This window comes from Prionailurus viverrinus, chromosome B1, assembly GCF_022837055.1.
Source record: "Prionailurus viverrinus isolate Anna chromosome B1, UM_Priviv_1.0, whole genome shotgun sequence".
NCBI classification, from domain to species: Eukaryota; Metazoa; Chordata; class Mammalia; order Carnivora; family Felidae; genus Prionailurus; species Prionailurus viverrinus.
Window position 1 is genome coordinate 145,084,313 of NC_062564.1, and position 144,179 is coordinate 145,228,491.

Consider the following 144,179-nt stretch of genomic DNA (forward strand, 5'->3'; position numbering starts at 1 on the left):
TAGCCTCCATGATTACGTGCGCCAGCTCCTCAAAAGAAACCTTCCCCTCTATACAAACACACCCATATTCTCTCTCTCTTTCACTGGCATGTGTATACATGCTGCCCCGTCAGGGTGAGGGGCCAAGCCCACAGGAGGAGACTTACATTGAATTCTCTTACGAAGAACCTTGGTGTTTGTGGATAATGAAAGGCCGAGCCAAGTGCTCCTTGAGCAGAGATGTGTGGCATGACTTTAGGAACTTCTGCCTGGTCTGTGAGCGTCGCACTGCTTCTAACACAGGTACTTCAGAGAGATGCCCATGAGGAGAGCAGCCCCTTCCTGGCTCAGGACAGCCTTTCTTTTAACTGGGGCTGAAACTATTTGGGGGGAGAGTCCCAAAGTGGTGACCACCCTGCTTTGCTCTCCGCTGTCTCCTTTGCCCTCCTTTGGTGGTTTAAAAACGTGTTTAGAATTTCGAGGAGCTCCAACTCTGAAGATATGGGTTTGGATATCACAAAAGTGGTTTTTGGTTTAAAAATTTTTTATGCTTTATTTTATATTTGAGAGAGAGAGAGAGAGAGAGAGAGAGAGATTGTGGAAGCAGGGGAGGGGCAGAGAGATGGAGATAGAATCGTAAGTGGGCTCCAGGCTCTGAGCTGTCCGCACAGATCCTGACACGGGGCTCAAAACCACGGACCATGAGATCATGACCTGAGCTGAAGTCAGACGCCTAACCGACGGAGCCACCCAGGCGCCCCTAGAGCTCTTGTCCTAATCCCTGGGCTAAGTGTGCTTTGACACCCTGGCCGTCCACTTATTGATGTGAAAGCTTTGTAACAGTATCCTTGAAATTCACCTGTGTAGTGTCGGACAAAGACTCGTTTGTTAAAACAGTTGCTTTTCAAGGCAAAATGAATAAATAAACAGAGGTAGAAGGGACTCTACAGGTTAAAAGATTTAAGAGACATACCAACCAATTACAATGTTGGGACTTTATTTGGGTCCTGTTTCAAATATGCAAATTAAAAAAAAAGACAATTGGGGAAATGTGGACTGCGTATTTGACGATATTAAGGGATTATTGAAGGTGTGATAATGATAAATGACTTTGTCCCCCCTCCCCCCCCAAAAAAATAGAATCCTTACCTTTTAGAGATAAATGCTGATGTAGTTACAGATTAGATGCTGTCTGAGATTTGCTTCCAAATAATCGAGAGGTTGGGAAGTGAGTGGGGAAATAGAATAAGATTGTCCATGTTTAATAATCATGGAAGCTGGATGACAAATGCATTTGAGTTCATTATACTCTGCTTTTGTTTGGCACGTTCCATTATAAAAAGTTAAAGAAAATCACCCTGTTTAAATTTTTGTTGTATTTCTCAGAAATGTTGAAAGCACCGTGGACCTACTTCACAGGACTAGTGGGAAGAAGGACAGTACCTAGGGAGAGAACAATTAGTATCTGCTTAGAGGATTCACCTTCCAAGGGGTCACTTATTTGAGGGTGATCCTGGGTCCTTTCCACCTGGCAGATAGAAGATTCTTCCGGGCTGCATGAATGCATGTGCATATGAATGAATGAATGCAAATGACTGGTGTCCAGGAAGAGAATGATTCTGTCACGAGAGCAGAAAAAAGAATCTAATCTCAGGGCCAAATATAATGATAAGATGATTCTTTGTTTCCCATTTAGCCAAATTGTGTATTTTATTTTATTTTATTTTATTTTATTTTATTTTATTTTTTAATTTTTTTTTTTTCAACGTTTATTTATTTTTGGGACAGCGGGAGACAGAGCATGAACCGGGGAGGGGCAGAGAGAGAGGGAGACACAGAATCAGAAATAGGCTCCAGGCTCTGAGCCATCAGCCCAGAGCCTGACGCGGGGCTCGAACTCACGGACTGTGAGATCGTGACCTGGCTGAAGTCGGGTGCTTAACCGACTGCGCCACCCAGGCGCCCCCAAATTGTGTATTTTAAAAAAGTGTTTATTTTTGAGAGAGAGGGGGGAGAGAGAGAGAGGGCAGAGAGAGAAGAAGACACAGAATCCTAAGCAGGCTCCAGGCTCTGAGCTGTCAGCACAGAGCCCGACATGGGGCTTAGATCATGACCCGAGCCGAAGTCGGATGCTCAACTGACTGAGCCACCCAGGCGCCTCGCCAAATTGTATATTTAAGGGGAGCTTTATCTACCACAGTCATAATAAGGACCAAAATACTTATACACCATTCCTATTTGTCCTGGTGGACACCTGTCCACAAAGAGATTTACTAACACAAAAATCTTCACTCTGAAGGGATGTCCCCACCACTACACCTCTCAGAGCCCATACTCTGTTCTGAGCTCTATTGCCTTGTTTTGTGTGCTCAGCCCAGAATCATCCCAATTCTTCTGAGTTCCCTCTGAGGAACTGGCATTACTCTTCTGTCTCCAGGATTGTCTGTAACCTATGCCTGTCAATCACCGTATAGCATTCCTATGGCCACAGCATTTGTTTTGGAATGGGCATTTGACTCAAGCCAAATCAACCGGGCCCAGTCAAAACTAATCCTGGGACTTTTGTATGAGTGTGACTAGAAAAGACACACCATCCTTGAACCTGAAGTTGGGAACAGATACGCCTACCTGAAGGGAGAGCCTGCTTGATAAAGCAGAGTGGAGAGATGTCAGATTATGACAACATCATTTGAACCCCTGGGTCCAGCTGTACCTGAGGCCACACAGTATACTGCATGTGGTTTGCTAAAATCCTGAAATATAACCAACACAATCTCATAGTAGCAAAGCACATATGGAATAAAGATTTTATTATAAGCCTAGTGTTGCTAGGAAAGAAGAGATATTAACCAACTATAGATGCAGACGCAGAGTAGAAAACTTTCTCTGTTGTAGTAGTTGGGTAAGGCACTGGCAGAGATCAGGACCAATGTATTAAACATTCTATGCATTCTTCCTGAGAGCTGAGAGAAACCAGGGGACTAGACAGACTCCTGAGCAGGTGAAACACTGCTTGAATGTCTTGCCGACGTGTGTGATGAGGTGACTTCACCCTGAGTGCTCAGCTGCCTTGTTTATGCTTGGCTGTAGCATCAGACATATCCAGATTGTGGTGATGAGTAACTCTGGGCTTTCCCCAGCTTCAGACACAGGATGAGTTCACATTTTATCTTTCAGCCTCTCAATACCCCAGTTGGAGCTTCTGAACAGAATGATTGAAGCCTAGCCTGAAGGTGCTGTGAATGTTCGACAGTAATTCAACATTCAGTGAATCGGAATCTCTGGGCTTGGTGTTATAGGTCAGGGTTGACAATATGTATCTTTGTATAGTGATGAGAATATGTATCATACCAGCTGTGAGAGCTTGGGCAAGGTATCTAAGTTTTCTGTTTAATTTCCTCACCTGTAAAGTGAGAATAGGGGTGCCTGGGTGCCTCATTCGGCTGAGCAACTGACTCTTGATCTCAACTTAGGTCATGATCCCAGGGTTGTGGATTGAGGCCTGGGTTGGGCTCCAGGCTGAGCGTGGAGCCTGCTTGAGATTCTCTCTCTCTCTCTCTCTCTCTCTCTCTCTCTCTCCCTCTCCCTCTCCCTCTTTCTCCTCCTCTCTCTCCCCCGCTTCTCTCTCTCTCTAAAATAAAATAAAAATAAATAAAATAAAATGAAAATAATAGTACCTACCTCATAGGCTTGTTATAAGTTTAAATAAGTTAATGACTTTTAAGCACTTTGAAAAGAAATTGGCACCTTATGTTAGCTATCATTATTACTGCAAAATAACAATTTTCTGCCTCGGACAAACACTTCCTCTAGAACCTGGAGATCTGAAAGAAGACAAAGAAAAGGCAAAAATACGAGGATTTATGAAAATTGTGAAAAGCTCTGTGAGAGTGTGCAATACTTCTCAGATATCGGACTCTGAAGTCTTGTGTTTTAGTTTTCTGAGATACCGAGTCCTTTGGAAAGCTTGTCTGGAAGTTTCTTACAGGGGATGAAGGCATTGTATGTTTGTTTTAGGGTTCTGCTAGGGACCAGTCATAGGCAGGCTAACTAAAATCTTGTAACCACACCTACCCAGACAGTGGTTTCCGTAAATCTCAGTAGTTAAGCTGGTAGGGGTTTGAGAGAGTTCTTTGAAATGCTCAGGTAGCACAGGAAGTGGCAGTAATTCAAGACTTGGATTCAACTTTAGCCAATGTCTCCAGGAGACGATGAGGGTTGGTAACAACCAACCCCTAGGTTTTCAGAGAGGAAATGGTGTTGATTTCCATTTGTAGAATGCTGTTGTTATAATTCTCTTTCCCTTCCTTTTTCCCCTCCTCTTCCTCCTTTCTCTCTGTGTTTCACAGGAAGTCTATATTCCCCTCTCCAGAAGTAACCACTTTTAACAGTGTGCCATGTATCTTTTGATTTCTTTTTCTGTATGTTTACACACACTTAGAAACTGTTTTGTAGGAGGGTCTCCGAAATTTTTACGTAAGTGGGATAATATTTTGAGTTGCCATTTATTTCTTTTCACTGAAAGGGAGCCTTTTCTTTCCATGCCAATACACATGGACCGATCTCTTTCTTTTCAATCGTTGCTTCTTATTGCATTATGTAGGTACACCATAGTTTGTCACCACTTGATGGAATTTTATTTCCTTTCCATTTTTTCGCCCTTGAAAAATTCTCATAGCCCTCTTTGGGCACACGCAGAACCTCTTTGCCATGTAAGGCACGTTTAAAAATAACTTGCTGAAACTGTTTGGAGATTTATATTACAGAATACATTTTCATTTCCCTCGAATCTTTCCCAGTCCCTATGGGGCCTTGGTGAGTGTGAACCTTTGGGTAGCCCTATTTTATTGTTGGTTAAAACCATTTCCCATCTTTTCAACAAAATATGGCCAAATAATGGTGATGGCCACAGAAAGGTGAAAGGTGTATCTCAATAAGACAGTCTACTCTTAAGACCCATCTACGAGTGGCATCATGAGAACGGCAGCCAAAACCTTTTTTGAAATCCTAAGGATTTCAGGTAATTTCCTTCGGGTGTGTAGCCTGGCAACACTTTGTACCGTTAGAAAATCGACCTCTTTCAGAAGCACCAGTACCGTTCAGTTTAATTGGTCTGTTGAGTGCGCTTTGCTGGCAAGTCTATAGCTGAAGGCCCATTTCCACAAGGTGCTCGTCATCTGTATTTGTGGTTGGCATCCTGCACAGCCTGTATACTTCACTATCTTTGTTTAATGAGACACTTCTATTTTAAAAAGCATGAGGCCAGATCCGCTGAGTCAGATGTGATATTATCTTTTAAGTGCACAAGCTCTACCACAAGGATTTGGGAAATTTATTACACGACACAAATGTGTCAGGAGCTCCCTTGCTGCCAACAACCACAAAGGAGCTAAGATTAGTTCAAAGACTGTTTAGTGACTTGCTATCTGAGACAGTGTTACTCAAAGTCGTGAGCCTGTGAACTCTTTTTTTTTTTTTTTTACTAGTCCAGAATGAGATACGGCAACGTTCTGGTTGTTCCAGAACGTCAACCATTACAACCGTTCCATTCACAGAAAAAAGTCTTGCGAAAAAAACGCCATGAAAAAATTTTAGTTTTCAAACGTATAATGGATTCTACACTCCACAATTATTTCCGTAATATTTTACCTTTTTATTAAAACTACAGTGTGCTTCATGGCATAGTTGATTTGCATTCCGTGCAAACTCCTTACTCTGTCCGCTGGTCTGTGAACCCCATTTTAAGTAGCACTAGGATGCTTTATGAAGTTGAACGAACAAATGAATAAATGAAGCATATCTAATCTGGATTAAATGGCTTTTCAGGGTTGAGGTGGGAGGATGGAGAGAAGGATGAATTAAGTTTTCTCTCTCAGTGGGGCAGTGTTCTTTACCTGCTTTTGAGCTCTCACAGAGAGGGAAGTTATTTAAGGCACACCATTGCCTGTACCACTACCCTTCCCCACTAAATGCATTTTCCTCTCTTGTTTTTGCCCTCCTTTCTGTTCTTATCTCCTTTTTCCATGCTTCTGGCATGGAATTTAAAGAAAGAAAATATATACGGAAAGCTCATTGTTTTATGTTTCACACACAATGGAATACAACTCTCCCCACAACTGGGTTAGGAAAGCATTACTGTCTACTTTGTAAATGCGCAAATTCAGGAAGTTGGTCCGGGTCCTACCTGTGATAACGTGGCCGGCTTGGGCCTTGACTCTAGGTCTGTTTGGTTCTCTCCCAGGGGGGTTGGTCTGCTACTCTCATACCCGAGGAGGTGCTAAGAGAAATCCAGATCCTGGGACAGGACTTGGAAAGTGCCCACACTGACACACTAATGTTCCATTTTGGAACTTTGAGATTCCATTACTCTCCCAGTCTCGGCACCTTCTTTAATTGCCTAAATTCTGCTACGTCGTCGCCCACTTCTCCAGATTTGTTAGATACTTTGTGACCCTGTAGGTTGTGGATGCCTTCATCTCATTTTTGCATCCCTCACAAGAGGGTATGGGGCTTTAACGTTTATTTATTTTTGAGACAGCGAGAGACACAGCATGAACAGGGGAGGGGCAGAGAGAGAGGGAGACACAGAACCGGAAGCAGGCTCCAGGCTCTGAGCCATCAGCCCAGAGCCCGATGCGGGGCTCGAACTCACAGACTGCGAGATCGTGACCTGAGCTGAAGTCGGCGTTTAACCGACTGAGCCACCAAGGCGCCCCGAGGGTATGGGGCTTTAAAAGCAGGACACGTGATGGATGGGTTGTTACACTGAATGTTAGTCTGTAAACTTCTTCATGTGCCTAAGATAAATATTAGATGAATGAGACCGAGTGAGACTCAGGCACTTAAGCTTTAAGGTGTGATATGAATCTGAGCATGCGTGTCATCCTATAACGCAGTGCGGAGAAAGGCATCGGACAGCCCATTCTCCTGAGATGCACTCCTTGCTGCCCGTTACTACTCTGTAACCTCCTTGAGGACAGGAACGGAGTCTTTTGTTTCCCCAGTGCCTGGCACATGCCCTGGCATACAGTTCCCGGTACTTGAAAACGTGTAGAATTAATGAATGTGCTCAGCACTTGTTCTTAAACGGCTGTTCCTGGTGCTGTTAACTCCCACACGGTTCTTAGATCACAAAGTACATCTTCTTCTGCTCTTGGATTTCCTGGTCCTGATCCAATATTTTTTTTCTTCCTTTTTTATCCCGGCCAGCTCCTGCTTTGCATCAGGCCCCATTCTATGACCAGATGCACAGCAGGGAGGACGGTAAGAGATGGGACAATTGTTAGAAGCACGGAGGAGTGAAGTATGAGGAAGCGATATGAAAGGAAGACCACGTAGCCCACGGAGAAGGCAGTCACTGGTGCAGACAGCTCATGCCCCATCCAGCTTGCCTCCAGCAGACCCACTGACTATCATGGCCTTCCCATTGATCCAATGGAGGAGCCAATTATACCTTTGAGCTTCCCTCTAGAAGCACTGAATTTGACAATGTGTATGACAGATCAGTAAAATTTCAGGGGAGGAGTATCCAGCGAGCACGGGCATGCTAGGACATCCCCTCTGAAGTAAAAGGCAAATTATTACGGCTTGCATCTCCCACTGTGAGGAAGGAAGCACAATGCCTAACAGGCCGTTTTGGATTTCGAAGGGAGCACATTTCACACCTAAAAATACTGCTCTCAGCTGTTATACTTGGGTGACATGAAAAGCTGCCAGTTTTGAGTGAGGCACAAGCAGGAAAGGGCTCTATGGCACATCCACATTGTGCTAAAAGCAGGTCTGTCATTTGGATCACTTAACCTAGCAGACTCTATGATTTTGGAGTTATTGTGGAGGGAAAACAATGCAGGAGAGATTAAAGCAAAACCACAGTATATATACTCTTCATTTTTCTCTGCTCATTTTATTGGATAACTGTATAAAAACCACATACAGCACATTACTGGAGAAAATATTTTATTTTCCAAATGTATAATGTATTCTACACTCAATTATTTCTGTAATATTTTACCTTTTTATTAAAACTACATATTTTAATACATTTCATCTTTTCTCAAAGGCTGTGGTATAATTGTGATTATCTTTAGCAACCAAAGTCTATTTCCAGAGATTTAAACTTGATATGGAGAAAAATGCCACGTTAAGTCCTTTTGAACTGGTGTATTGGTTTGTTCCAGGATCCAGAGGCTACTCCAAGCTTTAAAGCAAAGCGAAACCCTCAGACTGGTCTCAGCTGCTTGAGAAACCTCTGGATGGGGTCACTGGCTTGCTCTGCACAGGACAGTTTCTCACTGAGCTAGGCTGGAATATCTGGAAGAGGGGACTGAGGTATTTGCTGCATCCAGGCATTTGTTCTGGGTGGCAGGTGGGGAGAACCCTGTTTCTTATGTCAGATTTCTGTTGGTAATCATTTCTCTGTAAGAATAAAGAGCAAATGGGTAGCTCCGGGTGCTTGATGATACCAAGATTTTGCTCTCAGTTACTTATCTCTCAGTGACACTAAGACCAATGACAAAGACGACAAGGGCTGAGTTCACGGTGAGCAAAGGTGACCGTGACAACTGTGATTGTGGCACAGATTGGGATTGGACTCTTGGAAAGGTCTCCCAGGCTTGAATTATTCCAAGCAGCCAGTAGAGAGCTTGAATGTAGACATACTGTGTTTGGATCTATCCTACTTTTCTCTATTGTCCACTGACTTTAATTTTTATACTCAGAAATAGTTTCCATCTCTATCATAGTACCTCCATAAAATCTAAGATCGTACCCAAACTTTCCATTAGAATGTCCATTATTCAAAATTAAATAACTAAAATAAATAACGGGTAGCTAATGAGATTTTTTTTTAGGAAGTAAAAAGACATGACCTCAGTGTTTCTTCTTAGCATAATGCTGACCTCTCAAATGTGGGAAGATTCCAATTCAGAGGAAGGTTTGGAAACCTACATAAAAATATAACATACATCAACACATAGAATATTCTTGAATACAAAGGAAATTCAAGTGACCATATCCTTGCTGACAATATAACACAAATAAAATTTCCATGAAAATTTTAGCACAAACTGCGATTCATTTCTAGTTAACACATGGAAACAACTGATACTCAAATTCTAACTACTAGAGCATACACATCTGAATGTGGTTTGAATATGTACATATGCTTCAAAGTAGAGTTTGGTTTTGAGCTAGTAATTTTTATTCTAATTCACAATTTATGACTCTAAATTTCAGTTGTTTTTAATAAGAAATTAGGAGAAAAGCTAAATTTCTGACACTTGGATCAGAAAATAGCTAAGAGTCATTCTTGTGTATATTCAGTAAGAAGCTATTCTAAAGCTGCTGCTTTACTTAGCTATTTCTTTAAATAAAAGCCTTTGGGCAGTAATCTACTCTCCTAATTACAGTAAAATATTCTAACCCTTTCTCCAATTCCTATTACAACTGGAAGAGTCACAATTTTTTAATGATTTCACCAACATTTTGTATTTTAGAAATGCCGGCAACATTACTTTCTGTAAAATACAAAGCAACTTTAAAAATATTCAGCTAGTACTAGCATTTAGGTTTTGAAAGGATTCCTTCATAATGAAACAAAATGTTCAGAACAACTGTCAGCAACCAACCATTTAAAAATCAGATTTATGACCCCCCCACTTTTTGTTTGCTTTTTAAACCTCTGCTGGTTTATATGAAAGTGCTCCTAGCCAAGTAGACGGAGGAGGAATGATGTACCGTACTGAAAACTGTGACCTCATCAGAGGTCTTCTCAACTTGGCTCTGAACAACTTTAAAAGCCAACAGATCTGTACCATATGCTATTCTCAGGGTCAGTACTATGGGATGCCGTGTAATCTTTTGTTATTATTAACAAAAGCTCCCTGGATTGGATCCAAGGTGGACATGTGTTATAAATGAATTCTGCTTTATAGTAAAGTACATTTAAAGTATAATTCATTGTACTTACCATAAAGTACATACAAGTAAAGGTACTCCTTTGAGCCAAAAATCTGATGCTGTCAAAGCAGTGTCCAATTCCTACTACCATTGTTGAATGAGACTAATTTGACCTCATTTCCTAAGTCCTGTGGAATCTTTTTAAGCTTTTAACATCTTACAATAGTGAACTGGCACTAGTTTAGGTCTATAAAAACGTAATTGTCACATATCACACAAAAACATGATAACCAGCACAAATTTCTATAAATCTTTAAAACAAAGTCTTTGAATAACAACTAAATGTATAATGCTACAGAAGACCCAAAGAAGCACTCTAAATGATGGATATTTAATGATGGTAAACAAGAATTATTTTCTAAAAACCTGTACCAATGTTAACTTTAGGTAGAATATAACATGGAATTATTTCATGAAATATAGTCTCTTTCTATGCTCTCCTGACAACACTCCCAACAGAAAGCTTCCAGTCTATTTGCTGTTTCTTGGCTGATGAGACATTCATCTTTTAATTCCCTGATTGTCTTCCTCAATGATTTTTGGAAACGTTTTTCTCGGTCTAAAACATTCCGCAGACTTTTCTTGGTATCCTCTAGCTCGCTGATCACATGATCTAATTTATGCTTAAGTTTCTTTGGACTGTCCATTACACTGTAGCTATGTTCCTAAAAACATAAACACCAAGTTATTAAACTGGAGAGACAAGTAGTTAGATAAAAGTTTTTAGCTAGGCCTCAGCTGTTTCTTACGATGATTAGGTATCTTTAAGTTGGTGATACTTAGAGGTTTAAAGAACACAGGAAGAGGATGGGGGTGGAAGCAGTATTTTGGGTGCCCAGAGACTTCCCCCTTTATCTAAGGCTAGGAATAACATGAGGGGTACAATATCTATTGATGGGAAGCACTGCTTATTGGGGTAAGTATTTGCTATGAACATGACACTTGTAATGACTATCCAGCTTTTGTTCCCTAGGCGTGGCGCTGCTAAGTTTAAGTTTTACCTACCCAAAAATCTTATGTTGTTAAACTTTTAACGATTTTATTTTATTTTGATAAATATCTCATTTTAAAGGTGATGACAAAAAAGGAGCACTGGAGCAGGTCCTCAGGTTGAGTGTTTTTATTTAGCGAGGACCTTGGTTTTGGGTTTTTGGAGACAGAATTTAAGCTCTTTCAATATTTATTATGGTTATGCTTAAGTTTGCTGGGTATACTTTTTTTCAATTGAAAATAGGGAAAGTAACACTAACAGATCTTAAAAAGGCACTATAAAATAATTTTGAAAAGCTGTTACTCACTATTAAAATTACTAAAGAGAACTTTTGCTTCTAGCCAGTATGACAGAGACTGAATTGATTCCTATCTAAAAAACCCGACATAGGGCCAAAAGACATAAAAAACGTTATGAAGATAACAGAGATCAGGCAGGGAAGGCAGCAATCCTGGAGACATGCAAACTAAGAGGTGAACCCTATGACTGACTGCCCCAGCTTACTGTCTTGGGAGAGTGTGTATGCCTCAGTGCATGGAGGGGAAACCCAGGCAGAGCTTAGTAGATTGAGAAGATTGTGTGAAGCATCCAGGAAGACCAAGAGAGAACTCTGAAGATCCTTAGAGGCTCCCCTTCTAGTATTCAGTGCACACAGGCAGGAAACTGCTCAAGGCTGAAGAAAGAATGACCAGAGAAGACCAGGAGTGCCCTGTGCTCCGATGGCATGGCCACTTTTCCCACCCCTTCCAGATCAGAAAATTTCAAGGTTCATGGGGCATTGAGGAGAGCATACAAAAGGGTCTTGCTCCAGCAGTGGAGAACAAATAGCCCTAAACTGAACATTCTCCTGGTCCTGCCTAATAAAACCTGAAAGGATCAAACTGTTTCCAAATAATTTTGTGGTATCCCAGAATAAAGCTCAAAAATACAAGACACAAAAATATCTAGCATCCAGCAAAGTAAAATTCACAATGTGTGGCACACAACATCTACCAAGTATGCAAAGAAGTAGGACAACATGAACCATAAACCAGTCAATGGAAAATAATCAAGAATTTATACAAAAGATGGAATTACCAGATAAAAGAATTAAGGTTATTAAAATAATATTCTATATGTTCAAGAAGTTAGGAAGAGAACGAAAGATATAAAAAAGAATCAAACAGAACACCTAGAGGTAAAATTTACAACGTGTTGAGGTGAAAAATACATTGGGGGGAATAGCATATTAGTGAAAGTGAAGATACAGCAATATGAACCATCCAGAACAGACTACAGAGAGAAAAGGGAGTATTGAAAAACAAACTCAGAAAAAAACAAAAAATTAGCAGAGCATCAGTGAGTGGTAGCATGACTCAGCTAGCCTAATATACATGTAATCAGGATCCCTGAAGCAATGGAAAGAAAAGTTGAGGTAGAATGAAATATCTGAAGACTCCATGAGTCTTCAAAATTTTTCCAAATTTGATGAAAACTATAAACCCACCGATAAATAAGCTCAAAAATCCCAAGCATGAGAAATATGAAAACTGAACTATATATATCATAATCGAATTATTCAAACCACTGGGAAAGAAAAATTCTTAAAAGCCAAAAAAAAAAAAAAAAAGAGACATGTTAGAGGATACAGAATGTATAGAGGATATAGAGGACAGATTTTTCATTAGAAACGAAGCCTATGAGAATACAGTGGAACAACATCTCTGAAGAACTAAAAACAAATAAAAAAATCTCCAAAACTATCAATCTAGGATTTGATACCCAATGAAAAATCTTTCAAACACAAAGACTAAATAATTACTTCTTTCAGAAATATAAAAGCTGAAAGAATTCATCCCCAGCAAAGCTGCTTTATAAGAAATGTTAAAATGCTTCAGACAGAATGATGCCAGATGGAAATATGGACTTACGCAAAGGAATGAAAAGCCCTGGCAATGGCCACTACACAGGTAATGTATACAGATTTTTTCTTATTATTTATATCTCTTTAAAAGATAATTTATTGTTAAAAAATAGATAATTTATTGTTAAAAAACAAAGAACAAATGGAACATGTAGGAAACCAAACAGGATCAATACACTACGTGTAAATGGTCTAAATAACCCAATTAAAAGGCTGAAATGACCAGATAAGATTAAAAAAATCAAGACCCAACAGTATAAGCTCCCTAAAAAAAACATGTACTTCAAAAAGTCCCAAATAGGTTTAAAGTAAAAGAGTAGAAAAAGATACAGATCTTCCTCCACTTATGATGGGTCTCACAAGACCTATTTTATAATAAAGTATTGAATATCTCATGTCATTTATTGAATACTGTATTGGAAGTGAAAAATACAATGGTTGTATGGGCACAGAATGGTTGCAAGTGTGTTGGTTGTTCACCCTTGTGGCTGCATGGCTGACTGGGAGCTGTGGCTTGCTGCTACTGTCCAGCATCACAAAAGAGTATAGTACTCCATATCGCTGGCCCAGGAAAAGACAAAAATTAGAAACTTAAAATATGGCTTCTACTGAATGCCTTATTCATTTTGCACTATTGGAAAGCTGAAAAATCATGAGTTGAATCATCATAAGTTGGGGACCATCTGTACACCCATATAACACTAAAGAAAAAGGAAACTAGAGTGGATATACTGCTACCAGAAAAATAGATTTCAGACTAAAGAACATTACCAGGGAAGGTCATTTCCTAATAATAAAGGGATTAAATTAACAAGACAAAACAATCCTAGATATTAGCACTCAATCACAGTGCTGCAAAATGTAATGAGTAAAAACTGACAAGTTCAAGGAGAATTAGACAAATACATAGTTACAACAGAAAGTTAAACTCCTCTCTCAATAACAGAACAAGTAGACAGAAATTTAGTAAGGATAAAATCTTGAACAACAGTCTTGATATTTCTAAAACATTCTAGGTAACATCAGCAGAATGCACATTCTTTGCAAATGCACACAGAACATTTGCCAAGACAGGCTATATTAGAGACTATAAATCTCAATAAATTTAAAAACATCTCAAGCAATTTCAAGCCATACAATGTATTCTGACTACCACAGAATTAAATTAGGCACATTAATAGAAAGACATCTGGAAAATTCCCCAGTATTTGGAAACTACAGGGCACACACACACTTCTAAATAACTCATGGGTCAAAGAACAAATAAAAATGGAATTTGAAAGTTTTCTGAACTAAATGAAAATGAAAACATTTATGGAGTGTTGCTAAAGCAACACCTAGGGAGAAATTAATACCACTAAATGCCTACATTATAAAGGAATGTCTCAAGTCAATGACCTTAGCTTTCATTTTAAGAAACTAGAAAAAGATGAGCAAATTTTACTGGAATAAATAGAAAAAGCAAATAGTAAAGATGAATGGAAATCACTGAAGTAGAAAACAAAAACAAAAAAAAGTGAGAAAATCAATGGAAGCTAGTTCTTTAACAAGATCAATAAAATTGACAAATCTCTAGGTAGACTGATCAGCAATAAAAAAGAACAGAAACAAATTGCCAATATCAGAAATGGGAGAGATGATATCACTACAAATTCTACATATATTAAAAAGGACAGTAAGCCAATATTATGAACAATTTTAAGCTGTTAAACTTGACAACTGAGATAAAATGGGACAAATCCCTTGGAAGATACAAGCTACCAAAAAAAACCTTACCTACAAAATCACACACCCTGATAGTTTAACTGGAGTATTCTACCAAATACTTATGGAAGAAATAACATTAAATCTATACAAACTCTTTCAGAAAATCAAAAAAGGAGGCAATATTTTCCAACTTTTTCATTAAGGTCAGCATTATTCTGATTCTAAGCCAGACAAAAATATTACAAGGAAAGAAAACTACAGGTCAATATCCCTACTGAACATACAAGAAAAGATTCTAAACAAAATTTTAATAAATCCAATTCAACAATATATAAGAGGATAACACACCATGAAGAAGTTGAGTTTATTCTGAGGTTGGTTTAATATTCAAACATCAATTGATATAACTAATCATTTTTCCCAAACTAAAAAAGAAAAACCATAGAAAACCTCAATAGACACAGAAAAAGTGTTCGACAAAACTAACATTCATTTCTGATAAAAAACTTTCAGCAAACTAGGAACAGAAAGGCACTTCCTCAACCTGATAAAAGCATTTATGAAAAACCTACAGTTAACATCATATTCAGTGGTGAAAGACTGAATGTCTTCTTCCTAAAATCAGGAGCAAAGCATGGAGATCAGCTCTCAGTGTTCTCTATTCAGCAAAGCCCTGGAGGTTCAAAGCAGTCCAATAAATATTGCAGGAAAGAAATGAGGCATCCATATTAGAAAGGAAAAATTAAAACTATCTTTAATGACAGACAACATGACTATGTAGAAAATATAACAGCCTTTACAAAAAAGCATAATTAATATATGAGTTTACAAGTTTGCCAAGTACAAAATCAGCATACAAAAATCAACTTCCATATACTATCAGTAAACCAAACAAAACAACACCATTTGTAATAGCATCCAAACACATATAATACTTAGGGATAAATCTGACAAAATGAAAGACCTATACACTGAAAACTACAAAACATTGTTGAGAGAAGTTAAAGACCTGAATAAATGCAGAGATATAATGAGTTCACAGGTTCAAAGACTTAAAACAGTTTCATTAGGATGTCAATTCTTCTCAAATGAATCTGTACATACAACACAACCCAGCTAAAATTCCAGTAGGCATTTTTGTAGAAATTGTTACAAAATGATTCTAGGGGCACCTGGGTGGCTCAGTCAGTTAAGCGGCTGACTGATCTTGATCATGACTGGTCATGATCTTGCAGTTTGTGAGTTCAAGACCCGTGTCGGGCTCTGTGCTGAAAGCTCAGAGCCTGGAGCCTGCTTCAGATTCTGTGTCTGCCTCTCTCTCTCTCTGCCCCTCCCCTGCTTGCACTGTCTTTCTCAAAAGTAAATAAACATTAAAAAAAAGAAAAGATTCTAAAAATTCATATGAAAATGCAAAAGATCTAGAATATTCAAAACAACTTTGAAAATTAACAAAGTTGGAAGACAAACACTGCCCTATTTCAAGTATTACTATGAAGCGATGGTAATCAAGAAAGTAAAACAGACCTGGATTCTAGGTGTGGCTCTAATATGAGTATGCAAGGAGATGAATAAATAATGCAAGCTTGAAAACTTTGTATGTATGACTGTTCTTTAAGAAAACCTAAAGATGTGACTATATTTTTTATTAGATGTTTCCATGTAGAAAATATAGTACTCAAAGGGATTATTGCATTTTCTTGGTAAAAAATAGCTGCATGAAAGCACTCTTTGAACTAAATATGCAACCAAAGGATTAACTACCTGTATATTATTATCCCATATATAAAAATTATAATGGCTCTGGGAAACACTATTTTTGGGCATTTTATATATTTATATAACATATTTATATATATATATACAAATACATATACACATATATACATGTACATATATATAATTATGTATACATAATATATAACATTATATAAGACATATAATTATGTATATATAATATATAACATAATACATATTTAATATATATATAACATATATATATTAATGTCAGGGTACCTGGGTGGCATAGTTGGTTAAGCTTAGGTCATGATCTCATGGTTTGTGGGGCTCAGCCCCACCTCTAGCTCCACACTGACAGCATGGCATCTGCTTGGGATTCTCTCCCTCCCTTTCTCTGCCCCTCCCCCATTCATGCACGTGTACGTGCACACTTGGGTAGGCTCTCTCTCAAAATAAGTAAACTTAAAAAAACCCTCAAATGCCTAAACCTCTAGTTTAATCCTAATGGAGAAGACGTATTACCTTAAAAATATCAACGTTAGTTCAGTAAGTAATTTTACTTACAAAAGTGAACTGAGATTGGAATTCTTCAGTACATGAGGAAGCACCAACAAGCTGGTGATTGTGGTTTGTGACTGGAAGGGTTTTGAGGGTGAAGTTTTTTCTAGAATGAAGTTTTTCTTTTTTCCCCTGTTAAGAAGAGTTAATAAAAATCATTGTAGATACTTCTGTCCTTTCTTACATTTTTATTCCTTCTCTACTTTGTGTAGTGGAATTAATATTTCTTTTCATGAAATTGCTCTAAAAACTCAGTAAATTTTAAATTTCTCTGAGATTAAAGGAACTTCCTGAAAATAATTCTAAAGTTCATCTAGAAACACAAATTTTCCTAAAAAAAAAAAAAGAGAGTGGTATTGAGAAAGAATACGTTCTACCACTTATTAAAGATATATTACCCAATGACAACAGTTAAAGTAGTGTGCTACTCTCCTAAGATGAGACAGAAAAATCTGTAAATATATCAAGTGTATAAAAGGTGTTAGGATAAAAAATGGCATTCTAAATAAGTGGAAAAAGGCTATAAATCATGTAAAAATGAATTAAGAAAAATAGTTACATCCTTTATATATAATAAATCATGATGAAATTTTAGTACTGAAAATTTATGTACAAATGAAAACCCTTAGGAACTAGAAAAAATCAGCAAATATTTATATAATCTTAAGGTGGGGAAGGCTAAAGTCGGACAATTCAATAAAAAATATACAACATACTATTTAAAAAAGAAGTCTGAACTTCAAACAAAACAAAAAATACCAAACCAATGTGATAATTAGTACTAAAGACAAATGACAAAAAGTAACTATAACACATGGGGCACCTGGGTGGCTCAGTCGGTTAAGTGTCTGACCAGCTCAGGTCATGATCTTGTGGTTCGTGAATTCAAGCCCCGCATCAGGCTCTGTGCTAATGGTTCAGAGCCCGGAGCCTGCTTTGGATTCGTGTCTCCCTCTCTCTGCCCCTCCCCTGCTCACACACACTTTCTCTCTCAAAAACAAATAAACATTAAAAAATAAATAAAATTATTAAAAAAAAAGTAAATGCAACACAGATGGCAGTTAAATGATTCGTATCTTCAATGTACAGTGTTTTTACATGTAGTTTAAAAAAGATGAAAATAGCAGAGGACCCAAATAAGTAACTCACAAAAAATACAAACGTCTAACAAACATATGAAAAAATGTGGAGACTCACCAATATTCAAAAATAAAACAATAAAATGCCACTTTTGCCTATCAATTTTAACAAAGGTTTAAAAACACAACTTACACTGAGGATTAGGGTGGATGGACACTTTCATGCATAGCTACTGGGAAGAAGATTGGTACAAGCTTTCTGGTGGGCCTTTGGGGATCTGATTCAAAAGCAAAGGCTTTAAAAATGTGTATAATCTTTGATCTAACAATTTTATTTCCAGGAATTTGGTTTGAGGAAATAAGGATAAGTACAAAGATTTGGCTAGAATTATGTTCATCACAGTGTTAATTTAAAATAGTAAAAGATGATAACCTATATACAATAGTGATTGGGTTACATAAACCACTGTTCATACATAAGATCCATTGCTACATGGTCACTAAAATGTTCCATAAAACCAATACCACCAGGTATTGACAAGGATATAGAACCAGAGGAACACTTACATGCAGATGGTGAGACTACAAATTGGCAAAACCACTTTGGAAAAACTACAGCAGTATCAGCTCAAGCTGAACACACACATCCCTAGGACCCAGTAGTTCCACTTTTAAGAGAATTGTACATATACTCTGCAGAAATGTGAACCTAAGTGCACTAAAAGACATGGACAAAAACATTCATAGTTGCACCATTCATAATAGCTCCAAAGTGAAAACAACCTAAATGTTTGTCAATAGTAGAATGGTGAAAGTTTATTTAAACAATAGAATACTATAATGCAGAGAAAATGAATGGACTATTATCACATACTACAACATGGATGAATCACACAAACAAAATGCTGAGCTAAGCAAGTCAGAGTACATACTGTCTGAGTTCATTTATATAACTGATGGTGACAGAAGTCAGGATAGTAGTTACCTTTGGGGCTGTAGTGACTGCCAAAGAGTATGAAGAGGTTTCTGGGTGCTGATACTATTTTATATCTTGGTATGAAGAGAGTTACATGAGTATATTCACTTTATGACAACTTATTGCTCAGTACACTTATGATGTGTGCGCTTTTCCATATAGATACTATTTTTCAGTAAATTTAGTTTAAAAAATTGATGTTCTACACAGGTTTCTCTTAAAAATATGATCCATAGATCTGCAAGACAATTGTGTGGGGTGCCTGTTAAAAAAATGCAGCCTTCTTAGGGGCTCCTGGATGGCTCAGTTGTTTAAGCGTCCAACTCTTGATTTTGGCTCAGTGTATGATCATGTGGTTAGTGAGTTCGAGCCCCGCACTGGGTACCACACTGACAATGTGGAACCTGCTTGGGATTCTCTTGTCTCTCTCTCTCCCTCTCTGCCCTTTCCCCGCTTGTGCTTTCTCTGTGTCTCAAAATAAATAAACTTAAAAAAAAAAGTGCAGGTTTCTGGACTCCAGCACAAACTCAGTGAGTCAAATTCTCTGGGCCACATGATTCTCCATTTTAAACAAGCTCCCTGGATAATTCTTATGTAGGCTAAAGTTTGAGAGCCATTGTTGTGGAAAAATATTTAGCATCATGGAAAGCAGCAGTTAACAGTGGACTCTAGGGGCACCTGGGTGGCTTCAGTCAGTTAAGAGTCTGACTCTTGATTTTGGTTCAGGTCGTGATCTTCTCCTAGTCGTGGGATTGAGCCCTACATCGGGCTCTGTGCTGGGCATGGCACCTACTGGGCATGGCACTTTCTCTCTCTCTCCCTCTGTCCCTCCCCCTGCTCATGCACTCTCTCTCTAAAAAACAAAACAAAAACAAAAACAGAAAACAGTGGACTCTGAAGCCAAAATGCCTGGGCTCAAATTCAGCCTCTGCCATTGAACAGCTGTGTGACAACGAGGAAGATATTCCAGCTCTCTGGACCTAGGTTTCCTCAAGTAGTAAAATGAGAATAACAATAGTATTTTTTTCACATGGGTGTTATGAGGATTAAATGAGTTTATATGCAAAGTGCCCCGAATAGTGCCTGGCACATAGTAAACACTACATAAATGTTGAGATGAAATGAATGGGGAGGGTGGAAGGGAATGAGATGGAAGCAAATTAAGAAAAGGATATACAGGTGATCCGTGAACAATGCAGGGTTAGGGACACCAACCTCCCTGCACAGTTGAAAATCTGTGTATAACTTTTGACTCTCCCAAAACTTAACTGTCAATAGCCTAATGCTTGTTGGTTGGAGGCCTTACCGTTAACAGTTGATTAACACATATTTTGTACATGTATTATATACCATATTCTTACAATAAAGTAGAGAAAATATTATTAAAATCCTAAGGAAGAGAAAATACATTTAAAGTACTGCGCTGTGTATTTATTAAAAAATATCTGTATATAAGTAGACCCATGCATTCAAATTCTGTTTTCAAGGATCAAATGTACAGTGTAATTATAATTTTGTAAGAATATATAAATATAGGTGAATACATATACAAACATACACATACAAATGACTGGAAAGATACACATTGAAGTGTTAAAAGTATTATCTCTGGATTATGTGATTATTGATAATTTTTATTTTCTTTTTGCTTGTGTCATCTAATTTCCTATAATGCAAAATTTCTTTTGTTATAGGATATAGTTTTTGAAAGTTAGTAACTTATGGTTTGATTTTATTATGCCCACATTTCTTAAGGTTCTCAACATTAATGCTGGATGAGACCTTGCTATAAGGAAAGAAATCCTTTATAACAAATTGCACAAGATATTATAAATTTATTAACATGGGAGAGAGTGAGGCAGTCTCTACTTGCTCACTCAGGCACTGGAAAATGACCAAGACCATCTCGAAGCAGGTACACTTCCAGATTACATATCTTCCTTGACTTATGATACGGTTATATAAATTGAGAATATTGTAAGTTGAAAAGGCATTTGATACACCCAACCTACTGAACATAATGGTTTAGACTACCCTACCTTAAACATACTCAGAACACTTACATTAGCCGATAGTTAGGCAAAGTCATTTAATGCAAAGCCTATTTTATAACGGAGTGTTGATATCTCGTGTAATTTATTAAATACTGTTCTGAAACTGAAAAACAGACTGGTTGTGTGGGTTCAGAATGATTGTCAGTGTATCAGTTGTTCACCCTCGTGACCATTGTGGCTGCAGCTTACTCCCACTGCCCAGCATCACGGGAATATGGTATTGCATACTCCCATGTGCGCTGTATTACGTATCGCTAGCCTAGGAAAAGATGAAACTTAAAAATTCAAAGTATGGTTTCTATTGAATGTGTATCGCTTTCGCACTGTTGTAAAGTTGAAAAATCAGAAGTCAAAGGCCATCTGTATTTCCCTTGTTTCCAACTGTCAGGAAGGAGATATCTTTCAATGGAGGTTCATGACTATTGTTCTGGGAACTGATAGGTTCTCCCTGAATTTTCTACACTGGAATCAGTTACTCTATGGTGTCTAGAAACACTTTGCCGTATTTTAACTCAAGAGAGATACTGAGGGTGAGGCAGTCAACCCGTGGCACTAATATCACTGAAAAAAACCACAAAATTCAACTAGACTTTACTTATACAATCTTTTTATTTTCTTTTTCTTACCTCTTCTCTCCTTTCATTCTCCCGTTCTCCTCTCTTTTGCTTTTCTTCCTTTTAGTTTTACCTAGGCTTTAAGCTTGAATGTATGTGGCTCTAAAAGTATACTTTGGTCCTGTTACTTTGGCTCGATACTTTGGCTCTGCTCTTGACTTTTGCTCCAGTGTGAAGAGGACTGGCAACTTGGAACTTCAATCCAACCCTCTTATTTCCCTCCTTTTTTAGATATAAATCCTGAGTTATGTCAACTCCTAAAACCAGTCCCCTTCACCAAATATTTGTAACATGCCAATATTTCTGAGTGGCTACTGGTAAAATACTCCTACTACATATTATAAAACCTGGAGCAGTCACTTCCAAATTTAGAAACTCAAAAAATGGACTTCAAACGAATAAGCAAACAATCAAAATGTTAGCCTGAATGGTGACGGCTCTTCAGCAGTACCATAAAAAATGAGTAACGATGCTAAGCAGTGTCTCATAAACAAACCTGTAAGTGAGATGAGGGATCAAAGATAGAAGGTATGACTCCAGGTTTCAGTTTAATATTTGGAGCACTTCTGTCAAAATCTGTCTTCTTAAAGTGCCTTGAACACAACACGTCTCCTTTTTTAGGCTCCCAGATGCCTGCAGCATTCACATCAAGTCTTTTCATGGCTAATACCCATTTTCTTTTGACGTTTTCATCTGTGGGGAATCTAGAAAAAAACATATAAACAGTATCCTAATATTAAGCACTGTCAATATATACTTGAACTAAGGTTGTGACTAAATTGGTTCACTGAGAAGTTTGTTACTACTCTTGGGAAATGGACTATTCAGGAAGCCATCATGAATCAAGCTTTCAGAACTTTCAGTTTTTTTTCTTTTTTTTAAATTTTTTTTTTTTCAACGTTTATTTATTTTGGGGACAGAGAGAGACAGAGCATGAACGGGGGAGGGGCAGAGAGAGAGGGAGACACAGAATCGGAAACAGGCTCCAGGCTCTGAGCCATCAGCCCAGAGCCCGACGCGGGGCTCGAACTCACGGACCGCGAGATCGTGACCTGGCTGAAGTCGGCTGCTTAACTGATTGCGCCACCCAGGCGCCCCAGAACTTTCAGTTTTAATAGATTTTTCCACCAATCATGCTGCAAACATATGGCCCTCATTTCAATTTTTCTCATATCATAAGGAAGAAAAGTTTCAAGGGATACTTCAACCTTACGTTAAGATTCACAACTGGGGGATTTTCCTTCATCTATCTATGATAATACCATTTGGGACTTTTCCTATGTGAAGCCATACCCAGAATTGATCCCAGATGAACAGAGTACCTCATACTTTCATTCTTCCGTCAGCATCAGAAAGTTGCTTTGTACAGCATTTAACACACAACAGGTCTATAAATGCTTAGTGAATGAAGGCAGACAACAGCTGCACAGTTTGGGGTTCTAGAGAAAAGAACTATTTTGAGAGATCTGGAAACCAATAACCATATCTTCTGTAATTTTCCAAGCTGATTCAAATCTTTTTTTTTGGAATAAGGTGGGGTATACATACTCATTTTTTATTTCCTCATACCTAGCAAAGTACTTATCAGATCTTTCTCTAGCACATAGCACAGTGCCTGGCACAAAAGCAGCAAAATAAACTTCTAGCAAATGAATAATTATTAAAATTAGATCATCTTGACTTACCTGTAATACTGTTAAAGAACCCTTGGTCTGAACTTGTAATTTACATTTTTTCTCTACAACGTAAGTTTGATCTATTTCTAAATAGAAAGGTCAATATATTTGGGCAAAGATCCTTCCTTCAGATTGTAAACTCCATATAAGCAAAACAATTTCTTTGAAGGTATGTTAAAACACAAAGTAACAATATTAACAAAAATGAGCTTGATATTTTTGTTTACTAGCCTTTGATACCTTGACAGGAATCTTAAACTTTTAAACTAAGTTATAAAAACGTAAATGTATCCCTTCAAATTCACTTAAAAAGCTATTTATTTAAAAAAGCTTTGGGAACTAAAGGTCAAAACTGAAAAATTAAGTATAACTGTCTTTGGCTTTTTTAACATAAGTACTTGGCTTAACTATGGCAAAATCTTACACGTGAAACGTCAGTCCTTTTAACTTGGAATTTGGCAAACAGCGGGAAGCACATCCAATGGCCGAGCAACATTTCACCATGATTTTAGCAACTCATAACAGAACTGAAAGAAAATTAAAACGGTAAGAGTTAGCAATTTCAAAGCTAAGGGGAACATGTTTACTTTTCCCAGCGTGTTTTGGGTGATGTGAAATCATGCTAGAAAGCCAAAGGCAAATATTTTCTTCCAACACTAACAGCTCTAAAAATTTTCCAGGGGCTTGCCTCTTCAGAAGGCCAATCATTTTTTCACTGCGCACCCGGAAGCGTCTGACTCAGTCTTGCAGGCTTGTACATTTCCCTTCCGCCTTTTTACAGGCACCATGCCACAAGGCCTTTGCACACGTACTCCTACTCATCTTTTTAGCTCACGTGTTGCTTCCCCAGGGAAGCCTTCCTTGGCACCCAGATTAATCCGATCCCCTCCAGCATTAACTCTCATAGAACACACACTTCTTCCTAGCACTTCTCAAAGCTGTAATCTTCATTTATGTCAGTGATTCATTCTGTGATCAATGTCTTTCTGCTTTACCAGTCTGCGAGATCCAAGAGGGCATGGTGGGGCGTGTACTTTTTCTCACTTTTTGTCCCCATGCTTAGCTGGTGACTGGCATACAGGAAACGTCAATGCACATTTTGAAGGAATGAAGAGCGACTAAAAGCAGCAGCTGCAAAAGCAGAGCGCGCCCGTACCCGCTCTGAGCCCGGAGGCCTGGCGGAGCTCCGCCCCTTTCTCGAGGCACCAGGCCGCCGCAAGCGGAGAGGGAGGGGCCGCCCTGTCACAGGTGCGGATGCGGCCGAAGAGCGTCCCTTTCTCAGGGGCCTCCCGGCGTCTCCGCGCCGCTGCGGTCCACCTCGCCCCGTACCACGCCCAGGGCTTGGGCGAGTAGCGATGGGGACTGGGGGGGTGGAAAGAAGAGGCAACCTAAGTTATTACCGTTAGCAGCGAAGTCAGCAACTGACGTCGACAGCAGAGATTGCGTTTCCCTTCACTTCCTCCCCGTCGCCCCGGGAACCGGAAATCCGGCTGCCCCGGGTCACGTGCTGAGCCGCCATATCAGCTCGGCTGGCTGCTGTGACCAAGAGGGGGTGCGCTAGTGACGCTACTTCTCTGGGCGTGGTTTCCATCCTGGGGGAAGGGTCCGTGGAGTTTGAGGGGAGATGGAGGAGATGGCGGCCTCGGCGCGGGAAGATGGCGCCCGCGGCCAAAAGCAAGGGCGGCGGGGCTGCAAGCACTATGACAGAGGATGTCTCCTGAAGGTGATGACTTCAATGGGCTCTTCCCATACAGGCTGCCGCCGGGTCGGGCGGGGGCGGAGTGGGCCAGGCGATTAGGCTTGGGCTGAAGTTAGAGGCTAAGCTGTTTGTCAGGATCCCTCCTCCACCTCGAACTGGGTTCCCGCTGTAGAGAACGTTTTGGCAGGGCGACCACAGGCCGCACCCGTACTCTTGTCTTACTTTGTAAGCAAAGTCCTTTTCGTTTGGGAAGAGCCGAGGCTTGCACATCAGTCGCTGTATCAACGGGTTTAGTCTTTTGCTACTGGAAGTAGACTGAGGCAGCGTCGGGCCTGGGCCGGCTTTTCCCCAGGATGACTTTCAGGTGTGTGATGAAGTAATGAAAGAGGAGTAAGCGAGTGGAGAATCGGAATACGATTTCAGCTACTGTAGTAACAGTTTTACCGCTCGCCAGCTTCGTTTTAGAGTCGGTGAGTGAACCTCAGGCTGCCGAGGAGAAAATGCTTTTGTGACATGGAAAGCCAGCCGTGTGATTGCCACTAAATAGGAGATTATGTGTAGGAAAGTGCCTACTATACATATATTCTTGTTTTTGCCGTTTACTTTGAGGAAAATTGCTGGTCACTCTAGAACTTTTTAAATGGGCACCCGCTCAGAGTTTCCTGATTTTGTTGTTGTTGCAAGAAGCAGTTTGAAGATTTTAAGAAAGCGTGAGCTTTGGAGTCCCACAGCCCTACCCACAAGTCATAGCGCTGCCCCTTGATAGCTCAGTGCTTTTGAGCAGGTGCTCCATTTGTACAGTAGGGCTGATAGAGTTACTGTTTCATAAAAAAGTATGAGGCCTGTAAAGACCACTTAAAGCCTTCTTTTAGGCCAGGCTTGGTGAATTCCTCCACAGCACTGGATGAAACTTTTTCAAAGTCACTCACCAAGTGTTGTGTAAGCAAATTGAAGGCTGTCCTTATGATTCCATTTCCACTGACTGATGTTACTGTTTGAAACTTGATGATTGGAACTGAATTCAACATTTTGGCCCTTTCCCCCAAGAAACTACATAAATATGTCTGAGTTTCATAGAGTTGAGATACTTGACCCTGAGTATCAAATACTTTTTGCCCGCTCTTGCTCCTTCCTTAAATACTAGAAGCCAAGTGAAGAGTTTTAAGGAGGAAGTAATCAACTAAATCAAATGCTGTTGTTTGAGTAAGACAAGAACTGAAAATTGAACTTTAAATTGGATGAGGAGGTCCCTGGTGATCTTGACGAGAGAAGTTTCAGTGGAGAGATTGGGACAGAGCCTGATTGGAGTGGGTGTGAGAGAGAGAGAGAGAGTAGTTAAACTGGAAATCTTTTTTTTTTAATGTTTATTTATTTCTGAGACAGAGACAGAGCATGAGTGGGGGAGGAGCAGAGAGAGAGGGAGACAGAATCAGAAGCAGGTTCCAGACTCTGAGCTGTCAGCACAGAGCCCAATGCCGGGCTCAAACCCACAAACCGTGAGATCATGACCTGAGCCAAAGTTGGTTGCTCAACTGACTGAGCCACCCAGGTGCCCCTGGAAATAGTCTTTATAGACAATTCTTGGAGTTCTGTTGTGAAAGAGCGCAAAAAAACAAACCACCACAAAAAAAACCAAAAAACAAAAAAACCCCAAAACAACAACTCTGGTTGCTGTGAGATTTAGAATCATGAGATTTTTTTTTTTTTTTAATCTTTAAAATGGGAGGTATTGCAGCATGTTTTTGTACTCTTGGAAATGACTCAGTAAAGTGAGAACATTTTTAATGCAGGAGGGAAAGAGAAAACTGTAGGAGCACTTACTGCCCTTGAGTAATCAAAGAAAAGATGGGATCCAGTGCACAAGTGGAGGAGTTGGCCTTACGTAAAAACATGGAACAGAGGACAGAGTATTAGGTACATTTGCAAGTAGGTTGGTTGATAGAGTTTGTGGTAGGATGTTTTCTTTTGATTATTTCTATTTTCGTAGTGAAGTAAGCAAGGTATCAGCAGAGTGTAAGGGTGGAGGAAAAGCTGTAAAGAAAGAGATGTGAAATAATCACCCAGATTTTAGGTCCTAGATTGTAGAAGAATGAGGGAGTCAACTAGGCAAGTATAGTAAAAACTCATATTTTATTAGTGATTTTGACTTAGAAGTGACACCAGTGGTCCCTTTTCTGGAAGGAAGAGAGAAGGAAGGAACTAGAGTATGTGCAAGGGAAGAATTGAAGTGAGTTGGGAAGAGAGGAAGTAGTGATTAGAGAATTGCATGCTTGAAATTAAGATAGAAACAAGATTCAGTTGTTTAGAGCAGTGGTTCTCAAAGTGTGGTGAATGGACCCCCCCACCCTGTGATTCCTGAGGCCCTTTTAGGTCAAAACTACTTTCTAATACTAAGATGTATTCTTTTTCAGTGTATGCAAAAGTGGTGATTAAAATTGCTGGCACCCTAGCAAGATGAAGACAGTGGCACTGACTGTGCTACACCTATAATTCAGGAAAAAAAAAAAAAAAAAAAAAAAAAAAAAGCCAGTTTCACTTAAGAATGTCATTGATAAAATTCTATAAAATCTCAGCTCTTGAATACATGTCTTTTTACATGTTTTTTACATGTTTGATGAAATGGGATGTTTTCATCAAGAACTTCTGCAAACTAAAATTAGATGGTCATTGTGAGGAAAGTTCTTATGCAATGGGATTGTGCACTGAACTAGTAGCTTTCTTGTGGAACATTTCTTACTTGAAATCTGGCTTCTCAAATTTGAGTATTTGGTGGACATTTTTTTGAAAAGGAGAGAAGTGAAACTGTCATTGCAAGGAAGATCATTGACAGTAATAAAATTCAAGCTGTCATGTAAAAATTAGAATTAAAATTAAAAAAAAATTTTTTTAATGTTTATTTTTGAAGGAGAGAGAGACAGAGTGTGAGTGGGGGAGGGGCAGAGAGAGAGACACACACACACACACAGAATCTGAAGCAGGCTCCAGGCTCTGAGCTGTCAGCACAGAGCCTTACACGGGGCTTGAACTCACAAACCACGAGATCATGACCTGAGCTGAAGTTGGACTCTCAACCGACTGAGCCACCCAGGCGCCCCTAAAACTTTTTTTAAATGTTTGTTTTTGAGAGAGAGAGAGAGAGACACAGAGTGTGAGTGGGGGAGGGGCAGAGAGAGAGAGAGAGGGAGACACAGAATCCAAAGCAGGCTCCCGGATCTGAGCTGTCAGCACATAGACCGACGCGGGGCTCAAACTAATGGACCGCAAGATCATGACCTGAGCCTAAGTTGGATACTTAACAGACTCAGCCACCCAGGTGCCCCAAAATTAGAATTTTGGAAAACTTGGATTATTCTCTGTAAGCTTGAAAGTGTCCCAGTACCTAAAGACTTTTCTGATGAGATCGGTAATGATATTAACAAGCATGATTTTTTTTTTTTAATCTTGCATGGAAAATTTGTGAACATTTGAAAGAGCTATAGAACTCAGTGAACTGATATTTTCCAAATGACCAATGTGTGGGTAAAAGATCCATTCAGAGTGCAAGATAGATCAACGGACTTTGATGTAATGGAGAAAAGTTCACATACAATTTCAGAGTCCGTGTTACAACTAATGATTTATGAATTGTTGAGTTTTGTTGTAGTATCAGAGATGAGTATTCTTGCAAAGGCTGTTAAAATACTCCTTTTTCCAACTACATATCTGTGGAAGGCCAAAGTTTCTTCATATACTTAAACCAAATACAGAAGCAGAAATGAGAATTCAGTTATTTTGGGAGAAAGTAGTTATTTCATTAAAATGTTATTTATGTTAACATATAATGGGTTCATTACTATTATTTTTAAAAGTAATAAATATTAAAAAACCTTTCAATTTTATAATATGGTGTCAGATATAATTCACATAATCAAAAACTCTTTGAGATCATCAGTAATTTTTTTAAAGTTTATTTCGAGAGACTGAGACAGCACGAGTGGGGGAGTGGCAGAGAGGGAGGGAGACAGAAAACCCCAAGCAGGCTCCACACTATCAGCGACCCGAAGTAGGGGTGGTAGGGTGCTCGAACTCACAAAACCGTGAGATCGTGACCTGAGCTGAAACCAAGAGTCAGATAGATGCTTAACAGACAGAGCCACCCAGACACCCCGATCCTCAATAATTTTTAAGAGTGTAAAGAGGTCCTGAGACCAAAACATTTGAGAACCACTGTTCTTTGGTATGACCTTGAGAATATGTGGTGAGGAGGGTTGGAGGACAAGGTCATTGGAAGTAAGAAAGTCAAGGAATTGAGAGTTCATGGTATTGGAAGGATTATAGTGGTGGATGTGCAGATCACTAAGATGTAGGACAAGAGTAGTGTTGGGAGAGAAAGGGTACCAGTTAAGTGTTAAAATCTTTAAGGGATGAACTGTATTGTGGTAAATTATGGTGTAAGATCTTCAGAAATGAGTGGATCTGGAAGGTCACAGTGTACTGGAAACTATGGGGTGAGCTTACTGGCTTGGAAACTTTTTTTGATGTATTATACTATTTAGGATAAAGCTAAGTTACTAATGGTAACAAAAAGGCCCAACAGTAATGTAGGTTAAAGAATAGAATTTATTTCTTCCCACCTAACAATTTCAAGGTTAATTATCCAGTTTGGTAATAAGACTGTTCCACATGATCACTTCAGGGACAAGTTTTCCCCACTGTATTTTGCCCTGCTTTAGGGCATACAGTCAGCAGGTGGGTTGCTGCTATGTCCAGGTTTCATCTGATGGAAAGGAGAAAGGGAGCGTGGAGGAGGAGGCATGCCCAGTTTCATAATACTCAGGCCCAAGAGTGGCACTGATTTCTGCTTGTATTCTTTTGGTAAGAACTTAGTCATTTGGCCACAGCTGAAATCAAAGAAAGCTGGGAACTGTAATAAAGCTGGGCAATTGTGTCTGGGAAGGAGAGAATAGATTTTGCTAGTCTGCCACTCTTGAAAACAACGACTATCTCTTACATTTATTGCATCCTCTAAAATATCAAGCATATAGCTGATGATTAATAAACACAAGCAAATTAAAATATATGTAATCTTTATGATATTTAATGTTTAAGGGGTGAAGTAGGTAAGTGAATTTATCTGGAAATGTCTAAGAAGAAATTGCCTGCCTGCTTTTAAGGCTGAGAATGAGTTTAGGGTATTGTGAGATTAGTTCTTCAGTCTAGGGATTTCCATTCTTCATGATTCCTTTATCTTTAAGGACCAGATTATGTTCAACTTAATACAGACATAGATGTTGAAGGGAATAATTAAAATATGCTAAGAAACAGTGAAAAGTTATGTTTAGGATTAGTTTACAAACGAATCCATTGGTTGTATTCTTTGACCTTGTTCCAGGAGGAGGAAGAAATTTTTTTTTTTTTTTTTGTGTGTTGCAAACTTGTTTTTCTCTTTTTATAATTCTTTTTCCCCCTTGGGTATTAGGCACCTTGTTGTGACAAACTTTATACTTGTCGGTTGTGTCATGATAACAATGAAGATCATCAGCTAGATCGCTTTAAAGTAAAGGAAGTGCAGTGCATAAACTGTGAAAAAATCCAACACGTAAGATTTTACCACATTTCTATTTTCTTTCTAAATAATGTTAAGGTGGCTTAAAAAAAATTGGTATTGCAAGTGACTTCTTTAATTCTAAGCAATATCTTTGATTTAAATGTTTAAAACCTTGTAAAAATCTGCATATACTGTAACAAACTGGATATTTAAATGATAATACAAAATGTTTTGATAAATTTAGTCCAATTTTTAATTACATGTATCTGTTTTAGGCCCAACAGACTTGTGAAGAATGTAGCACATTGTTTGGAGAATATTATTGCAGTATATGCCATCTTTTTGACAAAGACAAGAAGCAGTATCATTGTGAAAACTGTGGAATTTGTAGGTACTGTATGTAAAATGTTCTTTTCCTATTCTAATGTACCTGGGTAATAATAGTTTTTCAAATCTTTATTGGGATATAACTTGCATCTAATAAAATGCCTTCAATTTAAATGTCTAGTAAGTTTGACAAATATATATAGCTGTGTTACTAATACAGTCAGGATAAAAAACATTTCCATTATTCTGAAAAATATTTTCATGCCTCTTTTGTAGTAATCATTTAATTAGCCCATCAACTATTGTGTGGCTATTTAAATTGTAACTTTTGGATGTAAAATATGCTTTTATATAATGTGTTTTGTGGGCAGCTGAAATAGAAAATTAGGGTAGAATTTTTTTTTTACAATTAGTTTTTAAAAACATTATCAGAAAGTATAGGATGATTTTATAAAAATTGGAAAATATGAGAAAGTAGAAAGAATAAAAATAAGCTACAGTCCAGTCTCCCACTGACAAGCTACTACAGACATGTTGTCATATAGGAATTTTTTTCTTTCCAAAAATTTTTGAGCATTACATACAAAAACATACATGTAACGTTGTGTACATTATAAACTATACTTTCTAAAAAAACGTTTATTTTGAGAGACAGCGTGCATATGCAGTCCCAAGCAAGCTCAGCACTGTCAGTGCAGGGCCCAATGTGGGGCTTGATCCCACAAACCATAAGACCTTGACCTGTGCTGAACTCAAGAGTCAGATCCTTAACCGTCTGAGCCTCCCAGGCACCCCTGTTGTAAACTATACTAATACAATAACTCAGCCACTCAATTTAAGAAATAGAATGTTTCCAGGGCACCTGGGTGGCTCAGTTGGTTAAGCGTCTTGACTCTTTATCTCAGCTCAGGTCTTGATCTCGTGGTGAGTTCAAGCCCCGCGTTGGGGTTCTGTGCTGGGCAAGAAGCCTATTTAACAAAAGAAAACTGTTACCAATACTGTAGAAGCTCCAGGTGTTCCATATCAGTCTTTTTCCATAACCACTGTCTAGAATATTTTAAATCACTTGCTTTTATGTAGTTTGTTTTTAAGGAAGGATAACAAACATACCAAAAGATGTAGAAGTCATAAACAATCTTATGAATTTACTTATGAAAACATTTTTTTAATCACTACCCAGATCAAAAAATGGAATGTTCATAGCACTGTAGTAGCCTCTCTCATGCCCCCTACAAGTCAATAAATACACTCCTCTGAAGGTAACTACTCTTGAGCTTTGGGGATCCTATAGTAAATGCTCTTTTGTGTTTTGTTTTATATATTTTAAGGTGTTATGTGTTTTATGTATTTACATAGAATTGTTCTGTTTTCCTTTGTGATTGATTTATCATTGTCTCTTTTTATCTTTAGTTATATTTTCTGCCTTAAGAGCTACTGTATCTATATCAGCTTTCTTTTGCTTAGTTTTTGCATGTATGTCTCTTTTCATTCATTCATTCATTCTTGAGAGACCAAGGGAGAGTGGGGGAGGGGCAGAAAGAGGGAGACAGGATCCAAAGTGGGCTCTTGCAGACAACAGAGAGCCCGATGCGGGGATCAGAGTCACAAACCAGGAGATCATGACTCGAGCTGAAGTTGGACACTTAACCGACTGAGCCACTCAGGTGCCCCCGTTTTTATTTTTTTATCCCAAACATTTTGTATGCTTACATTTAAGGCATGTAGCTTGTATGCAGAATGTAGTTGAATTTTTTATTCAGTTTAATGAAAGCTGTCTTTTAATTAGCATATTTAGTCTTATTAATATAATTGTATATATAAATTTTAAATGTACAATTTTACAGTTTAGTCGACAAGTTTAGTATTTTCTATCCCCTTAGTATTTATCTATCTTTTTTTCCGTCTCCTCGCTTGCCTTCTTATGGATTAATCGGCAATTTTTCTATTTTACTTTATTTTTAAAATATTTTTTAAAGTTTATTGTTTTATTTTGAGGGAGAATGTGAGCAGGGGTGGAGCAGGGAGGGAGGGAGGGGGAGAGAGAGAGAGAGAGAGAGAGAGAGAGAGAAAGAAAATCCCAAGCAGGCTCTGCACTGTCAGTGCAGAGCATGATGTGGGCTTGAACCCTCAAACCATGAGATCATGTCGTAAGCTGAAATCAAGAGTTAGCCACTTAACCGACTGAGCCACCCAGATGCCCCGTGTTTTAAGTTTCATTTTTATTCTCTATAAACTTATTAGAGATATATTCTTCCATTATTCTCTTGGTAGTTATCTTAGAAATTATACATCCTTGGCTTACTAGAGTAATGCATTTATCATTTCTGGACAGTGTAAGAACCTTAACTAAGAGGCTTTACGTGTACTTGTCATGTCTTTTAATCTACGATATTTTAAACTCTGTAAGACATTGTTTCAAACAGTATTCTCTTACATTTACCTACATATTTACCATTTCTGTTGCTCTTCTTGCCTTTCTGCATTTCTTTCATCTTCAGGATTATTTTCCTTTGGCTTCAGGAATTCTTTTTATTAATACTTCCAGTGAGGCCCTGCTGGTGACAGATTCCGTCAGTTTTTCGTCTCTCTGAAAATGTCTATTTTCATTTTAAAATTTTGTCTTTGCTGAGTATAGAATTACTTTCTTTTTGCACTTTAAAAATATTCTGGTGCCATGGTTTCTGTTTCAGAAATAGCCTGTCAGGATTATTAGTGCCTCTTTGAGGGCAATCTTTTATCCCCCTCTTAATGTTTACAGGTTTTTTTTTTTAACGTTTATTTATTTTTGAGAGAGAGAGCCTGCGCGAATGAGCAGGGGAGGGACAGAGAAAGAGGTATACAGAATCGTAAACAGGCTTCAGGCTCTGAGCTGTCACCACAGAGCCTGATGCGGGGCTCAAACCCACGAACCATGACATCGTGACCTGAGCCGAAGTTGGACGCTCAACCGACTGAGCCACCCAGGTGCCCCCCTCAGGTTGTTGGTTTTTAGTTTTTCCATGATGTGTCCAGGTGTGTGAGATACTTATCTGGCTGGCAGTTTGTAGAATTTCTTGAATCTATGGCTTGATGTCTTCTGTTAGTTTTGAAATATTCTTGGCCAGTGTTTCTTCAGATAATGTTTCTGCCTCTTGCTCTTGGCCCCTTCTGGGACTTTAGGTGTAGACCTTTTCACTGTCCCATATGTCTCTTACATTTTTCTTTTTTTCTGTATTTATCTCTTGTCCCTTCATGCTTAAATTGGCTAGTTCCTACTGATGTGTCTGTCATACTGTGTTGAATCTGCTATTTAACCTATTGAGTTTTTAATTTTAGTTTTTTTCTTAAAATTATAGAATTTACATTGAATTTCCCACCCCACCCCCACCCTTTGTAGTTTTAATTTTTTCAGGTGAAAAAAATTTTTTTTTCTTCTTTCAACATATTAATCACTGGTCATTTAAAGGCAGGGTCTGATAACTCCAATATGTTGATTATTTGTGGGTCAGTTCTGTTTTCTGTTTTTCCTCCTTTGGTGTTTGGTTCTTTACTTCTGCCTTTTGGCATGCTTGATATTGTTTTTAGTTGGTTGTTGGACAAAATTGAATGCTATTTATTATTCTCCAAAGAGAATTTTCTTTTGGCAAGCAGTTCATGTAGAGCCAGATCCTACTAATCCAGTTAAAGATTGAGATGATTATGGGGTGCCTGGGTGGCTCAGTTGGTTAAGTGTCCCGACTTGCTCAGGTCATGATCTCATGGTTCGTGAATTCGAGCCCCGCATTGGGCCCTGTGCTCACAGCAAAGAGCCTGGAACCTGCTTTGGATTCTGTGTCTTCCTCTGTCTCTGCCCCTCCCCTGCTTGTACTCTATCTCTCTCAAAAATAAATAAACATTTGGGGCGCCTGGGTGGCGCAGTCGGTTAAGCGTCCGACTTCAGCCAGGTCACGATCTCGCGGTCCGAGAGTTCGAGCCCCGCGTCAGGCTCTGGGCTGATGGCTCAGAGCTTGGAGCCTGTTTCCGATTCTGTGTCTCCCTCCTTCTCTGCCCCTCCCCTGTTCACGCTCTGTCTCTCTCTGTCCCAAAAATAAAAATAAATGTTGAAAAAAAATTTAAAAAAAAAAAAAAAAAAATAAATAAATAAATAAATAAACATTAAAAAATAAATAAGTAAAGATTGAGATGATTAGAGGCCAAGTTTTATTTATATTCCTGTTCTTTTTTGTTTTCCCTAACACAGGCTCCTAGCACATGTTTCCTCAGGGGTCTTGATTTAAAGTTTATCAGGGCAACTCTTGTAATGGGATCTGGGCTCCCAGTTTTTTGCCTCCCTAGCCGAGAAATTGCCAGAGGGTTTGCGTGGTTTCATATCCTCTTACCTGCTGCTTGCTGCTTAGCTTGTTTGCTTCTGACAGTATAGTTTAGGATCTGCAAGTCCCCCAAGGAGGGTGAAGCAGGGACTGTTGGATTTTTCTCAGTGTATTTCCCTTCTGTCTGGAATATTGACCCTTTAAGCCCTTTGTTGATTTTTTATTTATTTATTTATTTATTTTTTACTGCTTTTAAATTGCTTGTTTTCTTTGAATCCAGACTTTGTAGTTCTCAGTGGGAGCTTTGGTCCTGTACAAGCTATTTTATCGATTGTGGAGTGGGAGTTTACAATATATGTTTAGTTTTGCTTATTTTTTTTAACTCATGCTATGTTTATTTTTCTGTGGCTTTTTTTTTTTTTGAAACAGCCTTGTTTCTAGGGTTTCTCCTATTTGATTCATGAGCTCCAATTGATTTTCACTGTTGTACAGAGTTATTTTGTATGCCAGATCTGCACACAGCTTTTAATTACCACTATTACAATAAAGGAATCAATACATTTTATAGTTAATTTGTTGACTCAAGTTGTTGAGACTGCAGGATACATATCTCATACTACCCTGTATACATTAAGCTTTGTGAAGTTAAGATATTTTCAAATTTTAAATTCCTATACCTGGTAATATTACGCTTCATGAGATCAAGGTATTTTCAAAAGTTTAAATTTTTATACCTGAGAGTACCATGTACACAGTGTGTGCTCGTAATATGTAGGCTGTGCATCTTAAGCAGAATGTTTTTGGTGTTATTCCTTTCTGTATGTGAGGAAAATTTGTCATCAACATTTACCGTCTAAGTATGTTTTTAAAACCTTTTAAAATAACAGAATAAATATTTTGTTATATATATTATTATGAATGATAGAAGTAAGAATAAAGGCGGTGAAAAACAACTTCATTGGAAATTTTAATAAGAATTTAAGCATTGTAAATCCAAATTTTGATTCCATATTTTTCTAGTTTTGAAAAGATATGTACTAAATTTGACAATATCCCTTGACTGTATTCACTGGTCACTTGTCATGATCTGGCACATGTCTATCTTGTTAATAACTGATTCTAGGTTTTAGATATAGTTCTAATAGGTTCTAGCTTGTAATTACTTTTGGTTCTTCTTGCACTTGTACCATCAAAATGTAATATTGATTCCAGATCTCAGATACATCACTAGTAAGATTCTGGCTTATCCTTACTTGTGTCTATGCATTGCCAAATTCAGTGTTTTTGAAACCTTGTATTTAAAGGTGGCCATCATTTTAGTTCCAATATAACAAAATATTTTTTATTTTTAGATTTATAAATCCCTACTAGAATGTCAGTCCTGTGAATTTTTTCAATTTTTACATCATCTATTCTCTTCCAAATGCTTTATGCACATACTTCAACATTTGTCCATTTTACTCAGCCATACTGAGTAAATTTTGGTGTACGAACATAATAAAAGATGGAAGAACGCTGTCACACATCTTTTTAGCAAAATGGGTTGGTTTAGGTTCATGTAACAAAATACTGTGAATTGAAGTCCTTATTGAATGACTAGATGAAGAATCCATGTTTTTTTTTTTTTTTTTTCATTTGAAATACATTGTTCATTTTTTTTGAGTGAGGCCATTCATCTATGGTATGTGTTTTAAAGGATTGTTATCACTTCAAGTAGGTATTTTAGGTAGCATTATTTCTGTTGTCATTGCTCAAAAATCTTTGAAACATCTCAAAAATCTCAATCTTTGAAACATTTCAAAATCTTTGAAACAAAAAATATTTATTTTTGAGAGAAACAGAGTGTGTGAGTTGGGGAGGGGCAGAGAGAGAGGGAGACACAGAGTCTGAAGCAGGCTCCAGTCTCTGAGCTGTCAGCACAGAGTCCGACATAGGGCTTGAACTTTGTAAACTGCAATATCATGACCTGAGCTGAAGTCTGAGGCTGAACTGAGTGAGCCACTCAGGCGCCCACCCGTCTTTGAAGCATCTTTGTACAGTTCTTTCAGAGTGCCAGTGGCACACTGAAAATTCAACCCCCCCCCCCTTGGGGATTTTCAGAGCTGTTCATCTTCATTTTTTTTCAGATTGTTAAAAGATATTGGGAGCAAACTCTATTAAATAAGATTGGCATATACTGTGTTTAGTCAGAAATGACATATGACCATCAGATAATGACTATTTTTTTAAACAACAAAAATATCAAAAGACAGGTTAAAAAATGTTTTTGCAATAGCAGTGTTTTTGGAAACTCTACCCTCTCATGGTAACATTAAAAAAAATCATGTCATTTGAATGTATGAGTTCTTATATATTTGCATAAATATCAATCTTTTCACTTTGTAGCTAACCTTCTTTGATAATCTTTTACAGTAATTCCTCTTTTGGATATTAAAGACAAGTATTTTTTGTCTTCAGTATATTATGAAATTTAGTTATTGCTTTTAGTTTATTAAACAAAGCTGCAAGGCAAGGGTGATCTGATTTCTTGTGCTTGGCGCTTAAGGCACCTCTAGGCTTGGCTCTGGTCTGGAGGTATGAGCTTGACGATTATTGTCTTTAGGCAGTAATCACTGTAAGGAAATCAGTACTGCTTAGAGTTAGTGATATGTTATTCCTGATTTTATATTTTAAAATAGTTTCATGATAGTTAGGTAATCTTTTGAGTGTGGTGGTAATTCTCTTAAAGAGCGATGTGCCCTAAAAGATAGGATTTCAGTTTTTCTTTAATTAGGGGCAGACATCCAATACTGAATTTTTTGGCAGAAGGTACATATATCCTTACTGAAATGTACTAGAATGAGCTTTTTTTTTTTTTTAATAAATGGGGCAATAAAATTTCTTAGTGTTATTAGATAAGCACCATGATACTTACCATGAGAGTATGATATAACAGATGTGGTTTTGGTGTTCTGATTTCTGATCTAAAAAAATGTTTCATCCCTTTGACTCTATAATCCCATCTTTAGGAGATTATCCCAAGGAAATAGAGATATGTACCAAGATTTCTGTGTAGTATAAGTCTTGTACCAATAAATATAATAGTGAAAAATGAAAAACAACCTGTATGTTTGGGAGATTGTTAATTTGCAAGCCCATATCAAAAGTAATGTTCTTAAATGATATTTAGGGATTGGGAAAATGATTCATAAAAATTATCTGTCAGGATATTATACATACCAAAATATTAGCAATAGTTATCCATGAGTGCTGTGATCCTGAGTGATTTTAGGTATTTGTTGGTATATTTGTTGGTTCATGTTCTTCTGGGTTTTATATGTTTTAAATAATGAGAATTACTTTTAAAGTTTAAGAAGATATAAGTTTGTAACTACATTTGGGGAAATATAACATCTAATAAGATGATGCTGTAAGAGAATGATGTGCGTTTTCACATTTCTGCAAATTATTAAATAAGCATCAGACCAATCTTTGTCATGTGTAGAGCACTAGAGTATAGAAGGCATGATTCTTGTTCTTAAATTTCTATTCTGTTTGTGGAAGAATGGGCTTAATAAGCAATCACTGCTAGAGAGTTTGTCCGATTATGGGGATTGGAGTGGTCTTAATTTTAGGAATGTTTCAGTAAAGTTATAACAGAGATAGGCCGAGGCTGAATAGATCAGAATGGTCTGGGTAGAAATAAATAAATAGCCAAGCCTAAGAAAAGGCAGTGAAAGGATGGAGTGAGGGGGTGGGACAGATAGAGACTGGAGTTGAGGATGGAAGTGAAGAGGTTATATTATTTAGAGTAGTTATTTTAAACGGAAGCAAATCTAGTTAGTCCCCGCCACCATTTTAAAAAAAAGCATAAAAAAGAGATAAATACATGGTAAGGATAAGTACTGTTATGTGGAACTTTCATTAGCATTTCGAGTGTGTGTGTATATATGTAAATGAAGGGAGAACTGGGTCAAGATGTAAAAGTACTTACTGTGTGTTGAGGTGAAGTTTGAGAGACACTGCTGCAGAGTCTGCCAGGTCCCCTCTAACTGTGACTATGTACTGACGCCAAGTTGACTGTTTTTGTTTAAACGGAGTCTCCTGGTTTTTGTATGTTTTAAACCTCTTCATTTTACTTTCATTTTTGAAAGATATTTTTGTCGGATATAGAATTTTAGGCTGACCGAATGTTGCTCTGCCGTATTTTGTGGATATACATTCTGCATTGTTCCCAGTGAGAGATCTGGTGTCATCCTCTTTTTGTTCCACTATAAAGTCCCCCCCCCCCCCCAGCTGCTTTTAAGATTTTATCTTTGGTTTTGAGCAGTTTGATTATGATGATCCATGGTAGAGTTTTTTTTCATGTTGCTTGTGTTTAGGGTTTGTTGAGCTTTCCTTTTAAGGACGTAACACAGAATTTTCGTTTATCTCTTCTGTTCACAACCTCCAGAGAAGTTGCAAGTAGTCTTTATTCAGGACAGCCCTTTGCCTGAGTGTTCTGTTGTTGTGTAAGAAGGGGAAAATAAAAATTTGGGGACAACTAGCAATTTCTCTTTATCATATCTCTTTACATTTCAAATGGATAAAAGAAAAATATAAAATTAAAACCCATAAGTATTAGAGGTATATATATATTTATGACCTAGAGGTTTCAAAAGTCTTTCCTAAATAAGAGATAGAAGCATAAGCCATAAAAGAAAATATCAATGGCTTTTTAATACATAGAATTAAAATGGCTGTATGACAAAATATGTAAATCAAGATAATCTTGGTCACACACCAGAAAATTGTAAGTATACAAATGAAAAAGGTTAATATTCAGGATATATAAACAGCTGCTTTAAAATGGTAAAAGACAAATACCCTAGCAGAAGAATGAAAAGAGCACATGGACAGGCAGTCTACAGTAGAAATCCACATGGTTCATAAATATTAAAATATATTTCCTGTCTCATAATCTGAGAAACGCAAATTAAAATGACATCTTGTATTTGTCTATCATATAGGTAACCAGTGTTCACTAGGGTGCAGGGAATGCAGGTGCTGTCATACATGGTTAGTGCGGGTATAATTTAGTATTGTCTTTTTGGAGGTCGTTTTGTCAGTATCAAAACCAGTGGTGCAATACCCTCAGTACCCATAGTTTAACTTTTAGAAATCTTATAAAAGATTATCAACAGATAGACTAAGTGATGTTTGTATAAAGATAGGTATTTTATATCATCGTATTAACTAAAGATAGTAAATTATATAAGGGAATACTTTAAAAAATATGGTCTATCCATACTATGTAATACTATGTAATTATGAAGAGGAATGAAGTGGTTCTATATAGACAGACATAGAATAATCTTCAGGATATGTTGTTAAGTGAAGAAAAAGTCAGAGAACAGGATATAGAGAAAGAATCCATTTATGTAAAAAATAAAGCCCAAAGGGTGTGTGTGTGTGTAGATTTTTGTAGGAAAAAAGACTTGGATAGATACCATTCTGTAAAAATGAATCTAATCTTTTGACTTTCACATGTATTTTTAGGATTGGTCCAAAGGAAGATTTTTTCCATTGTTTGAAATGTAACTTATGTCTAGCTATGAATCTCCAAGGAAAGCACAAGGTATATAACTAAGTTTGTGTAATTAAAAAAATATTGTATTGTGTTTGAAAACTAGCTTAAATCCTAATATGTTTGGAAGCATGCTAATTTCAGATATTACCAAGTACAACTCTGTTGCTTTTTATTCTTTTTTTTTTTTCAACGTTTATTTATTTTTGGGACAGAGAGAGACAGAGCATGAACGGGGGAGGGGCAGAGAGAGAGGCAGACACAGAATCGGAAACAGGCTCCAGGCTCTGAGCCATCAGCCCAGAGCCTGACGCGGGGCTCGAACTCACGGACCGCGAGATCGTGACCTGGTTGAAGTCGGACGCTTAACCGACTGCGCCACCCAGGCGCCCCTGTTGCTTTTTATTCTTAAGCAGTATTAAGTAGGTGTCCTCAGATCTATGCCTCAGAATATCTGATCTACAGTTCTTTTTCTTCTTCATAGTGTGTAAGAATATTTATATCAGTTATTAGCATACTGTTGACAACTTCTAAGTAAGTTAGTAATGGATTCTTCTCATTGATACTGGTTTTAAGAATAAGTGAAAATGCACAGTACAGAAGAAATAGCAATGTAACAGCATTCCAAGAAAATTCAGAAAATATTTTTGGGTTTTCTTTCATAGTTAGAAATATTTTTAATTTGGATATAGTAATTATATCATGATACCAGTTCCTTTAAAATTATTTTTCATTATTTAGAAAAAAATCTAATAAACATCACAGAACAGAGAGACTAATGATTTTTAAAATTTAAAAAATTTTAATTCCAGTATAGTTAACATTAATGAGGGTTTTTTAAAAATAGGTACTAGATAATAACTAGCCTAAAATAGTCAAGTATTAAGATAAATTGAGATGAATAATGAACATTTGGGATATGGTGACAATGAATAAGGGAAAAAGAATGGGGCTGAGTAAAGACTCCCAAGGTTTTTAGCCCTTGCTTTTAAGGTACTGGATAAATAGATTGTAAATTTGCTGGAGATAAAAGATTGTTTGGTTTTACAGATTTGAGTTGGGGTGATAGCCGTGTTATCTGTCAAAAACTATATACACATTTTCTCTTGTGGTATCTTTGTCTTGTTTCTCAGTTATTTCTTATTGTCTGTATTTTAGTAAATGGTCCTATCATGTACTCAGGTGCTTACTTAAAAAACCTGGGCATCATCCATGGCGTGGCGCTTCCCCTTACCTTCCCCCATTTAATCATACACTGTCTTGTCAAGTTAGGAACTCTGACACTGGAGGCTGCCTGTTGGAGTTCAAAAACCGTTCCACTTCTTATTGGCAAATGACTTTGGAAGTTATTTAGCTTCTCTAGGCCTCAAATACCTCATCTGTAAAATGGGGTAATGTACCTGTTTCATTTAGAGTTGTGGGACTTAACTGAGCTAATGCAGGTAATGTACTTAGTATATGACATGTAGTAAATTTCAAGAATATGAACTCTTACCATTATCGATATTATTAAGTAGTTTACTTTGGAGCAAAACACATATAAAATAGATTCCAAAAGTTATTGTCTCTGCATCTTTGGTAAATCTTGATTCACTGATTTTCCTTATGTGTAAAATGAAGATAATTTGAACAATTAAGATATACTGAGCAATTTCATTGTTTCAGGTAATGTGCAAAGCCTGAAATAGTTATGTGAGTTAGCTGTTCAGTTCTTATCTGACATATAAGAAACATGTATTGTTAATTATTATCTTTAGTAAGTTAGTAGTGTTGTTTCCTTTATTGTTTTTATTAGTAAATCTGTTTGTCATTTCCATTTAGTTAAGTTTTTAGTAATTTGAGTTTTTCTTTTAAACAGTGTATTGAAAATGTTTCCCGGCAGAATTGTCCAATATGTTTGGAGGTAAGCTTAAAATATAATTTGCTTTGGAAATATTCCCTGTTGAATTTAAGATATGTGGATGTTTATATTGTCTTCATGCAGGCACTAACATTTATTTCCTTTACAGGACATTCACACATCCCGTGTTGTTGCTCATGTCTTGCCGTGTGGACATCTTTTACATAGGTAAAGGAATTTTGTGTTTTTTCTCTCAAAATTGAAAATAGTGGAGATAGTTTTTGTTTTACTGAAACAATGTTATATATTTTTTTCAGAACGTGTTATGAAGAAATGTTGAAAGAGTGAGTGTTTGATGGGATTTTTAAAAATTAATTATTGTAAGATGCTGATTTATTATTTTTTCGGGGATGTGGAAGTGGGCCAGCTCTGTTCCTCACACTGTGTTGGGCGTGACATATTTATGTTGAGATGGGCAGGGTAAATGCATAGTGGTAAACTGGGCAAAGCGTCTTGTGTATGTAGGACTGCACCTTTTCCCCCATGTCTGCAGTATGCCTTATCTCATCCCTCATTTCAAGAGAATCTTATTTTCTGGCCTTGCTTAACAGGAGGCATGGGCTCTACCAGAGGCAATCGATAGCATTTTAAGATTGCTGAGGTATTGTCACTCAGAATCCTGTTAGGTCAGTATATTGGCCCAGGATAATCATCTGCAAGGAAAGCTGGTAACAAGATTATCTAAAGCAGAAACTATTATGGGGAAAGGATGTTACAATGAGATGAGAGTAGTAGGATAGAAGAGACTGTGTAAATGTATTTTCATAAGCAGAAATTTTAATTTAATATAAGAGCCAGATAGAAGGGAACTTTTTCAGAATGTTTAGAGAGAAAATAATATGATCTAAGTTGCCTGAATATATTAAGGAATTGAGGTCATTTAGTTAGAAAGTAGCTTAATTGGCTTTTAAAATATATTGAATATATTCTACAAAGAATACGGGCTGATTCCTTCTAATTTTAGAGAGCTGAGGAAAAAGAGTAGGTTTAAAAAATACCATGGATCTACTGATCATCTTAAAATTCAGAATAATGCTCTGTTTTGGATGGTTTATGTACCAATTAGCATGCATCCTCTTGTGTACCTGAGTTGATATACTCCTTGTTAAATGTTTGGAAAATAACCTCTCTGTTTCTTCTAGAGGCTACAGATGTCCATTATGTATGCACTCTGCTTTAGATATGACTAGGTACTGGAGACAGCTGGATGATGAGGTAGCACAGACTCCTATGCCATCAGAATATCAGAACATGACTGTGGATGTGAGTACGATCAATGCTTAAAACTTTTCAGGTTCCTAGTTGATGTTCTTGTTTATTTTTGCCTTTTTGCTCAAATCTGTCTAAAAAATACTGCTTTGGCAGAAACACCAATGTGATGATTAATGGGAAGGACAAAATATAAATTTTAAATTCAAAGGACCAGACCAAAAAAATTCTAAGAATACCTTTATGCAATTCTTCCCAACACTAGATGGCAGGCAGAAACTTTATTCTGAATTATTTACATATTACTTGTCAGAGCCAGTCAGTCATGTAATGGTGTGGAGGTGAATTACTGGTCTGATGTTTTTAATGATGCTTTATTTCTAATTATTTTAAATTTTATTTCAGGCATACGTATTTGTTGATTTCTGAAGAAGATTACTTTTTGTTTTTTAATGTTCGTTACCCTTTTTATTCATGTGGATAATTGAATTGTTAGTAAGGTAAATGAAGGATTGCTTTTGGAATACTAATTGGTAATTACGTGATGTTTTACTAGAGGCTTCAGTGTGCTTTGTTCCATGTAGGTCATTTTTTCAAATAACAGCTTTATTGAGATATAATTTATATGCCGTGTAACTCATCCATTTAAAGTGTGCAATTCAGTGCTTTTTAGTATATTCTTGGAGTTGTACAAACATCAGCCACTGTCAATTTTAGGATATTGCCCCCCAAAGAAATCCCATACCCTTTAGCAGTCATTCCCCAGTCCCCTAGCTCTAGGCAACCACTAATCCTTCTACATTCAGATTGTATTCCAAATTATAATTTTGAACAAACTTGGAAGTTTTCTATTTACTATGGTATGACTATTCTATTTTTTTAATCTTATTTATTTTTAAATTTTAGTAAACATATCACGCAATGGTTTCAAGAGTAGAATTCAGTGATTTATCACTTAAATACAACACCCAATGCTCTCCACAAGTGCCCTTTTTAGTACCTATCACCCATCCAGTCCACCCCCCACCCATGTCCCTCCATCAACGCTCGGTTTGTTCTTTGTTGTTAAGGGTCTCTTGTGGTTTGTTTCCCTTTCTTCCCCATCCCCCCCACCCCTTCCTATATGTTCATCTGTTCTGTTTCTTAAATTCCACATATATTAGTCATCAAAAAGAATGAAATCTTGCCATTTGTGAAGATGTGGGTGGAGCTAGAATGTATTATGCTAAGTGAAATAGGTCAGTCAGAGAAAGACAAATACTGTATGATTTCACTTATGTGGAATTTAAGAAAACAGGTATGGGTATTCTAAAGCTAATGCTTTTCTTACATACTAATGCGTTGATCTGTTTTCAGGTTAACACCTTTTTTATTTTTTGGGATCTTTGTGTTAGAAGAGATTAATTCTCAAGTGATACCTTACTGTCATTTTTATTTATTTATTTATTTATTTATTTATTTATTTATTTATTTATTTATTTATTTATTTATTTATTTATTGTTTATTTTGTTTCTTACTTATTTTGAGAGAGAGACAGAGCATGAGCAGGAGAGGGCAGAGTGAGAGGGAGACACAGAATCTGAAGCAGGCTCCATGCGCTGAGCTGTCAGCCCAGAGCCTGATGTGGGGCTTGAACTCACAAGCCTTCGAGCTGTGAGATCTTGACCTGAGCCAAAGTCGGCCGCTCAACCTACTGAGCCACCCAGGTGCCCCTCTTACTGTCATTTTAGGGATGAGCCAAAACCTTTTATTTTTTAACTAAATTTTAAGAACTGCTTCTTTGGACTTTATTTTTGAGGCATAGAAGATTGACAGCTTAGTATATTAAACCTAAAGAATAAGCAAAAAAATATTATAAGTGTAAAGATTTTATTAACTAAGATAATTTTGCAAGTGTCAAGGAAGAATAATGAAATCATGTATGTTGTTTTGAACTGTAAATATAGTTGTCAATCTGATAATGCCTATGTTAAATTTTATGCTCAGTACTATTTATATACTATTTGGAAACAGTTTTAAAATAAGACTTCTTGACTCAAATTTACACTTTCATTTTCTAAATTCAAAGCTACCTTAGTAGCCCTCTTAGAATTTTCAGAAAATAAATAAAAGACATTTCTATTTGGGGAAATGTTTAGACTTACCTATATGTGTTTCAGTTCTTCAGTATGATTTTTGAGGAATTGTTTTGGGCAGACAGTGCCACTTTGTATCTATAAGGTTTAATATACTTAATTTGAATTCTCTTCACTTTTCAGATTCTCTGCAATGATTGCAATGGGAGATCTACTGTCCAGTTCCATATATTAGGCATGAAATGTAATATTTGTGAATCTTACAATACTGCTCAAGCTGGAGGATGTAGAATTTCACTAGATCAGCAATGACCAGCATTTATTACACTGGAAAACTCAGCATTTTCTGATCTAGGAAAAGGCTATCTTTAGTATTCTGTTGTCATAATGTGTCAGAATCTATGCATTAGAGTTGATGTGTTTTGTACTAGTGTCACAGCAAAAAATCATATAAGTACTTAAGGATTCAGGGTCTCTTTGTAGAATTGTCATAGCTCTATATTGGATGAAAGCCACTGTGCTTGTGTTTTGATTGGAAATTCCTTTAGTGTCAGTTTGGAAGCCAATGATGTTTGCCACTGAAATTCACATCCATAGAAGTATGTTATACTTTCATGGAACTTCGCTTTAAGTGACACTCTGCACGCAGAATTCATTTCTAGTTCTTGATAGAACTGCACTTACTTCTCAGTATTATTCTTGACTTTTTAAGGGCTGTGCTATAATGAGAATATGTTGTATCTTACTGTTGAAAGCTTATTACATATACTTTAGAATTTTCTAAGACAGTCCTTTGGATCCTATAAATGTGAATTTTGATGTAATAACTGCTAATAAAATTATATTGAAACAGTGTTTTATAGAAAGTTTTTTCCAAGTTTATCTATTTTTGGCTTAGTTTGGGCAATATAGTCTTATATATAATTCTGTCTATAAATACAAATATGCATACACATATATGTATTATATATTTCTGTAGAAAACCTCTTTTCTTTCTTTTGAAGTACTCTTCCATTAGAGTAGTTGGAAAAAATATAAAACAGTAGAACTCTTCCAAGCCTTAAGAAAAACCATTAACATTGAAAATAGTTTTGTTTTGGTTTCCCGGAATTATTTCTTCGAAGAGTGATTAATCCAGTCAGCAAGTAGTTAGTGTCCAACTACTATGCGCTGGGTAAGGTTCTCGATGGTTGTGGAGACAACAGTGAGCAAGACAAAAGTCCCTGCCCTCGTGGTGGTGCCTCATGACTAGCTTTTCCCTTGTTTTTTTTTTTTTGTTGTTTGTTTGTTTGTTTTTAATGCATGAGGTGGTTGTCTTTGTTGTAAATGGATTGCTTCTTTCTTCTCTAAGTGCTTGAAAGTAGGTATGAATGAATAGAAGGGGCATGGAATATTCCTGGCAAGATCTGATTTTATAGTACCTTTTTGGCTTATGTAATGGAATTAAACACACCTCTTAATTCAGGAACAAAATACACAAAAGATTATTTGATGATCCTACAACTTATACAGTAGTATTCCAGTTTCTAACATAGCCTATTTATAAAAACCTTTCGGTTAGGAAATAAAATGTGTACATATTAGTTCATGGGTATTTATTGAATACCATTTTTCTAATTTTGAGCTAGTTGAATCTCCTGCAAATAAACAAGGTTGGCTTACAACTAGAAATCCTAACATTTCTGGTACATTTATTTATTCTGTAGAAATCTCATTACCTGGATAAAGGCAATTGTATTGATTTCTAGTTTTGAGCCCAGATCTTTATTCTCTCCCACCTTCCTGTCTTCTGTGTTCCACTCTTTTCCCCTTCCTGTGTTAGTTTCCTTGGCTAAGGCAGAGCAGTAGTGCTGATCTTGATTTGGGGAAGGAATGAGATATCTTCCCAGGTGTTGCCAATCAATATACAGATTAAGGAAAGACTAATTTTCTAGTTGTAATACTTCTGTTTTTAATTAAAAATTTTTTTTATTTTTTAAAGTTTATTTTTTATATAATTAGAGAGCAGGTAGGGGAGGGGCAGAGAGAGAGGGAGACAGAATCCCAAGCTGACAGTGCAGAGCTGGACCTAGGGCTCAAACTCAAGAACTGTGATACCATGATCTGAGCTGAAATCAAGAGTTGGACACTTAATCAACTGCATCACCCAGACACCCCTCAGATTTGTTTCAGAGAGCATGAGTGGAGGAGAGGGACAGAGGAGGAGAGAGAGAATCTTAAGCAGGCTCCATGCTCACTCAGCGTGGAACCTGATGCGGAGCTTCATCCCATGACCCTGGGATCACAACCTGAGCTGAAATCAAGAGTTGGATGCCTCTCTGTTAGTAATACTTTTTGGTTCTGTTATGTCACCCTAAGCTAATTAAAAGCATACTGCTTTTAATCACAGGATCATTGGATCTTGAGTAGGAGTGAGTATAGAAAAGTAACAAAACTTTGTGTTTCGAGCATCTACTGCATGCCAGGCTTATGCATTAGCATTGATTGGCATGATAATTCTGTAGGGTAGGTGTTGTCTTCATTTTATAGATGAGAAAGCTGAGGTTCAGAGGTTAAATGATATGCTTGAGTAAATGATAGCTATTAAATGTTGGGAGCTGGGAATTCAATTAGGTCTGTGACCCCAAACACACCACACCACACTGCCTTTGACTCAAACTTCTATTTTGCTAAACTACCTACATAATAGCTAAGTCCTCTATCATGGAGGAGCTCATGATTTGATAGACTGTCCATTTTTAGGTGTTTTAATTCAAAACCTGATTACTTAGATCTTTGAGGATCCAAATTTGTCCAAAATAATGCAGAATGAATGTATTACCACGTGTTGACATGCAGTCATGTGCTAGAAGCATTTTTCTCACGCTCTTGAAGTCTAGGCTGTAGCACACAGGGTTTCTTCAAAGATAAGTCCATGACATGTGAATTCAATGTTCGAAAATATCTATTGTAGGAAATATGTAAGAAAAGGTGAAAAACTCACAATCTCATCTTCCAGAGGTAAATAGTTTACATTTTGACATTTTTTTTTTCTTTTTCTGCTCAGAGACTTTAAGAAAGCTTAGAGAAATGTTAAATGCTTAGTCTGATTTTAAGTATGGTAGAATTGTCCATGAAAGAATTGTCCCTAAAATAAGGTTGCCTTGCCACAGAATTCATATCTATTATGTTCTCATTTCAAAAGCCAGTAATTCAGTACGTTTATGAATATCAGGGTGTACAGAAACTCATTGTTTTATCATCAAAGAGTGTGCATGAAGTTTTTTTTTTTTTTTTTTAATGTAGCTTTCAGAGCCTTCTTAACTAGTAAATGGAGCTCTGTGGGATACTAACTAGCTTGTGTTCGAAGTAGTAGTATGTTTGTGGCATTGTAGATTTTAAAACCAAGATTTTTTTCCCCCACTAAACATTTTTATAATGTGTACATGTTTAATTTTCTCTTAATTTTTTGAAGTTTTGGTCACGAATCAAAGTGAATGTGAGTACTATGGAGCCAAGATCCTGTTTTATAAGTGCTTGTCACTTAATAGGTGATCAGTAGTGCATAATTTGAAGTGGGGGATGTCATTCTTTATGCCATTTCCTTCATCGTCTCTGCTGAAAGTCTCTTCAAGGTTTTGCTGTTTGCCTTATATTCACTGAATTTTAAGTGGAGTTGTTTCTTACTGTCATTTTCATGTGGACTTTTCCTTGTGCTTGTCCAGTTAATCCTTTGGATTAAATGCCACCTTTGGGCAGGTCTGCTTTTTTTGTTCGTTTGTTTTTACATATCCCTTTTCATTCTCATAATAATCTTACACCTAGCTGATGGTCTTACATCTGATTTCAGTTTGTCTCCCCTTATATCCATCCCGCCAGGTTACTTTTCCTAAGCTTAGACTCATTGCAGTCTTGGTCAAAATAATGTACAGGTATACTAATGTTTATTCGATTAAGCCCAGATTCCTTACTTTGAAATCTTTACAATCTTGTTCCCATTGTATCTTTTCAGTTTTATTTTACGTTCTTCTTTCACATATATTTTTATAACACACTACCTATGAATTTTTGCTCCTTTGTGCACATGGTTCCTTCATGGAACAATCATTTTTAGAAAATGCCACTTCCTCATAGTCCAGTTTAAAGTTTACCTTTTCCATGAATGCTAATTAATATCCAAAATTATTCTGTAATTTCTCTCTCTCTCTCTCCCTCTCCCTTTTTTGTGAGAGAGAGAGCAAGCGGAGGAGGAGCAGAGAGTGACGTAGACAGAAACCCAAGCAGGCTCCATGCTGTCAGTGCAGAGCCTGATGCAGGGCTTGAGTTCAGAAACCGCAAGATCATGACATCAAGAGTCAGATGTTTAACTGACTGAGCCACCACACGCCTCTCTCCCTCTTCTAAACTATAAACACTTTGTACCAGTTTTAAAAGATTTAGTACTTCATTTATTATAGTTCAATTTTTGCTTTTCCCCGCATTTCAACATTGCACATCAAACAGTATATAAAGCTTCTTGTAGACAAAGCTGTGTCTGAGTTGGGGGTACGACTAGAACTACTGAAAGCTTTCTAGGAGTTGACTCATGAAAGACAAAACACAGGAGGTAACTAACTGATCAGGATCAGGGTGAGAGAAAGCCTAAGACATTTTGAGGACAGTGATGGAGCTTTTCATCTCCTATCTTACTCATAAGAATTTGTTGAATTCAGAGGCTCCTGGGTGGCTCTTGATTTTGGCTCAGATCATGATTTCATGGTTGGTGAGTTCAAGCCCTGCATCAGTGCGAAGCCTGCTTGGGATTCTCTCTGCCCGTCCCCTGCTCTCTCTCCATCTCTCAAAATAAATGAAAAAGAAAAAAGAATTTGTTGAATTTCTATCATATGTAAGAATCTGATAGAAGCGTGTGCACACATACTATACAAAAATTGGTTGAAGACACTCCCCCCAAGTGTTTAACACTAGAACATATTGATTGAAATATGATGGAATCATACCTTTCTCAAACTAGAAGACAATCAAGTCATGCTGGAATCTGGTCGTTCGGTTTATCCATTCATTTATCGCATTTAACAAATACTTACTTTGCACTGGTTTTGTGCCAGACACAATATGTAGAGCTGGGTTATAAAAAAGTGAGTATGACAGTAAGTGACCTCAAATCGTTCCTGGCTGGGAGAGGTGGATGTGTGGCCAACAGAAAGTGCTGAAGGAATCTGGCTGAATTTGGCTGAGTTTGGCTGAATTCTAACCTTAGTGTTAAGTGGCTCAATAAGGAAGATGTCCTTAGAAACAGCCTCTTCAGGACAATTTTTGGCTTAGTTCTGTCACACAGGGACCACAAAAATATGGTCTTTGGGAGATATGTAAGCCTGTGACTTGTATGCTCTCTCTTTTAGAATAAGAATTTAAGCTTAGATTCCTATGGATGTCAATTAACAGAGGCCCTGTCTGTGATATGTGATACACTGGGTCCCTGGTGGAGCACCTGCCATTTCTCAGTTCATTAAGGATTGCTTTTGCCCAGATAATGTTGCCTAGGAATGCCAAGCATCTACTCTTGTAAACCTCTGATCAAGATCAAAGCTTCATACTGATTGCACTTCCCCCTGCCCGTAGACACAAACAACATATATTCAAATTAGAGTCAAAACTTTTTTTTTTTTTTTTGATCGAGAGCAAGTGCCTGTGTGTGGGGGTGGGTGGGAGGGGGAGGCAGGTGGGAGGGGTAGAGAAAGAGGGAGAGAGAGAATCTTAAGCAGGCTCCATGTCCTGGAGCACAGGAGCCTGGAGTCTGGGGCCCAGAATGGGGCTCCATCTCATGACCATGAGATCATGGCCTGAGCTGAAAATCAAGAGACGCCTCACGGACAGTCACCCAGGTGCCCTGGAGTCAAAACTTTTCTTAATCACCAACTTGCTTCCAACGAACTGTTCTGTCCCATTTTCACTCTTTGTTCTTTTCCTTGTCTTACATATTCTGTTTTTCTGGAGTCCGAATTCAGAATGAGCTAAGTGTGGTAAAGAGACTTCTTAGCCTGTCTAGAAGCGCCTGTAAGTCCAGCCATTGCCAGTAGAGTGGATTTAGGTGGGGCTTGGCATTGGCTCCTCATCCTCATGTGTTTGGGGACCCTGAGGTACTAAGCCTGCCTGATGGAGCTTGGAGAACCCTGAAAGGAAAGGACGGTTCTGGGTCTTCTTTCAGGGCCTGGTCACAGCACCAAAAGATTTTCTGAAACACAGCCCTGAATGCCCTGGACTGTGGTCACCACCCCCTTCTCCCCACCTCCCACTTGGCATCATGACAGCATTTGCCTGAAATCTCTACTTGGCATTTGTTCCAGTCTGCCTTGCTTAGATTATGCATATGTTAATGTCCCGTGTTGAATTCTAATTTCCTTTAGAGTCACACCGCGTGTGACTTTGAACTTAATATGATCTGTGCTTTCTTAAAGTTTTAAAGGGTTATATTTCTCCAGAGTTCTGAATCAAGTTTTAAATCAATTGGGAAGTAAATATGGGAGTCAAATATTGCTGCTAAAGCTGGAAAGGGGATTGTGGCTTGGACCTAAGGCCAGATTGAGTTTGTTCTTCCTTGCTCTCAGTTGAGTTTACCCATAAGGTCACAGGCTACAGGCCTCCCTTTTACAGGGGAGGCTCTGTTCTCGGCAGAGGAGCAGTGAATTATAAATACCGCAGCTGCCTGGGGCGAGGCTAGAGCCCTGGAAAGGGCTTAGACCACACCTGTGCAGTGGCTTTTTCTCAAATCTCACCACCATCCTGTAACTCTCCTCTGGTGGCGTGGGTTGAATGGAGAACCCATGGAAGGAGGGATGGAAGTTTTTCTTCCCAGTACTTCTAAAGGGGGCAGGATTGATGAGCTGAGGCAAGAATATAGAGAAATCCTCCTTCAAAGACCCTGAGGCAGCCCTATTTCCTGGTATTTGGATGGGAGGTAATCTGAATCAGGTGAGCCCCTGTGGGCTGAATGTAATTTGCAAAGGATGAGGTAAATAATCTCTGGTACAGACTCTAAAATTGGCCTGACCTTCAGGGATGGTGAACCATGGCACCAGGCAAGACCCACCTTCCACTCCGTCATTTTGAGAGGAAAGCAGCACTGGCTGGTGTAAGTCTGTGCACTTTCTTTTGTTTTTGTTTTTGTTTTTTTAAATCAAATCATGTTGTCCGGGCAAAGCACAGAATTTGTTAGAATGAATCTATCCCTTTCTTTTGACCTTTTTCTTTGTAAGTTAATGTATTTCGTCGGGGCCATTTCATTTGTGAAGAATAACAAATTTGTTTAAAGTAACGGAATTATAGACTTTAGAGCTAGAAGACTGTATAGTCCAACACACTCTGGTTTTGCTTGTACAAACTGAAGCCCAGCGAACTTAAATTTCCTTGCCCAGGCTTTCTACAGAGACCTGCAAAGGAAGACTTTCTCTTGATTTTCTGCACCATTATCTCCTCTGTGGCTCACTAAATATGTGTTGGGCTAAATATATGCTGGAATAAATAGGATTGTCCCTTTTGACAAATACCCATCCAAGACATAAAGATCAAGAGAGAGGACCTGGGTTGGGGGAAGGGAGACATGAAGACTAGGGGAGAAGAAGGTAAAACATGGAGGAGTAAACAGAAGAGGTGTCTCCTCCAAGATGTACTGCCCAGTGTCATAGCTGGGTATCACAATCTAGGTGTATTTGTGGATCCCGACATCTGGGCTTCTGGTCTAGTCTAAAATTTCAGGGGAGGGCCATAAACAATTCTCAGAGTTACTCAATGTCATGAATTGTTTGTTGCATGGTCTGCTTGATATAATAGACATAGCATGGGCTTTGGAAGCGGAGAGACAGAGGTTCAAATTCTTTCAATCTAACACATATTGGCGTGTGACCTTGGGTCAGCTCTTAACCACCTTTTATTTTGTAAAATAAGGATAGCAGTAGCAGTTTCATAAGGTTTGTGTTGTGAGGTTTACATAAGATAAAGCACTAAGGATAGTGCCCGGCGCACACTGAGCCCTCAGTAGGCATTAGGCTCATAATCTTCCTGTTGGCAGCATTTAGGTGATCTACCGCATGTGCTCCCAGTGAATTGTACCAGTGTCCCCAAGTCTCCAACACTGGAATAGGGTCTAGGCTCTACCATTACCATCTGGGGGCTGACTGAACTATGAGGTTCTTCTAACACCATACCAGGAATGCAGTCCTGTTTTATTCAGCCCGCAGCCCAGAGCTCTCCAACCCCTTGGACATACTTTTCATCCTGACCCAGATCTGCTTGACTTAATTTTTCATGATGGAGGATACGAATTGATTGTTCTGTCCTTTATGGGGAAAGGCCTTTTCTCTCCTGCCTCCACAAAGGTTTCACCTGGCAAGTGAACCAGTCTTTGTATCTGCGTGACGATCTGCTCAGCTGCCTGGTTGGTTGGTGGATGAATCAGTCCAGATGTATAAGCCTTGAGCTTGTAGGAGGACCTCATTTTCCGAAAACCAGCTGACAGATTTCGTGAGATTGTGATGAGGGACATTAGCTTGGGGGTCATTGTAATACATTTTGCTTTCTCAAAAGAACAAATTTGTTCCTAAATTTAGAAGGGAAAAGAATCTTCCAAACTTTAGAATGGCTTTAATTGTGAATGGGAGACTTGGATTTCTTCCTAATTTCTCTTATTAAGGGGCAAGTAATTTTCCTCGCAGTTTTCTTTTAGGTAAGAGCAATAATGATAATGATAATTCTTGATACATTTAAAGAAAGTCCCTCCCCATTAGTAGCCATACTTGTTTATTAAGCAGTAGAAAAGAGTGTTCAAGGTCACAGGCTCTGGAGACAGATTGCTGGGGTTTGTATCTTAGCTCTACCATTCACTCGCTGTGTGACCTTGGGCAACTTATTTCACCTTTCTGTGTTTCATGGGTAATTTGCCGAGATAAAGTTATGTAAAATGTTCAGATAGCTATCCTGTGGTGTCTCTGGTATCTGCTACCTCTTGAGATTCTCTTCCAAGCTCCATTTTTCCTTTCCTACTTATTACCATTCAGTTTTGCACACTGATTAGATTTTCATTCTTTACTGTCTTGCCTGAATTAAGTCCCCTAACTTTCCCCCAGTCTCTGATTTAAGCTTTTACATCTGGATAAGATGGTTGACAGCCTATGGTATAAGGATGCTGGAGAATCCTTCAAGGAAAATGAACCTAGGGTAATTTTAAACTCTGTTTCCTGACAGCAGAGGGTGCCACAATGTTTCCGGTGATAGGAATCTTCTGTGCAGGATGCTTTTTTTTTTTTTTTTTCTACCTGGTACTTATAAGTAAGAGCTTTTTTTAGGATTACTGACATTGAGGACTTTTATTGTCCATTATATAGTAATGACATAAACATGTCATTGAATAGTTTTGAAATTTAATTAAGCATGTCTATTACCACCATATTTCATATCTGCCTGTTTGCATTTCTTGGATGGGGTTTGTAAAGGTGGAGTATTTTCTAGAGTATGTGAGCAGTGTTATATGCAGTTTTGTCCTTATACATTTTGAAATGGGCTTGAGTGGAGGGAGGAACGGTGAGGGCTCAGGGGTAGAGGCAGAAGTCTGGGAGCAGGCAGTACCCATACTGGAATGATGCTGGTTTTAGTGGCGCCATGGGGAATTTGCAAACAGAGTGGGACCAGGTGAGTGATAGTCCTAAGCAGAAAAATGCTCTTTGGCTTGCTGGTAATTGGAAGCTGGTCAGCACCAGAGGAACAAAATGTACATAGGGGGATCTAAAGTAGGGCTGAGTTTTCCAAGACGGCTGTGACAAGATCTCCATCTCGCATGCTCATCTTCTAATGTGACATTGATGCTGCTTCCAGCAAGAGGTGGGACCTACTTTTCTCCCCTTCAATGTGGGTGGCTGGTGACTATAGCTGAAGTAGTTTCCTACACTCGGTCATAAAGTTTATAGACTTGCTGCCTGGGATACTATTGGGATGCCGGCTCTCGGAACCTTGCCACCATGCTATGAGGAAACCCAGATGACTTGGAGAGCCCACGTGTAGGTGTTCTGGCTGACAGCCTCAGCTGACATCCCAACCAGCAGTCAACCTTGATTGCCAGACCTAAGAGTGAGGAAATCTTCAAATGGCTGTAGCTTCAATCATCTCCTAAGTAGATGGATAGACTGAGAACTTCCCAGCTCAACTTCGTTGATCCCTGAGAGATAATAAGAAAGTGATTGTTGTTGTTTCAACCCACCAAGTTTTGGGGTGATTTGTACCCAGCAATGGCAACTGGAATACAAAATTAAGGTCCTCCAAGAAAAGGATCTGTGGTAAGAGAGTTGAGTCTCAAGGATATATTTCCAGAGTAAAAGCTAAATAGCAGAAAGGAGTCGGGGCACCGAAGAAGGATTCAAGATCAAGGATGGGTTAGCCACTAAGGGAGTCTCTAAGGAAGCATGACTAGCTGGGGTTCTGTGACATGGCATCCTACTCACTATCTTGCTCTTCTTAAAAGTAAGCCCACAGTTGTAGCCTCACCCCGAGCTTACCCCCTTCTTTTTGTATCATGGAAAATGTCAAACATATGCAGAAGTGGAGACACTAAGGCACTGAACCCCATATTCATTGCCAAGTTTCAACATGACCAGTTCATGGCCAACCTTATATATCTATACCCTTACTCGTTTTCCCCCTTCACATTACTTTGAGGCAATTTCTAGTCATAATGTCATATTGTCCCTACATACTTCAGATATAGTTCTAACAAATAAGGACCATTAAAAAAAAAAACCAGAGCCACAATCGCACCTAAAGCAATGAGCAATGAACAATTATATATTTATATAATAACTTTTGTGCTGAAATCAGAGTCTGAATAATATCAATAATGCCAGACTATCATAGAAATATAATGCAACCTATGTATGAATTTTTAATGCTAATTTAAAAAGTAAAAGTAAAAGTAGATTTAATGTTTTATTTAATCTAATATATCAAAAATATTACCATTATCATTTCAACATTTATCAGGATAAAATATTTAAATATTTGCATTCTTTTCCTTAACGATGTGAAATCTGGTATATATTTTACACACCTCAATTTTTCTTTTATTGATGTATAATTGACTTACAATATCTTATTCCTTTCAGGTGTACATGATAGCAATTTGATATTTTTATATATTACGATATATGCTGACTCCCATGATAAATCTAGTTACCATGTGTCACTGTGCACATTGTAATAACTTACAATATTATTGACTATATTCCATATGCTATAAATTATATCCCCATGGCTTATTTTATAACTGGAAATTTGTACTTCATAATCCCTTTCACCTATTTCGCCCCTTCCCTCAACCCCTCCCTTCTCTGGTAACCAACATTTTGTCCCCTGTATCTGAGTCTGTTTCTGTTTTGTTTTGTTTGTTTGTTTTGCTTTTTAGATTCCACATATAAATGAAATCATACGGTATTTGTCTTTCTCTTTCTGACTTATTTCACTTAGCGTAATACTCCCTAGGTCCATCCATGTTGTCCCAAACAACAAGGTTTCATTCTTTTTTTTTTTTTTTGTGGCTGAGTCATGTTTCATATATATATATATTTTCTTTATCCATTCATCTACTGATGGACACTTAGTTTCTTCCATATCTTGGCTATTGTGAATAACGCTGCAACAAATATAGGAGTGCAAATTGGTGCTTTTGTTTTCTTTGGATAAACACCCAGAAGTGGAATTGCTGGATTGTAGGGTAGTTCTAGTTTTAATTTTTTGAGAAGCCTCCGGACTGTTTTCCACAGTGGCTGCACCAATTTACAGTCTCATTAGCAGGGCACAAGGGTTCCTTTTCCTCCACATTCTCACCAACACTTGTTATGTTTTGTCTTTTTGATAACAGCCAATCTGACCAGTGTGAGGTGATATCACATTGTGGTTTTGATTTGCACTTCCTGACGATGAGTGATGTTGAGCATCTTTTCAAGTGTCTATTGCCAATCTGTATGTCTTCCTTAGAAAAATGTCTACTCAAGTGCTCTGCCCATTTTAAAATTGGGTTTCTTAATATTATGTAAGTTAATATTTTGGATGTTAATCTCTTATTGGTTATATGGTATTCAAATATCTCCTTTTGTTTTGTTGATGGATTTCTGGGCTGTGCAAGCCCTTTTTAGTTTGATGTAAAGGAGGAGACTTGTGCAAAAAAATATTGCTGACTGATGTCAAAGAGCTTACTGCCTCTAGAGATTTTATAGTTTCAGGGCTTGCATTCAAGCCTTTAATCCATTTTGAGTTTATTTTTGTATATGATGTAAAATAGTGGTCCAGTTTCATTCTTTTGCATGTAGTTTTCTAGTTTTCCCAACATCACTTATTGAAGAGACTATCTTTTCCCTGATGCATATACTTGCCTCCTTTATCATAGATTAACCAACCATATATATGTGGGTTTATTTCTGGGCTTTCTATTCCATTGATTTATGTGTCTGTTTTTGTGACAGTACCATACTGCTCTGATTGCTATAGCTTTCTAATATAGTTTGAAATCAGGGAGTTACACACCTCAGTTCGAGCCACAAATGACTAGTGACTATCAAACTGGACAGTGCAGGTCTATTTATTGCAACTGGTTGATATGTCTCTTATGTTACTTTTAGTCTATAGGATCTTTCCTCCTACCTCCCTATTCATTTTATTCCTCTGTAATTTAGTTGTTAAAGAGAAATGTGTTATCTGTCATATAGAGTTTTGCACATTCTGGATTTTGCTTCTTGCACCCCTGTAGCATCATTTGTTATGTATTTCCTGTAAGCAGATAATTTATAAGATTAATCCATTTTAAGGAAAATTCTTGTCAAGACTACTCGTAGCTTACATTGTGCTCTTCCATCAGGGGATACATAATGACTGGTAGTCACTGATGATCGTTGTCTTAGCTCCATTATTTTATTCATTCATCTTTTGTTTAGGCAGGAACATTACTATAAAGAGAAAACTACCCTAATCAACTTGGTAATGTAAATAATTGTGGCATGATGTTTTTGTTTTATAAAGTATTGCTTTAGAATTGTATAAAATTCAGTAAAAATGCCTAGTCTATGTTATGGTGAGAGCATAACAGAGATTGCTAATTATGGTTAGATTTTCTTAATAGAGTTAGTTTTGTTTCTTATCATTAGAGTGACATATGTTCATGATAGAAAATTAGAAAATGTGGAAAAGTAGAAAGAAGGAGAGAGAAAAAACAGTGGCCCTTAATAGTACCACCAAAACACAACCCTGTAAACATTTTAATTTATTTCCTCCCATCTCTTCTTTAAGCATTAAAAAGAAGAAAAACCCATTTGTTGACATATCAGATAAAGGATTAGTATCCAAGATCTGTAAAGAATTTACCAAACTCAACACCTGAAAAACAAATAATCCAGTGAAGAAATGGGAAGAAGACATGAATAGACGGTTTTCCAAAGAAGACATCCAGATGGCCAACAGACACATGAAAAGAGGCTCATCATTGCTCATCATCAGGGAAATACAAATCAAAACCACAATGAGATACCATCTCACAAAAGTCAGATTTGTTAAAATTAACAACTCAGGAAACAACAGATGTTGGTGAAGATGTGGAGAAAGGGGAATCCTCTTGCACTTTTGGTGGGAATGCAAACTGGTGCAGCCACTCTGGAAGACAGTGTGGAGGTTCCTCAAAAAATTAAAAAATAGATCTACCCTATGACCTGGCAATTGTACTACTAGGAATTTATCCAAAGTATACAGGAGTGCTGATTCATAGGGACACATGTACCCCAATGTTTATAGCAGCACTCTCAACAATAGCCAAATTATGGAAAGAGCCTAAGTGTCCATCAACTGATGAATGGATAAAGAAGATGTGGTTTATATACATAATGAGATACTACTTGACAATGAGAAAGAATGAAATCTTGCCATTTGCAACAATGTGGATGGAACTGGAGGGTATTATGCTAAGTGAAATAAGTCAGTCAGAGACAGACAGATATCATAGGTTTTCACTCATATGTGGAACTTGAGGAACTTAACAGAAGACCATGGGGGAAGGACAGGGGGAAAAATAGTTTCAAACAGAGAGGGAGGGAGGCAAACCATAAGAGACTCTTAAATATGGAGAAAAAACTAAGAGTTGATGGGGGGACCAGGGGAGAGGAGAATTGGGTGATGGGCATCGAGGAGGACACTTTTTAGGATGAGCACTGGGTGTTGTATGTAAGTGATGAGTCATGGGAATCTACTCCCAAAGCCAAGAGCACACTTGCTGTATGTTAGCTAACTTGACAATAAATTATATTAAAAAAATAAAAACCCATTTGTGACCATGATGTGACACACACACAATTGTGTCTTGCTCTTTTTCATATAATAGAGCAAGCACATCCCTGTAAAACTATGGTCTGTATGTAAACACCATTTACCTGTCTTGCATAACATTTCAATCATAGATGTCAAGGGTTTAGTGTTACTGATACCTTTTCATTTATAAATGCGCTATGATGAAGAGTGATGTATTTGGCTCTTCTGTATTTCAGAAGGAAATGCACCTTATTTTATTCTATTTAATTTTTAATTTAATTTTTTATTATTTATTTATTTTTAAAATTTATATCCAACTTAGCTGGCATCTAGTGCAATAATGATTTCAGGAGTAGAGTCCAGTGCTTAATCCATTACGTATAACACCCAGTGCTCATCCTAACAAACGAGTGTCCTCCTTAATGCCCCTTGCCCATTTAGCCCATCTCCCCACCCACAACCCCTTCAGCAACCCTCAGTTTGTCCTCTACATTTAAGAGTCTCTTGTATTTTTCCCTCCCGCCCTGTTTTTATATTATTTTTGCTTCCCTCCCCATATGTTCATCTGTTTTGTATCTTAAATTCCACATATGAGTGACGTCACATGATATTTGTCTTTCTCTGACTGACTAATTTCACTTAGCATAATACACTCTAGGTCCATCCACATAGCTGCAAATGGCAAGATTTCATTCTTTTTGATTGCTGAGTAATACTGCATTGTATGTATATACCACACCTTCTTTATCCTTCATCCGTCGATGGACATTTGGGCTCTTTCCAGACTTTGGCTATTGTTGATAGTGCTGCTATAAACATGGGGGTGCATGTGCCCCTTCAAAACAGAACAAATGTATCCTTTGGATAAAGGATACATTATCCTTTATCCTGCAGTTGCTGGGTCATAGGGTAGTTCTGTTTTTAATTTTTTGAGGAACCTCCATACTGTTTTCCACCGTGGCTGCACCAGTTTGCATTCCCACCAGCAATGCAAAAGGGTTCCTCTTTCTCTGCATCTTCACCAACACCTGTCATTGCCTGAGTTGCTAATGTTATCCATTCTGACTGGTGTGAAGTGATGGCTCATTGCGGTTTTGATTTGTAAGGAAATGCACTCTGTTTTAAAGAGCTGTGAAATGTTAGTGTGCAATGCATACATAACGTAGCATAACAAAATTAAGTAAGAACTCTACAATCTAGGAACTATTCACTCAGTCACCAAATATTTATTGAATTTCTTCTATGATTCTTTTCTAGGCACTGGGGATATGGTGGTAAACAAATAGACAGGGTCTCTATCCCCATGGGGCTTATATTTTAGTGTGTGTATGGGCAGACGGGCAATAAAGAGGTAAGCAAGATTATTAGAGATGGTGAGAAGTACTACAAAGACTGTAAAACGTGGAGCAGCTACGTAGAAAAAGTAGTTCTTTGTGGGGGGTCTCTGGCTAGACACTAAGTTTGGAATTTGGAATTATGGAGAACAGGGGTGAAAGAGAAAATAAGGCACCAAAGTGGATGAACATTTCATTGGTAAAAGGAAAGAGAACATTTTAGAATTAAAAGAGGTGTTCCAGAGAGAATCCCCAAGTGGCAGAGCCTGCAGGTTTATATCTGCTAGCCACATAAAAAAGACTGTCAGCATCATTAGCTACCAGGGAAATGAGAATCAAAAGCACAATGCGGTACCACTTTGCACTCACTAGGATGGCTACCGTCCAAAGACAGATAATAGCAAGCGTTGGTGAGCATGTGAAGATATTAGAACACTCATATACATCGATGGTGGGAATATGTATGGTGTCACTTTGGAAAACAGTGTGGCAATTCCTGAAAAGTCTAAGCATAGAGTTACTATGCTATCCAGAAATCTGACTCTTGGGTAAATACCCAAGAGAAATGGAAAGAGATCCATATAAAAACTTGAACACGAATGTTCACAGCATCATTATTAGATTAGCCACAAAGTGAAAACATCTTAAATGTCTATCAACTGGTGAAGGGATGAACATAATGAAATATTATGCAGCCATGAAAGGACTGGAGTACTAATATCTGCTACAACACGAATGGACCTTAAAAACATTATGCTGGTGAAAGAAGCCAGTCACAGAGGACCACATATCATGTGATTCCATTTATATGAAATATCCAGAGCAGGCAAATCCATAGAGATTGATGGCTGGGGGAGGCAAGGGGAGGGAGGATGGGCAATGATTGTTAATGGTGATGAGGCTTCTTTCGGAGTGATAAAAATGGTCTAGAATTGATTGTGGTAATAACTGTGCAATGGTGTGATTATTCTAAAAACCATTGAATTGTATACTTATTTTTTTTAATGTTTATTTATTTTTGAGACAGAGAGAGATACAGCATGAACGGGGGAGGGTCAGAGAGAGAGGGAGACTCAGAATCCGAAGCAGGTTCCAGGCTCTGAGCTGTCAGCACAGAGCCCGACGCGGTGCTTGAACTCACGGACCGTGAGATCGTGACCTGAGCCAAAGTCGGACGCTTGACCGACTGAGCCACCCAGGCGCCCCATGAATTGTATACTTAAAGTGAGTAAACTTTATGATATGTGAGTTATATCTCAATAAAGCTGTTATTAAAAAAAGATCTGTTAGCACTGCACTCAAGAAATTATTCCACTCAGATGGAATGATGTGATGCCTGGAATTTGCTTCAGAATAATCCATTATTGGGCTAAGGTTCCAGATGAAACAAGATTAGAAATGATTTGATAATTGTTGAAGCTGAGATATGGGTACAAGGGGGTTCATTACACTACTTATTTTTTATATGTCTGATATTTTCCATAATAAACATTAACAATGCATTTTTTGTTAGTTTGTTTGAAGAACTTTGGTTCTGGCAGTTATTAGTAAGTCATAACCATGAAGAGTCAGAATGGCCTGGTGAACAGCCTGGCTTCTGGAAGCAGTCTACGTATTTTGAATCCTGGCTTTGCTGGGTGACCCTGGGCAAGCCATGTAACTTCTTCATACCTCAGCTTTCTCATCTATAAAGTGGAGGCATAAAGCACCTATTTCATAGGCATGTTGCAAGGATTAAATGAGTTAATATTCATAAAGTGGTGAGAACACTGTCTGATACTTGGTAAGCATTATGTATGTTCACCTTTTCATTTAAAAAGAAGGCAGGGGGAAGAGAAAGAGCGAGAGACTCTTTATTTGCCCTCACAGATGAGAAGGCTGTCTTTTTTCAGCAGTGAACCTCTTGCTGCATTAGTGAGCAGAGAGAGAAATCTTCAGCTATAAATGCAGATATTTTTGCACTTGATGTTTTTAATCCATGGTCTTTATTACCTTGGCATTACTGCCAGGGCAAAGCAGCACACTTTCTAGACCCTGATGCTGTTTATGCAGTTTCTCACACTTCCTCAAGTTCTGTTTTCTGTGCAAATGCTTATTAACTGAGATGCATAGATAGCCTACACATCCAACAGCCAGCCCAAAAAGGGTATTCTGGGAGGTGTGGACATGCTTTGATTTCCCCCAGGGATAGAACGGGAGACTTTAAAACGTGTATTTTAAAATGCTTTGTAAATGGGGCGCCTGGGTGGCTCAGTTGGCTAAGTGTCTGACTTCGGCTCCGGTCACGATCTCATGGTTCATGAGTTCAAGCCCCACGTCGGGCTCTGTGCAGACAGCTCCGAGCCTGGAGCCTGCTTCAGATTCTGTGTCTCCCTCTCTCTGCCCCTTCCCCAGCTCACACTCTGTTTCTCTCTCTCTCAAAAATAAATAAACATTAACAAATTTTTAAAAATGCTTTGTAAAAGTGTTTTAAAAATGTTTTGGGCCTGAACAATTCACTATGGAAAGGACCCATAGTGAATGTTTATTTGCTGTGTAAAGAACAATTACGTTTGTAGAAAGGAAGTTTCTAAGCTTTCAGATGAAACCCCAGTGTTTTTTGGACCAGGAGTTAGCAGTCACTTTGGGGTGATTTAAGCACCTTTGTCCTTCTGACCATCCCATTTAAAGTTTTGTGACTTGGAACCACTCAGTGAGCAATGCAATTTACATCACAATCCAGTATGCATATAGGACTGAAAAAAATGTTTTCATGACACAAGACCCTTCATAGGCTAGCCTTACTCAGATGTCTTCTATTCTTTTCATTATCTCATTTCAAAACTGCTAGTTGCTACCCGTTGAGTTAATTATTTGACGAGGAATTCCATTTTGGTGACATCACTGCTGTCTTGGAGCTTGGATGATTCCATCTCATACCCAACTTCACTTCATATTTCTCATATCTTGTGCTGTAGGGGTGGATTTAGCACCTGGAGTTGGCACCAGGGATGGAGGGTGGGTGACCTCCGTGAAGTGAAAGATGTTAGGAGCATGGGCACAGGACCATTTCACTCAAGAGAAACCCTTTTGGCTGAATGCACATAGTCGATCACAGAATGAGTTCCTCCCCATTTTTAAAGCAAGAATTTTTTCTTCCTTCTCCTCCCCTCACTTTTACATTGAGAATATGCTTTTGGCTTTTAAACAAAAAAACAAAAACAGAAAAAAGGGCTTTTGCTTTTGAAACACTTGCCTTTCATTTATGGAGACACAAGTGCCCTTGACAGGCCCAAAGGAAAGTGCTGCTCGTACGCTAAAGCAGACCAGGAACTGATGGGTGGGCTGTCCTCCTCGGCCTGCTGTTCCCAGACACTTAGCATCACCTGTCAGATGCTCTGGGAATGCATTCCCATAGAATATATTGAAATTGGCAGGTTCCCTCCGGCCGCTGTTCAGTGCCACCTCACGCTTACCGCTGACCCTGGCAGCCATTTTCCTGCTTGCAGTGGAGTGCAAGGAGAGGGAGATAATTGTGAGTCTCAGCTCCTCATTATGTTTTCTGCTCTGGTGCTTGCAAATTATCTATCTGTGCTGAAAGCATGCAGTAGCTCCAGTTAGAAGGCCAGGTATTTTCTCTACATCGATGGGTACACTTGTGGAGTCACATTGCTGTTGTCAAGAGAGATTTTCCATGCCTCTTCCTCTATGGTCAAAGCGTAATTCTTGATTCTGACTCTGGCCTTGGATGGGTCCTTGGACTACCTCTATGGAGATATTTGGATTTTGCAGAAGGAGGCATCAACCTTTCCTTGCCATCCACCACCGACCTGTCACCCCCTTCAACCCCATGAACCCCAGACACTCATCTCTTCCTTTAACTGTTCAGTAAGCATTTATTGATTTTCCACTGCATGCAGAATGCTATACTCAAGGCTTTGGGGACTCCAGAAAAATGAAGGAAGGAGGGATGAAACAAAGGACTACAGGTGGTTCTTGTCTTTGGGGAAAACCAATCATCTAGTTGGAGAACTAAAATGTGTGTGTAAAATTTCCATAGCAAATTAGCAGTGTCTTAGGACAGTTAGAAGGTCAGGTATTTTCTCTTTCTTTTTTTTATTTACAAAGCTTTTCTAAGTTTATATATTTTGAGAGAGAGAGAGAGAGAGAGAGAGAGCCAGGTATTTTCTCTACATCGATCGGTACACTTGTGGTGTCACATTGCTCTCGTCAAGAAAGATTTTCCTTGGTTGGCTTAAGTTTGAATTTTGCCTAGAAAGTGACAGGTAATCGGTCACACCTATTTATCAGGTATTTACTGTGGGCAGGCACCGTTCTAGGCACTAAGAACATAGTAGTCAGAGGTGGCCCCTACTTTTAAGAGGCTTATATTGTGTGGGGAAGATAAATAATAAACACAGAAGTATGTAGTGATAAGTGTTATGAAGATAAGACAGAGTATGGTGAAGGACTCTTTCTTAGGCGGCAACATTTGAGGTGAGAACTGAAAAACGGGAAGGAGGAAACGCATGCCAACAGGAGGAATGGCAGATGCAAAGGGCCCAAGACAGAAGCAAGTCTGGCATCTTCAGAGAGAAAAAGGGCAGAGTGGTTGGAGCATGGGGGCTGGGCTATGGGTAGTGTGATATCTCTGGGTTTAAAGGGTGGCCACGTCACGTAGGGCTCTGAGTGCGGTGGTAAGAAGTGCAGATATTTCTGGGAAACTTTGAACATTTCAGGTAAGATACTTCCTCTAGTGTATAGTTTTAAAGAATGTTCTCATTGTTGCATGAAGGTTAAACTGTAATGGGGCAAGACACGGGGAGACCAGTTAAGAGGCTGTTGCAGGCCAGGGATGAGATTAGAGTGGCTTGAATGGGGGTGGTAGCAGAGGGTCACATGGCCAGGAAGTGGTAGGTGGAAACTCGCTTATGTCCCGACCCTTTCCCCCACCAGGTCAGGGCAGCAACCTGCGGGAACTCACACGGATGATGGAGAAGAACAGTGCTTACAATGGAAGGCGCTACTGGTTATCTGAGGCTGGCTCTCCTTTAGTTTCCCATTTCCTCTCATTTGTCTCTCATTTCTGAGGCTTACTCTCGCTTTAACTCATGATCATATGATTGCATGTGAAAAATTTTGAAAGGCTAGAGGGAATGTTTATTTCCCAGAAAAGTATAAATAATCACAATTGAACAGAGAACACATGGAAAATTATTGACAAGTATGGAAAGGTGATGCCAGATCTGTTAGAAACACCCAGGAACAGATGTGTTCAGAACGACCATCTAATCTTTAAAAAATGAATAATTCCAATGTTTTTCAAAGGATTCCAGGCCAGGTAAAAACACAGCTATGTCTCCAAATGAGTTTATGAGATTATCATACTAATGATAATACTTTAATACTAAAGCCTGAGATAGGGAAAAAATAGAGACAAATCTCATTTATGAATATAGATGCAAAAAATTATAAAGTATCAGTAAAAATAATCTGGCAATGAATCAAAAGAATCATGCATTTGATCAAGTATTTTTATTTTAGAAATTTAAGGATAATCCATAATAAAAAATCTAGTAACATACTTTATTATATAGCAAATCATGTGATCATTTCAATAGACGTGAAGGAATATTTGATAAAGGTTAACATCCATTCCCAATTAAATTCTAAATAAAATAGGAGCAGAAAGGAATTCTTTGGGGTGGTACATTTTATGTGACAACCGTTATTTGTCCCTTTATTTATTTTATTTTATTATTATTTTTAATGTTTATTTTTGAGAGAAAGAGAGAGTGTGTGTAAGCAGGGGCAGGGGAGGGGCAGAGAGAGAGAAGGAGACACAGAATCCGAAGCAGGCTCCAGGCTCTGAACTGTCAACACAGAGCCCCACGCGGGGCTTGAACTCACGAACTTTGAGATCATGACCTGAGCCGAAATTGGATGCTCAACCAACTGAGCCACCCAGTCGCCCCTATTAGTTTTAAATGTTTTTTATTTATTTTGAGAGTGCATGAGTGAGCAGGGGAGGGGTGCAGAGAGAGAGGGAGAGAGAGAATCCCAAGCAGACTCTGCCCTGTCAGCACAGAGCCCGACGTGGGGATCAATCTCATGGATCGTGAGATCATGACTCGAGCTGACATCGGGAGTCAGATGCTTAACTGACTAAGCCACCCAGGCACCCCTGTCCCATTATTTTAAAAAGTAAACTTTGTTACCTGTGTGATAAAATATAAATATTCTGAACTTTCTAACCAGCTCACTGCGAACAACTGTCCAGCTAACCTCGTACGTTTCCAGAGAACTAGCTAGCTAGACAGATTTTCCTTAAGTTAATCCCCAAATTCCTTTATGTTACAAAATGCTCATGACATTCTCCTAATTCCTGCGATAGATACGAGAAGTTATGAGACCACCGTTGTTTACTTGACAGCAGAAAACTGTGTAAAGGTCACAGGGATAAAGGCAGGCTAACCTGATGACTGACTCCCCCCCCATAGGCCTGTCTTTGTTTACACACTAATTCTCAGTATGGTTGGTGATTTCCAGTTCTACTACAAAATTAATTAAAATAAAGGCTATTTTATTTTATTTATGAAACCCTGACAGTAAATATTATCCTAAAATCCTAAAATTGGGGACTAATCAGGGATGTCCACTATCACCATTATTATTTAATACTGACTGGGAGGTATTAGTGATGTAGTAAACCAACAAAACACAGTAATTAATGTAAATATTGGAAAAGAATGAAAACTGTCACTTTTTGCTGATGATATGACTATATTTAGAAAAACCAAGATACCAATAAATTAAAATGGACAAAGATTAGTAAGAAAATTTGGGGGGGGGGGCACCTGGGTGGCTCAGTTGGTTAAGCATCTGACCTCAGTTCAGGTCACGATCTTGTGGTTTGTGAGTTTGAGCCCGGCATAGGGTTCTGTGCTGACAGCTCGGACCCTGGAGCCTGCTTCAGAGTCTGTGTCTCCCGATCTCTCTCTGCCCTTTCCCTGCTCACACTGTCTCTCTCTCTCTCTCAAAAATAAATAAACATTAAAAACATTTTTTTTAAATTACAGTAAGAAAATTTGGTTAGGCGACTGCTTACAAGATTCTTGTACAAGAATGAGTCATTTCCTCTATTTTAATAATAAACATTGTGTAAAAGTAGCATTTACATAGGTGACAAACGCTATAAAGTATAGCACTTAGAAATAATTTTTAAAAGAAATTAAAGCACAGGGGCGCCTGGATGGCTCAGCTGGTTAAGCATTTGACTCTTGGTTTCGACCCAGGTCATGATCTCGCAGTTTTGTGAGTTTGATCCCTGGCGCCTGGGATTCTCTCTCTCCCTCTCTGTCTGCCCCTCTTCCTCTCTCTGCCCCTATCCCACTCGCACTATCCCTGTCTCTCTCAAAATAAATAAATAAGCTTAAAACAAAAACACAGAACTATATGAAGAAAACCACAAATCTTACTGTATGACATAAAACAAGATTTGATCAAATGGTAAGAAAATGAGGGGCGCCTGGGTGGCGCAGTCGGTTGAGCGTCCGACTTCAGCCAGGTCACGATCTCGCGGTCCGGGAGTTTGAGCCCCGCGTCAGGCTCTGGGCTGATGGCTCGGAGCCTGGAGCCTGTTTCCGATTCTGTGTCTCCCTCTCTCTCTGCCCCTCCCCCGTTCATGCTCTGTCTCTCTCTGTCCCAAAAATAAATAAACGTTGAAAAAAAAATTAAAAAAAAAATCTCTTTGGGACTGAGTATAATTATTTAAGAGTAAGAATAGGTGACTAATAAATAGTCAAGAAAACTTTGAAGACGTAGACTAGCAAAGGAAGGACTTTTTTATCAGTTATTAGAATATACTACAAAGCCATTCAAGTCAAAAAAAATATGGCAGTGGCATAGGAATAGAGAAATGGACAAATGGGTCAAAGGGGAGTACGGAAATAGATTTTGGCATCTAAAAGAATTTAAAATGCAAGAAACTGATATTTTACTATGTTGGGAGAAGGTAGAAGTATTTAATAAATACAAAATCTATAAGAGATCTAGAATATTTGGCCCCCATATTATACCGCATACAAATATAACCTTAAGAGCATTTAATAATGTAAATGAAGAAAAGAAACTGCAATGAAAATTCTGCAAGAGAATTGCAGGAAAATAATCTAGGGATGGAAAATATCTCCAGTAGGACTGGGAATCCAAAAGTTATATTGTATATGTGTATGTGTGTGTGTGTGTTTTTCTCAAATGGCCACGATCTTATGAAAGATGGTGGAACTCACAAGGAGTCAGGAGATGCAAATTAAAGTAACAGCGAGATATCACTTAATATCTATCATACTGCAAATATAAAAAGTAAAGTCAATAACACCTATTACTGACAGGGATGCAGGGAACTCAGCAGTTTTACATACTATTTATTTTCAAAGAACAAGGAAATTCTCCAAGGTGTCCACAACACAGCTATCCAATTCATGAAAATAACATTGCCATATGACTACCCGTCCATCTACAGACTCCATTCAAGTTTCACAAACTGTCCCAATAACGTGCTTTTATGATAAAAGGGTCCTGTGTGTAATCATGTGCTGCATTCAATGGTCTTGTCTCTTTATAGTTGACCCTTAAATAAAACAGGGGTTAGGCATGCTGACCCCTGTGCAGTGGAAAATCCATGTATAACTTTGGACTCCCCCAAACTTAACTCCTAATAGCTTTACCGGTAACAAAAACAGTCAATCAACATGTATTTTCCATGTTATATGTATTATGTACTGTATTATTACAATGAGATCAGCTAGAGAAAAGAAATATTGTTGAGAAAATCATAAGGAAACACATTTACAATATTATACTGTTTTTATTAAAAAATAAATCCACGTATGAATGGACCAGCACAGTTTAAATTTGCGTCATTCAAGGGTCAGCTATAGTCTTGATCAGTTCCTTAGTTTCTCCTTGACTTTCATATTCCTGGCATTTCTTGAGATTACAGGCCAGGTTTTTGTTGTTGTTTTTTGGTTATTTTTGTAGAACGTCCTTCGGTTTGGATTTACATGATGTTTCTTCATGATTACATTCAGGTTATGCACCTTTGGCAGGAACACCACTGCACTGGCATTGTGTTCTCCTTTGGATCTTACCAGGTGGCACGTGACTGATATTTGTCGCGATACTCATTTTGTGAATTTTGATTGCGAGATTAATCCGGTGTCTGCCGCACTTGTTCACTGTGAATTTATTCTTCCTCCCATTGTATTCGATAAATATTTGTTGGAGATACTGAAGCTACGCAAACATTCCATTTTCCATCAAACTTTCAGCTTATTTATGCTCTTAAATCTGTATGCAGTAATGTTGCCTAGTTGTTGAGATAGAATTTTCTCCGTCATTGTTTAGTTCAATGTTCCAAACGTGCCCAAGTGGCCCGGGGGAGCCCTCTCAAGATAGCACATGTGTTCTTTCAACATATTTCCATTTTTTGAGGACTTACTTACTTTCTGGTACAACAATATGATCTAGGGTCAACTTTATATTTATCTTGTCCCAGCCTGAATTAGCCATTTCTCCAAAAAGACCCGGTTTCTTTTACTGGAGAATGGTGTCATCTGAGTACCAGGTGTGCCCATTGATTTTGGGGTACCACTGCTTCTAGCCTAGTTAATGGACACTGTTAGAGGGAATATTTGTATTTTTTTAAAAAATTTTTTAATGTTTATTTATTGTTGAGACAGAGAGAGACACAGCATGAGCAGGGAAGGGGCAGAGAGAGAGGGAGACACAGAATGTGAAGCAGGCTCCAGGCTCTGAGCTGTCAGCACAGAGCCCGACGCAGGGCTCGAACCCACGGACCGCGAGGTCATGACCTGGGCCGAAGTCGGACGCTTAACCGACTGAGCCACTCAGGCGCCCCAGAATATTTGTATTTTTTGCTCTCTCTCTCTCTCTCTCTCTCTCTCTCACACACACACACACACACACACACATCTATTAATATCTGAACTTATAAGTTAAAAACCATGATTTTGCATCAATGTCTTCATTTCCAATCTCATCTCCCAGGTATAATCTAGTTTTCTCCCCCCTTTCCATCATCATTTGAGAGTTTAATTACTTAAATTCCTTTTACACTTGTTTATTTTTGTGAAGGGTGAATAATACGTTTTACATTTTATCCTGTTTCAGCCAACACTCGCCACCTTCAGTCAGAGAGACTGAAACAAAATTTTATATTAAATATTTATCACTCACATCTAAATAAGTATAGAAGAAATTTAAATATCTAGCATTCAAATTAATTTGTTATGTTTGGTGGTACCTGGGTGGCTCAGTCCATTAAGCACCCTCTTGGTTTTGGCTCAGGTCATGGTCTCACAGTTAGTGGGATTCAGCCCCATGACAGGCTCTGCACTCAGAGCATGGAACCTGCTTGGGATTCTCTCTCTGCTCCTCCCCCACTCACACGCATGCTGTCTCTCCCTCTCTCTCTCTCTCAAATAAATAAATAAGCTTAAAAAAATTTGCTATGCTTGTAGGATTTATGGTTCTGAAGTTATTAAAGCTTAAAATTGCAGGAAGACTTTTGGGACACCCTTTATTTACTTATTCGATTAGTCCCCTGTGTATAATCAGTTTCTCATCCCTGCCACCATACCCTTCCCTGTGTGGTACCCTCCTCACTGTGCCCATCCTTTCAAACTCCCGTGCCAGCTCTCCCTCCCACAGGGATGATGTGCTCACCTTGTTCGGGCTCTGACTCCCTGTGTCATCTGGGTGGAGGTGACCTCTTACCTGGCTTGGCTATGTTGGTCCGCTCCCCTTTGTGGACATCTTTATTACCTTTCTCAGATGACACCTCTAAGCTCTTGGCTGCCATGGCTTACCATCTCCCCTTCCTATGGTGTAGATGCCTACATATCTTAGAAGTGGGTTCATCTAGGACTGAATTGTTCAGGAGAGGAAGGCAGGAAAACGAATGGAAGGGAAAGGAAGAGGAAGAAGAGAAATAGTTAACTTGTTTTAATCTTCTTTCAATATATTCAAAGATATAAATTTCCCTCTAAGTATTATTTAGGTACATCTCACAGATTTTAATATATAGTACTTTCATTGTCATTCAGTTCTAAGTAGCTTATAATTTCCCTCATGATTTTCTGTTTAACCCAAGCGTTATTCATTTATTTCAATAAGATGAGACTTTCAATCAAACTCTAAAATGGAAATCTAAAAGCCATTTTACTTGTTTTCTCTAGGCATTTTAAGTGCCAGCGATCTCTTTCTGGCTTAACAAAGAAAGTCAACAAGTATATCTTTAAGATGCCATTTTAAATATTATCACCAGGGCAACACATTGTAAAACAGCCAATCAGCATTATAAGCCTCTTAGAGGTGAGGAATTCTTTCCCCAGGATATAACAACAGTTTCTGAAATCTGGATGTCTTACAAATCTGTGTTAGAATTAACGTTGTCAGGTCAGTTTTATGATGCAGAATATTTTGCACTTTTCTGGCAGCTCCAGGAGGAAGTGGAAATATTTGCTTCTTATCTTGCAAAGACTTTTCACCAGAGTTAGAACAGTCTCTAGGTTTTCAAGGCCAAATGTTAAAATATATGAAACGAAAAAGAGGCAGCTCTGAAAAGCCCAGAGTTTTGCCTGGAATGGGTCACATACATTTTGCACGTATTTTTAGTAACATGCTTTTTAGTTTGAGTTTGGGAATGAAATGTGCGACACTTTTGGTCTTTCTTTTTCTACTTAGGTTATCAGTTTCTGAAAATGGTAACTTAAACATTTCCAAGTAGAAGATTAATTTATTTCATGGTCCTGTCAGTTATTCCATATATTTTAAAGCTTACATTATTAAATATATATGTTCATGATCATCAAATCTTCTTCATTTCCTCTTCCTAATGCCTGTATAAAATAGTCCTCTTTATCCCATATGATGTTTTTCATTTTAAATATCCTTTTTTTTGTCTAGTCTTAAAATTGCTATACTGATTTCTTCTGGTTTATATCTAATTAGTTTTGTCTTTTTTCATCCCTTTAAAAAATAGGTTAAAAAAAAGTATTTTTTAACCCACAGCCTGACTCAAGAACTCAAACAGTAACAATGACATCAACCTATGCGCTTCTGTTTCTGCCACCCCTCCCCCACCATTTGCCTGTTTTTCTCAAAGGTAATATCCTAAATTTTGTATATTTCATTGCCCTGCTTTAAAAAATTGTTGTATTGTGTATCTATATCTATATCTATACACACACACATATATGTCTCAACTATATGTAAACAAAATATTGTTTTTCATTGGCTGCTTTTAAACTTTAAAAAGAGTGTACATGCTGTGCGTAAGTGTTTTGGGACTTGCTTTTATCACTTAACCTTATGCTACTTGTATTCATCCATGTTCTGTGTTATCGCAGTTTGTTCATTTTTACCTCTATAAAGTATTTCACCGTTTGAATATATCATTCTATCAAATGATTTTAACTTTTTTGCTATTACAAACAGTGCTGCCATGAACATTCCTGTATGTTTCCTGGCGCTCATGGGCAAGAGTTTCTTTGGGAATACACAAAAGAGTGGAATTGCTAAAGCATAGACTATGCAAATGTTCAACTTGATGAGAGAATTTTATTTTGTTCTTATCTCTTTATATCTATCTATCTATCTATCTATCATCTCTGCTGCATACATAATCACTTTATTTTCAATCATCCACATCATTTTAAGTTTGGCTTTTGTAAACAACAGTTGTTGGATATTTTTTGTTTGTTTTCATCATCCAAACCAAGAGTTTGATTTACCGTTGTTATAACTAGTGTTATTTACAATTTATTGTTGCTATTTTGTTTCATGTTTTTGCTATTTTTAATTTTACTCTTTTTGGTAAGTATGTAGCAATATCTAATTGTGCTTTTACTTTATATTTTCTTTCTTTTTTTAATTTTAGAAAGAGAGAGATTGAGAGGGGTGGGGGAGAAAGGCAAAGGGAGAGAGGGAGAGAACCTCAAGTAGGCTCCACACTCAGTGCAAGCCCAACGTGGGGCTCAATCCTATGACCCTGGGATCATGACCTGAGCCAAAACCAAAAGTCAGATGCTCAATTGACTGAGCCACCCAGGCACCCCTCAGTTTATATTTTCTTAATGGCTAATTATATTAAACATCTTTTCATTTGTTTATTTGCCATTTGTGTATCTTCTTTGGTAAAATATCTCTTCATGTCTTTTTTCCCATGTTCCAACTAGATAGTTTTTTTTATTGTTGAGTTTTGTGTCTTCTTTGTATATCCTAGGTACTTGTCTTTTGTCAGATATGTGATTTTCAAATATTTTCTCCCAGTTTGTAGCTTATCTTTTTATCTTCTTAGGTGGGCCTTTCATAGAGCAACAATTTTAGACTTTGATAAAGTATAGTTTATCAATTTTTTCTTTTATGGGCTGTGCTTTTGGTGTCAAGTCTAAGAATTTGTTGCCTAGTCCTAGATTCCAAGGATTTCTCCTATTTTTTCCTGTAAGTATAACTGATAAGTTTCATGTCTCATCTATTTAGGTTAATTTTGTATAAGTTGTGAAAAGTGGGTCATGATTTATGTTTTGCCTATGAATGTCTAATTTCTCCAGTGACATTTGGTCAAAAGGCTATCTTACCATATTAAATTGCTTTTTTTTGCCTTTATAAAAACTCAATGAGATGTATTTGTTTGAGTCTATTGCTGGATTCTGTATTCTGTTCCATCGATCGATGTGCCTATTCCTTTGCTAATACCATAGTCCTGATTAATGTAGCTATATAATAAATCTTGAAATTGGGTAGACTGATTTCTCCCACTTCCTTCTTCTTTTTCAAATTGCTTCAGCTATTCCACTTTCTCTACCTTTACATATAATTTTTTAATAATCTTGTGTAGAGATCTTTCTGAGATTTTGATAAGAATAGTATTCAATTTGCCTATCTATTTGTGGAAAATTGACATCTTTACCATGTTGAGTCTTCCAATCCATGAACACAGTATGTCTCTACATTTCTTTGTGTCTACTCTGCTTTCTTTCATTAGTGTTGTATAGTTTTCAACATATAATTCCCAGACATGGTTTCCTATATTTATACCTAAATGTTTAACTGAGTGACTGTGAGTGATATTGTATGTTTAAATTTTGGTGTCGCCACGTGTGTTCATGTTAGAATATAGAAATAAAATTGATTTTTATATGTTTATTCTGTATTCTGTGACCTTGATGAAATAATTTATTAATTCTGAGAGACTTTTTCATTTTTCTTTCTTTCTTTCTTTTGCTTCCTTTCTTTCTCTCTTTCTTTCTAGATTCCTTGAGATTTTCTATATAGACAATTATGTCATGTTCAAATAGGGGACAGTTTTATTTCCTCTTTTTCAGTCTGTGTGCCTTTGATTTTCTTTTCTTACCTTATTGCAGTGGTTAGAACTTTCACAACTATGATGAATAAAAATGGTATACATAGACGTTCTTGCCTTGCTTCTAATCTTAGGTAAAAGCATTCAATCTGATACTATTGAATATAAGGTTAGTGTGGGTTTTGTTAGGTGTTTTTTGTTTTGTTATTATTATTTTTTTATCAAGTTAAGGAAGTTTCCCTCTATTTATGTTTTTCTGAGAGTTTTTTTTAATCATGAATGAGTATTGAATTTTGTCAAATACCTTTATGCATGGATCAATATGATTAATCATATGATTTTCCTTCCTTAGCTTGTTAGTCTGCTGGTCTATATTAATTGATTTTTGAATGTTGAACAAATGTTGCATTATCTGGAATAAAATCCACTTAACCATGGTATATAATTCTTTTTACATATTTCTTTATTCTAAATGCTAATATTTTATTAAGAGTTTTATCTCTATATTCATGAGAAAAATTAGTGTCTGGTGTTCTTTTTTTGTTCTGTCTTTGTCTGGTGTTGGTATTAACATAACATCAAAATGAATTCGGAAGTATTGCCCTTTCTTCTATATTCCAGAAGAAATTGTATGGAGTTGGTGTTACTTTTTCTTTAAAATTTGGTAGAATTCTCTAGTGAACCCATCTGTTTTGTTTTTTTAAAAATAAACTTCATTAATTTAAAATTAGGCTTTATTTTTAAGAGCAGTTTTAAGTTCATAGAAATATTGTACAGAAGGTACAGAGATTTCTCATATACCCCCTGCCTCACATATGCATAGCCTCCCCCATTATTGACATCTCCCACCAGAGGCTTTTTACAATTGATAAAGCTTCATTGACACATCATCATCATTTAGAGCCCATAGTTTACACTAGGGTTCATTCATGTGCTGTACATTCTATGAGTTTAGACAAATTTATAATGACATGTATCTCCAATTGTAGTATCATACAGAATAGTTTCATTGCCCTAAATTCCACACCCTCCCCACTCCGGGAGACAGTCACATCTCTTCCCAGCATTTATGCAGCACATAATGTCACAGAACTAACTCTGGTGGCTCTTTCTTTTCTTTCTTTCTTTTTTTAAATCTACAAACTCATTTCATTTATTTATTTATAATTAATTTTTGGTTAAGTTTAAAAAAATTCCAATATAGTTAACATACAGCATTATATTGGTTTCAGGTGTATAAATTGATTCAACAATTGTATACATTACTCAGCGCTCATCATGAGAAGTGTACTCCTTAATCCCCATCACCTATTTCACCTATCCTTCCAACCTCCTCCCCTCTGGTAACCCTCTGTTCTCTATAGTTAAGAGTCTCTTTATTGATTTATCTTTTTTTTAATTCTCTTGCTCTGTTGTTTTGTTTCTTTAATTCCACATATGAGTGAAATTATATGATACTGTCTTTCTCTGACTTATTTCACTTAGCATTATATTCTCTAGCTCTAATCATGTTTTTGTAAATGGCAAGATTTCATTCCTTTTTAATGCTGAGTAATATTTCATTATATATATATATATATATATACATATATATATATATCTCACATCTTCTTTATCCATTCATGCATTAATGGACACTTGGGCTGCTTCTGTAATTTGGCTACTGTAAACAACGCTGCTATAATCATAGGATTATCCTTTTGAATTAGTGTTCCTGAATATTTTTGGTACTTGAATATTTTGGATAAATAGCCAGTAGTCATTGCCCTTCCATGATTCCATGGGGTCCCTCCCATGATTAGATTACAGAAGGGTATATTATGTGCTCCACCTATTCATCCTTCCTCCCCGCTTAACTCGAGACAACCATTGATCTCTTTACTGTTACCATATTTTGCTTTTCCCAGAATGTCCTATAGTTGGACTCACATAATATATAGAGTTTTCAGATTGGCTTATTTCACTTTATAATAAACATTTAAATTTCTTCCATGTCTTTTCATGGCTTGATAACTCATTTCTGTTTTAGCACTAAATAATATTCCACTGTCTGGATGTACCATAGTTTATCCATTCACCTATGGAAGGATATCTTGGTTGCTTTCAAATACTGGCAATAGTGAATAATGCTGCCATAAATTGTGTGCAGCTTGTTCTGTGGCCATGTTTTCAACTCCTTTGGATAAATACCAAGGAATGTGATTGCTGGATCACATGGTAAGAGTATGTTTAGTTTTGTAAGAAACCACCAAACTGTTTTCCAAAATGGTGATACTTCTTCCTGTTTTCTCTTTCTTTCTTTCTCTTTCTTTCTTTCTTTCTTTCAAGCATTTCTTTAATAAATCACTTACACACAAATCCTCATCTCAAGGCCTGCATCTGGGGAAGCTGGCTAAGAAATGCATCAAAGAAGTTCAGAAGTAAACACCTGCCTATCTGGAACCTGAGGGTGTATAGCATAGTTACTGTAGTCACTGCTGAGGAGGAAGAGGGAGGAGTCATGGCCATGTTGCCATGATCTTGTCGTTATGGAGACAGACGTGCTGGGCTTCATCACAAGGCTGCTTCCCTCCAGGTATGATGTTGCTGTGGAAACACAGAGTCTGAAACCTCAAAGAACACTCTGTTCTAATCCCAGCTGCTTTATCCATCTGCTTTGGGTCTCATTAGAGAAGGAGCCTAACAAGACAAGAGGCTTTGACCACATCTCTGTTCAATCCAGTTCTCTAGAGAAGGGCCCCACCTCTGGACTTTTTCCTGGGTGAGTGGGAATCTTGGGGTATTTTTAGGTAAGGTTTGCTAAATTAGGTAGAAACAAAATCTTGTGCTGCATCGTTTTCAAAACGACTGCTGGGAATTGCACTTACCACATATTTATTACAATTAAGATCAGGTGGGTCTACCTTAGCTTCAGACTTATTTTGAAATTATAGATTCTTTCAGGGGCGTCCGGGTGGCTCAGTCAATTGGGCGTCAGACTTTGGCTCAGGTCATGATCTCACAGCTTGTGAGTTCGAGCCCCACGTCAGGCTCTGTAGCTCAGAACCTGGAGCCTGCTTCAGATTCTGTGCCTTCCTCTCTCTGTGTCCCTCCCCTGCTCTCTCTCTCCCAAAAATAAATAAAGATTTAAAAAATTAAAAAAAAAAAGAAATCGTAGATTCTTTCAGCATTTACCTCTCTGTTTCCAGAAATGGGAATGATTATGTTAACTCATGGTTAATGTCTTCTGCGGTCAGGGAAGCAAGATTTTAAGTAGAGTTTTTGTAGGATATGGGTATCTCTCATGGTGATGCCACTGATGCTACAGTGTGGGCATAAGTATTAATGTGGCCCAAGGTTAACTCCCTAGAGGCTGACAATGGTTCTCAATTACATACAATTTAGTAGATACAATTTCCTGGTTAAGAGCATGGGCTTTAGTATTACATTTAAACTTCATGAGGGAATCTATAACAAAAAACTATAGACTGGGTTGCTTAAACAACAAACATTTATTTCTCACAGTTCTGGAGGCCAGGAAGTCCAAGATCAAGGTGTTGGCAGATGTGGTGTTTGATGAGGGCTCTCTTCTTGGTTTGCAGATGGTCCCTTCTTGCCATAATTCTCACATGGAAGAGAATGAGTGAGCTCTGGTCTCTTCCTCTTCTTATAAATCCCATCATGAGGAATACATCCTCATGACTTCATCTCAGCCTAATTACCCCCCAAAGGCCCCACATCCAAATATCATCATATTGAGGACTAGAGCATCACTATATGAATTTTTGGGGGGAGGCAGAACAAACATTCAATCTATACCAGGTGGTTTTAGGTTGAATTTTAAAAAAAAATTTTTTTTTTCAACGTTTATTTATTTTTGGGACAGAGAGAGACAGAGCATGAATGGGGGAGGGGCAGAGAGAGAGGGAGACACAGAATCGGAAACAGGCTCCAGGCTCTGGGCCATCAGCCCAGAGCCTGATGCGGGGCTCGAACTCCTGGACCGCGAGATCGTGACCTGGCTGAAGTCGGACGCTTAACCGACTGCGCCACCCAGGCGCCCCTAGGTTGAATTTTAAGGCAGGAAAAGAGTCATAAAAAAGAAGTCTGTTTTATTGTAAAGAGTTATTTATTCTGCCACTTAGAAATGGCAATGGCTTTTGCTTTTTGTTATTATTGTTACTCTTGTTGAAATTAAAATTTGCCAATGAATTAGAATTTCTAAATTTAATTCCTGACATTTTACTGCCTGCATTTCTGAGGGGCATCAGCTAGATTTGGGAGTCAAAATCAAATTTCAGAGAAAAGCCACAATATCAGTCAGGGTTCCAGCAGGAAAACAGAAATCACTCTAGGTATCTCAAACACTCTAGGTAACCAAATTCAATATGGGCAGTGAAGTACCTACAAAAATCACTGAGAAGACTGAAGGAGCAAAAGTCAAGAGGACAGTAACAGCCATGGTCCATCCAAGGAGGCAGAGAGATTCTGATGCCACTCACAGGTCAGAAACTGGTAGGAAACCACAGCTAGCCTATGTAGATCCTTGAAGCCCAAGGAAGTGAATTTCAAGGGAACATGGAAGCTATTATCAATCCCCCTTTTGTAAAACCCACCTATCTGCTGATGCTAGCAGAGTCTTGCATGAGTCTATCTCTGTGTTCTAGATTAAACCCTACCCAGTTTCCTGCGGGCAATTGGGTAGGTGAACATTTAGTTCTCAGGCTTCCTTCAGCCCTCGTGATATACACGAGAACAGAGAAGGGGATGGAAGAGTATGCAGGGCCGGTAGACAATATCAGATTATCATTCATTTTATATGCCCAATCCCCAGCATCTTACTTTTATTTCACACCACTTGTAATTATGAATTGGATTGTGATATTTGCAAGCCAGATATTTCTAACTCGTCTGTTATAATTATGCTTTTGCCCTTGTGTGCCTGTATACATTGAACAGAGAAAATTCGTGATTATACGCACAACAGATTGCTTGATTTGGGGTTAACTAAAAGTCAGCATGTATTTAGTGAAAGCTGAGGACCAGAGACCCAGTGATTACAATGCTATTTATTAACTGTCCAGGATGGTAGAATGACAATAGCAATAGTGATGATGATGATAAACATGATGGTGATGATAATGATATGCGGTAGATGCCATCACTCTTCACATTTTCCAGATGAAGGCAAGGTAGAATCAAGTGGTTAAATACGTTTCCCAATTTCACGTATCTAGTAAGTGACAGGGCTAGGATTGGAATCTCAAGCTAGCTCATAAGCCCTACAATACACACAGAAATTCTCATAGTCAAGATAGAATTTTTGCTCATTTGATACTTCATTCTAAATTATTTTACTGAGTGCCACCAAAGTATACATTTTCTCTGATTATCCCTTCTGTTTACCCTTGTATTTTGTGATAATATTAGTGGTTAAAATTTGAGAGATTTGTATGTGCCAGACACTCTGCTAAAGGATTTGCAGGTAATTTATCACGGAATATGCAAAAACAACTTCACGGATCCTGGGGAGGTTAAATAATCTATCCAGTGTCACACAATAGGGAAATGGTAGAGCCTGGATTCAAACTGTAGAGCCACACTGGCCGATAGGATGGCTAGAAGCCAAATGTCATGACTGAGCACTCGAAATATGGCTAGTTGGAATTACGATATAATGCATATTGGATTTCAAAGACCCTTCACACTGGTACATTTGGGAGATGATGCAGAGTGAAGTAAAACTTAAAACTACATTTCCAGTCTTGATTTCCTAGGAGTTCATCTCAAAGGTATTGAGGCATGTTAGCTACAGTGATGGAAGAAGACTTTACTGAGCGCAAGAGACTTGAGTAGTGTGGGACTCTGAAAGGATAGTAGAAATTTACATTTGTTAGAAACACCAATGGGATTTTGAGGTTAGTTTACAGGTCAGTCTTGCTGGAGGAATGTGTTGCAGTCAGAGATTATTTGTAACCAATCTCTCCCCCTGGTTGGGGCTCCTGGGTAGCTCAGTTGGTTAAGTGTCCAACTCTTTTTTATTTTTAATGTTTATTTATTTGTTTAGAGAGAGAGAGTGCAAGAGAGAGTGGGGCAGGGGCAGAGAGAGAGAGAGAGAGAGAGAGAGAGAGAGTCCCAAGCAGGCTCCATGCTATTAGTACAGAGCCCAAGGCAGGGCTCGATCCCCATGAAACGTGAGATCATGACCTGAGCCTAAATCAAGAGTGGAAGGCTTAACTGACGGAGCCACCCAGGGTCCCGTTCCCATCTTTTGTGTATAAAACTTGATTAGACTCCATAGTTTCGTTCTCTCTATTTTCCCACTACTCCTAAATTATGTTTACGTATATAGTTTTATAATATTTTATCAGTTTGACTTGAGACAGAGTGGACCCTGAGGTTCTGAAAGGCAAGGAGTATGTTTTGCTTGTCTCTACCTTCCTAATGCTGGTGCACGATACACTTTCCATAAACACGTGTTGAACGAAAGAATGACTAACATTGCCTTTTCCACACAAACAAACAAACAAACAAACAAAAAGAAAGGTTTTGTATTTTTATAATCCGTTAGCACTTGTTGTGAGACCCTTTCTAACCTACCAGTATAGCTTTTTAAATAAGTTGTGCTTTGGACTTTCTTAGAAGGGGAAAATAGTCACTTAAGGTGATTTTTAAATACCCAAAACTCATTCACGTGACTGATGAGACTTGGCAGTTGAATTGCACATTTCCTCTGGAAGGACTTTTCTCAGTAGGGATCACCTCTACAGAAATGCTTTACAAATGGTTTCTCTGAAGGGAGCCGCCAAACTAGAGAATACTGATGCAGTCCCCTGTAGATCTCTGTCTTGTGAAGATTTCTGAGCCGAATTATGCAGCCATCTCTCACTGTCTGACCTGGCTACTCTAAGCCTTCTCAGCCATGTTCCTGGGCATGAAAATTGCCCAGAAAAATTCAGAATGAAGTGGCCAATTCAAAGTCTGCTGCCATAGGGTTAGCTACAGAAGTGGGTGTTTTTGGCTTATTTAGACGGCTTTATAGCCGTCTATAGGGTCAGATTCCCTGAACAGTAGCCAAATCTCTGCTCCATACAATGCTATGGAACTAAAGCTCAAGAGTAAAATAACACCCCTGCCAATTTTGGAGCTTTGAAACCTTGACAGTAATTATTAAAAACTGTTAACAGTCCAAATTCTCTAGCAGTTTAATGCCACAAAAATTAAGCCAAACCTTCAATCAAGGGTTTCTAATATAATTTCTCTGTGCTAAGCTTTGTTATTAAAGAATGAGTTTAACTGATTCGCTTATTATATATAAATTAACCAGGTGGGGATTGCTATAGTATTATGAGAAATTGGCTTATTTTGTCCTCAAAATGAGGAAATGTCCCTCTAGACCAGTAAACTGAATTGTTTTCCTGCTTTATACCAAACACACAATATTGATAATTGCCAACACTCATTTTATGTTGAAAGACTCGGCTCGGTTGTTTACCTGGGGAAAAAAAAAATAATCTAGATAACATGTATTGAATGTTTCCTATGAGTGAGGAGCTTAATACACTTTATACTGTCTAACATCCAACAACTCACAAGATCATCCCATTTTATAGATGAAGAGACCAATATGTCCAAGGCTACCAGTTTGTAAGTAGCATAGCTGGTATTTGAACTCCCATCTATATGGTTTGAAAGCCTCTGCTCTTTCTAGTCTCCTAAATTGCCCCCATTCCACTTCTTCAGCCCCTTTTCTTTGTAAATTCTTTAAATATTGAAATACAGAGATATAATATATTTATGTATATAACAAAGCCTGAGAGTAATTTTCTTTGCATATGATGAAGATAATGATATATTTATAAAATATAACTCGAATTACAGTGATAGGAGTCTCTGCTGGCTTCATGGCCAAGGCCATGGTCTCCCCAGGCTAGTTCTGAGTGCCCTGGGGCTGTCTCGTGTGTCCTCAGGAACAGCAAGGGGCCCACAGGTCCTTCTGCACTGCGTCCTGCCAGGTCCCCATGCAGAGTCTCTACCACACCTGGAAACCCCCCCCCCCCCCCCCCCCCCCCCCGCGCTAAGGGCCCTGACTTCAGGAGAGGAGACCTGTTGAGTTTGTGCAGTTTTCTTTGTAGCTCTGTTACACTTGCAATTCAACCCTAGCTCTGGTTTTCAGCACAGACCACAGGATTAAGGGTCTCTTTAAACTCTGCCAGGGAGACTATGACTTTCACAGTGTGTCTTCAATTGCTAATTAGCCCACCTGAGCCTGTCTTTTGTCAAGGTTTCTAAATCCATTAAATAGAAGTGGACAGCTTCACAGTCATTATAGTTCTCATACTGGGCATACTGTTCAAGTGCCACATACTTCAATGCTTCACTTTCCTTTGCTCCTTTCTACAGTCCACCACAGGAACGTCTTGGTGTTTGATGTCGCTGCACCCTGGGGTCATTACCTCCTGAAATACCAACACGTATGTGGTCCTCATCTTTGACCACAAGGGACTCAGATCCAGAACCCCATCCAGAGGGTCTGTTTTCTAGGGACACTTTTGCTGACAGCTATTTTGGCCTCGGTTCCTCCTGAAAGCAGTGCCTGAGACAAGGTCTTGCTTTCCAGATGTTGATACTGGGAAGCATGAAAAGTGGGAAGAGGAGAAAGCCAATCCAAGGTGCATTATGGTGTCCAGTATGGGACACCAGAGCTTGATGCTCCCAGGGATGCTTTGAGGGGCTGTGTAAAATGTGAGGGTCAGACAGGAGAGAATATATCTACTGCTTCTCGTCCCCCATTGGTCAACGGTTGCTCCCTGGTGTTAACTTCCTCCCACTTTTAGCTGTCTGTATGATTGGAATGGTTGGTCTGCAGGTATCTCACATGGTTTGACAGAGAAGCCTGGGTGGTATATTTGCAGCAGCTGACATAATGTGTGGTCAGGTTACAAATGAGTACAGTTGATTGTATCAGTAATGATGAATCAAAAGATGGGCTGAGAGGATGTAAACTGGGGCATTAGAGGTGTAAAATCCAGATACGATCTTGTTCTGTGGCTCCAACAAATCACACAATAGTCACACAATAGGACATTTCTTAAAGTCTGGATTAGTCAGTCTCAAATTTTACCACATATGGGGCATTACTGACCTTGTTTGGTTGGGGTGCTCCAGTCCTCTTCAGTCCCTCTCATCAAGCATTCACAGATGTTGGGGTACAGACTTGAGGTCATACTGAGCACAAATATCCAGCACTTTTTCTTTTTTTTTTTTTAATTAAGACTTTTTTATAATGTTTTTATTTATTTTTGAGAGAGAGAGACAGACAAACTGTGGACAGGGGAGGGACAGAGAGAGAGGGAGATGCAGACTCCAAAGGAGGCTCCAGGCTCTGAGCTGTCAGTCCCAACGTGGGGCTCGAACTAGTGGACTATGAGATCATGACCCGAGCCAAAGTTGGCCACTCAAACGACTGAGCCACCCAAGCGTCCCTCCAGTGCTTTTTCTAAACAAACGCTTAATGACATTTCTGGCTAGTGCCACATATGTGGATATATTTTTGGTGTAAGACCCATGTAGTTGCTGATGTTTTCTGAGGACTGTGGTAGCATAACAGGCACTCTTCTGTGGGTCAGGGAAAGTAGAAATAGGCTTAATTTATGAGTTGTGGGAGCAAATAGATATGGCTCCAATGATGGGAGTGAATTCAATCAGATCTGCTTGGGAAGACTTCCCCACAATATCATGGCCTTGGCAGGGGGGAGTGGGAGAGGGACCGAGAGGGAGAATATATGTTGCTTGGAGATGGTCAACAGGTGATTCTCTAACACTACCAACCCATTTTCCTTTGAGAATATTGAAGTGAGTTCACTACTCAGTGGTTCATTGGAGTTTCATGGGATTGTTGGCATCTTCCCACTGTGCTCCATCAGGTTCCTACAGCAATATCCAAGGCCAGGAGGGGCCATGTGGAGTGAGGGTGGCTGTGGACAGAGCTCCCGGAACAAAGAAGTGATGCAATTTGATGGAGAAGCCAGCAGAATCAAAAAGAACGAACTCTTGCCATTTGCAATGACGTGGGTGGAGCTAGAGTGTATTATGCGAAACGAAATAATTTAGTCAGAGAAAGACAAATACCATATGATTTCACTTGTATGGGGAATATAAGAAACAAAACAGATGGGAAGGGGAAAAAGAGAGAGGGAGGCAAACCATAAGAGGCTCTTAAATATAGAGAACAAACAGGGTTGCTGGAGGGAAGGTGGTGGGAGGATGGGCTAAATGGTTGATGGGCCTTGAGGAGGGCACTTGTGGTAATGAGCACTGGGTGTTATACCTAAGTGATGAATCACTAAATTCTACTCCTGAAACCGGTATCACCCTATATGTTCACTAGCTTGAGTTTAAATAAAAACTTGAAACAAACAAATAAATAAAGAAGCCGACAGAATCCTTGTACAGACTTCTGTGTCATATCAGCTCTTGAAAACCCACAGCGAGGGGTGCCTGGGTGGCGCAGTCGGTTAAGCGTCCGACTTCAGCCAGGTCACGATCTCGCGGTCCGTGAGTTCGAGCCCCACGTCGGGCTCTGGGCTGATGGCTCGGAGCCTGGAGCCTGTTTCCGATTCTGTGTCTCCCTCTCTCTCTGCCCCTCCCCCGTTCATGCTCGGTCTCTCTCTGTCCCAAAAATAAATAAAGAAAAACGAAGAAAAAAAATTAAAAAAAAAAAAGAAAACCCACAGCGACTCTCTTAGCCTCCTGGCCACATATACTAAAGGTCTCCTCAATCCCCACCACTAGAGGGTCTGAAAGTGCTTTCCTAAACCGGATCTTGCGGATGGAAGCAGGCTGTTCCTATACCACAGACCATCTGCATGCATGGGGAGCCGGCCTGCCACCTACCCAGCCAGGGAGGCCTCCTGGGATGCTGCTCTTGGCAGGATTGTCTTACAGCTGGACCAATTATTAGTGAGTTTCTGAATTATTCATGGAAGCGCTTCCTTTCATTGGTGTGAATTATCATGAATTGGTTGTAATCAAAGTGATTTAGGCTCGAGAAGCAGAGAGTGAGGTACATTATTTTAGTTTAATGTGATAACTTGTTGGGTCTTCTTGCCCTTTGAGCTCCTCACAACATTGTTAGGAGAAGGAGTTTGGTGTGTTTGAAGAAGCCCTGAACTTGGAGTCCGGAAATCATGGTTCTTCCACCTGCTCTCTAGCCAGAGACTCAACCTTGCGGTACCTTGGCGATCACCTTGCCTGACACCTTGATTCTTCAGTTGAACAAACAGAGCTTACTGGTAGAACCAGAATTAGAAGCAGCTGGCTGAATTTCCTCTTTGCTCTGATCTACATGATCTCATTGACCTGTTGGGTATTTACTGAACTTGTGAGGACATGGCAAGAAGGCAGCTGTTCTCAAGCAGGGAGACAACTCTCGCCAGAAAGGCTGGCACCCTGGTCTTGGCAATTCCAGCCTCTAAAACCGCAAGAAAATAAAAGTCTGTTGTTTAAGCCACCCCGTCTATGGTATTTTTGTTATGGCAGCCTGAGCAGACTAATACAAAGAGCTGGAATAGAAACAAAGGCTATAAGGAGTGGAAGAGACAACTTGCATTAGTCTGAGTTCTTCCAAAAGCAGACCGCGAGACAGGGATGTGTGAACATGGTTTGCTCGGGAGGTGATTCCAGGAAGCAATTCTGAGAGTGTGAGGGCGTGAGAGTGGAATGTAGGAAAGGCAATATGGGTTATCATTGCGGGCGACTGGAGTTCAACATCCCTGGGGACCCTCTGAAAAACTGTGTGGAATATGCCTCAGAATTTTCCTATCAGATCGGGAAAACTGTGATGCTCATATACCAACTCACTGTCCCCATGTCGGCGTTAAGTTCACAGCACTTTTGGCTGATCTGAAACATGCCAGCCTAACCACGGGTTTCCTGGGTCTGAGAGTGCCGTCAGAGAGAGATGAGCGGCAAGGTGTGCGCAAGAATGTCTCAAGTCACCTCCTGAGCAGACTCACGGTACATGAGTGCAGCGGAGATATTGTCTACTATAGCAGAACTCTCACACTTCAAGGTGAACACCAAACATCTGAGGGTCTTGTTCAAAGCAGGATTCTCATTTGGTGGGTAGGTCTGGAGCGGGGCCCAAGGTTCCTTATTTCTGTTTCCTGTGATGCCAACATAGCTAGTCCACGGCCTAGACTTCGAATAGAAAGAGTTCCACAGTGTTTCATGCATTCGGCTCAGTTCAACACGTATTTATAGGATACCTGCTGAGCTGGACACTGTGCTCAACATAGGGAATAGTGAGAACGTAGGGAAAAGGTGTTTCGTCCACTTTGCAGTTGATCTCAGGGTCTGTCCTGTGTCAACCTTCGAAAAGAAAAAGGTAAGGCAGTTCAGCCGGCAAAATCCATTTTTTTTTTTTTTTCAAGAATAGTGGAGGAATTGCAATTTGGGACAAACAAACAATCTGAGCTACAGGCAAGTCTGGAGAACAAAAGAGGACAGCGTCCTTTTATAGAAGACAGGAGGAAGTTGGGGGGCTGTTGTTTTGAACTTAGTTCATTGGAGTGATACTGGACCAAAGTGGGTCCGCTCCTTGGTGAGTTATAGACAGAGACTATACCAGGTGGAGTTACCCCACAAGAGTGATCTTTATTTGTGCAAATAAGGAGATCTTGGGGAATAATTTTCAAAGCCGTGACTCCCCCAACAGGGGTAAGCAGGCTCCTTTTATTAGGGTGTGAGATGAATACTCAGAGGGGGAGGCCTCTGAATAGGCATGCATAAACTTGTGCATGTGCACTCAGAAAATATTCCTAGATACACACTGTATGTTATGCTAATGAAAATTGTGCTAATGAAACATTATAATGAAGCTGAAGTGACTGTTGACAATTTATGATTTATCTGCGCAGGCCATACTCACGATGTGTCTTTTCCTGTTCCAGCAATTCATCAGTTCATTTCTAAAGTTTTTTTAATGTTTATTTATTTCCGAGAGAGAGACAGAGCACGAGCAGGGGAGGGGCAGAGAGAGGAGACATACAATCTGAAACAGGCTCCAGGCTCTGAGCTGTCAGCACAGAGCCTGATGTGGGGGCTCGAACTCGGAAGCCGGGAGATCGTGACCTGAGCCGAAGTTGGAAGCTTAACCCAGGTACCCCTTTTGGTTTGTTTCTAAAAGACAAAACTAATAGAGGCTTCTAGGAGTTTTCCTAGTTCAGGGGGGTCTCACCGGTGACAGGAGAAAAATGAGGAGTTGGAGGTGGTGGCTTCTCAGTGGCCGCAGGTGACGGCAGCTTGCTGTTGCCCCTGGGGGAGGAAATCTTCCTTCTTCCTGCTGGACCATGAGAGCCACAAGCAGCGGTGTGTGTGTGAGAGCCCTCCTTTCGTGGCGTCTCCACTCTAATTTTGAGTTAGGTTTTCTTCACACATTTCCTCACCGGCTTTAATTGTTCAGGATTGGAAGTTGTCACTACATATCTATTTGTTTTAAGAAACAAAGGAAGGTGGGATTCCTGAACGATTTCTGTCTCTTGGACAGAATTTTAGCCTGGAAAAACAGTAGAAACCATTAGCACAGATCTACCTGTAGGTATGTGTCCCAGTGTCTTAAAAGCAGCAATCTGGGATCAAGAGAGGGTTTTTATAAAGCCATTGCTCCCTTTAACATTTTAAAATTAAAAAAAAATCTAGAGTTGTAATAAAAATAGCAACATTTTTATAGTACCTCACCGATTACCGAGTGCTTTCCACCACATTATCTCATTATGTCCTTTGCAGGCTTGAGAGAATCTACAAATGGCATTTTAAAATAAATGTGTTGCACATTAGGGCAGGTACATTACACAGCTGGGTACATGATATTCCAGATCCAATGATAATGAAAAATGACTGTGAAGAAGGCTGCATATAAATATATGCTATGTCCTAGGGCACTCAGAAGAACTCTACATTAGCTGGGAAAAAGCAGTTCAGACTCATTGTTGTTAGTGTCTCACAAATTTTCCAAGGTACAAGTTGAAACATTTCAACAAAGGTATTAGGAAAACCTTCTACAAGTTGAAACATTTCAACAAAGGTATTAGGAAAACCTTCGCTCTCCATGCAGATCTTCCAGTTTGACCACTTGGCTTTTCATTCTGCTGAGAGGCTTTGGGGCATCTCTAACCCCACTCTCAGGTCAAGCCCCAAGAGTGTGGTTCATACACAATGAGCGTACCCCATGGCTATCAACCTCTTTGGGTGGGCAGCCAATGGGTTCAACCAGTCAGATAAAGTAATAAAAATGAGATGGTAAAGACATTGCAAAATGACCTGGCTGTGATGACCTTCATAAAGATTCAGGTTCATGTGTCTGCAAGGTCTGATTACATCTGTCAAATATTATTAATATGATTATGAATTATGTCTAATTTATAGTTATGCCTAACTAAAAGTGAAGATTCTGTTTATAATAATATTCAATACTTTTATTTATAATAACTTCAATAACCTTGAAATATTGAATGAAAGGGAAGCAAATGGATGTCATTCATGAATATTTTATCAGTTAGGATGCTTTTTGCTATAAGAGATGGGATGTTGAATAGAGCCTAAAAATAAAAGGTTATTGTTTACATAACAGAAATCTGGAAATAAGTGGTTCCAAGGTTTGTTAATTCAGCAGCACAGTTGATATCTGCGTTCTGGGTCGGCTTCTCTGTGATTCTTCTGGTTTTCATTTCATGGTCACAAAATGACTGTCATAGCTCCAAGCATCATGTCCTCACATAACTGAACTCAAACAGGAAGGAGAGTGCTTCCTTTATGCTGCTGCTTCTTCTCCTTCTTCCCCCCTTCGTCCTCCACCTTCTTCTCCCTTCTCCTTCTCATCCTGCTCCCCCTCCCTCTCATCCCCCATCCCCCCCTTCTCCTTGTTCATCATGGAGAAAAGTCATTCCGAGAAGTTCCTAGTAAGCTCCTCTCAGGCCCTTTTGAACAGAAGTGGGTCATATGCCCGCGCTCACACCAATCATTGGTAAAGGAAATGGAATCAGCATGGCTGGCTTGGCTAATTATGTTTAATCTTCTAGGGCTGGGGTAGAGTCCAAACTTCCTTGAGCACATTGCTTCCTCAAATCTGAACAAAATAAGTGTTTATTAGTAAGGACAAAAGGGAAATGGCTTTTGGGAGGGCAAGCAATGGTTCCTGATCTGCACATATTTTCTTTTGTTTCTTTAGAGGTTTTGCTTATTGAAAGAGAGACACATTCGGGGGTTAGAATCAAAGACCAGCATTGGAAACATTACCTTTTAATAGATTCTGCAGAAGGATGAAAATATTTTGTGAGACAAGTTATGTGTCTTGCTGTTTGGGTTCCTCATGAACTGGAAGTTTTCCTGTCTGGAGCTCAGCTCCCATGTGATGGCATGTGTCCCCGCCATACTGCTGCGTGCCTGGGGTCTTCAGAGGGATACGAGGAGAAATGGCATAGCTAAAGTTATTGGAGGAGCTGTTTGAAGGAAATTTTCAGGGAAATTTAGAGATTGAAAGAGAGAAAAAGTGTAGGGAGGGCAGTAGATATGAGGGGAAGGAGGATTTAAACACGTGTTGCTGTGAGCAGGTACCCATCCCTTTCAGGTATTCAAAAATCACTGCTAAGAATATGTGTTAATCTAGAATTGATGTCTGGTGGCCCATGTCTCTCTTCAACATCGCTCGGTAGGGCATTGTAGATCTCAAGGAGCAGGCATAGTATTCTCTCTACTGACCCCATTCCCAATTGAAGAGCCAATCTAGACCAGTGAGAGGTTTCTATGGAAATTATAGGATGTTGGAACCTCCAACATGATGCCTAAGCTCATCTCAAATTTCAAGATGGCTGCTCAAGAGTTCCCTACTACCTCACGTTCTTACATGCAGGAAGGAAACAAAGGAAAGTGGAAGAGGCCAGGGACATTTCTGACTGGTTTCTTAAGGATGATTCTCAGTTGCAAGGCACCTGGGTGGCTCATTCAGTTGGATTTTACTTAAGCTCAGGTCATGACCTCATGGTTCATGAGTTCGAGCCCTGCAAGGGCTCTCCACTGTCAGCAAGGAGCCCACTTTGGATCCTCTGTCTCCCTCCCCTCTCCCACCCCTTCTCTGATCATTCTGTCTTTCTTTCAAAAATAAATACATAAACTTAAAAAAATTAAAAAGAAGATGATTCTCAGTTGCTATTTCTTTTAAAAAATTTTTTTAAGTTTATTTATTTTGAGAGAGAGAGAGAGTGAGCAAGGGAGGGTCAGAGAGAAAGAGAGAGAGAGAGAGAGAGAGAGAGAGAGAGAGAGAATCCCAAGCAGGCTCCATGCTATCAGCACAGACCCTGACATGGGGCTCGAATCCACAAACCATGAGATCATGACCTGAGCCAGAACCAAGAGTTGGTTGCTTAACTGACTGAGCCACCCAGGTGCCTCTCAGTTGCTATTTCATGATACATGTGTATACATCCCATCATTCAGAATTTAGTCATGTGGTCAGACTAGCTATATGGGAGTCTGGAAATGTAGTCTTTATTTTGAGTGGCCATGTCCTTTGCTAAAGATTCTATTTTTGTTAAATATTTTTTTTGGTAGTGTTTCTTTTATTTTTGGGAGAGAGAGAGAGAGAGAGACATAGTGTGAGCGGGAGAGGGGCAGAAAGAGAGGGAGACACAGAATCCGAAGCAGGCTCCGGACGTGGGGCTCAAACTCATGAACTGCAAGATCATAACCCAAGTCAAAGTCTGACACTTAACTGACAGAACCACCCAGGTGCCTCTAAAGATTCTATTTCTATAGAAGAAAGGAAGGATGGGTATTGGAGGAACAACAACAAAAAAAGGAGCCTTTTCCAGACGTAAGTCCCTCTCTATAAATGGGAAATGGACTAGCACTTTTATGACCCTTTGCTTTTATTCATGTTATTTATTCAGTACAGAATGTCCTTTTTTCCCCCTTGCATCTTAAATATTTCCCTGACTCCTTTGTTGTCTACTGAAAATTTTCTCACCTTCAAAGCTTAATTCAATGTTACTTCCTCAAAGGAATCTTCTTGGATTTACCAATTAGAACGAACTTCCTCTTTGCTCCTCAGCCCTTTCCTCCAATTTTTATTATAGCAAAGTGTGCGTTCTGTTTCACATTATCAGCAGTTGTTTATTTTTTCCTTTAGATTGTAAATTTCCTGAGGGCCAGGCCCTGGATTTAATCATGTCCAAATCCATACAGGGCCTACTGAAAGAGAAGTAAACTCATATCTTGTTTAAGCAAATGTTATTTTACATTTTTTATCACTCACAGCCAAGTGTACTCCTAACTAATATAAGATCCCTTTACAGAGTTAGGCATCATTCTATTTATAAACTGGTGATTAGATAAATACCACCAAAAAGGGCTAGAACGTTAAAAGAATGTGAATGAATGGAAGAAGACTGGGAAATACTCTTAAATCAGTGCTGTGATGTGTTCTCAATTTTCAGTGTTAGAGGGGTTGTTAGGATGTGGAGGAAAGGAGGTGGGGTATAATCTAACATACCTGATTTAAAATCTTGGTTGAGTGACTTATGGATTTGTGACCTCAGCTTGGGAAATTATTCCTCCTAAGTCAGAGTTTCCAGATCTATAAAATGGAAATGAAAATACTTACTTTGCAGGGTCGTTTTGAGAATTAGATAAGATGTTTGCAAAGAGCCTGACACTTAGTGGATACTCATTCTTGGGCATTACTATAATCATTGTACTGCAGATGTGGCATGATTAGGGGAAAAGCTCTGTGTTGTCCTCTCCCAGAGCCACAGAGCTGCTTATACATGGGTCAGGGGTTCTTGGAAGGAGATTTGCCACAGAAGGCAAGGAATGTTATTACTGGTAACAGAGATTGGTGGCATATCATTTATACCCCTGTAGTTGTGATGAAATTTGACATATCGACATGGACAATGTCCCCCCAACATCCATTTTGAAAGTCTCCGGAGGAAAAACTTAGACACAAAGTATAAGCACTTTTGATGCTCTTAATACTCACGGCAACAAGTAGGGTCATAGTAAAAATGATGAAAGTGGCAATTCCACTGAAATGTGGGCTGATGCATACCTATTAAATGGGATCCGTAGTTAAAATAGCCTGGGCTTTCATCGTTCTCTGAGGAGGAACAGTTAAATCCCAGATTTTGTCATTATTGACAGTAATAGAAGTTCAGACTGAAAGCGATTAGCGACACAGTTGTCAGAACTTCAAGGTCAGAATAAAAGATGCTGTAATTTTAAGGAAAATTGGAAAAATTTATGTGAAGACTTGGCTAAAAAATGACCTATGGACCCCCTCATCCCTAAAACATATGAGTAACTTTTTAAACTTTTGTGTCATGTAGAGTGTTCATGAAGTTTTTGGTGATGAGGCTACTACTTAATAGATAGTTAGCACTTTTCAGTTTATTATAAATGCTTTGACATAACTCCGTTGATTATTGTATTCATTTTCTTTTCTTTTCTTTTCTCTTTCTTTTCTTTTCTTTTCTTTTCTTTTCTTTTTCTTTTCTCTTTCTTTCTTTCTTTCTTTCGGCAGAAAGAGGGTGCAAGTGAGTGAGGGGCAGGGAGAGAGAGAATCCCAGGAAGGACAGAGAAAGAAAGCGGGGCTCACCTGAAGCGGGGCATGAGCTCATCTGATGCAGAGCTCCAGCTCACCCTAAGCAGGCTCCAGCTCATCTGATGTGGAACTCAAACTCACAAACCATGAGATCATGACCTGAGCCAAAGTCAGATGCTTAAAGACTGAGCCACTCAAGCACCATATTGTATTCACTTTCTATTGCTGCATAATAAATTACTACAAATGTAACAGCTTAAACAGCACACATTTATTTTCTCATGGTTTCTGTGGGTCACAAGTCTGGGCACAGTTTAGCTGGGTCCTCTGCTTAGAGTCTCACAAGGCTGTGATTAAGGCATCAGCTAGGCTGCGTTCCCACCTAGAGGACCAGCTGGAAGGGAATCTGCTTTCAAGATCACTTAAGTTATTGGAAGAATTAGTTTCCTGTGGTTGTACAACTGAGAACTCTGGTTTCTTGCTGGATCCTCAGCTACTGGACACTCAGCTCTTGGAGGCCACCATTAGCTCCTGGAGGCTCCCTCTTGTTTCTTGGTATGTGGGCTTTCTCAGCTTGCACACTGAATTCTAATAAGTCTGGCAAAAAGTTTCTAGAGAGAGTCCACTAGCAAGATAGAGTCTTACACAAAATAACATAATCATAGAATGAGTTGTAACTTTCAACATATTCTATGGGTTAGAAGTAAGTCACTTGTCCTGCCCACACTCAAGGGGAGGGGATTTGGCACCAGAAGTAGGGATCATAATGGGCTACCTGGAGTCTGTTGGCCACAGTGGTCAACACAGTCCTTGAGAAGGCTGGGGAGATGTTCTTTCCTCTGTTGTACGGATGGAGACACTGATGTTCTATGAGAGAGGTTAAATGAACTGGTGTTCAAGAGCACACAGTTAATAGAACAGATTAAAGCCAGAATCCCTAGTTCTGTGCTACGACCATCAGTATCTATCTTGTATATCTTTGTATCTATCCATCCACCTATTCTCACATCCAACCATCCTAGTCCAGTGTTCTTTTCACTACATCATGATACTTGTGTAAATGTAGGTAATATTCAGCAAATTCATCTCTTTGAACCCAGCAGAATTACCTCTTTGTCACTGTATTAGACAGGTTAGGTAAGATTCCCCTATGGTGACAAATAACTCCAAAATCTCAATGGCCTTACAAAATAAAGGTTTATTTCTTGCTATTACATATCTATTACAGGTCATCTAGGTGCTTTGCTCCTCCTTTCCTTTCCTTTCCTTTCCTTTCCTTCTTTCCTTTCCTTCCTTTTCTTTTTACAATATTGTTGACACACAATGTTACATTAGTTTCAGGTGTACAACTTTGTGATTAGAAAAGCTTATACATTATGCTATGTTCGCTGCAAGTGTAGCTGCCATCTATCCCATTACTATTGCAACATGCTCCATAGTTTCTTACCTGAGGAACCAGGCTGATGTTGCAATCACCGTCTTGAAGGTTGCCAACCCTCATTCCGGAGGAAAAAGAGAGCTCTGGTGAGTCTTGCAATGGCAATTAAATGCTTTGACCTGGAAGGGAAACTATGGCATTTGCTTAAAACTCAGGGCTCGGAACCAGTAAAATGGCTCTATCCAACCATAAGGGAGGCAGGAAGTCCTATATAGCACTATTCCCAGGAATAAGGAAACCTGGAAGTAATTGGCATATAATTGGTGAAATAATTATTAACGATAGCCATGAATCTAGTCTATCATGAAATGAGTCCCTTTCACCTTTGTATTGTTCGTGGCCTTAGTCCAAAAGACCTCACCCAACCTAACAATCTGCTTCTAGACCTGTTTTTTTTTTTAATTTTTAATGTTTATTTATTTTTGAGAGAGACAGAGACAGAGACAGAGACAGAGACAGAGTGTGGGCAGGGAAGGGTCAGAGTGAGAGGGAGACACAATCCGAAGCAGGCTCCAGGTTCTGAACTGTCAGCGCATAGCCTGATGTGGGACCTGAACCCACGAATCCTGAGATCATGACCTGAGCTGAATTTGCACACTTAACCAACTGAGCCACCCAGGAGCCCCTAGACCTGTTTCTGATAGCCTCAACTTTTGACTCTTAAGTTATTTACATCCTCAGAGTTGTATCTCCCCTAAAACTTAAGGCTTGCAACTGCCTGTCCAGCTCTGGTTTCTAGTTTTCTTCTTGATCACAATTTTTACTTTGTATTCTTAATGACATTGTTTTTGGCCATTGTTTTCTGGATAAACAACTCACCAAATCTTGCTGCGCTCCTGAGGCCCTACACCCAGACCCAGGCCTTACAAGCTAATGTCTCTGTGAATTTGGCAAGTCATTGAGAACACCATAATGAATGCCACGTGGGGAGAAAAATATGATTATCTTCTTAAGTCTTCCCCTGAGCTCTTTTCTTCAGAGATACTGTAGGCACTGATCTAAATTCAATTAGTAAGTGTTTTAAGAAAGGGCAACATCAATGGAAGAAGTGGATCAAAGCATTAGACATGACTGAACCCAGCAGGAAAGCAGAGCCGGCCATTCTCAAGGTGAATAATTATCTGAAGAAAGGTGAACAATAACAACACAACCTGTCAGTTGCACGCCCATTTTGGCTCAACAGGAAAGCTGCAACAAGTGAGATAAAATATTAATGCCACAGTAAACCATCTCAGAAGAATGTTGTATTAGCACAACATTCTCAGTGGGTGCCCAACGCTGTTGGAACAAAGTACTAAAGAATACAGAAGCAGCTGGATTAAATATATGTTCACAGCAGAAAAAACGTTTTTCATCCTATAGCTGTATTCTATTTCATCATTTTAAGCATTTCTGTCAACTCAAAAACTAAATTGCACTCAACCTTGTTGTGTATACATTTTATGACTCCGATAGCCCAAGAAGAAGGAAAGTCGTGGGTTAGGGGAAACAACATCTGGGAGATGTCTCCATTATAAAGGTAAAACCCGCAAACTCTTAAGATTTAGCCCCCAATAGATTATTTGCTTGTCAGGAGGCGACTGGATCAAGTAAACCTCTTTCTGCCTCTGAAAGGCTCCCACTGTCACACCATGCAGCAGAGACCTGTCTCTGCAGCAGTTCTGGGTCAGCTTTTAGGGTCTCATTCAGACCTAAGCAAAAGTTCCTTCCCTTGGTTTCCCCCAGCATGGCCAAGTCTGGAACTTATTAAAAGGTTTAAAAGAGCAAAGAAATAAACCTTCTTTAACAAGTTGAAGTCTAGTTGGCGCAGTGTTTTATTTGTTTCAGTGTACAGCATAGTGACTTGGCAAGTTTATACGTTAGAGATACACAAACCTTTATAAGTTATCTTATAAATAGAGGTTTCTGTCTTTTCCATAATTTGCTCGTTGCTAGAGCTTATCAGTCCTGTTGCCATCCACTCACTGCCTAGCTGTCTTGAGTTTCCCCCAAAGCAGACCCTGCATCATAGCTCTGTGTTTGATTTTATTTGGGAGGTTACCCCAGGAAGCAGTGAGAGGGTAGAGAAGCGAGGCGGGCATGAGAGGGAAGCCGAGTTAAGGAGTGGGTTGCTACAGCAGACAACCAGGGTTTAATCCCACAGGGGCACTCTAAGACCATGTAGAGCATGCCTCAGAACTGTCCTACCGGAAAGAGAGGAAGATGGGATGTTTATCCACCAGCTCCCATCAGTCACTGTTAAGAGTTGGGTCTGGGGGTGTTAACTCTCTACTTTCGTGCCTGCCCAGCACGTATGCTGAGCACATTTCCAGAGAAAAACTTCAGGCAGAGAGGTGGAGGTGTTTGAGGAAGGGAGCCAGCAGGAGAGTGCTCAGGAACTCACCATGAAGGTGCAGGTGACCTCCAAGGTAGGCCCCCGGGGAATGCGTGGGCACTAGGAGCATCAGCTTCAAGGAGCCCTAACAGGTTAGCACAACTTCACAGGCTCCCCCCATCCCCCTGCCCTGCTCCTGATCTCTCTTCCAGCTATCTTCTCTATCTCACAAGATGTAGTTTCTGGCAATAGTTCTCTTCTTAACGAATGGTGTGTGTGCATGTGTGTGAGTGTGTGCGTGCACATTCACACATGCACACACACTTTGTAGAAGTAGTTTATATGACACTCCAGATTTTACTTTCTCATAATTTCCCATTTCCCTGCTGCTAGAATGTATCTTTGATATGGCATAATGATAAACTTTACTCCTGCAAACACTGCTACAGCTGTTTGCATTTTTAAAAATTCACTGTAAATGAAACTATAATGATAAAATGCCTATAAACATAGAAACTTTTTGCTTGTAATGTGGTTGGAAATTCGTTTACACTACAGATGTGTGTAAAGTAAACATAGAATTGATCTGATGGCTCTCATCAGTTCTCCACCCTATTGGGTAGAGGGTGAAAACAAAATTTTAGGTCAATAGGGTACAGTCAGGCTGATCCTATAACGGAAACAGTCTCTTTAAATTAGCTCGGTCTCTATGGATGATTTAGGCTTTCAGATTTTCTTCATCTACCTGTTCCTCTCCAAGATGGAAGCTAAGGTGATTTCCTCATGTTGGTGACTCGGGGCGGTCCTTGCTGTGCTCTGGCTGGTGGGCCTGATCCCATCTCTGGGCATCCTGCCAATTTCTGCTTCTGATGTCATTCATTTGTCGGTATCAGCTTTGTTGGGACCAGAGGTCCTCCCAGCTATGAGTCCTACCCAGTACCTGGCTCAAACCATTTGCCGGGTAGCCCTCAGGCCAGGATCACTCTGCCTTTGTCATAGTAACCTCTTTGGAAGGCTGGCCAGTTGGCACCCACCAGTGCTACCCTCCATGGAGCATATGGGAACGTCTGTACATCTTCCAGGCTGCCTGGAAATTACAGGAGACTTTAAATTGCCCATATTAGGCCTTCCCTTTCTATATCACACTTCATTGCCTATTTTTTACTTAAAAATTTTTTTTAATGTTTATTTTTGAGAGAGAGAGACAGAACATGAGTGAGGGAGGGGCAGAGAGAGAGGAGACACAGAATCCGAAGCAGGCTCCAGGCTTTGAGCTGTCAGCACAGAGCCTGACACAGGGCTTGAGCTCACAAACTGTGAGATCATGACCTGAGCCAATGTCAGATGCTTAACTGACTGAGCCACCTGGGCAGTTCTATTTTATACTTTTTAATACCCACCTTAGATGTCTCTGTGGACTATCATGGACAAAGAAAACTCTCCGAGAACATAAAGCCAGTAGCATTGAGGACAGTAGACCAGAACATTATTTTCAGAAAGCAGAGCAAGAGGACTGCTAGACTAGATGAACCGTCAGGTGTCAGGGCTCTCCAGAGAAACAGAACCTATAGGATAGATAGATATATAGAAAGAGATTTATTATTGAAGGATTGGCTCATGGAGTTATGGATCCTGAGAAGTCCCACAATTTGTCGTCTACAAGCTGGAGGCCCAGGAAAGCTGGTGGTACAGTTCCAGTCCAAACTCAAAGACCTGAGAACTAGGGAAGCCAATGGCCAAAGTTCCAGTCCAAGTCCAAAAACCCAGTAGCAGGGATATTTAAAGAATCAGCCTGAGTCCGAAGGTTTGAGGATCAGGAGCACCATTGTCTAAGGGCAGGAGAAGATGGATGTCCAGCTCAAGCAGAGAGTAAACTCACCTTTCCTTCATCTTTTTGTTCTATTCAGGATCTCATCAGAGAGAGTGATGCCCACTTGCATTGGTAAGAAGGATCTTCTTTTACTCAGTCTACCCATTCAAATACTAATCTCTTCCAGAAACAGCCTCATAGACACATCCACAAGTAATGTTTTCCCAGTTATCCAGGGATCCCTTAGTCCAGTGAAGCTGACGTAAAATTACCCATCACACTAACCAAGGACATCACTCCACCTCCAGGGCAGGGATAACAATTGCTGTCTCATTCTCCAGCACTGTGCACTTGGCACATTGGAAGTAGCTAACTTGATTTCTGGTTTGGAGGTTGCCAGACCATTTAAATATGATTGAGAAGATTGCATAGCACTCAGAGATCCTGGAGTTTGAGCTGGAAGATAACTCGGTCAGATTTTGTGGTTATCTCCTTTGAGGTGCTCAGTACTCCTGGAAATTTGGATGGTGGAGGGCAGACTGACAGATATTGCTAGTTTCCTCCCATTGTTACAGGGCCTATATCATTTATAGTCTAAGCTGGGACACTTCTGAGCTAATTCTCAAAACAATTAGCCTGTGCAATTACAATTAATTCAAAATAAAAAAAATCATTACCAAACGATAAAATCAATAGTTGCATATTTACCCCAGACATTAAATGACAAAACGGCTATAGGAAGTGGTATACCCCACATCAAGACTGCTCAGCCTCTATTTCTGCACATTTATTTCATGTGCATCCATCCTATCATTTCCTATGGACTCCACTGACTGGTGGCCTATGGCACAGGTCACAACACAACTGGTTGATCCACCAAGTGCCTGGCAAGGACAGCATCACCAAATACTTTGCCCACATCACCCAAGACCAAGAGGAGTTGCTTGTCAGAGCTGCTTTTGTCTGAACACACTTTGTGTTATCACTGAGTTCCCTGTATCTAGACACTTACAGGGAGGTGTTAGCTCTGTTGCATCTGGAAAGGTGAAGAAAGAGAGAAGTGTTATGATTGCTAGTTGTCTTCTGGGTTTTACGATGTGTTTATGTGAGACTTCATGTGTATTTCACACATTACCAGACAGGTCCATAGCACAGAAATGAAAAGTGCAGGTCTACCAAACCCTTCCCAGCTTATTTTAATACATTTGATAATTAAATTTCATAAAAATGAAAATCCAGGCCAAATATTAAAGTGTTAGGAACACAAGAACTAAAGGGCAATGGACACCGCCTGGGAGAATTCCAGGCCAACCAGTCAGATTATTCCAAGTTCACTCTCTCCTCATTCTTAGGAGTAGAGTCCTCACTTCTCAGCTGAACACATGGCCACCAGGAAGACTCTTTCTAGTGGGTTGGCAATTGAGCCATCCAGTTTCTGGGAACAGAGTGCCAGTGGCAACAGTGGGAACATTCAGGGTCCAGTGCAGAAACACCAGCTATAGTATTTAGCATTTGGCAATGGCTTTATTGCATGACGTCAGCTTTGGTTCTGAGCCTTATTCTCTGGTTTTCCTGGAATGCTGTTAGTTTTCTAACATTATTTCTCCTCAAATAAATCTCCTTAATACTGTTAAAATAAGTGCATTGACTGGTTTATGGTACAGATCTAGATGACATTTTCTGGTGAGTAAAAAATTTCCCTAACATTCCTTAAGTCCAGTATATGAACATTTGCTATTTTAGTCCCTTTAGCGTCCACACCCCCTTGGCATGTAACCTGGGTCCGGCCAACCACACATAACACTTCATTCTCTGGCCATGGAAGTTTGCCCAAGATGGACATGTATTTAAGCCAGGCCAACCAAAGTCTTTCCCAGGAACTAGGAATTTCATCCATGAAAGTAGGATTGATGAACACATGCTCTCTCTCTGCTCTTGGACCATGAGCTTCACAGGGTCTAGAGTGTTGGCAACAATGTCTCTGGCAAACTGATAAAGACTCTTTGTGGCATTCACTCTTGATGGATAGAGTGTGTGTGTGTGGGGGGGGGGGCTCACAGGGGAGAGGAGGGAAATGAAGGGAAAGGAAGGGAAGGGATGGGAAGGGAAGGAAAAGGAAAAGAGTTTTGACAATCTCATTTGAATCCCTGGGCCCAGTTGAGTCTGAGGCCCAGAGCCAACCCTATTCTTCCTCATTCTGTGACCAATGTTTTCCCTTTTTGTCTTAAGCCATTTGAATTTAGTTTCTGTAATTCACAATGGAAAGAACTCTGATCATTGTAGCTGGATTTGTCTGAGTCCTTGGCTGCACAAGATCCTTTCAGATGAGGAAGTAGCAGGTGGGGGGAGCTAGTAATTAATTTTTTCTTTTTATCTAATTTATCCATCTGATTAACAATCCATATTTTTTTTAAGGGTATATATTTTTTCCCAGTTTTATTAGCAGAATGAAGCAAAGGAGGTCTTTTTCTCTTTTAAAAATAGCTTTATAGAGTTATAATTCATATACCATACAATTCACCTATTAAAGTATAAATGATTTTTAGTATTCACAGATACATGCAACTATCACTATAATCAATTTTAGAGCATTTTAATCACCTCAGAAAGAAACTTCTTTACATATCATCTCTCATGTCTCTTATTCCCCTCCTCAGCCCTAAGCAACCTACTAATCTACTTTTTGTCTATAGATTTCCTTATTCTGGACTTTTATATGAAAGGAACCATACAGTATGTTGTCTTTTGTGACTCACTCCTTTCACTTAGAAAAATATTTTCAAGGTTCATCCATGTTGTAGCGTGTATCAGTACTTCATTCCTTTTCATAACTGAATAATATTCTGTGGTATGGATATAGCACATTTTATTTGCCCATTCATGTATTGATGGATATTTGGGTTGTTTCCACCTTTTGGCTACTATGAATAATGTTGCCATAGATATTTGTTTACAAGGTTTTTGCTCGGCATATGTTTTCATTTCTCATAGGTGTGCACCTTAGAGAGGAATTACTGCTTCATGTGGTAATTCTAAATCTAATCATTTGAGTAAATGCTAGCCCGATTGTTTTCCAAATGGCTGCATCATTTTACACTCTTATCTTGCAGTGTATGAGTTTTAACTACTCCACATGCTTGCCAATACTCATTGTTATCTGACTTTTTTTGATTCTAGCTATTGTAGTAGGTATGAAGTGGTATTTCACTGTGGTTTTGATTTGCATTTTTTTAAATGACTAGGATGTTGAGCATTTTTTCATGTGCTTACTGGATATTTGTATCTCTTCCTTAGAGAAATGTCTATTCAGACCACTTGTCCATTTAAAAATTGAGATATTTGTATTTTTTATTATTGAGTTGTAAGGATTCTTTATATATTCTGGATACACATTCCTTATCAGATATATGATTTGGAAATATTTTCTCCCATTTTGTGTGTTGACTTTTCACTTGATGATGTCCTGTATTTCCCAGTTCTTAATGGTATAATTAAGCAGAATAGGTCTTAATGTCCTTGGTTTCATCTTTTTTTAGTATATTTTTCTACCCTTGGAGTCTAGAGTCAAGCCTTTAAACCAAAAAATACTTAATCATTTTTTTTTTTTAACTCAGGAAAAGTGTAAACCTATAGGACAAACTATGGAATAAAAATCATCCCAGGCTGGTACTTGGCATAGGCCTTCTAGGCTGGGAAGGACACGGCAGGGGGAAAAAACCCAAAACATTTCTCAGTCTCCTTCCCATTTTATCCTCACAACATGGAGAATTTCCTAGTGTATTCAGATCACTTGTTCATAAGTGATATTTAGAAAACTTCTGGGTTGTTACCAGATTAAAATGGACGATCACCACTTGATAGCATGAACAATGAGGAAAAGGAAGGCGACAAATCTTAACATAAAACCCCAGGATAAAGGAGTAAGCCCAATGACTCTGTCAACGCAGTTACCGACATTATAATGTCGCTCAATATAGAAGATGTGAGAAGCCCTGCTTGCTGTTGTGGTGGTGGTGGGTGGTGGGTGGGATGGGGGGGAAAGAACATGCAGGAAAATCTGACTTTGAACTGAGTGTTAGTAAAGGAAGTCAGAAGATAGCATAGGTGACTCTAGTGCTCTGAATGCTACGAGGGCAGTAACAGAGGCACAACCTCTGTTGTGCATGGAGTCACAGCAATTGGAAAAATCCTGTCCAGGATGGGGAATCAGGAGAGAACTCATGAAGGCAGTTCTGAAAAGATTCAGCCTTTGGGCTGAGTCTTGAGGTGGTGTTGGAACTTCTGTGTACGGAAATGGAGAGGGAAAACACTGCCAGCATTTCAGGTCTGGAGGGGTGGACTCAGCTGGTCTTGAGGGCTGGAGATGAGGCTGTAAAACTGCTTGGAGCAGAATAAGAAGGTCTGTAAATGTGAGACAAGAACCCTTTTCCGTAATGATTGAGACAATGAGGAGCCACTGAAAGTTATCGAGTAAGATGCATTTGGGAACTGGATGAAAAGTGAGTGGAGAGTGGAGAGACCCTGGCTCTGGGAGGAAAGAAAGACTTCTTCTGGGATGGTGTGGCCAGCTGGACTCAGACTTTGGTTTAAAGGACAGCCCTCATGGAATGACAGCTGCCCAAAGCCAGCACTGAACTCGCTGACTATTCTCGCTGACTGAAGTTACCACTGCTGTTTCAGGAAGGTTGTGGGTCCAGAAGAAAAGATGACATCTGACAGGAGATAGGCAGCATCTATTGTCCCCACACTCAAAACTAATCAAACGTATTAAGTCACACAGGGGCTTTACAATCAGTTCTGGGGCTTTGGAAGCGCTGGTTGGCAGAGCACAACAGGTGATGGAATAAAAGATTGCATGCAAGTGGCTTGCTGAAACAGAGTCACCTCCCAGGAGGACCCTCCCAGGGAAACATGAGAAGGGGGTGGTGGTGGTGGTGGGAGGCAGGGGGCCCTCCTGCCATCTGAGCTGTTTACACATCACATCAAAGCTGCAGGAGTGGAATGGGCAACTCCAGCTAACCGGATCTCTGTGAGAGGGCCACAGAGCAGAGCCCCAGCTTCTTCCCCCATAAAATGGCAGGTATTTTGAGGATTAAATTAAATCATTCATGTGCAGCACTTGGCAGAGGGCCTGGAACATAGCAAACTGTTTTCATTCCCTATGGATGCTTCTAGGACAGCATGCCTGTCGAGTTATGGGATGACTCTTTGCTTCAGAGCCGTGTGCTGCTGTCCCCGGAAAGTGTTGGGACACCTGGTTGTTTTGCATTTGAGGTCGTAGCTCAGAGGCAGCCGTGTGAATTGATTTGATGCCTCTACTTCACAGTTCTGCACAGCACTCTCTGTTGTGAGACTTCCCCCTCCCTTCCCCAGACTGGCTTCACTCCTCCTAAATGTTCTGCCCTGTTCCTGGCTTCCCCTTCCTGGCCACCAAGAAATTGTGGGCCCTCTGCTGAAGGCTCAGGGATCTGGCAACCTAATCTGGGAAGGTTTTTAGGTAGTTAATCAGGGGGAGAAGAAGAAAGTAGAGAACATAACTGCACCACACTTTAGAAAGATGAGGAAAGTCTAGGGAGGCAGTAAAGCAGGAACTAAATTTGTCGGGAGGACTACTCAGGGCATTTGGGCTGTTTAGCTGTCAGGTCAGGTTACTAGCAAAGCTCATTCTTTCCCTCTCTTGCTCACCTCCTTCCTTCCTTCCATAGTGTAAGGAAGAAGACAGATCTTGCCTTGAGATAAGCTGTAAGAGGGAGAGAGGCATACACACAAATAACCCCAACCGGGAGTAATAAGTATCAGAGACTCACTTAATGGGACCTGTTAGTTTGAAGTGAGGAACAATGATTGTGCATTGGAAGAGTTGTGGAGAGCTTCAAGGAGGACGTGGCAAAGAGGCTCCTTCGAAGGATTTGTAAGATTGAAACATTGGAAATAAAGGGAGAAGGCAACAGCTCAAACAAGGTACAGAAAGGAAGAAATGGTAGTTGTGTAAAAGAATGAATCTTTTATTTTGGTCAGAGTTCTAAGTGTCTGAAGGGAACAGTGGGCCAGATTGGGGAGGAGTCTCAATGCTAAGGTGGGGATTTGGGACTTTAGTCCATTGCATAAGGGAGTAGGTGAGTGATATCACAGCAGTGTTTTAGGAAGATTAATCCATTGGCATCGTGTAGAGTGGATGGGCGAGGGTGGGGGAGCAGGAACATGGCTTGTAAATATTGCAATGGTCCAGGTAGAGCTATTGCTATACTCGGTAGCATCAGGGAAATGAAGAGGCATTAGAAATGAATGCTGTGGAGTTAAATTAGTAGAAATTAGTAACTGATTGAATATAAGACCTTAACAGGAAAGAAGAATCAAGAATGACTTTTCTGTCTTTTCTCATCTGGGGTTGTCCAATTCCACTTGTTTCTCAGGGCTACTGGCCTCTATTGGCTGAACAAATAATCTTACATGCATCCCCTTCATTGGGCTTTGTTCTGCTCCCCTCTCCCCCCCACCCCGACACCTATTGTGATGATGGTGTACAAATCTTTGTCATTTATCATCGTGGCTATATACAAAGAGGTATTCTGGTTTTCTGGTGTACCGTGACACTTTTTAATGCCACTGTTCCCAAGGATTTCACATTTAGAAAGGTTTTCGTAATGCATTTATGCTATGGGAAAAGAATCAAGTTTTCTAGAGAGTCTTTATGCTGACATACAGATTATTAGGGTGAGCTTTTGGTGGTGTGGTAAGGGGAGGGAAGAGGTTGCTTGGGGGTATTGCTGACAAAAGGCTTGTAAGTGTGATGATTTTTCACTTGTTCACTGGATGTCTCCTTCAGAACTATAACCAACTGGGCTTGGGGCAGCAGCTGCTTGTTTCTACTGAAATTCTTGCATTTTCTCACTTCATCTAGGTCTTGTTTGAGTCTGATTGGTGACAGACAATGTGCCAAACATCCTTCTTTTTTTAAAATTTCTCATGTCCTTGACATTCGGAATATGTTTTTCCTCTTGCCCTCTCTTCCTCTCTCTCCCTTCCTCCTTTTCTCCTGCAGATATGAAGATGTATAAATGTATCATTTCAAACTTTTTGGGGGTACCTAAAACAACAAATGTGCATTCCTCAGTCCATGTCATGGCCATGGCTCTGTGGTTGGTCCCATGTGTCTTCCTCGTTCTGGAATCTAGGCTGAAGAGCTGCTCCAATCTTGGTCTTATGGTGGAGTAAAAAAAGCAATGATAGATGAATCCATGCAATGACTTTATAGTTTCTACTTAGAGGTGGCACATATCACTTCAAAAATATTTTCTTTCCACTCAAAGAAAATGCCACATAGTTTAAGTTTTTCATCATTCCTATCTATTTGTCAGCATTTTCTAAGTTATACTACAATGGAAACAACCCCCATGTCTTGTGGGTTACAACAGCAAATCTCTAGTTCTTGCTACATACTAGCTGTGCCAGTATGCCAGCTCTGGGTCAAAGGCAGCTCTGTGACTCTGTTCAAGTGTCTTCATTCTGGCTTCCAGGCTGAAGGAATAGCCTTTCTTTTGGCAGAGAGAAAAGAACCTCAAACTTACTCTTTTTTTTTTCTCTTTGGAATAAAACTCTTTGTCTAAAGTGTGGTAGGGCACAGTTCTCTTCTTTTATCTTCTTTTCTTTTGAGATCTTCATACTGCAACATTGGCCTATACCAGGTTAGGATAATGGAAAAGGGTATTTGCCAAAGGTGAAAAGATTTAGAGCCCCTGTTGGCAGAATACTGCCTTTATTTTTGCTATAGAAGTGAATAACTCTTGCAGAACAAGGTTTATCTTGTGGACATTTCACTTGGAGTCTGGGAGCATAGAGTGCTTTGCTCTTCCTATGCTCTATCTCCAGAAGGACTGGATGTGCAATGCCCCCTTCACACCCCCACCCCTTTCTCCAGAGGTGAGGAGAAGAAGAGGTAGACTTCTAAGTAGAGGGAAGTTGAACAATTCTAAGTAGGGGGTTGAAGAGATAGATGGAGGCAGGCAATGAGGGGAGAAGAAGATTAAGGGGGAAGACCAGAGAGGCTGGGTTCTCTGACACCCACCCTTTGGTGGGCTTAGGATTCAGGGCATAACTAAAGAGCTGTTTTTGCCCAGCCTGAGTCTTAGTGTGTGAGTGATTGTCTAATAGTATGGATTCTGTTTGGGAATTTAGAAGTGGTTGTACCTCATTGCCTTCCAGTAAATAAGGGCATAGCTACATAACCCCAGTGCATTACACAGAGAAAAGTAGGGCTGCTTTGGTGTGGGAATGGAAGACACCACCATATCCCCACCCAACCACTCTGCAGAATCCTAGGACTCTGAGAAATATAGTTTGAACACCTAAAGGATAAAGTCATAATCCTATGGTCCAAGTTGACATTAAAAAAAGATGACTTCTAGAAAAAAGTATTAGGGCTTTTGTTGTGGTTGCTGGAAGATGAGGTGAATTATAACGCTACCCCTTGAAGAAGCCCAGAAGAGGGAGGACATGGGCTAGAAGGCAAGGATTATCTTATATGCATTTGATGCTTTGGTAAAGATAAGTACAATGAGAAAATTTTGTTATTTTTGCCTTATCAAAAGGAACTTCAGCCACTAAATGGGTCTATACACTCAGCGGGCTCAGAGAGTCAGCTGTTTGTAGAGGTGGTAGATTTGGAAAAGAACTGGGAGGAGATCAGCCAGGACACTGGGCAGAGAGGAGAGAAGCCACTCTTCCCATGCTGAGGAAGGCTTTGCGGCCAGCTGCAGCGAATAAAGCCAAGCTAGGCCTGAGCTCGTTTTTGTGGACTTATATGTAGTGAAAAGGGGTCCTAGTTTCTTGTAAGTAGGTCACTCTGTATCATGTACTGTGAACTTCATAAAGTGAACCAACGTGTAATGGTGTAGAGTTGTAATCCTTTACCTCACAATGGCCCTTGATGAGGTGTGTGGTCTGGGAAACATGGGACAGGGGCAAGGTAGCCTGGAGGATTGAAGAATTTCTTTTCCTTCCTGCCAGCTGTCAACTCTGGGAAAACAGGGCCTGTTCTTTCCCACCGAGTCTCCTTCAGAGAAGCATGTCTATTGTGTTTGTAGAGGGGAAAAAAAGAACATTCATTTCTATCACTTGCTTCTGTGAAGATGTGTTAACTAGCGAGGAGGAGGAGGTGGCTTCTTTTTATGAGGATTATACTGGCAGCTGAGGGGCAGCACATAATGAAGGAGGTTTACAGATTTGCTGTTGAAAGCTGTAGATATCTATGCATACTGTTCCCAGATGAGAGAAAGCTAGGGCTGGCTGCTACAAAGGTCAATGCCAAATTTAAATGCATTTTTTTTTAGATCATTTCCATAGCATTTTATTCACAAACATTGAGTGACTTTCAGTTTCTCAGGAAAAATAGCCATTAACATTTTTATTTCTCTCTCACAGGTTATAATTATGTTGTTATAAATATGGACACTCTAAAGAGATCCTGCTGAGGAAAAATGGGCTTTTTTTTCTCATAATGAGGAGAAAATAGGGGTGACTGATCCCACTCAGAAATAGTTTCAAACAACTGGTTTTGCACTCGAGGTGTGTAGAAGAAGATTCCACCCAAGTTCACTTAGTAGTAGTTTTGAGCTATTAAAAAGAATAAAAAGCAACCATAGAGTTAAAAAAAAACTGAATTCAAATTGGTTGTAATTATTTACACGGAGAAGTGTAATTGGATTACACTTGTAAGTGGATTGGAAACCAAAAAAATGGAACCTTTCCTTTAAGTAAAATCACATGGGAATAGCAAACATGCAAGACAGATCAAATAGGAGCTGCTCTGGGTGAAGGGAGGCTAGATGGACCAGAGCCCATCTTATTTGTCACACTTCCTTGAGTCTGGAGTGACCACTGTGGGACCTTTGTGGCATCCCTGGAGTTCTGAGGATTCCAGTTTGACCATGGGTTGGAGAGCATGTTTTCCCTGAATCCCAAGCCCACAGGATTTGTCCAATAGCCTCCAGGTCCTGAGAAGTAACATGACACATTTGGTGTCTGGGCATAGCCAGTGTGAACATTCCTGTGCAGCTGGTAGGGAGTTCTGTGGTTCTGGTGCAGATGGGTATTCTGGAGCTGGGTGTGGATGTGAAGTGGGACTGAAACATGGTAGCAGTTGGGGAGCAAAAAGGAATGGAGATCATGTCTTGGGTGAAGGACAGTCCAAGGTCCACAGGAACTGTCCAGAATTCAGAGTCTAAATAGAGTTGGCAATGAATCAAGGGCAGAGTCTGTAGCAAAGGGTCTTCAGCTGAAGTCAGACAAGACTGGACTAGGGTCTGAAAGTGGGGACAGAGGCAGAAGCTAGATTTTGAGATATAAAGAGAAAGGCTTTATGGGGTCCTGTGGTCTTGATTGTGGGCAGGGAAGGAGATGCAAGGGCCCAGGGGGTCTGGAGAAGGCCATGGCTTTGGAGGGATGGGGGTTGAGCTTCTTACCCTAGAGTTTTGCTTGGGATATTGAACACAATGTGAGTTAGCAGCCTTGGGTGCCTATACCATAGGTCTGTTGCACCCTCTTTCTCTATCTCATTGAGGATGGGGATCTTATCAAAGATGGGCTTCAGAACTACTTTTGACAAGGATTCAAAGTAATTTATCTTCCTAAAACTTAATTTAAAAATCCTGAATAGTTCAAGTAAACATGTGCACCACTCATTGTATACCATATATGCCTGTGCATTGGGATTTTAGTCTTTTGGCACTTTTTCTTTTTCATATTTTTCTGAGGACTCTGTGGGTCCTAGTGCTGTGGAGCAACCAAGAATCTTACAGCCTAAAGTCATTCACACTCAATGACTTCTTCCAAGACTGAGGGTAAGGGGAATGCTTGCTGCTAAGTAAAAAAGTTAGTACTGCCCACCCTGTCGTGTGCCTGGGAGGGTCATTGCCTAGGATAGCCAGAGATGGCAAAAATGGTTGAATGAGGAGAAACAAAAGCTTAAGAATTATTGTTTTCTTTGTACTTAAGGTTTATGAATTATTTCCTTTTGAAAATGTGTTCAAAAAGCAGATCCTCCACTGAGGCCCAACATGAAAAGCTCTGGGATAGGTGAAAACGTGAATGTCTGAAATACAACCTCATGCCACTGCGATGGGCTCAAGCTACTCTTAGTGAGTTTTTTATCCCTCCTGCTGCCTGTGACTTACATCAAGCTGTGGAGAGAACCCCCAAAACCAACAGGTCATTTTAACATAAGACGAGAAAACACTAAATAGAAGTTTAAATTTAAAGGGAAATTATAGGGATGCGTTGGTGGTTCAGGTGGTGAAGCATCTGACTCTTGATTTCTGCTCAGGTCATGATACCAGGGTTCTGGGATCAAGCCCTGTAGCCAGCTTTATGTTGGCTGTGGAGCCTACTTGAGATTCTCTCTCTCCCTCTGTCCCTCTCCCCTACTCATACTTGCTCTTCCTCTCTCTTTCTAAAATAGATTAATATATATACATATATATATATATATATATGTATATATATATGGAAATTATAGATATTTTGGCAGTTTAGAGAATGGGAGCCCAAATCCCAGAACCTGATATTTCCTTTTATTCAGGTCTGAGGCCATCTATTTTGAGGTTTCTAGGGTTGTTTTCAAAACCCTCTGGGATACTAGGGGGACAGAAGAGTATCTGAATAAGGAGCTAGATTCTTTTGGCAAGGAGCTGGCAAGGAGATTTGACTGGCCTTTGGCAAGTTGGGGTTACATTTCTGAGACCCAGGTGCTATAGGAAAGCTTGGGTAGAAGCCCCAAATCTCAGGGATACTCTGGAGTTGATCGACACAGATCTGTCCAGAGAGAAAAAAAACATTATCTAAAATCAGTTAAGCTCTAGAAAACTCATAAGACAAGAGGGTCCAGCTGACCCTGATGAAATCGGATTCCATTTCTCAGACCTTGAGATCTACTAAGAGACTCGGGGCAGAATGTCTTTTTTTTACATTTATTTATTTATTTATTTTGAGAGAGCAAAGGGGAAGTGCAGAGAGAGAGGGCGAGAGAAGCCCAAGCAGGCTGTGCACCATCAGTGTGGAGCCCGACATGGGGCTCAAATTCACAAACTGTGAGATCACGACCTGAGCTGAAATCAAGAGTTGGACACTTAACCAACTGAGCCACCCAGGTGCCCTAGAATGTCTTAAAGTCATGTGGCAAGTTGGTGGTGGAGTCAGGTTTATAGTTCCTGCTTCCTGACTCCTAGTTCAGTGATTTTTCACTTCTACAGTACTACCTCTACCTCCACCTGATTCTATTATGTGCCAAAAATCTGCCTTTGTAGGAACTAATCTCCCTTCCTCCATCCCTTTCCTTCCTTCCTCCCTCCCCCCTCTTTTCTTCCTTCCTTCCTTCCTTCCCTTCCTCCCCCATCCCTCCCTCCCTCCTTTCTTCCTTCCCTTCCTCTCCCATTCCTCCTTCCTTCCTTCCTTCCTCTCTCCCTCCCTCCCTTCCTCCTTCCCTCCCCTCTCCCTTAAAATATTTGGTGCTCAATGTGTGCCTGGAAATATGCCATTTTTCAAAAGACAAAAATGAGTGATAATCAGTCTTTCTCTCTTAAAATCTTAAGCTTTAAATAATCATCCATTAATAAAGCAGAGAAAACTTCACTGAAGGAATTATGAGATCAAGCATCTTTTTAGTCATACATTTTATTGTCATTTACCAAGGGTTATCTCCAAAAGTCTAGAATCAAGTCTAGAACCAAGCACATATGTATTTGCATATGAGATGGTACTCTTGATAAGGTTGGTCAAATCTAATCTCAGCTGAGGGAAATATCTCAGCAGCATACTTATTCCATCCATGGGGTGGTGTGAACTTCTTCACTCACCCATTATCATGGCCCTAGCAGAAGTAGGTAATTGGCAGAGACAAGGAATGAATGGGGGCTGGAGGGAGTTGAGGGTGAGAAGGATATGTGCAAAATGGCCTGGGCAGCCATAAGTCAGAGGAGGTAGGCTGGAGCCAGGACCAAGGGTATCATGGCAGACCCTGGGAACCTAGGGTAGGGCATTCTGGGTAAGGGCTTAGTGTGAAGTCAGAGAACAATGAAGGGCAAGTGGGAGCCATAGTCAGAAGCCAAAGAAGAAATAGAAGCTGATAAGCCTGACAAACCTGGGTCAAAGACAAATCTGTAGCAGCCATGGTAGTCTCTAAGAGTGACCATGTTGAGGAAAGATTGGCTTCAGGAAACACTTGTATTCTTGCCTGTGGCTCAGCCAGATACAGACCTGAATCCTCTGTGTGGAGGCCCATGGAGCAAAGCAGATGGCACATACAGGTAGCCTCCAAGCTGTCTGAGGCTCCCTGGAGATTGTCATGGCTACTGACTTATTAAGAAGGAGATGGAGATGCGGGTCCTGGGAAACATCACTCTTACAAAGTTGCTTTTGCTTTCTTTCCCTCTGACTGTCCAAGGCAAAGAAAAATTTCTCCATGGACATTTCATCAGAGAATCCACTTACAAAGGCAACAGAAGAGCAAATGCATAGCATGGTGACAGGCCTACAATTTGAGAGTTTTATTTAAAAAAAAAAAGATTCTGCAGTGTCTTCCTCATATAATAAATAAAAATCTGGATAGCTGGATATGGTGATGAAAAACAGCCCATCACAGAAGAGCACTGAAGAAAAGGAATTTTCTTAAAAAGGAATTTCCTTAGGTTTGTAACTGATATTCAGGGTTGAGAGGTGTACGTGACAATGTTCTCTCATGATTCCAGGTGTTTTAAATACCATAGTCTTGATATACCCCACTTTCTGGATATTAGAACCCAGAATTCAGAGCCCCAAATCTAGGGCTCATTTATTTGTTTGTTCACCAAACACTGGTTAAGCATCTAAAAGCTGGGTGCCAGGAATGCAGAGGTGAATATAATATGACTTCTGACCTTAAAGAGCATACAATCCACTTGAAGAGACAGATACATGCATTATAATAGTGATGAGGTATGCAAATCTAGGTAAGCCTGGGGTAAAGGTCTGGGCAAAATACCCTAAGAGTATAAAAAAAGAAATGCCAAAGAGAGAGGGAGAGGGAGAGTAATGCCTAACTCCATCTAAGATGGAGTGGGTGGGGAGGGGAGGGGAACTTCTAGGAGAAGGGGACTCTTGAGCTGAATCTTGAAGGGTATCAGGGAGACAAAAAGAGAACGATGTTCCAGGCAGAAGGAAAGAAATTTGGAAAGGCAGAGGTATGGAAAAAACCTGTCATTTTTTAGAGAGTATGGTTTGGTTGAAATCCAGGAAAATTGTGGACATGGCTGAGGGACAACCCTTTCTTAGTATCATGTTGATGTATGTGAATTTTGTTGTAATGGTCATGCTGTGTTCCCCTAAAAATTTATATATTGAAGCCATAACCCCCGACCCAATGTAATGGTATTTGGAAATAGATTTTTGGGATGCAATTAGGATTAGATGAGGTCATGAAGGTGGAGCCATGATAATGAGATTAGTGCCCTTATACTAAAGGGAAGAGAGAAAGAGAGAGAGAGAGGGACATTGTCCTTTTCCATGTGAGGATACAGTGAGAAGGCAATCATCCAAAAGTCAGGAAGAGAGAGCTCTCGCCAGAAACCAACCATGTTGGTACCCTGATTTCAGACTTCCAGCCTCCAGAATTATGAGAAAATAAATTTCTGTTTTTTAAGCCAAATAGCTGATGGTATTTTGTTAGGGTAGCTCAAGCAGACTAAGACAGATCAGTTGGCTTAAAATATTTCTTAGGGTAACCTTCACTTTTCAAAACCCTCTCAAAACTTATGCAGAACTCTAAATATAAATTTATTTTAGGTAATGAGCCTTTCTGCTGTCTAAATTGTTGACCAAGTCAAGCAATCTCATGGAGAGAGTAGAAGAATGAATTCTTTCATTTATTTGATAAATATTTATCAAGTGCCTGTTTAATGCTAGGCACTTTTTATAGTGCTGGAGTTTCAGTGGTGACTAGGACAGACTAGCCACTGCCCCCATGTAGCTTACTTCCTAATGGAGAAGGTAAGAAGAAAAAGACAAGAACAAGGGAATTTCAGGCACTGCAAATACCACGAAAACAGTAAAACTGGGTCACATGGCAGGGGTAGGAGCTAGTTGTTTTTTTTTTTTTTTAACGTTATTTATTTTTGAGACAGAGAGAGACAGAGCATGAACAGGGGAGGGTCAGAGAGAGAGGGAGACACAGAATCCGAAACAGGCTACAGGCTCTGAGCTGCCAGCACAGAGCCCAACACAGGGCTTGAACTCACAGACCGCAAGATCATGACCTGAGCCAAAGTGGACGCTTAACAGACAGCCATCCAGGCACCCCAGGAGCTAGTTTTCAATGGTGGCCAGGAAAGGCTTCTCTGAGGACATGCCATTGGCACTGAGAGATAGATAATGAAAGAGCTGCCATGGGGCACCTGGGTGGCTCAGTTGGTTAAGCCTCGGAGTTCGGCTCAGGTCATGATCTCACAGTTCTTGAGTTCGAGCCCCATGTCAGGCTCTGCGCTGACATCTCAGAGCCTGGAGTCTGCTTCAGATTCTGTCTCCCTCTCTCTGCCCCTCCCCTGCTCATTCTCTCTCTTTCTGTCTCACTTAAAAAATAGACAAACATAAAAAAAAAAGAGTTGCCATATAAGCCTTGTGGGGAGTGGAGGCTGGGAGTGAGGGGTAGATGGGAGGATGGGAGCAGGTCAGGGGTTGAGAGGCCATTTGTTGTGGTTTGGGGAAGAGATGAAAGTGAGTAGGACTAGGGGTGGAGATGGAGAGGAGTTTGGATGAAGGATGTGTGGATTTGGAATATCTTTTGAGGGCTGGGCCATCAGGGGGATTGGTTGGAGGAAAAGAGAAAGAAAAGTCAAGTATGACCCCCCACCCTCCCAAGTTTCTGGCTAAATTAACTGGATGATAATGCTGTCACTGAAGAACAATGAAATTAGTTTGATATTATGAGATTAAAAGAACCAATTGGTGCATTTAATGAATTTAGAAAATTCCCAACATTTGTTTGGGTGTTGGGTAGACTTGTTTTGAAGTTTGACTTCCTTCCAAATCTGCAATCACTATCATCTCCATCAATAAGAATTAGTTGTTGTCTGGTTCTAGAAGAGACTTGTAGCTTCTACGAAAAATCTATCACAGTGACAACAGTTAGGGACCCTGCCCTCTGGTTGTGTCCCGGAGTCGTATGTCCACACAGATGGAATCAGATAGACAAACAAACAAACAAACAAACCACAACTTGCCGAAGAATTGCATGGTTAGACTAGATGGAGGCAGGGGGAATTTCCCATTCCTCTTAGAGTTGACCTATATGCCCGCCATTTACCTGTTTTCTCTCAGATGTAATTTGCACCCTTCCCTTGCTCTGCTCTATATCACAGGGAATTATATTTATAGGTAGGTTTGACCAGTTGCATTCTAGGCAGGTTTGGCCAGTGGAAGGCACTGGCAGAAGATTGCAGGACAGGAAGAGGGGGGAAGCCGGGTTCAGGTATTTCCCTGCTTTTCAAAATTTTGCATTATGCCACTTTGCTTTTATGAAAGCAAACTTTTGCTTTCTGAAGGAAAGCTAACTGAAGTTTTTTTGCTAACTGAAGGAAATCTAAAGAGAATTTTCACTGTTATGAAGAAAAGGAAGTGAAAATAGCATTCAACATTTGTTTTGCAGCAAGCTATTATAGAGACAGAACACCCCAAGCAGGGAGAGGGGCCCTGCCAAGCTCCTTCTCTGGGAAGCATCTCAGCCTCTCAGCATCCAGCCACCATAGCTGTGAACTGTGTCTATGAGCATCTGGGCTTTAACTGGATTTGTTTTGTGCATCCATTAGCAACATGTGTCCTAAGGTATCAGAAAAGCCCAAGAGAGGTAATTTTTCGGGTCTGGGAATACTCACAAATTTTTCCATAGAAAGTGATGGGAATTGCTTCTTTACAGCATTTTGACTTATGAAAGATTTGGTAGGAATGCTCTAGCAGGAGAAATCTGTATTTCTTTTTCTTTTGCTCTGTCTAGGGTAAGACTCCTCTCTCATGAGACAGATTTCTTCACAATGCCCAGCTTCTGCATGGGGGCCCCTGCCCTGGTCCTAACTCTTGTAACGCCCTGTGTTTCTGGACACTGATGATGCCACTTCCTTGTACAATTCCTCCTGCCCCAGGTGGCAGTGAATTCCTGCTGTGGCCTCGCCATATTTTCTTTACTTTCTGGGCTCTTCAATTACCTGTTTACTCATTCCTTCAACTTTAGTCAAATTCAGTTCCCTGTATTTTTTTTTTAATTTTTTAAATATTTATTCATATTAGAGAGAGAGAGAGAGAGCACGAGCAGGGGAGGGGCCGAGAGAGAGGGAGACACAGAAACTGAAGCAGCCTCCAGGCTCTGAGCCATCAGCATAGAGCCTGACGCGGGGCTCGAACTCACAGACCGCAAGTTCATGACCTGAGCCAAAGTCGGAAGTTAACCGACTGAGCCACCCAGGTGCCCCAGTTCCCTGTATTTTTAAGATCCAGAGCGGTTTCTGGTTTCTTAAGAGGATCTTGACTGATGATTTTGTATGTTGGGTTCTAAGAACTCTAGATGTTAGGTGATCAGCTTGTACAGTGCATTTTCTGGCTATTTTCTAGCACTCTTATTTCCTCACCCATAACTTTCCATCTTGCTCTTTCCTTGTCTGTCCATTAATCTTCTTTTTGTTGTATGAGTTTGATGAGAAGTCAAACTCATATGCAGTGCGAAGCATATTCACTGTTGTCTTCTCTTCTTAGAAAGCTTTACCAGATCTATATAGGGACCTCATTCCTAAACCAACCGGATGTCTGGCTTCACAGTTTCTTTCTTTTTAATGTTTACTTTATTTTTGAGAGAGTGATGGGGGAGGGGCAGAGAGAGAGGGAGACAGAGAATCACTGACAACAGAGAGCCTGACTTGGGGCTTGAACCCACAAACCTTGATATCATGACCTGAGCCAAAGTCAGACTCTTAACTGACTGAGTCCCCCAGGTACCCCTCTGGCCTCATAGTTTCAATGTATCTACTCTGATGCTCTTCTCTAATGGATGGGTTAGTCAAGAATTCCCCAGATTAGCTTCTTTGTACGTCCTGTTTCCAAAGGGCAAACCCACAGGCACTTTCTTTTTGAGGATCTATTAGGGGTATTTGAAAGTTCCATTTAGTTTTATGATCCTTTCATAGCATAGGCCTTACAAAGTTACACACCAGGGAGAGCTGTCAAAGTTCATGCAGGCATTAACTGATTTTGCTCAGCAGTTAAGGAAAAAAAAAAATCTCTATTTTGTTTTGGGCTTACGACATTTTTGGGATGCATTGTGGAATGTTTTTGTTTTGGTCAAGTGCCTTAGTTAGAGAACAGTAAAAACATTTGACAAAGCTTTTTTTTTTTTTTTTTTTTTTTAGTAAGTAGAGAAAGCTATGATTAGAGACCAGAAAGGCCCTCTGATAGAGTGTATTTTGCCTGAAGGTCTACTAATAGATTTCCATATGTCTGGCATAATTTTAAAGTGCAACTACCCCTTGGGGAAGGTGTAAATAGTATAATTAGCTTTTTTTCCTGGCTTCTGGATAGATCAGATTCTGAGAACACTAAGAGTTTAGAAGAAATGGTAAATGAAAGTAAGTTGATTTTTTGGGAACAGAGGTTTATCCAAAAAAGGCTGCCCAGAGAATGTTGGAATGTGTGTGTGTGTGTGTGTGTGTGTGTGTGTACATGTGTGCATGTACGTGTGTGTGTTTGCATGCCCTTTGAGTAAGCAGGTGCCAAAAAAGGATGGTGGGATGCAGTCAGGGCTTTTTAAAAACCATGTTACTGTCTCTGGAGTATGGTGTCCTTTTCAGAGGACTAAACATTCTGGCCCATGGAAGATGTATTTTATTTTATTGCTTCTTGCCTTCCTACCTCAAACAGAAATACTGTTCTTGAAATTCTTAACTTTGATAATGAGAATAATAGCTTCCTGGAACGAGAGGAGTCAGGTTTCTCAACTTGTTTACACATCCCAATGAACATTTATGTACATTAATATAGTAATTTCCTCAGGGGGTTGAATGTTAATGAATCATTAATAATAAATATTCAAATCTCATTCCTGGATTTACAAGGGATGGTGGGAAACATTTAAGGGGTAACCTTGTTATCTAGGAAAAAACCCACTCTCTTACATTTAATACGCATAAATAAAATATCTTTCATCTGGGGAAATCAGGATGCTGTGATATCAGCAAGCCCCAGACTAGATGGCTATTTCAATATCTAGCCTGTTTACTTTGGGGGAAGGACCAGCTGTTCATAAAGCAATTTACATTCAACAGGTGAGCCATGACTCTAATGGATGTGAAAGATACAGTGGAGATAATCTGTAGAATGCTATTCCTTTACTGCTTCCTGGACCACCCATGGCTTCTAAAGAAAATGCCATTTACAAATTAGTTTTTAGATTTTTTTACATGTTTAATGACTGTTTGCTTGATTTTCTAGAATTAAGAAATGGTTTACATCCAGCTAGCAATCAACACTGTATTTTTATTCTTTTTCCTAACCTCTGTAATAGCTGGATGGAGATTGGAGGGAGAATGGCCTTATATATTTTTGGTACTTACCTTCCTCATTGGGTTAACGCATTTCATAGAATTGTTGATTTTTGTTAGATTGGGATTTAGGAGACTCATTACAGTGATTAAAGAGGGATGACAAATGACATTTTAATAAAATAGCTGACATCTATCCTGGAATAACAGGAGGTAACAAGCACAAGGACAAAATGCCCACTTGCCAAGAATGGTGGAATAAGAGATGGGATGAGCCTGCATCCTTGATGGTATTGTTGAACCACTGCACTGGCCTGGACTGCATTTTTCCAGATTTCATGTTGTGGTAATTAAATGTCTATTACTTAAATTCTGCTGGTTGAGGTTGTTTCTTACAGCCGAAGTCATTCTTAACTGACCTGATATCTCAAACCAAACTCCTTGGGGCACCTGGATGGCTCAGTCGGCTAAGCGTCTGACTCTTGATTTTGGCTCAGGTTCTTGATTTTGGTCTTGATTTTGATCTTACGGTTCCTGAGTTTGAGCCCTGTGTGGGGCTCTGTGCTGACAGCTCAGAGCCTACTTGGGATTCTCTCTCTGCCTCTCTCTCTGTACACCCCCCACCCCTGCTGTGCACTCTCTCAAAATAAATAAACTTAAAAAAAATAACCAAACAAACTCCTTCTGTCTCATCTCCTCTCCCATCCTGTTCCTCTTCTTATATTCCCCAGTTAATGGTATCCATCCAGTTGCCCAAGTCAGAATCTCAGGGATCTTTTTCAACTCCTTTCTCTTGTTCACCTGTCTTCGTGAATATAGGGACTATTTCTTACTCATCTTTTTATTACCAGTTCCTGGCACAATGTCTGGTACACAGAAGACACTCAAAACATGTTTGTTGAACGAAAAAAATTAGTGTGATTAGGTATTGAATGTCATGGATTAGTACACAGATACTGAGTAAAGTGAAAAGGATGATCTTGGGAAATATTTTTTTTATTAGGCTAGGGTGAATTTTGATGAGCCGGCCTTGCCCCTCATCATAGACTATCTTTCTACTGACTAAAATTCTTTTGTCCCCCTGATTGCATGTTTCTTTCACATAGACATTATTGGATAAGCATTATCATATTTTTCTTCTTGAACCCTTTAAAATATTTTTATGTAAAAACCCTCTTTTGTGACATTTCTCTCTCTTAAATCACTATTATTAGGTTACAGTCCTACCTTTAACCTGGTAGACATTCTGCATCTTTGTAATGACTTCTGCTAATGTCTGCTCTATTCTTTTACATTGGTTGGTTATATTAATCTTATTCTCAGAATCTTGGGTAGGTTCCCCGTCTTTTTATGTACAGGGGATATAACGGCAATGTCATGAGGTTCATAATCTTGTGGGGAAATGAAAAGAAGACCAGATTTGAAATGCAAAAAAACCCTAGGGTTTGTGTCATAGCAGTTCCTATATGTTTAATTTTAATCAAGTCAAGAAGCCTAATCAATTTTGTTTTCTTACATTTATAATGGGAAGAAAACTTATACCTATCCTGTCCCTCTCACAATACTGCTGTGAGAATTAAGAATCCTGCAAGTGTAAGGCTTATATCATGTGTCCATTATGGGGTGTAGTTACTTGCATTTGAACTGCAAGTGCATAGACTGAACAAGGTTATTATAGATTGGGAAAAGGTGAATCTTCAATAGAAGAAAGATTAGGCAAACAATAAATATCCAAAGAGCTAGCTTATAGAATCCAGGCATACTGCAAGATCTTTTGTGCTTGAGAAGTTTCCAGTTTTCTCTTTTCTATACAATGTAGGAGCAGTTACTGGAAGAAGTAATAGAAAGATGTTTTCAGAGATATGAAGCTCTAAGTCTTGTTTGGCTTTTCCCAGGATTTCCATATTTACCTCCTAACCTCAGAATCTGAGGAGGGCTTTCAACCAGATCTCAGTAGAGTAATTAGAACTGAAGTGTGACTCTTGTTCAGCTTCTCATGTTACAATAAAGAAATTGAGATGTAATAAAGAGAAATTACTTGCTTTAGATCATACAGCTAAGACATAGAACCCAGGTCTCTTGGCTGCTGTGCTGAGAGATCCAGCCACGTTGGAATCAGTTGCAAAAAGGGTGCCTGGGTGGCTCAGTTGGTAAAGCGTCCAACTTTGTCTCAGGTCATGATCTCATAGTTCGTGGGTTCAAGCCCTGCACCAGGCTCTGTGCTGACAGCTCAGAGCCTGGATCCTGCTTCAGATTCTGTCTCTCTCTCTCTCTCTCTCTCTCTGCCCCTCCCCTGCTCACACTCTTTCTCTCAAAAAATAAACATAAAAAATGTAAAAATCAGTTGCAATGTATATTGATAATGATGATGATGATAATAGTGATCACAGTGACAAGGATGAAGTAACCATGGTACCTTGAAATTTGTGGTAAACAATGGCAATTACATAGCAGCTTTTGTTGTTGTCTTCTAGACAAGTGCGTGAAAACATTAATTAACTGGAGGGATTGCTGCGAAGTCTCTTGGTAACAAGCAGCCTTTAATCCAGGCAAACAGTGGAAATCAGCAGTAGCTGGATGTCTGGAATAAACCATTAATTGTATGAATTACAGTGTTTCATGGTAATTATAAACCTCTGAAGAGGTACCTATGGGATGAATATTTTTGGAGGATTTTCAGGTGAGGTCAACATGGTAATGAGAACTGGACAGGGTCATAGTGGACTTTGGTGTTTGACTCAGCAGCCATTAGCTGTATTTTTGCAGAATTATGATGGCTTTGGATACCAGTGGTTCTATGCATTGTTGTTGTTGTTAGCTACTTTGAGGCCATGGGTAATTTGTACCAGGATTGTGAGTCAAGTGCAAAGGAAGAGTAGCTACTGTAATAATGTTGTTCAAGAACCTGGATCCGTTGCAAAACCTGGTGCTCATCTTTTCCCATCTCAAATAATTATTTATTGCTTGTTTCTCAGATTACTAGGGTAATATAATCTTTGGCCAGCCTAATAGACTCAGATTTTATTCACAAATTTTTAAATCTTATACAATATATCCTGACATGACACTTTTGCTAAGCTCGGTTTCTTTATACTCTAAATTACTTTGCAGAGGGCGTTACTTTGTTACTTATGTATTTATTTATTTTAAAAGTTTATTTATTTTGAGAGCGACAGAGAAAGCACAAGAAAGCAGTTTCTGAACTGTCAGTGCAGAGCAGAGGGGTCTACTTTAAATCATATGTCAAGCAAACCAAAGTCACTTGATATGAATGTCTTTTTTTTTTTTAATTTTTTTTTCAACGTTTATTTTATTTTTGGGACAGAGAGAGACAGAGCATGAACGGGGGAGGGGCAGAGAGAGAGGGAGACACAGAATCGGAAACAGGCTCCAGACTCTGAGCCATCAGCCCAGAGCCTGATGCGGGGCTCAAACTCACGGACCGCGAGATCGTGACCTGGCTGAAGTCGGACGCTTAACCGACTGCGCCACCCAGGCGCCCCAATATGAATGTCTTTCTAAGTCTTAGGCAAGAACTCACTCTCCTCAGAAGTGGGCCTTTGGAGTATTTATTTCAAATGAAGACTTGAATGAAGATGTGAATCATTATCAATATTGTTATTATTTGCTATACCTGCCTTCTGTGGGGGTAGCCATGGCTAGAGAAAATGAGGGGTGAAGATTGAAGAAGTGGGAAATAATCAGTTTTTTGGGAGGACAGAGAGATATGAGCTGAACTTTGTGTTAGCATGGACTCAACTCACTGAGCTGAGAAGACAATGTAAAAAGGTCCAGGCTTCTATCTGTAGGAAAGGGAAGAATGACCAGACCCAAATTGTAACACAAGGTTAATATTCAAAACATATGAAGAATTCATACAACTCAAAAGCAAAACCAAACCAAAACAAACAATAAAAATTCCAATTAAAAATGAGCAAAGGACTTGAATAGACATTTCTCCAAAGAAGATATATGAAAGGTCAACAGGTACATGAAAAGATGCTCAACATTACTCGTTAGGGAAATGAAAATTAAACTGCAATGAGATATCTCTTCACAGCTGCTAGAATGCCTGTCATCAAAGAGATAAGAGATAACAAATGCTAGTGAGGATGTGGGGAAAAGGGAACCCTTGTGCCCTGTTGGTAGGAATGTACATTGGCACAGCCATCGTGGAAAACAGTATGGAGGATCCCCCCCACCCAAATAAAAATAGAACTATTATATGATCCAGCAATTCTATTTCTGGGAATATACCCGAAAGTAATGAAAACACTAACTTGAAAAGATACCTGCACCCCTATGTTCATGGCAACATTGTTTATAATAGGCAAGACATGGAAACAACCTAATGTCCATCAGTGGATGAATGGATAAAGAAGATGTGATATATATATATACATATATATATATATATATATATATATATATATATATACCACACAATGGAATAAACACACACAATGGAATATTATTCATCCATGAACAAGAAATCCTGGCATTTTTTTTTTTTTTAAATTTTTTTTTTTTTTCAACGTTTATTTATTTTTGGGACAGAGAGAGACAGAGCATGAACGGGGGAGGGGCAGAGAGAGAGGGAGACACAGAATCGGAAACAGGCTCCAGGCTCTGAGCCATCAGCCCAGAGCCTGACGCGGGGCTCGAACTCACGGACCGCGAGATCGTGACCTGGCTGAAGTCGGACGCTTAACTGACTGCGCCACCCAGGCGCCCCAGAAATCCTGGCATTTTTAACCACATGGATGGAATGTGAGGGCATTGTGCTAAGTGAAATAAGTCAGACAGAGAAAGACAAACACTATATGATCTCATTTATATATGGAATCTTAAAAAAAAAAACAAAACCTCATGTAACCAAAGTTATAGAGAAAGAGATCAGGCTTGTGCTTACCAGAGGCAGGGGTTGGAGGGAGGATGAACTGGAGGTAGGTAGTCAAAAAGTACAAACTTAGTTATAAGATAAATAAGTCCTAGGGATGTAATGTATAGCATAATGACTATAGCTATCGCTGCTGTATGTAATATAGGAAAGTTGTTAAGAGGGCAAATCCTAAGAGCTCTCATCACAAGGGGAATTTTTTTCTTTATTCTTTTCTTTTTATTGTATCTATACAAGAAGATGGATCTTTGCTGAACTTACTGTAATCATTTCACAATATATGTAAGTCAAACCATCGTGCTGTAGGCCTTAAACTTTTACAGTGATGATGTCAATTATTTCTCAGTAAAACGAAAAAATTATAAGCAATATCTTTTTTACCGGAAAAAGAAATTATTTTACATTTATGTCATGCTTTACCACAGCTCAGGCATGCAGACCTAATCCAAACAACTCCAACAGCTGCCTTGAGAAGGCAGCTAATTTTCACACCAACCTTTTAAGGCAGGGAGTTTGTACCCCTTTCCAGAGGTGATAATAATTGATAAGAGACTTTACAAGTGCTTTGCATGAATGATAATCTCTTTTAATCCTCAAACTATACCCATGAATCAAGTGGGTTACTATCTTCATTTTATGCAGGGGAGACTGAGGCTTAGGAGTTGTTATGTCAGTTGCCTGAAGGTTCACAGGCACCTGGGGCAGTTTTCCTAACAGCCCGTGTGTAGAGCCCGTGTGTATGTATCATGCTGATCCTTGGTGGATCCAGATGAGGAAATGAGGCTCAGAAAGGTTCAATGAGTTACTCAAGATCACACTGTAAATAGCAGAGTTAGGATCAAACATAGGCCAAATATTTCTAAGTTTAATGAAGTAGTGTTCTACTTTTCTCATCCTTGTAAACTTGAAGCCCACAATACCCCTTATCAAAGGGGTATTTATCGTGGCATAATTGTCATTTGAAACAGTTCCCTAAGTGAATTTGATATACACCATCTTTTTCGACCCATATTTCCTAGAAAACAGAAACTTAGGCAAAGCTTATGTGCTAGTAATGCATTATTGGGGGTGTAGTTGAAGGATGTTAAGAGGTAAAAAGAGATGTAGGTGTGGCAGGAGGTGAAGCAGCCACGGCTTCATGAGAAAACACACCCAGGTGCTCACTTATGTGGCATACTTCTAGCTAACCCATACAGGACCATAGCACCTCAGAGAAAGGAAGGGAGAAGAATCTTTCTGACAGCTCTTTCCTGTTTTCTGTCTCTTGCCATATAACATTTGTTCCATAGGGCATCAACTCCTTTGCAGTTTTGGGTTTGTTCCCTGGCTTTTGAGGACAGCTGCTGGAGAAGCCAGAGCTTCTGTGGATCTGGTTGTGTTAGGTCTGGGTGCCTGAGCTGCTGTGGCTTCTACCAGAGTCTGGCCTTCACCTGACAGAAGGGGGTACAAGGGGGATGGGCAAGGTAGCTCGCAGAGCTAGAAGATGAAGTGGTCATGGACCCAAGAGGCAGACAAAGATGAACAGATCCTGGAGAGCTGCATAAGCTGTGTCTGACACATTGCTCAGACCATCCTTGGAGATCTGGCTCTCAGGCTATGGTTGTGGGCTTTTGGTCTTATAAGACCAAGATGCCCTCATTTTGTTGAGAAGGGAGGTACAAAATCAGTGCATCACAGAATCCACTTTACTTGAAATCTGCTAAAAACCCTTTAAGTGGGTTAGTGAATTAAGGTGCAGTCCCTACTGCTATAACTGATCCCAAGGACATAACTGATATTCACCACCAGCCTTTTTTACCACTAATTTTAGATTTCCTTTTCCCTGGGCAAGTGCATTGGCTTCTTTTGGTTGCTACTCTGGTAGGAATTCTAGACCTTCCACCCTAAGTGGTCTGAGCATGTAGTTGCTTTGTCTGTCTTTTTTGCTTATTTTTTTTAATGTTTACCTATTTTTGAGAGAGAGGGGGAGAGACAGAGTGTGAGTGGGGAGGGGCAGAAAGAGAGGGAGACACAAAATCCAAAGCAGGCTCCAGGCTCCCAGCTGTCAGCACAGAGCCAACACGGGTTTTGAACATGAACTGTGAGATCATGACCTGAGCTGAAGTCAGTCGCTCAACCAACTGAGCCACCCAGGTCTTTTTTTTTTTTTTTTTTTTAATGTTTGTTTATTTTTGAGAGAGAGAAAGCAAGCATGCGAGAGCAAGGGAGGGGCAGAGAGATAGGGAGACAATGTTCTGAAGCAGGCTCTGAGCTGAGAACACAGATCCTGATGAGGGGCTTGATGAGATCATGATCTGAGGTGAAGTCGGATGCTTAACCAACTGAGCCATCCAGGTGCCCAGTTACTTTGTCTTTCTGGTCTGTAAAAGTTACTATAACTGTCCATGTACAGTTATAACTAAGCAATGCCAGTGTTAAAAGATGACCAATGTAAAAAGATTCTATAAAGAATCTTTACTGTCTTACTGTGTAGTAGCAACCAGAACTCCTCATGATAATCACTGTTGATTTCCTCAGCAGGAAGTGACTTTTTTTTTGCCTGCTGGTTCATGGGCCTAAGGACCCCAGAGTGGCCAGGCAGTAACAATCATAGCTCTCCAATTCAGTGGGATCCTTACTGTGTCACTTGGTGGGAGTTTTCTCTACTCCCCCTGACTCCCCACCCCCAATGAGATATAGAAACTCTAACTTGGTTTAGCTTACCTTTTCAAGACAGGAAATATAAATCATGCTAGGGAAAGTAAGGGTTAGAAGAACTACCGCTGTTTCTACATGGCTCCTAGATCCATGTAGCCTAGCTGTGGAGATGCAGCACCATCCATATTGAATCCTGGAGAACAGTGCCCAACAGTGTATCCCAAGTGGACTCTTAAAGTGAGTCTTCAGTAGGCTCTGCCATTATTCTTTCATGTCCCTTTCTTCTGGTAAAGGGATATGGAATAGAACTAGTGTATCCTTCAATGGAATACTACTTGAAAATGAGAAAGAATGAAATATGACCTTTTGTAGCAACATGGATGGAACTGGAGAGTGTTATGCTTAGTAAAATAAGTCATACAGAGAAAGACAGGTACTGTATGTTTTCTTTCTTATGTGGATCCTGAGAAACTTAACAGAAGACCATGGGGGAGGGGAAGGAAAAAAAAAGTTAGAGAGGGAGGGAGGCAAACCGTAAGAGACTCTTAAAAACTGAGAAGAAACTGAGGGTTGATGGGGGCTGGGAGGAAGGGGAAAGTGGGTGATGTGCATTGAGGAGGGCACCTGTTGGGATGAGCACTGGGTGTTGTATGGAAACCAATTTGACAATAAATTTCATTAAAAAAAAAAGAACTAGTGTATCCTGGGGTCATAGGCCCATTGTCACACCTCCTTTGCCTTAAAATGGATTCTTTCATTCAAGATAATATACTGTGAAGTACCATGTTGATGGATTAGGCATCCTATAAACCCCCAGATGCTGGAACTGGCAGAGACAATGCAGTCAGGGAAGGTGATCTGGAGTAGATATTCATTCTGATAAAGAGGAATTGCTGTCTTTTTAAGGTAGATGGTGTTTAATGATGAATGGTGCCATACAGAGGATTCAGCATTGGTCTGTGCATCTGGAGGGGGGTGGTAAGCACTCAGAAATGACAGTAGCTAGATTAGCTGTGGTGGGAGAGAGTCTGTGTTGTTGGGCCCATGCAGAGCTTCCATCCCTGACACCAAAGCCACTCATGGTTCACGGGCCCATTGAGGTATTCCCCAGAGGCTGATTGAGAAACAGAGATTGGCTGATATCCATAGGTTCATCATCTTGTCCATCTGGTCTTTGAGCTCCTTCTCTGAGGTAGATAATTTCCAGTGAACATTCATATGAGACACAAGCATCCACATTTTGAGTTCACTCCCATCAGTCTATCTGTAGAACTTTTCACAGACCTCACTGTATGTGATCTTTCAGACCTATTGCTGTCAGGGCTGTGAACAATTAACCAAACCATTTGTTAATGTTCAAGTGACTGTTTATATCCATATCTCAGGCCAATTCTCTAATCAAGCATACTGCTTGGAAATCCACCCACTGGCATGATTTCCCTTCTCCAGTGTTTTCTGGGATACCCCTGAGTAGTGCTGCAATGTGGCAGCAGTATATTTCCAGCTAGCACCAACGTATCATGCAGACTTATCTGTGAGCTGGGTCTCACAGTGTTCATAGAGAACTCCTTGTGAAGCTGTATATGTGGTGAAGGGAAAGGCATCCAATACCAACAGGAATCTGAGTTTCCTGTTCATGTGAGTTACTCACACCTTCTGGACCTGCCTATGCCTATTCCCCAAGTACCGCTGAATTGTGACTCAGTGGGTCACACATTCCCCCTAGTCAGTAGAATGTCAAGAGTTGGTTTTCAAACAGAGAGCAATTCTCTGCTAGAGGTCATAGGCTTGCTCTAGGGCAGTAGTGATTTGTACTTCAGTGTCCTGGTTTCTTTCATCCCTCTTCAATTTATCTTAATTGTGTTTATAACTGGCTTGCTCCTTTGAACATGTCATCATCCTGTATAACATTATTGTAATTATTGGAAAAGTCCAGGGCCTTTTATTGGTAACTATTTATAGGGTGCTGGCACTTTATTTTAGATCAATTTTGTTAAGGCCATCAAATAAATTAACATATACATTTCATTTGGAGGAAACAATATATTTGCATGTCAACACAAACAGAAAAGGGGAGAGGGGACTGGGAAAGAGAAAAAGGGAAGAGATGTTTTCTAGCTTAAGATATAACATCTTTTACATTGCTCTTACCCTTGGAAGGCCATGGTGATAGAGAGCATTACTTGGGGGTAAGTCTTTGATCCAGGTGATGTGTAGGCTGATCTTTACAGCAGGCTAAAGTCAGTGGCCATCCATATTAAGATTCCCCTTAGGATGAGAAAGAACTATGAGTGGTATGTTTACTTTGTTCAGCTTATTCCACCCCATCCTGAATGTGTACAGTACTCCTTCACTAGATACTGTGTGATCCTGAATGCTACCACCCTCTTCCCATCCAGTCCAAGAGCATCTGTCTTGTGGGTTCACCCTCTTACTTTGATCCACCCTATTTCCCCAAAGCCCTTGTCCCATAATCCCAATTCTTAATCCCTACAGTTTTTGTTTTTGTTTTTGTTTTTGTTTTGGCCCTGAGTATTAGTCATTGAGCTACATTTAGTTTTCTCCAGGATGAAGCTAGAATAAGAAAGGAGGGCTGGAAATGCTACTCATTGGTCCATCCTCAGGATCAAGCATCTATACTATCATTGGAGTTTTCAAAATCTCAACATGGTGCCTGGGTGTCTTATGGAGAGACAGTACAATGTAGTGATGAAATTGATGAGTTCTGGAACCAGATCACCTGGGTCCAAATCCCAGATCCACCATTTAGTTCTGTGACCTGAGGTAAGCCTTTAACCTCTGCTCCTCAGTCTTCTCATCTATAAAATGAGGAAAATAACACACCCATATTTATAGAATTGTATGAGCATTAATAAATTTATGTGTGTAAACTACTCAGAAGAGTGCCTGGCACATCCTAAGTGACTTATAAGTATTTGCTCCCATATCTTATTATATTATGCTAATAGCTAATATGTCCTTTCTGTTTTTCCAGTTGCATTTCAGAAGATCCTCTTCTCCCAGCCCACATGGTATAGAGTCAGTGTTTAGAAAGCAGGTGCGCATGAGTGGCTCAGTTGGTTGAACATTAGACTCTTGATTTTGCCTCAGGTCATGATCTCATGGTTGTGAGATTGAGTCCCACATTGGGCTCCATGCTGAGCATGGATTCTCTCTCTCCCTTTCTCTCTGCCCCTACTCTGCTTGAGCATGCTCTCTTTCTCTCTCAAAATATATAAACCTAAAAAAAGAAAAAGAAAGCAGGGGAATATATACTCTGCTCAAAATTGGGGGTGGAGGAGAGAAACAAATCCACTTAATAGAAAAAGTATTGGCAAAAATTATGGAAAGAGCCTAAATGTCCATCAACTGATGAATGGATAAAGAAATTGTGGTTTATATACACAATGGAATACTACATGGCAATGAGAAAGAATGAAATATGGCCCTTTGTAGCAACGTGGATGGAACTGGAGAGTGTTATGCTAAGTGAAATAAGCCATACAGAGAAAGACAGATACCATATGTTTTCACTCTTATGTGGATCCTGAGAAACTTAACAGGAACCCATCGGGGAGGGGAAGGAAAAAAAAAAAGGTTAGAGGTTAGAGTGGGAGGGAGCCAAAGCATAAGAGACTCTTAAAAACTGAGAACAAACTGAGGGCTGATGGGGGGTGGGAGGGTGGGGAGGGTGGGTGATGGGTATTGAAGAGGGCATTTTTTTTTTGAAATTTATTGTCAAATTGGTTTCCATACAACACCCAGTGCTCATCCCAAAAGGTGTGAAGAAGGCATATTTTGAGATGAGCATTGGGTGTTGTATGGAAACCAATTTGACAATAAATTTCATATATTAAAAAAACCAAAAAAACAAAAAACAACATTAATAAATATATAGGTCACCCCCCCCCCCCCAAAAAAAGAAAAAGCATTGGCAAGTCAGTATGTAAAGTAATAGGAGAGACTATAACACTTTGTTAGGGCTGGGAATGTGAAGACATATTAATTTGCTTAAGAGCACTAATGAATCTAGATAGCCAAGGGTAGACATATAAGTAATTTATTCTTGTAAGCTTGATCATCACTATATTAGTCATTAAATACTTGATGATTTACACATTTGGAGAAAGGAAGACTGGGAGGTCCCAGAACACTGATAGATTCTTCTAATTCTCATCATTATTTATTGTTTCTATTTTCAAGCAGAGGAGAAAAGTCAAATTACTCTTATTTTTGAAGATGATGTTATTGGTATGTTGCAGTGTTTGGTTTAGTACTTTGTGAGATGTTCATGACAAGTTAAAAAATTAGGAGATCAAATTGCCTTTTACTTTATGCATTTAAAACAAAATTAGAATTTTATTTCTAGTTTTATTTAAAGAGGAATTAAAATTCAAGAATTAACTCAGCATTTTGCTGTAGTTGGAAGAGACTGAGGGTCAATCAACTAAATTTGATGGTTTATTATTACATGCATTCAGATGTGCTCCCACAAACACACAATTACTAAGAGCAAAATAATTTATTTATTTTCTTTCTAAAAGGCTGCTGTTCAAATAAAGTTTTGAATTTCAAAAGGAAAGAGAAAAGCAAAGCCATTTCATATAGTATTGGCATTTAGCAAGTACTTAAATATTTGTTTGATATTTGAATGTATGTTAAGGTGTACATATATCATATGTTAGTTAATTATAACAATTAACGAATTAGATATTAGTTAATATATATTAATATATATAATGTGTATTAATATGTAAGGTGTATATTTATTATAGTTAATTATAACAATTAGCGAATTAGATATTAGTTAATATATATTAATATATATAATGTGTATTCATATGTAAGGTGTATATTTATTAATATATATTAAAACATGTATATCTTAAGCTTATATATATATACCTTATACACATATATATTAAAAAAAATATATATCTTAAGTTTATTTAGAGAGAATGAAGGGTGGGGAGGGGCAAAGAGAGAGGGAGAGAGAATCCCAAGCAGGATTTTCAGTGCAGAGCTCAACTTGGTGCTCGATCTTACCAACTATGAGGTCATGATCTGAGCCAAAGTCAAGAGCCAATTCTTAGCTGACTGAGCCACCCAAGTGCCCCTAAGATATATTAACCTGATGTTGTAGATTGTTTACATAAATGACTGCAATTTTTCTTCCCTGTGTGCATGCCCCCTTGCAAATTGACTCTGAGTCCTCCCATCAGAAGTGAAATTTATTTCCCCATCCTTTGAATATGAGCTGGTCTTGTGATTTGTCTGACCAATAAAATATAGTGGAGGTGGTGCTGTTCCAGCTCCAGGCTTAAGCCTTAAGAAGCCTTCCTCACTTTAGTCTCTTTGGAACCCTCTTATCACTCTGTGAAAAGCCAGGCTAGTTCGCTGGGGAATAAGAGACTAACTGCCACATGGGCAGTTGTCCTGGTGACAGCTGGCCAACTGCTAGACATGTGAATGGGACCATCCTGGACCAGGAAACCTGAAGTAGAATAGCCTAAATCTGACCTATTTAGCTATGGCTATTTGGAGCTGCAAGATAAATTCCGGCCAATATCAGAAGACACATCCTGCTGAACTCAGACCAAATTGCCTATCTGCACAACAGTGTGCTAAGTAAATGGTAGTTGGTATCAGGTTTGGAATAAGAGCTAACATTTACTGAGTGCTTACTATGTGCCAGGCAGCACTCTAAGTGCTTTACAGTTATTGACTCAACTCTCATAACAACTCTGTGATAAGGTTATAAGTGAAGGAAGTGACAAGCAGAAGTAACATCTCAGCCAAACTCATCAGCCTGATCTCCTCTGCCTGCTTGCTGATAATGGGGCAAAGGTCAAGATAGACAAAGCCAAGTCTCTTCTTAATGAGGTTTCTTTAGAGTGGTGTTGACTAACATTTCCTATAAAGGTCCAGATAGTAAATATTTTAGATTTTTTTGGACCATCTCTGTCACAGCTACTGAGCTCTGCCTTTGAAGTGTGAAAGTAGCCATAGGCAATATGTAAACAAATAAACCTGGGGTTCCAATAAAACAGGCAGCAAGTTGGATTTGGCCTGTAGATCATAGTGTGTTGACCCCCACTCTAGAAATTAAGCTCTAATGACATAAGGCATCCATTGAATGTAATAAATAAGTTTACACTCTATGCATCTAGCATGGTACCTAGCTCTGAATCATCCTTGGGAGAACTGAGAAATAGTCACACAAGTTATTCTCAGTAGGCCTTAATTCTTCTGCAGAATCCCAGTTAAGAAAGGCACTGTAGGTGTTAGTTTCATCTTAAATCTGGTTCGTTTTGTAGCTGTGGGGTAACTGCTATAGACATGGACAATATTTTCACATGTTCACTCTAGTAGGAAGAAGAGATCCAGCCCAAGGAGAGTAAGGAGGGACTTCTTCAGAGGCCCAACAAATTTCTCTGGTGTCTCAGCTGGAATGTGTCACTATTCATTTCTGATCCAAGCCCTAGCAAAAGAATAGGGTTTTTCTAACTGGCCTGGAACTAATCAGGTTCTGCAGCAGTTGGATCAACAGTTACTGCGCTGCTGATATTTTTAATTTGCCCTCTCACTTGAATTATAGTTTTTCTCAGTTCAAAAATAATTTTCCCTTGGGCACCTGGGTGGCTCAGTAGGTTGAGCATCCAGTTCTTGATTTCAGCTCAGGTCATGATCCCAGGGTCATGGGATCCAGCCTCATGATAGGCTCTGTGCTGAGCAGGGAACCTGCTTAAGGTTCTCTGTCTCTCTCTGTTTCTCTCTCTGTCTCTCTCTCTCCCTCTCCCTCTCTTCCTGGCTTGCACTCTCTTTCTCTCAAAAAAAGAAAAGAAAAAAAAATTCCCTTAAAACTTTGAGCATATTGCTCCAGTGTTTTCTTGCCTCTGGTCATATTGATATGAAGTCAATGTCTATCTAATTTTTGTTGTTTTGAAGTATAATTTTTACTTTTTATTTTGGACACTTAAAAATTTTGTCTTTATTCTTGCCAAATTTTATCATGATTTGAGGACTAGGTTTTTTTTTCATTTATCTTTCCCAGTACTCAATGGAGTCTTTCTACGTACAGACTCATATCATTGTTCAGCTCAGGAAATTTTTCTGCCATTATTAAAAAAAAAATACTGCATTCCTCAATTCTGTCTCTTCTCACCTGTAAACAGTATTACTAGTGTTTTTATAAAAAGTGGAGATCTGGACACAGACACACAGGGAGAATGCCATGTGAACATGAAGGTAGAGATTGTGGTGATGCATCTGTAAGCCAAAAAAAGGCCAAAAGTTGCCAATAAACCAACAGAAACTAGAAGAGAAGCATAGAATATATTATTCCCCATAACCCTCAGAATAAACAACCTTTGCCAAAACTTTGATCTTGGACTTCTACTGAAACAATAAATTCCTGTTCTTTCAGACATCTAGTTTGTGGTACTTTGTTACTACAGCCCTAGGAAACTAATACAACTCTGTTCATACTCTCCATTTGTTTTGTCATTTCAGACATTGTATTCCATAGTCAAGAAGAATTTCTCAACATCCTCTCATAGATCATTAATTTGTTCTGTATCTATGTCCATTTGATTTGTTTTTAAACCATTTATATTTTCATTATAAGGATCTAAAATTGGTTCATTTTCATTAACAGCCTGTTCTTATTTCATGGATACAACAAATTTTGTTTTTCTGTATCAGCTTTATTTCCTTTGAGATGTACTAGATAGGATTGTATTAAATTTCAAGTAACAGAAATCACAACAAACTATAACATACACAAGTAGTGAGTTTATTTTTCCCATGAATTAGAAAGTCCAGAAATGAACATGCAGAGTTGTCATCTAGGGACTAGGCTCCTTCTGTATGTTTTTTTTTTAAATTAAATTTTATTTTTTTTCTTTTTATCCTGCCATTTTGAGCATGTGGCTTCACCCTTGTGGATGTAAGATGACTATGAAGCATTGGGTATATATTACAGACCAGAAGAGGAAAGACATAGTAAAGAGGAAGGAAGGATTGGTATCCATGTTAGTATGACAGATGCATTTGACAAAATCCAAAATTATAGTGATTTAAAGATGAAGTTTATCTATCTCTTATATTAATTAAATCTGGAGGTCCAGAGCTGATATTCCACCATACGGTGTCAGGAACCTAGGCAGCTTTTCTTTTTGTTCTGTCATTGAAAATATGTGGCTTCTTTAATGTGATCCAACATGATTGCTCAAGATTCAGCCATCATTTCTTTATTCCAGCTAGCAAGAAAATGGAACAAGGAGGACATGAACTTACATCTCCTGGCCAGAACTTAGTCATGTGACCACACTTAGCTGCTAGGGAGATGCCACTGAATTTCCCAGTGGAGTCTCCCCCTTCCCTTCCCTTCCCTTCGGAAGCCATAGACTGGGCTAAAATCAGAGCTCATAACAAGAATAAAGAAAAGAAGAATGAATATTAGGAGACAACTGGCCAGCTCTGTTACAATTAGGAAAGCAAAACTTACCCTTAAATACCCAACAGACTTCTATCTCAGTGGCCTGATCTGTTTTTCCTCTGACATGATTGAGAGGTAGAGTTTTGTTAAATCATTCATCAAAATTCTGGTAGTAAGGAAGAGAATGGATCTTGGGTAGGCAACTAGCAAGTCAGTCACACTTGTGTATAAGTTTTTCAATTTAAACAGTGATGCTTCTTTCATGGTATTTGTTTTCCTTAAATTATTAGTGATACCTGGTTATATGACCCTGACTCTTTTTTTTTTTTTTTTTTAATCTTTTTGTTGTTTCTGGTGGTGGCGGTGGTGGCAATTACTCCAAGGATAACTTCCAGACTCCTTAGGTGAAAGAAATGTCACAGAACAGTACAGGAAGAACGAGGTGACACTGTTTAGATGGCCATCTCACAGCCGGCAAAGGCCACAGGCTGGAGGTGGGGGCACAGGGAAAGGCCCCCAGGGTGGCCAGGGGACACAGCAAGGACACAGGCAGGGTGGCCAAATCTAGGGGACTCTCGCTCATCTGCATTGTTTGAATTCTTTCAGACAGAATGCCTCCAGGTGACACTTGGCAGACCATAACATCTGAATAATCATCATTATAGTGAGACTAAGGTAGGAAAGAAGCAAGTGGAGCAGGCGCTGAGGTATATTCAGTGGCTAAACCAGACGCAACAGAGCGGTGGAAAGCAGACCTGTGTGGTTAACATGGGTGGGACGGAGGCCTCTGGAGGCCCAGAGGCTGGTCTGGGGGTGTGTGGCAAGCCGGGGTCTGGAGCTGAGCAAGTCACTGGCGTGGGTGCCTTCGTTCAGTGAAGATGCCCAGGTGCTTCCAGGCTGGAGGAGGATCTTGGCAAAAGGCAGCAGGCTCGCGAATGGTGAGAGCGCCAGCGAAAGCTCTCGGCCGCCCCTCCGGATGCATACCCCCGGTACTTCCGCAGATGCGGTTACAGGAGAGTCCCTCTTGCCGGATGCAATCGTCTTCGCCCGCCTGCCTCACGTGGTCCGACTTCACGGAGCTCACACCAGGTCCGCGAGGAGGCTGCCCTTGCGGTCGGTCAGAGTCTGCTCCAGCTGCCCTGCGGTCTCAGTGCGGCAGACCCCGGAGAGCCTGCAGGTCTCTGACATGGACAGGTCCCTGACATCGCTGCCTCAAAGCAAGGAGGCCACAACGGGGGACTGGTGACGGTCACTCACACAAGCGCAGCACGGGAACACAGGACTTTGGCAACCGCCGCAATCCACGTCACACGCGGGAAGAAGATCACGCGAGAACGTGCTGGGGGCGGGACAGGGAGCCGCCGGTGAAGATGCGCATGTGCGGTTTCTCAGGCTCGCGTCTCGTGTTGTCCTCATCATGCTCCACGACCGCCAGGCTCAGGTTCGTGTCGTCGGCCAGCTTGCTGAGGCGTGAGGACGCCATGGGGTCAGAAAGCGCCATATTCTTTTCTTCAGAGAAACTGCCTCGCCACCTATGCATTGTTGAAGCGAGGGCAGTTTTCTCTCCAGTTTCTATCCCTCGGGCTCGGACGTCGGGCAGTCGGGCTTGCCCCGCTGCGGGGTATGTGTGTGTGTGTGTGGCGGGGGTGGGGGGGTGGTGGGGGGGGTGGGGGGGGCTTGGCCACCTTGTCCGCCTCGTCTTGTCGGATGTCCATCGCACTTTCCGGGAGCACCACTGGTGGTTGCGGCATTCCGGCCTGAGCCCACATGACCCCCTCCTCTTACAGTAGGGGGTGCTGGTTTCTAAATGTGCAGGTTCCTGTTCCTGAATGTTGCATCTGCTTATCACAGACTGCCTCCAGCGACTGCGAGGAGGTGGGGAGGGTTCCGGTAAGGCAGAGAGTAGCCTGGTCTTCTGAGTGTGGAGACTTCATCTTGAAACCAGCGTCCTGCCCAAGAACCCACACTCACTGCGCTTCCTGGGGCTAATGACTTCACGATTTTACTACCTGCTTAGAGGGAAGGACAGATCTCTTGGATGGTCCTTTGGAGGGCCTCGACAAATTACCCCAAGAGTTCGTCTTCCGGTCCCTTTAGGGTTCTTCTTATTCGCTAACTCAGAACTGAGAGCATCCCAGGAGCAGCTGCCACTTTTTGCAGAAGTTTTCTGATGAACAGACTTGGGGCTTTGGATGTATGTATGTATGTATGTATGTACATAGGGATTTATTTTTATTTTTGTTTTTGTTTTTTAGAGAGAGAGTGCAAGTAGGGGAGAGGGGCAGTGGGAGAGAGGGAATCTTAAGCAGGCTCCATGCTCAGTGTAGAACTCAGTGCCGGCTCCGATCTCATGACCCTGGGATCATGACATGAGTGGAAATTAAGAGTATGGCACTCATCCTGTGGACCCACCCAAGCACCTCTATATGTATTTATTTAACCTTTATTGGAATACAATTGACAAATAACATTGTGTAAGCTTAAGGTACACAGTATGTTGATTTGATACACTTAAATTGCAAAATGATTATGATCACAGTGTTTGGCAAACACTTCCATCATGTCCCATAATTACCATTTCCTTTTTGTGGTGAGAAGATTGAAGATATCTCTTCAAGATCCTGTTTTAATTATATTTGAATATCTAGAAGTGGAATTGCTGGATCACATGTTCTAGTTTTAATTATTTAAAAAAATGTTTGTTTATTTTTAAGAGCAAGAAAGAGCACATGTAGGGAAGGGGCAGAGAGAGAAAGAGAGAGACAGAGAGAGAGACAGAATCCGAAGCAGGCTCCAGGCTCAGAGCTGTCAGTGCAGAGCCCGCCTGGGGACTTGAACCCATGAACCATGAGATCATGACCTGAGCCCAAGTCAAGAGTCAGACACTTAACTGACTGAGTCACCCAGGTACCCCTCTAGTTTTAATTTTTTGAGGAACCTCCATGGTGACTGTGCAATTTACATTCCAATCAGGTGCACAGAATTTCCTGTCTCCACATCCTCTCCAACACTTGTTATCTCTTGTCTTTTGGATAATACCCATTCTGACAGGTGTGAGGTGATATCCCATTGTGATTTTGATTTGCAGTTTCTTGATGATTAGTGAAGTTGAGTACCCTTTTATATACCTGTTGGCTGTATGTATGTTTTCTTTGGAAAAATGTCTTTTGATTCCACGGCTCATTTTTCAAGTCAGATTTCCCCCCCTCTATTGAGTTGTGTGAATTCTTCATGCATTTTAGATATTAACTCTTTATCTTAGATACAATTACAAATGTTTTCTCTCATTCCATAGGTTGCCTTTTCATTTTGTTGATTGTTTGCTTTGTTATGCAGAAGATTTTTCATTTGATGTACTCCTACTATTAATGTTTTGCTTTTGTTGCTTGTACTTTGGTGTCATATGCAAAAAATTGTTGCCAAGACCCATGTCAAGACCTTATGCTTTCTTCTTGAAGGTTTATGGTTTAAATTTTATGTTTAAGTCTTTATTCCATTTTGATTTATTTTTTGTGAGTAGTATAAAATAGAGGTCCAGTTTCAGTCTTCTGCATGTGGTTTTCCGGATTTGCCAACACCACTTATTAAAGAGACTGTCCTTTTCTGATTGAGTATTCTTGGCTCCCTTTTCTTTCTTTCTTTTAAAAAAAATTTTTTTAAATGTTTATTTTTGAGAGAGAGAGAGACAGAGTGCAAGCAGCGGAGGGGCAGACACACACACACAGAATCGGAAGAGGCTCCAGGCTCCGAGCTGTCAGCACAGAGCCCAATGCAGGGCTCAAACTCCCCAACTGCGAGATCATGACCCGAGCTGAAGTCAGACGCTTAATGGACTGAGCCACCCAGGCGCCCCTCTTGGCTCCCTTTTCAGCTATTAGTTGACCATATATGCAAGGGTTTATTTCTGGTCTCTTGATTCTGTTCCATTGGTCTATGTGAGTGTTTTTATGACATTACAATACTGTTTTGATCACTATAGCTTTACAGTACAGTTTGAATCCGGAAGCGTGATGTCTCCAGCTTTACTCTTTCTCAAGATTGCTTCGGCTATTTGGGGTCTTTTGTGGTTCCATACAAATTTTAGGATTATATTTTCTATTTCTGTGAAAAGTGGCATGGGAATTTTGATAACAATTGCATTGAATTGATAGATGGCTTTGGGTGGTATGGATGTTTTAACAATATTCTTCTAATTCGTGAAGATAGGTTATCTTTCCATTTGTTTATGCCTTCCTCATTGTTTCGTTAAAATCTGTGGTTTTCAGGGTACAGATCTTTTATCTCCTTGGTCAAATTTATTCCTAAGCATTTTATTCTTTTTTATGCTGTTGTGAATGGCATTGTTTTATTGTTTCTTTTTCAGATACTTTGTTGTTAGTATGTACAAATGCAACTATCTCGTTGTTGAATTACTCCTTTTGCTCTTGTATTGTTTACTTGATATTTTTAAATTGTTTACTTGTGTTCTCTGGTAGCTCTCTCAGCATCTTTGGAAAAATTAGTTTGAATTTTTTGTTGGGTAATTCCTGGATCTTTGTTTCTTTGGGGCCAGTTAATGGAGTTTTACTGTATTCCTTTGGTGGAGTCATATTTCCTTGATTTGTCATGATCCCTGTAGCTTTGTGTAAGTGCACATTTGAAGAAGCAGTGACCTCTTCCAGACTTTAGGAACTAACTTCTGTAAGGGTAGACTTTCACCTGTGGGTGCAGACATGCTGAAGCTTGCTGTGACTTGGGTCACGTGGCGCAGAGCAGCAAGTGCAGGAGCATGTGATGGCACCGGGTCTGGAGGAGTGTGTTACCTCTTTGGCTCAGGCCGCTGGGATCCACAACTTAAACAACTGTGTGGTCCTTTGTGACTGTTGTGGGAATGGGCATGCTGCAGTGGCTGCAAGAGCTGTTGGGGTCCTCAGTAGCATCTCCAGGTCCGGTGGCTAGGGACCAGGTCAGGCAGTGTTGATGGCTGGAGCCAGTGGTGTGCACACATTCAGTTGCAGGGACCAGCTGTAGGTGCCTACGTAGTGACAGAGGCCAGATGCAGACAGACATGTTTTGATGGGGCCAGGACAAGCAGCAAGGGCCAAGGCCAGCTATGGGCTCACTGGCAGCCTACGGGGCTCTGGCTGTCAGTGTGCTATCCTTTGGCTGTATAGTATCTCCCGGACATTCATACTGTGAGAGGCTGGAGTTGGGGGTTGCACCAGGGTGTGCAGGTACTTAGCTAGAGGATCTAGCTCTGAGTGTGCACATGGCAGTAGGTGTCAGCTGTGGGGGTCTAGGCTGGAGTCTGGTACTCACGTAGACACAGAGTCCTGGGCAGTCCAGATCCCAGGTTCATTGGGGATTGGGGGGAAGGCGGAGTAGGAATAAGGGAAGGACCCAGGCAGCTGCTGGCATCAGCAAACATGAATACCTGTGGGGCAAAAGCTGGGGGAATATGCAGGTTGTTGCCAGAGCAGGTCACTGTGAACTGTGGTCACTCCCACTGGCTGTTCTTGGTAGTCTCTGCCTTCACCCTCTTGTTCCTAACCCTCTCTGTTTGTCTCAGCTTTGCCCCCTGGGTGGGGTGAGATCAAAGCGAGACCTTTGTGTAGTGCCCCAAACAATGGAGAAGCTGGTGGCCCACCCTACTCTTTCCTGGTGAAAGGAACTCTTTCCAGCTGGGAAGTTCCCTGTTGGCAGTGAGCAGTGGGATTGATGAAGGAGGCAAAATGAAAGTGTCTTCCTTCTCTTCTTGTGTGGTTATTCTCAGGATTTTTGTTCCACTGTTTTGCTAGTTTCTTAAGTGGACTTCAGAAGCTCTCTCTCAGAGCTCTTTTTGTTCATGGATAGCTGTCTATTACTGAGCTTTGTGGGACAGAGGCTAGGATCACCTATGTGGGTTGTCATTTTGGTGATGTCACTCCTCTTGGGGCTTTAGTTTTCATTCTACTTAATTTTTTTTATAATTTTTTTTAATGTTTATTTTTGAGGGACAGAGAGACCGAGTGAGAGTGGGGGAGGGGCAGAGACAGAGGGAGACAGAATTTGAAGCAGGCTCCAAGCTCCGAGCTGTCAGCACAAGAGCCCGACATGGGGCTTGAACCCATGAACTGTGAAATCATGACCTGAGCTGAAGTCGGACGCTTAACTGACTGAGCCACCTAGGTGCCCCTAGTTTTCATTTTAAATCCAATCTAATTTTACTTTTACACACAGGTAATATATAGGTAATTTGTGGTTTCCTGAAAGTATCTCTATGCTTGATAAAAAACACAAAAGTTTTCTGTCATTTCTAGGGATTTGGGGGCAGGCTTGGATACGTACTCAGCTTCTTATGTACTCAGCTTCATATGTGCCCACCTTCTTAATCCAATCCTCCTATATAATTCTCTACTATATAATAAACTAAATAATCTATGTAGTAATAAATAGGTCAGTAATAATCGACTAAATAGAACGCTGATGTCCTTTGGGGTGTATTTATTTCCTTTGGATGATATAACAAATGGCCTCAAACTCGGTGGCTTGAAACAGCAGAACTTTATTTTCTTACAGTTCTGGAGTCCAGAGGTCTGAAATCACATTATCTTCCCTCCAAAGGCTTTTTGGAAGAATCCTTCTTTGCCTCTTCCAACTTCTGGTGGCTCCAGGTATTCCTTGGCTTGTGGCCACATCCCTGCAATCTCTGCGTCCATCTTCCCATGGACTTCTGCTCTTTGTCTTTGGGTGTCTGTGTGTTTCCCTCTTCTGTCTCTTATAGGGACACTTGTCATTGGATTTAGGGCCCACCTGGTTAACTGGGATGATCTTATCTTAAGATCCTTAACCTAGCTGCAAAGATCCCTTTTCCCAATAATGTCATATTTAAAAGGCTGGGGTGTTAGCATGTGGACATAACTTTTGGGGGCCACCATTCAACCAAGCAGAACATCTGGAAGTCACATTTAGAAATACTCTGGTGTTATAAATTACAGCATTTGGTATCTTGTGGAGTAGGTAAACATTACTGTTATACATTATATAATGCATATCTGCTCCCACAGATTCTTTTAAACTTTTCTCCAATTTCTTCCCCTTTGCTACCTTATCTGTAGGGGAGGCTTACAAAAAAGCAAAAGAAAAGTGTACTCACCAGAAATCTTTAACTGCCAGTATTTGCTGTACCCTTATGTCCTGAGAAGAATAGATAATAGTAATCAAACCACCTATTCTTTTCCTAAGTCCTGCACCAGTATTCACTCCATAATCTCACACATGGTTTTCTTTTGTGAGGCAAGGGTGAAATCCATAAAATAAATTAAATAATAGTGAACCCGAGTTGGACCTTTGCAATGCAGGTGACTCAGTTACAAGTACAGCATTTCAAATTCTTGAGGTAAAATCACAGTGGATAATGCCAAGCTGCCATTCTTTTCCCAGCAGTTGATTCTCTAGGCATTAGGTTCTCTGAGGCTTTGGCTTAACTCTGCTTGGGGGTCATTTCTTTCTTTGTAAAAAAATTTTTAACATTTATTCAATTTTGAGAGAGACAGAATACAAGTAGGGGAGGGGCAGAGAGAGATAGGGAGACAGAATCCAAAGCAGGCTCCAGGTTCTGAGCTGTCAACACAGAGCCCAGTGTGGGGCTTGAACTCATGAACTGTGAGATCTTGACGTGAGCCAAAGTGGGACACTTAACTGACTGAGCCACCCAGGCACCCCCATTTCTTTCTTTTGTAAGAGGCAGTCAGAATCCTCCTGTGAACATTTCTTTTAAGTGGCCTGGATTATCGGCTTTCCTCATATACCATTTCGCGAGGTGCTTTTTTCTCTGGGGTAACTTGCAGGTAGAAGGAGTGAGATGATGGGGATAAGGTGTGACAGAAAACCTTAGGGACATGTGAAGCCTCCTCAGGGAACTGGAGATTTGGTTTGGTGTGTTCAGACCGCTTGGCAGGGTCTGATTTCCTTTCCAGGCCCTAAATACTTATTGAGTTATTTTTAACCCCTAGCCCCAGGAGGTTTAGATCCCTTAGTAGATGGAACCCAACATTTCTGACCTAACAGTGTGGCTAGTGTGGTGGTAACATGCTATGGGACAGGAAGATGAAACCATTCCTGACTAAAGAACCTGTTTTAGCAAGAGTATTAGTGCTTCCTCTCAGGGACACTGCCATGCAGACGCAAGGAATGCGGCGACTGTGAAGGTTGACCATAGACAAGGATTAGTAAGACTTAAAATTCTGGAGAAACAGGGAAACTGGATCTCAGGTCTATTTCTTTGTTCAAGGTTTAATGAGCTTTGAATTCAGGGAGAGAATCAGAGTGAACTCCATTGTTTAGGGAGATGATGCAGAACTTAATGGAGAAACCATTATATATTTGTAACAGGATGTTAAATGGGACTTTTCCCCTTGGGTTAGAATTTTAGCCAAAGCACAAAATGGAGAACATTAGAAAAAGGGCCACCTCTGTAGGTTGTCCTAAACATGGCATATCTTGCACAATTACCAGCTGCCACCCCACTGTCCTGTCTCAGCCTGTGTAAGAAGAGGACTGGGAGAGGGAGGGAGTCATCTGAGAATTGGGTCTTTTGGAGGATGCAGTATTTGTGGTAAAAAGTTTAGCATCTTCTAGAAGCCCAGGGTAGGGACAGTAATAAAGCAGTCTTTCTTGAAGATTGGGAGGTGCCTGTTAGTGGAGGAGGCTAGCTTTTCATTTCCTGTTTGGACGCCTGCTTGGGCAG

General features: G+C 39.8%; 2 protein-coding genes and 1 long non-coding RNA gene across 8 annotated transcripts; 1 reads left to right on the forward strand and 2 right to left on the reverse strand.

Annotated features, from left to right (window-relative positions):
- Positions 1-10,248: 10,248 nt before the first annotated feature.
- On the reverse strand, positions 10,249-24,757 carry THAP6 (THAP domain containing 6). Of its 4 annotated transcripts, none has more exons than XM_047855423.1 (5): positions 24,632-24,757; positions 23,656-23,758; positions 22,052-22,259; positions 16,839-16,964; positions 10,249-10,601 (listed from the first exon to the last, which is right to left on the reverse strand). In XM_047855423.1, exons 2-5 carry the CDS (start codon positions 23,733-23,735, stop codon positions 10,347-10,349), a joined length of 669 nt encoding a protein of 222 aa, XP_047711379.1. In that variant the 5' UTR covers positions 23,736-23,758; positions 24,632-24,757; the 3' UTR covers positions 10,249-10,346. The 4 variants fall into 4 exon arrangements, with proteins under 4 accessions (XP_047711379.1, XP_047711381.1, XP_047711380.1 ...); XM_047855425.1 differs by lacking the exon at positions 24,632-24,757 and adding an exon at positions 24,276-24,445; XM_047855424.1 differs by lacking the exon at positions 24,632-24,757 and adding an exon at positions 24,227-24,445.
- On the forward strand, positions 24,613-46,658 carry RCHY1 (ring finger and CHY zinc finger domain containing 1). Of its 3 annotated transcripts, XR_007151493.1 has the most exons (10): positions 24,613-24,954; positions 30,389-30,508; positions 30,733-30,848; positions 40,591-40,669; positions 42,477-42,521; positions 42,628-42,686; positions 42,776-42,802; positions 43,661-43,781; positions 44,133-44,227; positions 45,987-46,121. XR_007151493.1 is itself a non-coding variant. In XM_047855421.1 (9 exons), exons 1-9 carry the CDS (start codon positions 24,856-24,858, stop codon positions 46,113-46,115), a joined length of 795 nt encoding a protein of 264 aa, XP_047711377.1. In that variant the 5' UTR covers positions 24,613-24,855; the 3' UTR covers positions 46,116-46,658. The 3 variants fall into 3 exon arrangements, 2 of the variants coding, with proteins under 2 accessions (XP_047711377.1, XP_047711378.1); XM_047855421.1 differs by lacking the exon at positions 44,133-44,227 and having other exon boundaries at positions 45,987-46,658; XM_047855422.1 differs by lacking the exons at positions 24,613-24,954; positions 30,389-30,508; positions 44,133-44,227 and having other exon boundaries at positions 30,733-30,844; positions 45,987-46,658.
- Positions 46,659-90,787: 44,129 nt separating this feature from the next.
- Positions 90,788-95,942, reverse strand: LOC125164103 (uncharacterized). Its single transcript, XR_007151642.1, has 6 exons — positions 95,837-95,942; positions 95,165-95,256; positions 93,340-93,423; positions 92,815-93,038; positions 91,089-91,242; positions 90,788-90,918 (listed from the first exon to the last, which is right to left on the reverse strand). It is a non-coding gene; the product is annotated as an uncharacterized LOC125164103 (long non-coding RNA).
- Positions 95,943-144,179: the final 48,237 nt, after the last annotated feature.

What these genes read in the sequence shown, in the direction of transcription:
- THAP6 (XM_047855423.1), bottom strand. Translation starts at nt 23,735, where the DNA reads ATGGTGAAATGTTGCTCGGCCATTGGATGTGCTTCCCGCTGTTTGCCA. An exon ending in AAAGGACTGACGTTTCACGT is followed by an intron (nt 22,260 to 23,655) that starts GTAAGATTTTGC and finishes GTTTTTTTCTAG; the next exon opens with ATTCCCCACAGATGAAAACG. An exon ending in ATCCCTCATCTCACTTACAG is followed by an intron (nt 16,965 to 22,051) that starts GTTTGTTTATGA and finishes TCTTCTTAACAG; the next exon opens with GGGAAAAAAGAAAAACTTCA.
- RCHY1 (XM_047855421.1), top strand. Translation starts at nt 24,856, where the DNA reads ATGGAGGAGATGGCGGCCTCGGCGCGGGAAGATGGCGCCCGCGGCCAA. An exon ending in ACTGTGAAAAAATCCAACAC is followed by an intron (nt 30,509 to 30,732) that starts GTAAGATTTTAC and finishes TATCTGTTTTAG; the next exon opens with GCCCAACAGACTTGTGAAGA. An exon ending in ATCTCCAAGGAAAGCACAAG is followed by an intron (nt 40,670 to 42,476) that starts GTATATAACTAA and finishes TCTTTTAAACAG; the next exon opens with TGTATTGAAAATGTTTCCCG.